The sequence below is a fragment of the Gavia stellata genome, unplaced genomic scaffold (assembly GCF_030936135.1).
Source record: "Gavia stellata isolate bGavSte3 unplaced genomic scaffold, bGavSte3.hap2 HAP2_SCAFFOLD_34, whole genome shotgun sequence".
NCBI lineage: Eukaryota > Metazoa > Chordata > Aves > Gaviiformes > Gaviidae > Gavia > Gavia stellata.
The window spans coordinates 3142160-3286338 of record NW_026776320.1 but is presented as its reverse complement, the minus strand read 5'-3'; the positions used below and the strand labels follow the sequence as shown (position 1 = coordinate 3286338).

The window sequence follows — 144179 nt, the reverse complement described above, 5'->3', positions numbered from 1 at the left end:
AAATGAATTTGTAGTTCAAGGAAATGTATTATCTCTCTTCTCCAGGTTTGGATTACCTTTCCTGGGAAAAGAACAAATAGCTGCAAACGTCTGTTAGTCATGATAATACATAAATTGAACAGCTTTCCAGGATTACATTCATTATTTTGCTCTGCAGCCATAGTAGATTTCTCCTTTAGCTTTCCTTCACAGATGTGTATTCTTCAGCTAGCTTCAAAATAAAAATTATAACCGGTTCCTGTAAACAGTGACACATGTCTGCAGTCTTGACAAGATATTCATGATTTGTTGTGTGAGAAATGAGGAAATAGAAAATCTTTAACTATGTCTTACACAATAGTGCCACCGTATCCCTGGAAGCATTTTGGTCCTCTGCTCAGGAGGACAGGCACACCACATAAAAGATAGACCAATTTTTTTAATGTTGCTGACCCTATGGCCATCTTCATATTGAGCTTCACCAATAATTCTTGGAGAAGACTTGATCTAAAATGCACAGTGTTTTAAATCCTTCTCCTTGCAGTGCTTGTCTGTCAAAATATGCCTGTAGGAGAAGGTGGTAATAGCAGCAGACAGTCGCTCTCTAACTGTAATGCTCAAGCCTGCAGCAAATCTGATTTTGGTTGCACCCTCTGCCAGATGATCTCTTTTTTTGAGAGGAGAAAATTCACCCTCCCTCTTGCTGAAATAATTCTAATTAAATATTAATTGAGCCAGAGAGTGTGCTCACAGGCAATCAAAATTAATGGTTAAAGCACCCACGAGCAAAAATTTCAGTTTGGGTCATGCTGAATATTTGGAAGTATTCAGTGGAGTCAAAACTGGAGCTAAATTCACTAAGATAATTCACGCTTCCTTGTGCTTCTTTTTCTGCCTATATCCTCTCTCTATCTCTGTATGGTTATTGATGCAGGGCATAAAAACGAGAATGGCTTCAGCATGGGCTGCAGGGGAGCTTGTTGCCTTACAGCTTGCTAGCTAGGAAATTCTCATGGTCATTGTTAGTTCACTGGATTTTCTCCTCATTAATTTATTCACCTTTGGAGTCCATGTACGATCTTCATACCCACAACAAGCCAGTTATACTGGAAGCATGCAAAAAGCATGCTTTGCATGCAAAAAGCATGACTGAGAATAATCTATGAACAGTGTGAAAAAAATTAGGGGCATAAACCAAGACACAATGCATTAGTTCCTTGTGAAAAATTAATACAAGGCATTAGACCTGGCATTCAGTACTGCCATCCAAGAAAGGGAGAAGAAAATAGAATTAAAAAAAGAAAAAAAGTTCTGCTTGTAAAAGTGACTTTTCCAACCTTCTCCCTCGCCTGGAGGCAACATTGAGAAAAAAACCCAGGTGTTAAGTCTGCTTTACAGTGGCCATGTGGCAGATATAACTTCTTCACCAAAACAAGATCCCTATCCTAGGCCAAGGAAAAAACCCCGGTCTGTAGAAAGCTCTTAGAGCTGGGTGAGCCAAGGTAAAGCTGAACCCATGCAAAGCAATCTTGTTGGAGGGGGTTTTTTTTTGTTAATAGTAGTTTGAGTTTGCTAGGCTTGAAAACCTGAAGTAATAGATCAGCTTTAAAGTGGATTTACTGGGTCTCACAAATTTTAAATAAGTTCCGATATGAAAGAGAGTGAAGAATTATTCCCCAAATAACAGGATAAAAGCAGTATAATCTTGGCGAGATGTGAGAAATCATCTCTTATCCTAAAAGGAAAATCACTTTTAACTGACGTCAACAATCCATGAGATTTAATTATTTATGAGATCTGTTTGGTGACTACTTTGTTTCTGAACTGTTTCTATATCACTTGCTGTTCTTCACAGTTTCTCAGCTACTTCTCTACTCTCTAAAATTCTCTCTACAATCCTGTTAATGTTTCACTTTTGGGGCTGCTTGATTTCTTCCTTTTGCTGTCACTATAACCTACTCTCCAGCTTCTGGCTAACGGGCCTGAGACTAAATGGGAGAGGTCCGAGTGCTGGTTTAAGGATTTGCATTTGACGGGGGATGCAAACTGCCTGTGATTATACTAGAGATCAATGTCAAGGAAAGAAGCACTGGTCCAATCTTGAATTAATGTGGTATGCCCAAGAGTGTTAGCAGCAGTGGGCTGATACGAATACTCCTGTAGTAGGATGATCCTGGTTTTGTTGGGAGAAATGAATGTAATGATTGAACAGACCTGTAGTCTCATCCCTGATCTTTTTCTTTTTGCATTCAGAAAAAAACAACCACCCTTTTATCACCACACTCATTTTTGTGGAGGTTTACTGCACTCTTTTCCACGAAGAAAACCAAGAAGTGTCCTAGCATCACAGGGACAAATATAATTAACGTACTATGCCATGTGTAAGTGGCTTCCCCGGCCGACCAGATCTCTCCTTCTGTGCCATTACAAGTGTCATCTGTCTGAGGTCGTGTAGAGCATTCATGTAAAAGGGAATTACAGCGATTCTGTGCTGTATCTCTCACTCTGCCGCAAAGTCCATTGAATCTAATGGAAGACTTTCTGAAGACTTCAGTGGTATTTTGAACACATTTTTTCCTCAGACTTTTGAGCGTAATGGGTGTATGTAGGTGCTCATGAATATCTATCCCCTAAAGACATTCTGGCAGAAACTTCTTTCAGGCTCTGATACCAGAGAATCTTGGATGTGAGTTTAGGTTCTTTATTCAGCCAAATGCAGAAAATTCATGAGGTCTCAGGGGTTTGTTCCTCCAATTTTCACAAATGTTAGTAGTTCCATCATGGGCTGCATACTGCAATTTACTGATTATATCAAAGGAACTGAAATGCGAATCGCAGGTGAGCTGCTGACTGTGTCATGAGAGGCTTCTAAAGTCTTTCAGAGTTACTGAAACAGGTGTTGTGAGGGATAAGAACATCAGACTAAAGCAGGAAAAAATCGTATCACAGAAGCTTTGCTTCCGCAGTCATTTGTGCTGAGCAGATTTTCTTGTGCCATCCAAGTTAGCATGTGGCTTTACATCACTTTCTTGTTTTTAAAATCAGTCTCTTGCTCCCACAAACTTCCAGACTAAGTGGACAAAGCCAGAAAGTGAAACTACACAGACCAAAAAATTACAATAGCAGTGGCAGAGCAGTTATCAGCCTCTCTTTTGAAACTTCTAAGCAGGGCACTAACCTTTGTGTTTGCTTTTACACGACAGACAAATATCTGCTAGGAACTAGATGGAGGTCATCCACACATTCCATATGGGTCACTGAATAATGATCACAGGGTAGCAACTTTCATTTTGAATCAGTAACGCAGAGGTGAAAAGCACCGTTATTAACGCCACATGCACTCTAGGTCTCTGCTTTCATTTCTTCATCCTACTAGTTGTAGGAACCCTTAAGAACCTGGTTACTTTTAGGGCTGAGCAGGCTGCTTTTTCTGACCTTCAAAATGTATTTTGAACCTTAAAAATTGTCTGGTCACAGTTGCAAAAGGGATGCATCTGGCAGGCAAATTTATTATGTATGAAAAATACTTTTCAGGGAGCAAAGGAAATGAGTGTATAAGAAGAAAGAGAATAAGCTATATTCTTCATTATATGATAAGAAACCATAGAGTAATGAAAACAAGTAATAATAAAGCTTCTTTGCAAACAGATGGTTTGTTTTTATTCCAAGAGATACATAAAATACTTTATTATCTAAATACACCTTTCTCCTTCATCTCGTGACATGAGAGGAAGGAAGAAAGAAAGGAAAAAGGAAACGGCCAGCTATTTGAAAACACAGTGATGGAATACGCCATTTCAAAGAGTCAGGCTTAATTCTCAAGTAACAGTCTGGTGGACCAAGAAATCTGATTTCTCAGGATTCTCATGGAACTGAATTCTCATGTAATTCTCATATGGGCTTATAAAGATTGATGCTGAGACTAAACTATAAATATCAAACTATAACTGTACAACAATTAGAGCGTATTTTTGCTATTTTATTATTAGGCTGGATTAGTTTTCAGTTCAGGAAACCCCACCTATCCTTATGTTGCCTTCAAATAATGACAGCGTATGCTTACAGAACTCACTGGTGATGCTATAAAGTGAGCCAATGTGCTTATTGTAATTCATGGGCTTTTTTCCAAGAGAATGTCTATCTAAATTTTAAGTTTCCCAGTAGGAAAACTGGAATAAAGAAAGCAACTCCTGGGACATTATTTCTTGAACCTGAAACCATCTCCCTGTTGGCTGAAACCACTTACTGAACTTCACACATCTTTAAGTGTTTCTTTTGAGGCAACCAGAAGATCGTTCATGTTTGGAATCATACCTTTCTGTCTGGTATTTAAATGGACAGTGAGACTAAATCTGTCTTCATTAAACCTAATTTTTTAATATCTTCCTGCCATAACAGTTAGCCAGATGTGCCGCTTCCTCATATTTACTAATTTTATAAAAGTAGCTGAATAGAATTTATTTTTCTGACAAGAATCTAGTCATGCTGTGAAAGGTACTTTTGGTCTTGCTTTATTAAGCCCATGTTGTTATTGCATTTCATGTTGCGAGGTGCTCCAGGTGCTCAGAAGCCTTGAGAGCCAAGCCTCTAATGAGTTTCAAGGCACCCTTAGAATTCACCTAAGTGAAGTTTTCTATGTACATCAAGTCATCAAACAAAATTACTCTCACTGCTTCCCAGGGGTAATAGAGCTCTGCAGCTCCAAAGCTGAGTCTCACAGGACGAATTGAGCCCATGGTCATTTGGGTAATGGTGAGGCAAAGGTCACTCTGCATACAGTGGACTGGGCTTGCTTCGGAGTTTTGTGCTGACCTCAGTGAGCTGCCCGAGTTCATTGCAGGCTTTTCAGTGCTAGTCAATGCACATTTTGAGCTGGCTGCCCTGTCAGTGTGCACACGGCAGTTCCTGGAGCATCGTAACATGTTAACCTACTGCAAAAACTACTGCTCTAACACGCTCTTGGGGCCAATGGAGCTGCACTGTCCTTGTTATTGACTCTGAATCCTCATCGAAAATCTGGTATTTTGTCAAAAAGTTTTCCTAGAGACTTTGTGCCATAAGATAACCAGAAACAAAAAGCCCTTTTCTGAGGTGTCTCCTCAGAAAAGTGAATATATCCCTTTATATTTTATTAAATAAGTATATACCATATTTGACTTGAGCAAATGAATGAATTTCATAGAATCTAATAACTGAGCCAGTGACTCAAATATAAAGTTCTTTTGACCCATGGAGAAAAGAAGTTCCAGTACAGCAATAACAGTAAAAACAAAACAGCAGTAACACCACCTCCACCAATAACAACAGAAAATAAACTGGTAATAACGTTTTCCTAAAACATATTGAAGATTATAAATGTATTTTAAAAATTTTGTGCTCAATTTAATATTTAGTCTTACACAAACCCATAAATTTAAATTGCTGGAATACACACCTTAGCAATATACTTTACCAAGGGCATATGTTTGTTTTTCCACTCCTTGACATTTTTATTTGAAGGGTGGGTTTCTACTATTAGTCTGTAAACAGGGGCAAGCAATTTGTCTACCTCATACACCTCAGTAATCGGTCAGTGTGGGACCAGCACAGGATTTTCTGGCTTGCAGAATCACCTTGAGATATTATCAATCAAGCACGATCAATCAATCATCAGGCAATACTTTCAAATTTTTAGGCAACCTCACTTTGTTCCTGTCTTCCACCAGCGCTCACAGCAAAGCTCTATCAACAAGGGCCTTTTTGCAGAATAAACTGAAAGCTGAAAAATTTGTTTCTTCTGATCTTTCTAATCAGGGCAGTACAGTATATTTATTAATAGCTGTTGACTTTCAAAGATAAAAGCAGAAAACATCTTTTTTGTTGTCAATCTCTTATTATCATTAAAGCTTCAATAACTTCTGAAAAACAACCTAGCTTACACTCAGTAAATCCTGACTGGCTTCCCCAGCGTGTCTTGGCTGTATTTCTCCTGCTCTTTTCGGTTTTACAGCAGAATGACTAAAATTCTGCTCTTCCCAGGACTCTCATTAATTTTATATACAACCAGGGTCCATTCTCCAGTTCCCTGCCTTTTGCAGAGAGGTAACTTATGGGCCAGCACATGCCCTGTACTTGACAGCATGTGTTCATGACCACTCATGAGCACAAAGGTTTGTCTCCTTGCCCTCTCCAGGAGCCTGACACAAGCCTGAGTCTGGCCATGACAGTGGCTGTCACATGTAGGACGGAGTAAGTGCTTCCAGCTCAAAATAGGGGTGGTTTTTTTTACATGTAAAGTAAATGACACTTATGGCACAAGGCCTTTCCTGGAATCTCGCTGCCTCTGTTGGCTACTCTGATATTTTTCCACAGAACTTCATTCTCCTTAGATTTCAGAGCTTCTCTTTTTACTGTGTACATAACTTAAAAATTGTGTGACATTTGTCAGGTCATGTCCACTGGTTTCCTCAAAACTGGAACAAAATGTTCACTAGGAACCCAAAGGTGCTTCTTACAGGTTTCTTACCAGACAATTGCTGGGTGTGCTGGATGTCTGCAGAAGAGCAGCAGGTGGAAGAGAATGTGCCAGCCCCTCCGCCTGTTTCCTCTGCTGTGGACCGGTGCCGCTGCATCGGAGAGGAGGGGGAGACCAAAGCCTGCCTGGAAGCCTGCCCTGTGCCAGGGAGCCTCACCGGGTCCCTCAGGCAAATGCAGGCTCCGGACACAGAGACAGCAGTGTTCTGGTCTGTGCTGGTGCCTGGGGTAGCACTGCAAAATGCAGGCATGGGGGGAGGATGAAGTGAGGCAAACTGAATATAGCTTAACAGTTAGGGTGTTTTCCGGGGAGGAAAGTGACCCAAGGTTCTCATTTCTGTGTTTATTTTTAACCCAGTAATGGTCTCCTGTCAAATGCATGCACATCTCAGGGAACGGGGTCTGAAACCCCAGCTCCATCCCCTGTAATTGCTGTCCCTCTCACTCCATGATGTCTGTGCTCCTTGGCTGCACAATGACCTCTCAACAAGAAGGGCTGAGAACAACCATCCTCTTCCCTCTTCCCTTTTTCCCCTTTGTCCTTTCCCTTATACCTGCCGAGGTGCTGGCTAGAGTCCTTTCTAGAGGCACGGTAAAGGAGACGAGATAGGGATATGGTCAGCCACCTCAGAGATGTGTCTCTTACCACCTTGCCAGGAGTTATGATAGGTATGTATATTGTAACGCAGAAGTCCACCTATGTGTGCATGAGGAGAGGATGGAGGAAAAAGATATGCTGCTGCTGTCATTCTCCCTTTTTTTTTTTTAAGGAAGGCCAGCACTCCTCTATTTAATGCCTGTACACAGAAGAGCTTTGAGCAGAACGGGTACCAAGTCCATTATTTTAGGGCACTGTCCCTCACATCTTTGATTTGTAAGCCATCATTTATTTTAAGGGTTTTCCGTTATTTCATTCACATGAATAAGTGGAAAGCTCAATCAAGACCTTTGCAGAGTAACGCAAAGCAATATTACGTCTAATTAAACTTGCTTCAGAATTCAAGCTGGAGAAGCTTAACGACAATGGCTAACTGCAAAGCTGAGGAAAGAAAAGTTAACCTACTGCACTACACATCACACATGAAACGGCAAGTTGTGGCTGTGCCTGCAAGCTGATGTCTACACTTACTAAAACATGATGTTATACCACATTTGGCACTCAAGGAAGCTTTTGGAAAGTCTCTGATTTAAACAGCAAATTAGAGAATCACAGAACGGTTTGGGTTGGAAGGGACTTTTAAAGATCATCTAGTCCACCCCCCCTGCCATAGCCAGGGACATCTTGCACTAGATCAGGTTGCTCAAAGCCCCATCCAACCTGACCTTGAACACTTCCAAGGATGGGGCATACACAACTTGGATACAACCTGTTCCAGTGTCCTGGACACTTGGATACAACTTGGATACAACCTGTTCTGGTTTTGTTGTAAAAAATTTCTTCTTTGTGTTCAGTCTAAACCTACTCTCTTTCAGTTTAAAAATGCTTCCGGTATACAGGCACTGCTTTGTTTTATTGCAAAGGCTGAGTACTGTGTTCATGGTATGGCTTAAAACATGGTAGGAAGCCAGCCTCTTCTGGTTGGACTGCGAAATTTGTTCTGAGATGACTTGCACACTCTCTGGAATTTCATCGAGGCTCAGCAATCTATAAATAGTGGGGCATGTTGCTGTTGAGGAAGCTTTGGTGTACTGTGAGCTCTGAACTGCTGAGCAAATTGAATGAGGGAAGCTTAGAGGTGTGTGATAGACCTGGAAGGAATAAGGTAGATTTCCAGTCAGGTTATGACAAGGTGTGGTGGGTGACCCTTGCTAGATACCAGGTGCCCGCCAAAGCCACTCTATCCCTCCCCTCCTCAGCTGGACAGGGGAGAGAGGCTTTTGGTGAGCTGCCATAGTGCTAGATGGGGGTGTTAAGGGCACGGCCCCGTCTCTGGCAGCCTGCGTAGCCAGCCATGGTGTTGTCACGCATGGGCATGGTGCAGGCTCAGCCTCGCTAACGGGAAAGCAGTAGCCACGTCCGCTGGTCTGGGACAGAGACACCCCGGGTCTGGGGTGCACCAGGCCGGGCTCCTGCGGCCAGGAAGGAGGAAGCCCTGGCTTAGCAGATTTGTCACAGCCCTTCGCTCCTTGACAGGCACTGCCATCAAACGTTAAGCTCCGCAATAATAAATCCACTAACTTCCAAAAGAAACCTCTTCTGTCATGGTAAGACTACGGTTAAGAATTAAAAGTAAAGAAAAAGACCCAGGACATGATTTTTTCCTCTGTGCAAGCAACAAGAACTGTCTATAATAGGAGAAAGCTGACCTCAAATAGGGTTTTGCATTTCCACATTGATACGGCGAGCAAGATGGGCAGGAACGAGTTTTCACTGTTGTGTTTATCACAGGGGCGCACAGTGGGTGATGTCAAAGGAAAACAGAAGCATGTTCACAAATGGCATCCCTGCATCTTTTCTGCTGGCACAGAGCTGGGGAGGCTGCTTGGGGAAAACAAAGTGCTCTTTCTTAAGGAAGTAACTGTGGTGGTGCATTCCTTCCCCCTCTCCCCTGCACCGCTCTGCCCTCTCAGAAATTCCAGCTAGGCCCTGGCCTTTGTGTAACGAGTTGGGCGCTTAAGCGTCCCTGGACCATGCCAGGAACTCTTGCATGGTTAAGGCAGGGAACAGCACTGACTGTTCCAGGCACTCCTCTTACCTGACCGAGGCGGGTAATGAGAGCACAAAGAATGGGATGATCCGTCATTCCCTGACAGCCCTGGAGCACTCCTTATCACGATCGTAACCCAAGTGGAACGACACCACGGTTACTGAAATGCCATCATTTTACTAATGACGAAAGCCAATCATCTTGCAACCCTATAAACAGCGGGTCCCAAGGGAGACCCTTTGAGCTCTCCTGGACCGCAGCGGGCTGCGACCAGCATCTCCCTCTGAGTGGGACGCCTCTCAGAATTTCACAAACTCTCCAGTTTGTGAAATTTTAGAGGACCGCGCTGAGCTGGTGGCAAGACCTGGGCTAAAACCCTCTCCTCCTCGAGGCTCAACCCTGGCCCTTTGAGAAATGCGGAGGCATTTGAACTGAGTACTTCCACGGAACTCAAGGGGAATTTTTAACAGGTGTACCTTTCTACATACATATATATATGTGTGTGTATATATACAGAGATGCGCATATGTCTTTGTGCCTGTGTGCGTGCGTGTGTGAATCCATTTGAGTCCCCGATCACAAGCATAGTGTAAATATTACCATTTTGAATCTGTAATGAAGTCTCTGTTGTGATTGTAGTAAATTCTATTAACGCACTCTGCAAATGTTAAACTAATCAATGGTTAGGTGCTGCTAAAATCTTGTGATCCACCTTAAATTGTGAAGGAACCTTAGATTGCTGCTAAATACCTATAATCCTTTAGATATGAAGCGTTGACCAAGTCTGGGACTAGGAGTGGACCTAGCCGGTCTTCCCTGAACCTCATGACTCAACAGGAGGATTTCTTTATTCCTTACACCCTTTCCTTTAGACATGGACCATTGCCCACATCTGAGAGTAAGTCTGGATTCAGCCGCACCTAGACTCCTCCCTGAGAAGGAGTTTAGAAAGCGAGAGGGGTCCATTCTGGACCTCGTGACTCAATGGCAGAGTCCTCTTTACCCTTTTGTTTCTCCAGTCTCTCTGCCTAAATCGTTCTGATTCAATTTTTATTTGGTTTTCCTTTGTATGTTTTAGTAAGTAGCAGAGTGGACCTTGCCACCGAATTCTGTTAAGTCGCGTTCTATAAACTTCTGGTAAAATCGCTTTTGCCAATACCCTTGACGGTGATTCTTTAAGCGGCCTAAACCACTCATTTGCGACAGTACCACAGGAGTAAGTCACAAGCAGCCTTCAGTAATCAGGGTGGTGTTTTTGTAGGCAGAAGGCACTAGTGCACGGGGGGAGTGAAGCTTTCTGCTTACAGCGGTGCTAGAATCCACCCGACTACAAGCGCAGAAGGGTGCTGATGGAGTGGGAGCATCCAGCAGCTCCAACAGCTGTCCTGCAAGGCTAAAAAGGTCGCTCCTACTGTATAGGAGAGGTATGGCACTATAAAGCTTCTGTACCCTATAAAGGCGAACAGAAGAAGGCATTACTTTTCTTTACCGAGGTGCTGGAAAGACTTTCTCATGAATACCCTGTGCAAGGGTGAAGTTAGGAAGCATAACAGAGATTAAAGTTCAGCTCACTTTATGGCAGGTAAAGGAAGATCAGTGTTTGAACAGTTGTTAAAATAAAGGAAGGTTTACTAGAAACTAACATTTTTGGTTCTCACGTTAGGGATCAGTTAATTGCACCGGTGACAAATCATCGTTTTAGGTTTTATCTGGAAATCTACCTGTACTACATCAACTTTTTAGTCAACACTATTTCATAGGCTCCACTATGGCTTGTACTGTAAGTTGCTCCATACGGTCACAGTTTCTATTTTTGCTAATTTGAAATGACCCGAGTCTTTTAAAGTGCAACCTGGAAAGATCTTGGAAATAAATGACACTTTGTGCTAATCCTACCTGGTACTGCTTGTTCTTTTCCCAACTCTGGGTGGCTTTGGAGAGTTCTTTGCACACAACGGGCACCAGGCCTCTGTTTGCACCGTATCTGATCATCGAATAGCTCTTCCCTGAGCCGGTCTGACCATATGCCAGCAGAGTAGCGTTATAACCCCGCCAGGCTTTCCCCAGCACTCCTTGACCAAGATCACAAAAGACCTCTCTCTAAAAAAAGATCAAGTGCATCCTCTTCAGAGATGAGCGAGCAAATGCATACACGAGCACTGCTGTCTGCTAGGGGTGCTCCCACTAATAGTTTAAATCAGGAATCAGGATTTGCAAACACACTTGAAAGTGGTACTGAGTTCCAGGATGACAGAAATGTAGACAAAACCTACATAATGCTGCAAACCAGTAAACTGACAAGTGCCAGTCGTTTGCATTACGCTTACATGCATGTTAGTAATGGGAGATAAACGAACCGACCAGTCTGCAAGTGTGTGTTAGCTACAACTGCTTTTAGTTGGTTCTTGGAATAAAATCTTACCTGGCTGGCGTAAACTGTTGGGTCCTGCTGAGATGAGCATACCATTCTCGCCCTTTAGGAAGCCGCTATGAGACCAATAGGCTAGATCAAAAGTAAAGGTTTTCCTGGGCCCTCGATTCCTAGGGTCACATATGCTTGTGCTGGTGGTGTTCCTAGAAATCACGCACCTGCTCCCTGCATTCTTCTCTCTCTGTGTGTTAAAATTACAATTGTACTATCGCAAGACAAGCGATCAGTCATTCACTAATAATTCATGGTTTAGTCTGGATTTAAACCAAGTTCAGCAGCAACGCACACCACACCAATGACTGCTGTGGGATAAGCCTGCTCTTGAACCATGCCAGGTGATAACAGAGCCAAGGAGTAAGTGACCTGAACGAAGGGACGCATCAGTAACCATCACATGCCTTCTTCCCTCTACCTCACATACCGCTCAGCCGCATAGCACAGTGCACTGGAAAATGCGTTTTCTTTTAGGAACAGCTTTAATTCAAAAGGAACCATGGTACAGTTCTCGCCAAGCGTATCAAAGAGACTCATTACCTCGACTACTTTGGTGAAAAAAGCATTTCTGGAATGGAAACCCGGAAGTTTTACACAGAAGACAAAAGTACAAACCAAATAAGAAACAAATGCTAGCGTATTACTTATTATTACTTAAAATTCTATTTTTTTGGTAGTATTTTCTGTTTGGCCTAGGCTAACAGGTTACAAGCATTGCCTAACAATGGAACAATTCCTAACAAAAGGAACTTCTGACGGGGGAATTAAACTACTTAGCTATCTGCGGCCTTGTTTGCACACTGGGCATATTCTTGCCATACGATCTGCTAAAATTCTAAGTATTTCGGCACATGCTGGTGGATTTAGGCAGCAAAGGATTGCCACCAGGTCCTTGGGGGAAGGCCTCCTCCCCTGTGCTCTCCTCCAGTACTGAGCGTCTCTTCCTGCCGCACCGCCCTGTCCCTCCTGTACTCCTGGGTGTGCTTGATTCCCCAGCCGTCCGGGCGGGTGTTTGCTCATGAGTAGCCGTTTTTTCTGGTTTAGCATGTGGAACACTTATTGTTCTTCTCTTAGGAGTATCACAGATTTCCGCTCTCCCTCCTGAACGTATGTCTTCCTGAGTAGAGACAGATTCTGTGCCTGCCAAGAGATTGTGTGCCCTCTTCAGAGCACTTTTTCTAGGAGTGACAGGAAGTTGAAATTCTGTTTGAGGCAGCGATGGTTTAGACAGATCAAGGTCAGAATTTTCTGAAGCTTCCAATGAACTCCTCTTTATTCTTCCGCCTCTCTTAGTCGGCACAGGAAAAAGGAGATGGTCACTAGGCTGCACCTCTTGATCCTTGACAATATTTTCAGTAAACTGTAAAAGAATGATTTCCCGTTTTCTTGCACTTCTGCTGGGACGGACTGCCATTTTTGTCTCATGATCAGTGTCATTCTGGCCAGTTCCCTGATCTCCTGCTGAACGTTTTCCTCCTCTAGCCATTTTGGAAGCAGCAGAAGCAATAATGCTACCTCCAGCAAGAGAAGTTTCCTCATTAGCCACTTCCATGAGCTCAGATGCGGCTTCCTTTGCTCTCTTTAATCCACTTCTTGGAGTAACGGCTATGGACTGTGTACGGACGGGCGATGTTTGCCCATCAGAATGGCTGCTTTCTACTTCTTCTGAATTGGCCCGTTTAGGCATCCTACCTCTCCTAGGAGTAACAGGGATCACAGGTATGCGCTCATCATCTTGAGCATTTTCTTCTGTTTGAAGGCTAGAAGTCTCAGATGCTTCTTTTGTTTGCCTGGTACTTCTCCTAGGAGACAGCCCTAACAAAACGGGTTTGGCTGTCTTCAGTAGTTGCTGATGGCCTGCCGATGGAATACTTTGACTGCTAGTCAGTTGTCCCCTTGCGCGTCTTCTAGGAGTGACGGCATGCTCTACTTGACGTGTGCTGGTTTCATCTTCCACTTCTTCTGGCACAGTTGGTAAGGGAGCTTTTGCCTTCTGGGATCTAGTTTCCTTTCTGCCTGTGGTTTCATGAATAGATTGTTCTACAACTCCAGATGTCAATTCTTTAATTCTTGTGCTTTTGATTACATACAATAAGTTCTCAAAAGCTACCTTAAGGGGTTCAGGCACATATGGGAGTGACTCTGCAATATTTTGAGATTCCTGATCACTAGTTACAGGGGACACTGAATTTGTCACATGTTCTTGGTTTTCAGTATTTCCTAAACTGTTCACAGGTTTTTCCCCTGTTGTTGTGCCAGACGGTTTAGAAGCATCTAATAGTGTAGGGTCTCCCATCTCTGCTTCACCACCTTCTCCTTCCAAGACTAAAGGAAAATTACTCTGCTCTCCATCTCCCTCAGCTGCATCACATTCACCATCTTGGTTAGCAGGCAAATCCCATGGAAACTGTTGCTCTGTGGTATTATAGCTGTATTGAAGATTGCCTGACGGATGTAGTTCACTAGATGGTGATGCTTCAGGTGCTGCTTCTGAGGTTTGTGCCTTACCCGCACTATCTTCAATGACCTAGAGTTAAAAAACGTCTATTAATGCATTATTAATTACCAAACAGACTAACTTCCCACTGAGTGAGACAAAACTGAGGACAGTGAAATACTGCGTTTCCTTTCACATCACCACTGAATGTAAAGTTAGAAACATACAATGTACTCTCTCCTACAGAGAAAAGTTTATGCGGTTAAGGGACAGAGACAAGAGTATTCAGTGTATGCAATCACATGCTCCATTTCTGAGATTTCTGTTCCCAAAGCCGAGACGAGCTAACTAACTGACAGCCTATTTAACTTCATCTGAAGTCTGGGACACCGAAAACCTTTTTCCATTCCTCGAGACCAATCAGTGTTTGTTTCTAAAGACTTTTCTGGTGGTTTCATTTTAAACAAAGTTTACAGGCTTTTTGTTTGGTTGGTTGTTACCGTTTTTTTACAGTACGAACCTTAACCACAAGAGGAGTCTCTAGTAAATTCAGCTCTGATGCTCCTGAAAACTTCTTTTGTGAGACGGAACCACGCGTATTTGGTTTCAGTGGGCTGGATGGCATGAATGAAGTAGAAGCTCTGCATGGCGAATGTGAGCTACCACCCCGTGCTGCAGAGCGTGAAGGAACAGGACGAGCCAGCAAACCAAGCAATCTGTTATGGTACACAATTTAAAATACGAAAAGAAATAAATCAGTGGAAAGAATCATGCTGCGTTCAAGAAATCTGAGATGGTACGTTTCAAAAACATTCCATGAACAAGAAATACAGGTGAACCCTCCCTGTTGGGGTGATGTCTCAGGCCCACCAACAAGTCAGAGGCATTTTCTTCTTTTCAATTATTTCGTTACATTTCATACTTAATTTCCTAAATCACTGCCTCTGAGGCAAGAGTAATCCAATGTTAAGTTGCACAAGTGATGTCATTCTCGTGTCAGAAGAAAATGCATCCACATTTCAATGCTGGGACCACTTCAAATTCTCCATTTAGTTGTGTCCCTAAGTTGGCCTTTTCTTTAACAGACACAAAACTAAATGCAAACAGAACGCTTTGCAAGCACGGGAAGTGTACACACCCACACACATACACAAATATATATATATGAGAAGCAACACCTTTTTGAAATATTCATTCTGTAGATCTACTATACCTGGAACATTTTCTTAAAAATTTTCTAACTCGTGCCCCAACAGATGCATTGCGCGACTCTGCATCAGGGAGAGGATGTGTTATGACTGGTGGTTCTGTCACTCCAGGACTAGAATTAAAAGGAAAATGTAAATGACTTTCATTCCCCTGAAGTCCAAACATACCAGAATCCAAGTTTATTTGACCATACCACCTGCAGGAAAATCATCTGACAACTACTAGCCTCTTTTCCGCTCTATTATCATAGCAGAAAAACTCACTCTCCAAATATTACTTACGATGTATTGATTCTTAAATGCTACATATTGTATGCGCAAAAAAGCCAGACAAAGCTCTATTCAGGCGCACCTTCCCTCCAAAACGCTAACGCAATTCAAATGGATTTTTCTCTCTCTCTCCAAACATGTAGCTCAAGACTAAACTTTGTTAAAAGGCTGCTTACCTATCATGCTGTGAGAAAATGGTTTTCTGCTTGTTTGCTCCCCATCCTTCTCCAATTTTGGACAATACATTACTGATGAAAGTTGCTCTTGGGTGCACATTTCCTGCATTAGCTTGTTTTGTTACTGTTGATAATGGCTTTGGTCTTGCGACTGTAAAGCGAGAGGGAAAAACTCTCAGCCTCGTGTAATCAAAGCGATGGTTAGCTGTCCATTGTATTTCCCCCCCGAAAAATTACCTTCTCTTAAGACCGATGAAGGCAAATGGTAAGTCTTGGCTCTCTCTACATCCGGCTTCCTTTCTCTAGGAAGGATCTTGCCATATTGGTCTAATACAGAATTTCTGGCAAGCGCTCTCTCTCTCAAGCGAGGATCACGATCATTCTGATGAATGAAAAGCGTAAAGCAGAACGCTGACGAATTACAAGAAGTTCGTTGCACAGAACTGCCTGTGCTATTTCTAATGAGTGAATAAACGTCCTCTGCAGATACAGTAAAATGCATCCCCCGCACAGAACAGCAGCAAGTGCTACCCATCAGCACGCACTTTGGAGTAGTGGAATATTTTGTTCAACTTTTAGGTTTGGCTGTAACTTTAAGGTGTAGAAGCTTATTCCTAGTATTTCAAAGAACAGTATAAAACCCCAAGCATTGTTGAGTACTATCAAAAACGGTTAGTAACACCTAAGAGAACCTTGCACACTTAACGCTTACCATGCGATTAACCTTCATTGTCTGATTCAACTGTAGTGCTGGGATATAGTTGGTACGCTGCAGATGCTGGACTAAAAGAAGTTCGCGATTCTGAACACCAGCAGTGGTCTGTAAAAACTTCTCCAAACACTCCTGTGAGAAATAACACATTTCAAAAATCGATTATGAATCTGCCTCTTCTCTGTTCAAAGAGACGATTAAGATTTTTTTTTTCTTGTCCACACTTACTCGTTCAGGGCCTGTGAAAGGTAGCTTCAGTAAGTCTTCCATTAGTCCCACCTCCTGACAGACTTCAAACATGTGTTTTAACAGCTCTTCTAGGTTTAAATTAGTGGTATGTTGCTTCAACAGACCCCAAGCCTCCACCATGCACCTGCAATTAATTTTTTTGAGACGTAAAGGAATATTAATAGTATAGCCAAAAAGATGCCCCAAAGTTGTGGTATTCAAAGTTTAAAGGAAATTTAGGGCGTCGTGATTGGTATTGTTTGTTCTCCACCTGTCACAATATTTGAGCGCCAAAACGGGGGGATATATTTCTTTACCTATTGGACAACAACACAGTGAGGAAAAGCCGCGCTTCACTACTGCTTGACATTGAGGGCTTCATCATCTGTACGTATCTGAGGGCTCGCCTATGCTCTCCTTGGCACATGAGGGACTGAAGAATTCTCATATGTTGCCATGACACAGTTTTGATTGTAGCTGGATGAAAGAGCAGGGCCAGCGACTTCTGTAGAAGTCAGAGATCACGTTTACTAAGATACATACATACACGCAGGCAACAAAAATATTCAAAAGTTTCTTAAGGAAGGGTGAACGGGTGTTAAATAAACTTAGGTGACTAACCAATGAAATACCTGATACGGGACATGTAGATAACAAGTATTTGCAGGAAAAAGCATTAGAGCATTCAGTTAGCCATACAGAACAAAGTGAGTGTTTTAAAAGGAGTAGGTCACACTTTTCTAGGTTCATCATATCTCTGTATACAAACATGGCTTTTTATAAATACACTACTAAATAATAAGTTCTTCCAGACAAACCGCTGTGACAGGCAAAGAACAACCTTCAGCATCAGAAAGAATATGGATTAGGTTGAAAAGTCACTTTTGCAGTCTTCTGTCTCAACTCTGGCTGCTATGATCTTAGCTTTAGTATTTAAAGTACCTAAACCACTGTTTTGGAGAAAGTGCTCAACTGGTCTGCTGAAAACAGCCTAAACGGATGGCTTTGAAAAGTCAAATATCAAGCATTATTAAAGTGGACTTTGTCTTCCTTTTCACCCACTGCCTGTCAAAGTCATTGAAACAAACATTTCAAAGCATAATTTATTGCTGAAGATGTCGTGGCAGTATTACAAAAAAGCTTCTGATGTTTTATCACCTGTTACTAGCTAAGCACCGATTTATTAAAATTGCTTTCTAGATTATCGCTTTGTACTGCAATGTATGTCTTGCTAAACTTACTTCATAATATTCATAATTCATACTTACTTCATAATCATTGTGATCTAGAAGCCAGAAACCTTGAACAAGCTTAACAAGACCCCAAGGGACAGCAAAGGCAGTTGGGAAGGAGTCGATTAAAGTTTCTGTTTTGTTCGGAAAGGAATGCATGACATCTAGCAGCAAGTAAATTGTCTGGTATCACGTATCTAATTAAGGCTAATAAATTTGTAAGACCAAAATTTATCACGTAACATTTAGAAAAACATCAGGAAGTAAGGATATGCAAGTGGTAGGAAGCAGAAAATACTAACGGCTTAGTCTTGCCGTTTTAAGCTATTCTAACCTGACGACACTCGGGTCCTAACCACAAAACTGCATTCTGAATAAATAACCAGAAAGAAAGGCTCTTTGGTTTCTGTAAGGCATTCAAAAAGGTTAACTTCGGGTATTTAACTACTTCAGTTAGAAACTCAGGCTCCCTCTTTAGTGGAGCTACCAGTTGGACATTCAAAACATTTGAACATCCCACGCTTAGTTATTAAAGCAAACAAATTCTACAGTTGGTTTTTTTCCTCATTTCCAGAGTATATGAACCAATGTAAGTTATGGTGTCCTTACAACACAACTCAGCTCGGAATGATTAAAATGGGATTTACACCACTATGTGGATCACTCACTGGCAGTGTCATCTTCGCTTTCTGACATCCGTTTTTAGGGACGTACTCTAATAAGACAGCTCTGGGGTACAACAGTTTTTAAACCCCTTGCTCTCTAGGCTCTCCTCTCGGCTTAGGCAACAAACAACAAAAGCAATTCTGGATATTTCCGCAGCTTAGAAATTAAGTTTCTGCCCAATGACTTTTTCCTCTGTTTACTATTCTGTGGGCGTGCACTTTTAACAGAACAAAAGCTTTGCAACAAAACATTAAAAAAAAAAGAAAAAAGAAATGCACAGTACAAAGAAATAAAACAATGCTTCTGTCTAGGACTTAATTCTAAACGAAATGTTTTCACTTGCATTGTGTTTGAAGGACAAATTAAAAAATGTTATGAAACATGTAGGTGACAAGCATTTAAGAACATTTACGTGCATATACTGAAGGTGTAATAAAAATAACTAGAAAGGATACAATTGCATGCTTGTAACTTTCTTCAAGGCTTTCTAGTAAATAGAGATCCAGCAGTGCCTGAAATGAAAAATTGAAAGTTTTTTAAAAACTCCTGTCTTTCATAAATCACTGCCTTTTGGGTGGGGTTTTTTTTTTGGGGGGGTGAGGGTTTGTTGTTGTTGCTGTTGTCATTCTTGTTTTCTGTGAACATAACACTCACATGTAAACTAGCAGGTGGATATTTCCCAGTTCCTCCTTCATCTCTCCGCCACAACTTCTCAACTTGGTCTCCTAACTGGGAAACCATTCCATCAATCATCAAGCAGTCAGAATCCCATTTTCCTCTGGAACAGAAGGTAGCAAGGATTCAGACAGAGTAAACCACGAATTCCAGCCTCGCAGTGTAACAGATTTCCTCCAGTCAAAAGCAAACAAAAAAGCTCCCAGGAGTCAAAGAAAGTAACAGACATACAAAGGCACGATTAGGACTTGAAATGCACGTGAAAGACATTTCTGAGTCAGGTGAAAGATGTTCGTTAGATCATGTTCAGTTATTAACGGAGGTCAAAATAGAATTACAATTACGGATGGCTGAACTTTTAACAATTACATTCGTCCCAAGTCCATCACAGCCTTCTGCTGACTGCGACGCTACCCTTTAATTTCCCGACGACAGCAAGCGCCAAAAGCACACCAGAGCTTGTGTGCTTCTAAGGATCACATGAGCCTGTGTGCCAGTTACTTGAGAATTAAGCTCAGAAAGATGAACTTTACAGTCAATACCTCATACGCTGCAGCTTCCACCTTAACTCATCTTGCAGCCTCTTCTTCACAGTGCCATAGCCTAAGCTTGTTTAGGTCTTTCCTTAGTTTCCAGTACCATTTCCAAAGTAAAACCTATTATCGTCTAATCCAAGGCCTATCACCTATATGCTAGTCAGCTAGTCCAGGAAAGAGAGTTTACGTTAGGAAGGGACTTCTATGCACTAGCCAATAGAGTGCTAGGTGTGCCAACTACACGTAACTCTGACTGTCTTACGAAATTACACAAAGGTACTTGCGAGTAGGAGCTTTAGGCCAATACAATTATTACCATCTATTACTAGCCCATAAAAGAGATGATTTGTTTTCTTTTTAAACATGCTTTCTTCTGTGTCCAAAACAATTGTTCTGTGAACGCTGTGCTTTCCTGAACCAGACACGACTGATCCTAGCCTAGGCACGTGATCTTTTCCAGTAGTGACAAATTATACAGATGAGCCATTGAATTAAGTACCCTACAAAAAATGATGATACCAACAAGTGGTACTAAGCCGAGGGATATATAAGGATTTTACCATGGGCAAGTAACCCCTGGGCTCAAGAGAACACATGCATCACTGACGTCACGAGTATGGCCGGCAAATGCATTAAGCACAGCAAATACAACGGCTGAGATAAAAGCCGTTCCCTTCCACTTCTAAATTTGCAGTGGAAGTGTTCCAGAGTTTTCCAGTAAGGCTTACCTTGACAAACGCTCAAGTTTCTGTCGCTGACCAGCATAGTAGCTCTGAATCAGAGGATAGTTGTAGAAAGGTCGAGACAAATGCATATCATCATCTACAGGCAATAATGTAAAAGCAAGTTAAAGAAACAATAGCACGTTTTTCGACTAAAATTTTTGACTAAAAAGACAGACACAAGGTAAGCATCAAGAAGCCTCCAACTCTGAAAGAAGCCAAGCCCATTTCTGCCTTTGCCAGAAGGGATGTAAGAGACAAAACTCAATTCCTTCTTGTCTCAAGCGCCATTTCAAGCTTGCAGTTGATGTAGCATTCAGAACATGTAGCGCTAGCTGAAGTTCACTATAAAAAACACCAGTTCTCAAAGGGAATGGCTTTTTAAACATGTCATGTGAGCATTTGTAAAGACAATTAGGGCTTCTAATCCATCCAAATAAAGAAGCATTTCCAAGGCGTATTTTTTCCTCAAGCAATACATAAGAAGTTCAAAACATGCAGGTAGTGCTTTTACTGTCCAAACAAGCATTCCAACAGGCGTTTGTTGCCTAATAGTAATTTGTCTAAAATCCCAAGTATTTCAAGCTGTGGACACAAGCAGCTCCTTGAATCAGAGCCTTATTGCTATTTCTAAAAAACATCCAGGAAAGAAACTGCTTGCATTATTCTACGCTATGTATTTGAAAAACCTGTAGAATCTCAATTTCACCACCAGAGCTTCTCGGCATACGTTGTCACTGAACCAACAGGACTTGCTGCTGACAAAACATTTACAAAAGCGTGGCTAAGCACGTGTTCCTAGGAATCACTTACTGGACAGTCTCCTTGGTACAAATGTCTTACGGTTTATGCTTACCTAAACCCTCTGGAAGGAGACTGGCTCGACAGAACCAGATGACCACTCGTGCATACAAAGAAATGAGGCTCGTTACCACCTTCTTGTTTGTCAAGTCTGCAAAACCTGAAAAAAGGCATAGGATGATTTTTGTTATGCAATTCCTTTCCTTTTTACAAAACTCCCTTCATCATACTACATAGAAAATAGAAAAATGACACGATAGAAATCTCTCGTCTTTGCATTTTCTACTCTGTATCGCTTTCTTATTTGAAGAAAAAACCCACAATCACCACCAAAAGAGAAAGCAACCCCTCCAAAGAACCAGATTCGCTAAAGGTTAACATGAAACAAAATTAAGCCTGAACTATTAAATACATGCATGAAGACGACACCTGGTTTTCAAGTAGCAGAGATTTTTACTAGAGCAAAGGGACAGTCTTTCTTTTTCTCAATATGCCAAGAACAACTTATGATCTAAAAAGCTATAGAAACTCAAGTAACTTACTTTACAAGTCACTCATTTGCACTTCCTTTATCTTTTTTAGTAATTTGCAATACAATATTTGCATGCAATTATAAATTGCTGGCTAAGAATTAAAAAGAAACATGTTGAGCACTACCACATTCAGGTGCTGCAATTTCAACCCAGTTGCTTACATAGCTTCTTGCTGAGCGTAGTCTCCCCTAGCCGCTTGCATGAACTCCACAAGAAACTGTTTCCCCGAAGTCAACGCATATTGAGTGGTCGTCCCAGCTTCTCAGATTTAAGCCCCTTCGCCCAGCTAAATTTAACCGTCTTCCAATCACCAAACCCAACAAAAGCTCACGTTCCCACAATTACAACCCAAGCATAATTCCAAACCTTAAGAAAGCATACCAAAGATTTAATAATACTATGACAAACCTTCTTCAGTCAGCTCTTGTGCTTCTGTTAGAGAACAGTTTAAGATTGTCCTAAGGTTGCTCAAAAGCAACTGGCAGTGCTGAAGAGACTGTAACGTCTGTGGGTCAACGAAGTTGCAAGAGCCATCAAAGAGCGGAACACCTTTTCAAGAACAAACATTAAAGCATTAGCCTACAGAGCAATTTCAGAGTTTCAAAGCACACTTAAAGAACCGCGTGCAATGCCATATACCAGCAGATTACTGGATAAGCTCAATTAGAAGGAATGATTTTATGTTTGTGGAATGACTACACTAGTACTCACATATTTGGTCCAATTCTTCTTTTGTAGAGATCACTTTGTTCCATGTCCACTCAAGAACAAGCCGTAAATTAGCAGCAGAACTTGGCTGCTCTTTAAAAAGAGACAACAAAAAAGAAACAAATCAACAACTTCAAACTAACCAATATATAACATAAAAACAATGTAAAGAAGTATTACCTTCAGATGCCCACTGTCTAATGCACCCAGTCAGAAGTTCTAAAGAACCTGTCCGGACAGCAGCTGACAATACCGCTTCTAACTGCTCCTTCTAAACATAACAGACAAAGTAAAATGAGAATCTTACATACTTTCAATAGCTGAACCATCAACAGCAAATGGTTGCTTCTACCGGTATACTCATGCAGACAGCACAAAGTCAAGTAGTACACCTGCAACTAATTCCACGTTCTTCTTCTGAATTCTAGCCACAGGCTGGACTGCTGCTTGGTCTGAGGAACACAATAAACTTTTCCTCTGACATTTCAACTTACCGAAGGCTAATTCTAATCTTTATTTGCACGCCTCTGCATTATAGTCTCAATTTCCTGAGTTCCAGGTAACTACTTTCAGTAACATCCTCTGCTAATACCCATTACGCATTTTGTGCACATGAGCTCGCCATCAGGAATGCATGAAGGGGACAGAACAAATACCCTCTCTGCGTGGGAACAGTGAAGCTCAGGTCAAGCAGCTTTCTAGACTATGAAGACATGAAGCAGTTCTGACACCAAAACATGAAGCTATACTTTTCTCAGATGACAGAAAAGAAGTGAACCATTTAAATTCTAATAGGTTTAAATTTTAGGCTGTTCAAATACTGTATTCTAACGTGCTGGTAATCCTTCAGAAGGATAATGCACAGGTACGCACAGGCATGCGATATTAAGGAGTAGTTTATTTCCGCTGGTGTTGATACTTCTTTCAGCTGAAATGATCCTTCATAAAATTTCACTGTTTTGTTTGGTTGGGTTTTGTTTGTTTCTTTGTTTGAAACGTAATTCAAAAGTCTCTTTCCCTTCTGGGTAAAATCATTGCATTCAAAGCGATTTCTACACATTAGAATACACATGGGATACTTCCTTCTGTTTCTGAAAGCTGCTTTCAGACAAGGAAACACACCAAATACTACGTAGGGTGGCAAACAAAACTCCAAACCAAGCTTCCTGACCCTAATTCTGAAGTTTGCCTTACTAACATTCAAAAGAAATCCCTGCTCAAATGCCTAACAAGTCTCTGAACGATACAGTCACAATGCAGCAAAGGTTATTAAAAAATGCCTTGATTTCCCAAGTTATTCCCAAACTGGAGCTGACAGCAGAACATCTAATTTGAATGTAAGAGTCTACATCAGGCTTGCAAAATAAGCAGTCTCTGGGCTAGGTCAGCTGGCCAAGAAATTTATTTTAGCTACCACACTGCGCAGAAGTGTTATTTGCCCTAAGACACTTCCACAAATCTGGCAAAGAATCCGGTAGACAGGAAGATGAGGGCAGTGGGAAGACCGCTCTCCCCTTCCTACTAATTGCTCCACTGTATGATGACTAGCCAGCTGATCATTTCGCTTAGATGCTGCCTGGCTGAGGATGGGCTGTTCATCACAAAGGCTCCATCTCTCATGAAACTCTTCAGATGAGAGAGCAGGGGTGGTGCACTGCAAATGGAAAACCTGGGAAAGAGGGGCCTGAAGTCACCATGGTGGGATAAAGAGGATCGAAGGGAGAGGGCGTCATGAGATAAAGGCAGCTAAGGTGTTGCAGCAACAAGAGGGCTGTCTAAGCAGGGGAAATGGGGCTACTGGAGCGCAAGGCAAAGGCTACAGAGGCGAAGATCTGCTTTGAGAGGCCGCAGAAAAGCCGACTGATGATGGGAAAATGAAGGGAAGCGGTGAGGAAATTGTCAGGTAGAGCTGACAACAGTAATCCTTTAACACGGCCCACTTCCTTGGAAGCAAATGATCGGGTATAGTGCAGCAAGCTGATGTTTGCAACAGCTCACATCCTAGCGAGACACCCCCATCGTCAGCTACTGCACTGAACCTAATGCTTTGAGAAACTGACAGGGATAAAGGTTGTTCTGAGGGAAAGATGCTTCCTTGTGCATAGCTGTGGCACAGAATTAATAGATGGGTCTCTAAAGACAGATCTGTTAGGGCTGTTCCCAGTCAAACTCACTAGCTTGGATCTAGGACTGCTATTACTTCTGCTCACTAAAGTCACCACCTGCATTTCAGTGAAACTTGCAAATAATAGGAAAATCAGATTATCGTGTCTTGTAGCCTCTGGAGCCCCGTCAGACAAGATGGGTGTGTTTCCCCCTTGATTCCCTGATATGCGCTCACCTGACTCAAACTGGATGGCTGGACATCGACTACTCTTGGAGACAGCAAGCCAGCTGCAAGACGCCTATTGTAGCTATCGTGAATGGCTTCACTTGTCAAAGGACCAGATTTCTTCAAAAATTTCAAGGTCTGAAACATCAATCAAAAACTACAGATTAAGACAGCATTATTATTCAGTCACTAAGGTTCTGGATAACCACTACGAGAAATAACATAAATGTTCACTGAAACTGTCAGAAAGCTTGCGTCAGTAATACCCTTTAGGTTAGCCATCTCAGTAAGCATTACTATGTAGAGTCTTAAAGACGGCAGCCAAACTAACAGTTACAGTTTATAAACAAAGTCCTGTAAAACAAAATGTCAGCCCTTGCAATGCTTAATTAAGTATTTTCTAGCTTCTCTGTCAATACACAGGCCTTTCTTTTTCCCTGAACGCTGACGCAAAATGCATTCTATCGAAGCCAAAACTGACACACAACTTCAAATCACACTGTGGAAGACCCTTGCTATGCTTGTTTGTGCAGAAGCTGGTTTACGTTGGAAATGTTTAGTGAGCTCAAACTTAATTCAAAATTATTTGTTACAATCTGTGCAGTGGCTCAGAAGTTATGATTTGGCCAAGTTTGGGAGAACAAAGAATTCATTGCTTCTTAAACAGTCAAATTATTTTTCATTTTCTCCATTCTGTCCTCCTTTTTCAGGTTAATCAGGGATCCAAACCCTAACTCAAGCCTAAGCAGGCAGTTCGACTGATGGGTAATATAGAAGTAACAGCTTTCGCCGCCTTCCACAACATTTTTGTTCTTGCTCCTACAGCAACGTTGTATTCCGTTCTAGACACTCAATCCCTGATAGTGCTTCAACAGGAGACAATGGTAGTTCTACAGTCCCAAGAGTGGACCGAAAACGTTACCATTGGCATAAAAGTGGCAGGGTACAATTGCGATTCTGCGTGTGGATGGGCAGGATGAGCATAGAATGGTCTCTGACACTGAAAGCAGTGCAAGAGAAAACTTAGAAAAGCTACATCTCTTGGCAGTCTTAATAAAGATACAGTAAAAGATCACCTCCTTCTGCAAGCCGGTGCAAGTCATATGAACGACTCCGGAGTTCAGCAAGCACGAACCATCTGCAGAAACAAGGAACGTTTGACAACATTCCATGCTCTCACAGTTATGTTAGGACCACTTTACTTTTTTTAAACAGCAATATCTGGAAAGATATAACTGAGTACCCATTTTCTTCGTCAGATCGCAGGCAAACCTTTTTTAAAAAATTATTACTGCGTGTAGAAATTTCATCTCTAGTGCTATCGAGGTGCTGTGCTTTGAGCTTCAGTTCAAAGTCATTTCATTTTGTAACCATCACCACTTCACCGGCTACGTGACAAAAGCACCAAACCCCAAAACTCAGCAGAATGTCAGATGCATTTCACAACATTACATACCTTGCTGGTACAATGTAATCAGAGCTGGGTTTGTGGGGGGTTGGGGTTTTTTGGTTTGGTTTGGTTGTTGAGTGAAAAACAACGATCAAGAGAACCAGTAAATGGCGTTGGACCTCAATTTACGCTTCTCGCTGTTAAAAGCGGTGAAATACCTACCAAAATTATAGGTGCTTGGATGAAAAAACTGCTCCGGTGGTGGATAAGAAGGAGGAAGTCCCCGACTTAGACTCCGCTCACGGACCAGAATATCCAAAATGAGGTTTGGTGAAGTCATACTTATCACAGTATCCAGTGACCACAGTGCAAAATAGGGGCAACCATGAAGGAACTCTTCTGGCCTTAAAGAAAACAAGTGCATAAGCTGAACGCCGACTTTCAAATGAATTATTTGCAGGGACGTTGAGAACAACTTAATGAAAATCTACCTTAGCGAATCTGGCATTTGAGCATGATACCAGCGATTAATGTCAAATACACCCAAATAAGTAGATGGTTTTCTCTGACTACATGTCGTCACTTGCCAACTGAAGATTGATACGCTGGTGTCAGGGGATATTACTGGAAAAGACAAGACATTGTTTCTTATTTGTAGAAAATATGATACAGCTGCTATTTTTAAAACACCACTTTCTGCTTTGGCTTAATTCTGTTCTATCACTCCTGAAACACACCACTTGCTAAGAATAATAAAAAAAATGATGTACGGAGTAGCAAACATCCCTGTGGTAGGTTTCAGTCATACTGCCCCTTTTTCTCATTCAAACTGTATCAGTTCTAAGCCAAATCAAATACACGCTTATTAGCTAATTCGGTTTTCCATACATGAAGAGTTGACCAAGACATTTAGCTAGATGAACAATTTAGCAAAAAAAGATGTGCTAGCAACACATACATTGCTACTTTTAGAAAGCAGACAAGTACTTATTGTATACACTTGTATTGCTCAGCTGGCATTATTAATTTCCAGATTTGAGTCAATTACAAATTTTAAGAATAGCTCCTCTCCAGCATATTCAGAATGAAAGAACACAACTAGCACACAAAAATAAATACAAAAAGAACCCAAACCCAACAAACAGGAAAGCGGAATAAAGACTGTAACATAAAACATTCACAATGCTGCACTCCAGTTCTCTCAGTAAGTGGAATGGTCTTTCTTCTCTGGGGAGAATGCATTCTCCAGATGTAAGCAAAGTATATGGTATATCGTTCACCCTAATGGGGCAAGGAACAAGACGACACTTTGTTTGGCAAAATGATTCTCTCTTGAATTCATCATGACCGTTTAGGGATCCTCACACACTTTACTAGGTTGCATTGTGAACTTCTGTGCCTTTTCAGTTTTGTTAGCCCCTGAAACTGCCTTTGAAGATAGCAATTATTTTCATCATTCAGAAGACAGCTTCATTGCTAGCCTCAACCCACATCCAGCAGAAGCTCATGTGTGCCTAGAACTTAACTTGAACAGATTCTGGAAAAAAGCTCATTAGAAACCATCAGAAAAATTACAGGTATTTCTCCATGCCTCAAACTTCATAAAAAGGAGACAGAAAGGTAACATTCCTAAGCAAGGGAGAGAATGATCTTACTGTTCCAAGACAACAGCTGGAGGAATAAAACACTGACATGACCCCACCATACATCGCTATGGCATGTCAGCAAGCATAAAATAAAGGCTGTTTTTTCCTTTAAAGGAGTCCCACATAACTTAAGCACCCAATTTTTCTTTTTAAATAAGCCCAACAAGCTAGTCTATACAGATATTTAAGACTTGCAGACTGTGGGTACAGAGCAGCATTCATCGCTTAGATTCCGAACCCATCTATTTTAGAATAGCCAAACGCGGACATCAGAACAAACCTTTGTTAATGCTATCCTCTCCGTCAGCATGGTTGGGAAATTTTTCTACAGTCTGACAGCTGAGTAGTTTGGTATTGCTGGCCTCCCCTCTCAGGGGAATGGCTCCATTTGTGAGATCTAAACTGTACTTTTCGTCACAGTATTCCAAACCCTGGGGAAAAAATGAAAGGAGAGAGAAAAGGTCATTTGGAGATGAAAACATACATTATACCTAAATACGAAAGAACGTATATCTCTAATATAATATGCATATTCTAGTGTATGTTTCCCACGCGCTTATTTCTGATGGCAAATAGAAACTACAGCTGACATGCAAGAGAATTAAGTGCCAAATCGTAACGGGTAAGTTTGGCTGCAAAGGCTTTGCACGCTTTCAAAAGTTAGCATTTCCCTAACATTATTCATTTCTAAACATGTTCTGCAGAATGCCTTGCAACATCAAGGTTTCTTTACAAACCTAAATATATATCTACAAAGAGACATCCGAAATAATGCAACACGTCATATGCATGCAAAGCTCTTTGCTCCATGTCTTGAGAACAGAACTGAGGTAGGTAGAGAAGTCATGGCATTACAGCAGCTAAAGCTCTTTTGAGAGGTGTTCTCTATAAGCTCACCACTAGAGTGAAAACACATCTCTCTCTCTAGTAGCTATGAGAACTTCTAACTGCTTAGCAATCTCCTTTCAAACCACGTAAGCTCTTACCAGCTCCTCCTCTAATCTGGTCAGAGACTAATGGGTGAAATATCGCTCAGTTCCTTCACCAAGCACACCCAACAGCAAAAGGGGAAAACAGAGAGGACGTGGGATGCACATGGGCAATGCGTTTAGGATCACGAATTCCTACGGAGTCAGCAAACTACGTTGGGATATTCAGAAACTCCAGCAGGATTGTGTTGAACCTCTGATACCACCATTTTCTAAGCAAGCATTAACTGAAATACTGCCTCTCCAAATACAGCATTCCTTCAAACTGTCTACAATGCAACACATGAATGTGTGTATTGTGGACAAATAGCCGCTCTACAATTAAGAAAAAACCCAAACAAACCACCAAACAAAAAACCAACAACAACAACAACAAAACCCCACCAAATTAAATTTTAATTTAAAATTCGGAAAAAAACTAATCAGGGTGCTCTGTTCCTCTAGAGCATCGTACGTTTGTGTCATAAAAAAAATGCACATAAAGATAAGGAGATGACATCCATATTTAGACCACGCTGAATGACTTGAAGATATTTATACCTTGTCACCAGGATAGGTAATGCATTTTAAAGAAACACCACCTTTTCCAAACGCCTAACCTTCATCTATTCAACAGCAACATTTACAGATGAGGAAGGAGCTTTCCCATATATAAGGAAAAAGGTCAACATTTAAACTTATTCAAAAAAATCAAAACGCCCCGTCCCTATTGAAACGGAGTACCACGATGCAAGAATCACCCCTATTTCATTGCATACCTATTGAGAACATGCAAGAGAAAGTATCAAAAGAGGAGGAAAGAATTGCTCGGAATTAAGATCGCTTCCCCCTCAAAAAGATTTTGGAAGAGTTTCAAGCATACTACCGAAGAGAATTATACATTATACAGATGCGTCTCCTATCTGTTACATCTCTGAGATATAATGATACCTCACCTCTATTTTAAACACAACATCATCATTGGAGCCAGTTCTAACAATTTACGTCTACTCTTTTGACCAAATCATACCACCGGTTCCTGTATTGACGTATTTTGCTGGCTTTAAGAGTAGATTTCATAGGTAACCCAGCCAAAAAGTAGAAGGAGATATCTTTAGAGCTCCTACATTTCAGGACCAACACTTAAGAGAGACACTGTAGACACGTTTCATTTGAAGTCCTGCTGACAGAGCTCAAGACAGAAACAAGAATATATAACCCCAAAGATCAGAAAAGAATAAAGCTGCATGACCTTACTTTAAGAAAGGGAGACAGACAGAAGCTTGCAGTTTGGTTAAACAAAGCTATTCAAAGCCCTATCTTCTCTTCTGACATGCCGTTAATCTGGTGTTTAAATGAAGAATAATTTTATTTGTAAAAGCTGCTTCCTCCTCAGCAACTGAATTTATGCGGGCTCTCTGCAGATGAATCTAGTTGGAACACACGACGCCGCAGTATGAAATGGCGTGAGTTGTTGTCAAAAAGTATGGACAAAGGCCATGCCCAAGAAGACGCAGCCAAAGATTACGGTTTTTTAGTCACCTCTGAATTTTGATGGTAAATATTACCCCTGCCAACTTAACTGATACTCGCTTAGAGAAAACTACGATTTTCATCCTTTCACATACGTGCACGTCTTACCTCATACATGACCTGTCCTGATGCCAAGCGTTTTCGGTCACCAAATGCTAACTGCAACAGACGTAAACTCACAACATCACCTTCACTGAAAAAGGTGTACATTATGAAATTTGATTACAAAGCTGCTTTATAGTCCTCATTATCATTTTATTAGATCTAGACTAAGTTTTCTTAATAGCGCTCTCTTGCTGAAGAGACAAACAGCACTTCCCAAGACATGATAATTGGTCACATTTGGCCGCTGAATCAGAAAGGAGGAAATTTTGACACTAACCACCTCAGGGGCAAATGCTAACCATACCCTTTGAAAGCTTTACTGTGTTGTATGGGCTAAAAATTGTCGGAAATAGTTCTTCACAGGGAAGAGTTCTCAATGAAAACTGCTTTAAAGTCAAACTTAAAAAGATTGCCACCCTATGAACAGCTGAGCTGATTAAATAGCTTGCTGATGCTGAGAGAGAGAGATACCTTTCTCTCCTTCCCTCACCACCAGAGTTCCAGTCCCTCTCTTGCATATGCTGCACCCTTCCACATATCGATTTCATCCATTAGCCCAGCAGGAAGCCATTGACTTTTCTGCTGAACAGTGATCGTTCTCTGCCAGGTGAGCTGAACTGGCTCATGAAGGCTCCAGAGACTGCTAAAGTTGGCACAAGGTAATGGGCAGTACCGTCACCTCCCTCCTTTAGGGGCAGCAGGCTGTTATGTCGGCACGGTTAGTGTTCTAGGTCTGCAGCCTCAACTACTGTGTTAATCCCATGGTGTGAATATCAGAAAAAGCATGAAGCAGTCATCAAGCAACAAAGGAAATCACTTAAGAATGCAAGCACAAAAATACAGCCACTGTTGCTTTGCCTTCTTTCAGAAGAGAGGAACTCCTAGGTCCCTCCTTCACGTCCGTTGAATCCTGTCAAAATTGCATTGTAAGCTTAACAGCTTCCCTACCTGAGAGAATCTCCCGCACAGCTAAACAAACAAAACAAATATACAGGTATTAACTGTACGTGAACAAATATATCTATATATATAACAATTAATTCAGGGGCTAATAGTAAGTTTTTCTTCACCTTTCTTGTGTAGACTGAACAGCCCACAAGTAGCAACAATTGCGAGGATCATTCTCAGGCTCTTGAAAAGTAACAGCATAGACAGGAATCCTTCCTCCTTCAAGCTGAGAGTGGTGCCTACAGGTTAAATCACATTATTAACATACTTAAGCCTTTCAACGTATGCCCTAATTGCAGGAACTTCTCCTGAAAAATAATTTTTAAAATCTGTTTTGTCAAAATACACACATTTCCTGCTTTCACTGAATACTACTGATAGAACAAACTGTCATATGGAAACCAGCTCTATCACATCCTAACTGCTTGGCATAACCCAAAGAAGCATGCTTTCCACAATTCCTCAATCCACAGGCACAATACGGAAAACAATCCTAGTCCAGTGGAGAGAAGGCGGTCCCATTTAGTCCATGTATGACTTAACAGTTATTTCAGAAGAGGATTTCTAAACCTTCCAAGACTATACTCAGAATTTCAGTCCCCGAAAAAGTTCTCTTTAAATTAACATACTTCCTTAAGCAAAACATTGAGAGCCCTGCACCTCCAGGCACGGCCAAGTGTAAAGGCCTACTTACTCCCTCTGCAAAGTTTTCATATTCCATAGTGACAGGCAGCCGTCTGAAAAACCCACAGCGAGCTGATTGCTTCTGCTTATGTAGCACAGGGTTGATATTGCTGTTCCTGAAGGATTTTGTAATTGCAAACAGAGATGTCTCCCTTCTCCGGCCACAGTTTCTCTTCTTTGTGCAACTTCAGCAGGAATTCCAGTGACAGCTTCCAGACCTAGACACCCAACACCACGCAATAAATGAATGCGTTATGCCACTGAGGTTGCATTTTAAACACTGACGTGACAAGGTGTATAACCTAATTCTACCGTCCCAGGCAAAATACCCCTTTATGCAACACTGGTTTTGCTATTTCCATTTTGTACGTTTTCAAAGAACGCAACAACTCTCTGATCGGAAAGTTGTTCTCACTCGTTGTTCAAAACCAGGTAAAAGTGTAGCCTTCATAGACAAATTCTTCTTGGACTCTGTAAATCAGGAGTTTGGGCCTCATGACGAAGCTATTTGAAGTGACATCAGCTCCTGAAGCCACTGTTGTAATAGCCAAAACAGTCTATGCAATCTGAACACACAAATCAGAGATTTCGTTCATCCAAACGCATGACTTTTGATAAGTCGGGTTGATTTTAAAAAACAAGCCTAAAATTTGCCCCAAGTCAATTAACAGAAGCAGAAGAACATTCCCAAGAAACAGGGCACCTCTGACACAACTTCCTATCAGGCAGCTGCACTGACTCAGATGGCAAAATTCCTACACCTCACTGGCAAGAATCATAGTGACATGGGGATCTTGGTGGGAGGGGGGCATTTATAACATTAGAAGGCGTATTAAGACACTCCCATATTTAATCTCTTCAGGACTACACGGTGTCAAACCGCCGCCTGTAACCAGTAGCCATGAATGTCTGCACACGAGTATCTTCAAAGCGGGATGCATATAGTTTCTTTAAAAGACACAAGATTTCTGACTTTTAAATTCAAGCTTAAAAACGGCAAGCTTACCCGATGCTTCTCTTTCATTCTGAGTGCAAGAACAATCATCCAAACAAAGGTCAACCAGAAGTAGATGACCAACATCTGTAGCCACGGCTGCCACTCCGAAGAACCATCGCAGACTCTGATGTAGGTGCCGAGTGCTCGTACTGGGTCCTCCGTGATTAGTTATGGGTTCTATGGCAGTTACCTGCAGGAAAGCGACAAGTTAATATTGAACTGAATTAACTTCAGCTGAAAAGGTCCATTCTATTATTACAGCTTACCAATTGCCACTCCCTACTTAGACATAATTAACTCTAAGAATTAAACACAGAAAACCAGTTATATGCAAGAAACTTCATCCTATTTAAGGGACTTAAGTTAGAAAGACAAAGCTACACCTAGTTCTCCCACTGCTCACAGCCCATCAGCACTGCGATACAGTCTACGCCTTCTTTGCCAAACAGGTATTCGGAGAGATCATGGCTGTAAGTCAGATGAGGCAGCGGTCAAGCTGCACGGTAGACACACCATTTTCCATGGGAATGAAACATTTTTGGAAAGTGTTGAAGGGAGATAGTAGCTTAGCAAAATTTACACGAGTCCTCATTTAGAATAAAAATAACCACCAGATAAAGTCAGAAAAGGTGTAAATGCACACCGGCACTTTTAGGAATGTTAACAGAAATGTTAAAAGCCAGCCTAAAACAACGGCAAAAAGAACAGCAGCTTGTTAGAGAAAGAGCTAACTCCAGCTAAGGAAGAAGCGCACACTGCTCTTGAACATGTGGAGCAGTCTGCACGCAGCTTTATTACAAGGGGAAGACAGACCTTTCAGCACCTGCAACACGTCCCAGGACTATACGGACTGCTCTAGCAGAGATACAAGCGCACAAAGACTCCGGCACTAAAGCTATACAACAAAAGAACAGAGGCTATGGTTTAGCCTTCTTACAAAAAGCAGCACAACAAAACCAGGAACCTTTACATCAACAGCACAGTTTGACAGGAAAGTAAAACAAAGAAGTGAGCATCACAAGGCAGTCCATTTTTTAATACATTTCCCCTGCCCCACCCCCACCCGCCAAGAGGTGGGGAAAAATAACCAAACCCCTAAGCCCCAAAGTTTTCTCCTCTCCCATATCAAGCACTTGCTGGGACTACACTGCCTGGAAATCTACCACAGAATTTACCTTTCATCTTGGTCACGAGAATTCTAATCTTAGAAGTACCTACAGTAATTTGGACAACTTGGGTTTCTGTCAGATTTATAGGAAAGCTAATGACATTTCCAATCTTCAAAATACTGTACATATCTTGCTGCAGAATTAGCCAAAGGTCAAGTGTTCCTTCTAACTTCTTTTTCTTTTAAGATTTCTTTCCTTGTACAACTGGCCCCAAAGGAATCTCTTCCATTTTTGCATACGGTCTTCCAAAAATGTTGCCTGGTTTTAACACTTCAGTTTTCCACGTAGAAGCTCCTGAAACTGCATATTTTTCCACTGCGCTATGCACTGGCTTTTCATATTCTCCCAGACTACTGCCAACTCATTCTGGGAATGAAGAAAGGACGCTGTTCTCACCTCACTGAATCTGAATGCTACCCTTCTGCCTCATACAAACCAGCAAAATTTGAACCCTTCCATAGTTCTGAAACATACAACCATTAGAAACCAATTCAATATAATGAATGTTTTAAATTCAGATTTGCTTTTACTAGAATCCAGTTCAAATAATACTCCATTAACTCTTTCAGTTGTCTGCGGCATTTCACCTGTATATCCAGAGGGCAGTTAGAGAGCACAGAATCACAGAACCATTAAGGCTGGAAAAGACCTGTGAGATCATCAAGTCCAACCATCAACCCAACACCACCATGCCCAGTAAACCATGTCCCAAAGTGCCACGTCTACACGTTTTTTGAACACCTCCAGTGATGGTCACTCCACCACCTCCCTGCATAGCCTCTTCCAATGTTTGACCACTCTCTCAGTAACAAAATTTTTCCTAATATCCAGTCTAAACCTCCCCTGGCGCAACTTGAGGCCGTTTCCTCTCGTTCTATTGCTAGATAAATGGGAGAAGAGACTAAGGAAAAAAAAAAGGAAAAAAAAAGAAAAAAAAAATTATGCCTAAATTCTTTCTCAGCTTGTGAGTTTGGGTTTTTTAACTCATTCTTTGCTCTCCGAATGACTACACATCTACTCTTACACTAAAAGGCAGTCATACAGTCACTATAAATACCCCGTATTAATACACTAATGGCTTGACACCTTGGACCAGAGTTGCTCAAAGTTAGGGTTAACCTGTAGAACTTAGTTGTCCACTGAAGATATACCCACATGGAAAACAGTCCAGAAATTAAGGTGCTCATCAAAGCCTTAAAATAGTAACAACAAAAACTGCAGAACGTGATGTTAAGACTAGGTCTGCAGTTTAGTTTTAAAAATAATCATTACGGAAATCAGAGAAACATTCAGGCAGATTAAAAACGCATGTTACGTAATGTATAATTTGGAAGTATGAGTTACAGAATAAATTCAAAGCATAGGGACAGTGGCCAAGGGCAAGTTTTATCTACTTGTTTTTGCTAACCCTTACTCCCACTCACAACTTAGAAGTTAACAGTCCGACTAGCAATACCTGTGGCCTGGCTATGCTGATCTAACTAAGCTAATAGCAAAAAGATAGGAAGCAAAATGAAAGCAACAGGCCAAACATGCTTGTCATCAAGAGCGTTGAGGGCATAAGAGCAGAACTTCAGGTAAGCTTTGGCTTTATTCCAAAATCCATAACCTTTGTCACACAACAGCCAACTTTTCCCCCCCGAGGCTTCTTCGTATTTTCTCCTGAACCATTGTCTTGCGGTATAGAAGAACTCCCCAATACAACGGGCAGGTCTAACTACGTTCTATTTCAAATCACTTTGCTAGACACAGATTCGGTATGTGACGTGATCCTTCTTAACCTTTCCTTTTCCTATTCCCTGCTTACGTAGATCAAAGAAATAAAACTTAACAAAGCTATGACCTTTTTCACAAACATAGCTTACTTACTGATTATACGCTGATGTCAGCACACAGCTTGTCATTCCACCTCAAACTCTAAGATTTATCAAGATGATAGGCAAACTAACACAGCGGAGCACCAACCCAACTCATATCTTCAGAAATTACCACAATACAAATGCTTACTGCTAGTAATCACGCTGTAGCACTACAAACAAACAAAACTTCCTCCAGCTGTATTCTAGCAAGTCAAACCAAATCACGTTATGGAAAGCTGAGTAATAGAAAAGTATTTATTTGTGGCAGATTCTAAGGTGAGAAAAATACAGGGAATCTGGGTTTTCTATTAACTGACGCTGATTCTTGTTTACATTAAGACAATGAGACTAGGGGACATTACGACACTTGAGTTTATGGGTTACAGAAGACAGAAAAAAATGAGTAACATCACACCAGTGCATCCCATCTACACAAACACAATATTCAATGAGCAGAGATTCAAGGACTTCAGACTGAAAGTCAATCTTTCAACAGTCTGTCAGATACCTCACTCAAGGCTCGTTTTTCCTACTTAAGTCAACACAAAAATGTGTTCTGCTCTGAAGTCAGACCTGCTTGCTAGCCTGAGATACAAGGGAATGTGTCTCAGTCATTTACAGCACAACTGTGGAAGTTTGAGGTATTTTAAAAACATTATTTCTAACAGAAATTAACCGTTTAGGAAACGCATGCTACGGACGCTTGAAAGAGTGGGGGTTTTTCCTTTCTCACTCTGGCCAGGAAAAGGTATTTTGCAATGCCTTTTTGTGGAAGCGGAGAATTAGGTAACTATGTGCTCTACAATAAAAGCAGGAAATTTGGTTTACTCTCAGTAGACTCAGAAGATAATGGTACCGTTATGCCAAAGATTTTACATCAAGGCTCTCTCGACTCGATTCTCTGAAGTGACAGTACGTTAATGCAATACAGAACAAAACACCTCCTACAAAGAGGCACTCCAAAGCTTTTCCTGAAGCAGGATTATGCAGCACCTAACAACATAAAAGCTTCCTTTCGCCGCTTAAAAAGTACGTACCCTGCCTGGAAGAACAACTGCTTTAACCACTCTCGATATTCCAAGGTCGTACAGACAGAGAACACTTCCCGCTGCTTCTTCCAACCCAACCAATAGTCCAGTTGTCTTCTGCCAGGAAAACTCCTTTACCACACGAACAGTGGGACGCCGTTTATTTACTCCACTGAAACGATATGCAGAGCGCCGCTCTCCTGTCACAGAGTTCACCACCTCCAGTTGAGGACCACACGCCAACCATGCTAGGCCATTTCTCCCTGTAAGAGAAAAGAAAGCCGACTAAAGCAAATTTCCAACACAAGACTCAAAACAACTGAAAAAAGTCACAGTCACTGCCCCTTTCCTTCAATAAAAGGCCCTAACGGAGGAAGACCGACTTCCCTAATTCTGGTCGGTTCTCTAAAATCACCCATAGAAATCCTCAAGCAACACATCTTAACATCAACCACCTTTTTATTTTGCATTTGTACTTGTCATTCCTGCACTGAAGAATTTTGATCGTTTGGGATAAAGATTACAATATATTGATCTATAGTCTTTATACCATAGTCGGCTTGGTTTTGCTAGAAATCATCTACATACAGACGGGAATACAAGTCTTAAAGCATACTTCAAACATAACAAATCTAAGCCAATTCATTTTTAGTTTATAAATTTCACTTGACGCGTGCCTACTTTGGGCAGGGATTTGGACTTCAGCAAGAAATTGTTTTAAAACAGGCACTGCGTTAGTAAATTTAAACTTTTACACGTGCCGATCACAGAAAGAATTTAAGACATTTGCTCCACTGAACTGCTTCAAACTCGAAGGAAGTATTAACTCCATTACTGCATTGACAGTTAGGCAGATAGATTCTACCTGGTCTTGACAGAAGCCTCGACATCCAGCTCGGCACCCAGCTCTGCTTTCAGATCACCTGGAAAGTCAACTACCTAATCTGCTTAGCCACTTCCAGCAGCTCTCGCTGCCTACTCATCTGCATCCTATTAAATACTTTGGAAATACAGCTGCAGCGCTTAACAGTGCTGCCCTCTTCCTTCTGTTTTTATTCAGACTAGAAAAGAAAAAGCAGGGGCTTTTGCCGCTGTAACATTGTGGGAGAACTATTTCTGCGTGTGATGTTATGATGGTCATAGAGCTTGAGCTGGTGCAAATAAATACGGCCCAAACCAACACTATTACTTTTTGCAAAACTGCCTTGTATTTAAGCAGAAATTGAGGAGAGCTCACTGACTCAGCACGTTTAAGTAAATTATTCTAATAGCACAAGATCAGTGCACGTGGTTGTAATTTCAAAGTTTAACTATACTAGTGTTTTCATATTAGCATTTTCAATCGTTACAACATCCTTTTTGTTCTCTCCAAACTTGATGCATCTTAACAGCGCCAACCTGACACAGTTGATACTATGACCCTATGCTTCAGGTAACCTCCAGGCCGTAACAGCTTTATACCACCACCAAATTTAAGGGAAAATGCTCACCTCTAGAAAGCTTCCCGCACAGCACAGAATCTAGGGGTATGCCATCTTCCCCAAGTGCCTGAAGAGTCACCTCTGGAAACTGCAGCAGACTGCTCGTTGCCCGAGCCGTTAGCTCTCCCATTCTTCACTCTAAATAAAGAAAACAATGCAAAAATAGACTCATGTCAGCTATAAATAGTTTTGAGCTTGACAGAAGTTTGCCATATTTTACTCCTGCAGAAAGAGGATTTTGTGAGTGAGTTAGCCGGTGATTTAGTGAGTATCACTGGGTCATTTCTTTCCCACTTAGGCAGAAAACCTCCCCCAAATGTTTTAGGCAAAACCCCTACATTTAATCCAAAACCAAAGTTTTAGTCTCAAAAGCCACTAGCACAACAGAGACTGTCTGTATCAGAATTCTGGAGTCAGGCTTACTTCACACAAGTGCACCCTACACATTGCCTTGCAGAGGTTGTGCGGATGCTCCACAAGCTCTCCAAGAAGCACAGATCTACAGCAGAAGGTGAGAAGAAGAAAGAATTTTAGCTCTCTAGCCCAACAGCCCCCAACAGCTAAGATCCTGTCTCTGATGCAGACCATAGCCTTGATTTCCCTTTAAATGAGAAAACAAACAAAACCAACACAGATAGGAATTTGACACTAGAGCCAGTTTACCCAGCTATCTCCTATGGTTATTCTCTAACAAAACTATACTGCCATTCAAGAGTTGCAGTCCCTGCCTAACGTGGCTAAGCTAGCAAAAGTTCCTAAAGCCAGTTCTGAAATTACGCTCTTTTTTACATTGCTTGTTGTACCTGGACAGATGGATGGAGGTGCCAAGTGTCGCGGTACAGAACACACACACAGCCTTCCAGCACAGGGAGACAGTAGTTAATAAGGCATTTCCAGCGTACCACACGCTTGCCCCTCTCAGCACAAGTTCCGGAATCACAGAATCACAACAAAGAGGATTCCAATCCCTGGAACCCACGTGGCCCAACCCCCCCGCTCAAGCAGGGTCACCTAGAGCAGGCTGCCCAGCACCGTGCCCACACGGCTTTTGAATAGCTCATTCTGAAACGTACTTTTACGAGCAGCAACCTGACAAGCTGAACAGCAAAAGCATTTGCAACACGTGCAACAGGCCCTGGTTTTTGGTGACTCTCTCCTACCAATTTAAGCATTCTCTCCACCACATAAGGAAAACACTACCACACCAGCAAAGCCTTGTCACCGTTATTTCTCTAAAACCGTACCTGACAGCTTACTAGGTAGAAGAAACAAAATTAATAGATGCCTGATTAAGTTCATTTCACTGTCCTAAGAAAGCAAACCCCAGGCAAATCAATGCAGGAAAACGAGTTGATGCAGTCAGTGAATGAGGAGCTGTCCTCAGCAGAACAGGATACAGTCCTGTGTGCCCAAACGCCTGTGGCAGCTGCCAGCCAAGACTGATACAACCGTCCAGACTAAGGAGGCACTTGAACTACCACGTTTAGCCATACACACCACGTGGGGTTCAGCATTCCCCACAGAATTAAGTCCCTAAATTTCCCATAAGTTTACCAAGCACGATCAGGAAGCAATTATTAGACCTGAAAGACTGACACCACGCTTCTTTCCATTGGCAGAAGCTCCACACCCGGAGTCACCTTCCTTCATTAAGGAAGAAGTCAAGCACTTTTGTTTAAGGCAGCAACTTTGCTGCGTGATGCGTGCTTCGTGCAAAAATCAAGAGACCCCCACAAAACGCGCTGGATTCCTGTAAAGCTGTGCTCTCCCCATTAAACCCAGCCCTCTTGCCGCGATCGCCGCTCTACGCAGATAGCGAATTTCCTGACACCTCCCTTTGGCAGTTACCCATGTTGAAGCAAAGAAACGCTTCGCATAGAGCAACTGGGAGGGGAGCAGCGTACGGCCTTTCAGTGAAGGTGTGCCTTGAACGATTTATTAAGCAAGTCACCATCAGACCCCGTCTTTCCCAGAGCAGCCTGTCACGCACTCCTTGGCTCTTACACGCCACAGCCTCCTACTGAAATGCTTCTGTCTGGCTAAATAAGTCACGTTGAGATCGGTTGCTTTCAGAAACATGCCCCAAATTAAAAGCAGTATTAACCTTTTTTAAGAAAAAGAACAAAGAAGGCGTCTGCCCCACGTTCTAGGGTGTTTATCTCATGACTGGTTTTACAGGGAATATCTTTGGTTCTCCCTGTCAAGGACTTTGAAACGACACAAGCCTGAGCTGCTTCGACATGGCTCGGTGCATTCACTGGCATCTCTTATTTCCGTAATAATTTCTTATAACTACAAAATGAAGACAAGAAACTACAATGTAGTTAGAAGTAGACAGCATATTCTGTCAGCTGAACTCATGAGAGATTTGATATTACATTGTGGACCCCTAACTAAGGGCTACGTTATTGCCAGTTTATCCAGGCTTAAAAGCCCCTGGAAGGTCTTGTCGGGGCACTGCTGGCAGAGAGGTGTGTGAGTAACAAATCTGAAAGATGACAAGAAGGGGAAAACATCAGACCACAGGTTAAGGTATCTGGCCGCGATGCCTGTTTCTGGGAAACTCGCCTGAGCCACGGCGGCATACTGGTGCTCCCACTCCTTCCGGGCTTCCTCCAGCCGGGACTCCCTCGTTGCCCGTGTGCTCCGGATCCGCCGCTCATGCTCAGCCAGCAAAAACCCCACCTCTTCTGAACAGCTTTAACCAGGGTATCTACGTGTAAGATAGCAAACCCCGTGAGGGACGAGGACCAGCACCGTGGCAGCCACGCAGCGTGTTCACAGTTGTTCAAAATGTTCTCTGCCACCCACTTTGTAAGAAATCCACCGGTGGACCTACCTCAGCTGCATTCCCACCACACTTCCTCGATCTTACAGATTACCAAAGATGCCTCCTGATAACGTTTGGGGAAGTCAAAATCTACTTGCTATTTATGCTGAAATACGTACGTGTTTCGTCGGCTGTTGGTGGCCCTGTGCTCCCGAGCCCAGCCAGACTGGACAACACTTTCTTATTTTCAGCCTTCAGGTCTCTTATAAGCTTCTCACCGGGACTTGCATTTACCACTGCTTTGTGGTAATATGAAAATACATAAAAGACAAAACAGAAGCCGGTACCCAGATAATCTCAGCAAACAGCAAGATTTCCTGTCAAAAATTACTCTTCTCCCCCCGCCCACCCCCCCCACCCCCCTTCTTTTGTTCTTTTCCCTGTTCAGATATATCCCATGTAGCTCTGGAACTTCACAAGCAAAAAGGTCTCACGGCCACTTTGCTCCTCGGGTGGAAGCATCTGATGCCCTCTCTTGTACTGTTACCAGCAATCACAGCCTGGTTTGGTTTTGCCCCTGCCAGCCCAGGAAAAACCTTCTCTTCTCCAGCTAACCCTAACCGGCAGCAACGTAGCCATAGCTGCTGTGCCTCCAGTATGCGGGGCAATGTGGGATGGGATACCTGAAAACCAGCCCTCATCCACTGTAACTGTGGGTACGCCAGGTAGGCAGACAAATCCCCTGCAGAGACAAGCCCACCTGCCCCGGCATGGAGCTGGCTCAGGCGTGGGGAGTTTGTTGGTCTGCGTTCATCGGCACGTGAAAGCAATTCAGCTCTTTGCAGCACTGAACTGGTGCTGGAAACATTAAATCTTCTGCTCCTGATATCTCCTAACAGCCAGGCTGCTGCGGCCACGAGCTTGCAGAGCCACGATCCATCCACTTTGGGATAAGAGACGTGTAAGTGCCTGATCTCTTTTTATGGGAGCTGGAATAAGAAGGAATTAGTGCTGGAGTCCCACAGAAAACCTGACTGAAAGGACTGCAAAGAGAGCGGTTTTCAGTGCTGAGCCCCAGAAAGGGCAGGAGCAGAGCAAAGGGGAGGAGAGAGGGAACCCTCTCCTCCAGAAGGAGCCGACGGACTGGGAAAGTGGCCGGGGAGCAAGCGGCTCCTGGGCAGGAAGGAATAGCTCTGCTGGGATCTGGGATTGGGAAACAGAGACGACAAATGCCTGGTAGCAGGGATCATCTGTATGTTCTACGTTTCAGCCATGTTTGGTCTGTGGGACCCCAAACTACAGCTTAGTTTTAGAGGTGCTGGGAGAGAAAGGGAAGGAAAGATGCTGAATTAAGTCACACCTGTGAGAGAGACCCAGAATTCTCAGGAAAAAGAGTTACCGCTGTCATACAACGTAGTTGTGAAAATATATGCCGTTCGTTAAGAAGAATACAGAATAAGCTCTTCATATGCTGCCCTTGCTTACTGACAGATTCACTCTTTCTTCATCCTGAGCTGTCAATCACTTTGAACTGGTATCTTTTGTCCTTTTGCCCAGCACCTGGCTGCAATTTGCACCAAGACCAGAGAGGGAAAAATTATGGAAGTGCACCTTTCAGCATATCGTAAAGTTGACAGAGTTTCTTCGTAACAGACGTCTGCTGGACTCACGTCCGCAATCTGTAAGCATATGAAAAGTATGAACTGACATTAGATTTTGAAGGAGGCGTTTTGAAAGAGCTGTCAACACTACCAAAAATCAGATAAGCATTAACATGGAAAAATCAACCATTAAGGTCCTTAAACATAAAAGGAGAACCCTAGCATCTTCGCAATCTGGCTATAACTTAACTCTTTTTAACACTTTCACAAGAAATGAGACAGACAGACCGACAGACCGACAGACCGAAAGATGAGAGGATACAGGTGGCTTTTGCAAAAATTAATACTGGAGGCACTTGAATCCTGGTAACTCTGGCTTACGCTAGCATCAACGCAAAAAACCAACCTCGCAAAACCACTTTGATGGTATTTGTACAAGTAACAGTTGAAGAATCTGTCCTTAAATTTGTTCAAAACATCTTCGGTGAATTACGGGAGTTAGCATTTGAAGAAGCTCAAGTAAACTGTTTTAGGACTACCAGCATTTACAGGCAATGTTTTCACATGGGCACATTTTCTATTTGTATCCTTCCATCTTTCACTTGATAGTACTTTCTTTAACAAAAATACCTCTTCAAAGATGCTGGAGTATACAGTTAATCCACCTGAGACAAAGAAGAACCTATGGGAGCTGCATCTTATTTAGGAATGCAATATCATCTGGTGCGCAGCACAAACAATAATCTCAGCATTCAGGAAACAAAGTAGCTGTTTCGTAATACTGCCTAGTTTTATGTAAAGAACATGGCTTTTCTATAAAACACGTGCTTATGAGTTATCTAGCTAGATTTATCTGCATTTAGATACATTTTTACAAATATGCCAAAAACTCTTTCAGCAGAAATGGGGTTTGTATCTCTAATGGAGAGAGCGAGCGAGCGAGCGAGAGAGATTTTGTGCCAGCCACATTTCTGCTCTGAAAACAGAAGTGCTCTCCATTTGAGTAGTGCGTTTAATAGTGGCAAGAAACTTTTGACCAGCAGAAGGGTTCTCACCTTTATGTTGCATAGAAAGCAAAGTTAAGTTTGAAGCTACACCCACTTTCACCAACGTTCGAGCCATGCAATTCTATTTCAACAGGTAAACTGGGATATAAATTCAAGAATCAGTTTACCATGATGGGCCCTGCTGTTTCCTCAGGACCGAGTCCCTGCATGGGATATGCAGCACCTTCTTTTCCGTAGCAACCTCGGCCAGAGCACTAAGGGAAAATAAAGTGAAAAGATGTGAACGATATAAGCGTAACTATCAAAATCAAATTGGGGGGCGGGGGGGGTGTGGGAGGGGGGCACGGAGGGGGAAAGCTACCAGATTAGAAACTCCAGTATATTCATGCTTATGTACATGCTTCACTATATTTGTTCTTATGTACATCTCAGGCTTTATTCATTGATTAACCATGCAGCAAAGAATCCTGAATGGAGGGAAGATTTTTTTCATATCTAGAAATTTCTTTTTTACTTCACAGGAAAGGATTAAAAAAAAAAAAAACCACTAAAAAAACCTGATGACAGTTCTTAATGTGGTTAGACTTAGATTTACACGTGTTCCTTCCTTCAATCTGTCTCTTCCCAGTCCTGAGGATTTTTGCCTTTTGCTTCCTGCCAAGCCCACCAGATTTATAACTGACCGTTTGGTGATTGCTTCAGTCGAGAAAAATCTGTTAAAATATGGTATCAACAGCAGGAACAATTACCAAATCAATTGCTCAGACATTATTAAGTAAGATACAGAAAACGATACTCTGCAGAAACTCAGAGGAAATATCTTGGGATAGTTACCTGTATTGGAACACCTTCTATGTGCAGAATTGCTTTAAAGATGAGAACTGCAAAGGTGTGCCTGAAAAGAAATGACCTCCCGTCTCTCGGGATTAAGCAACAGGCAATACCGCTCATCCCCTGCACCCGCAGAAAGGGAGTATGGAAACACCCCTGGCTCCCAATAACATACTCTTCATGACAGAATTAAAGCCTGGAAAAGTGTGGAGATATGTTGCTTTGTCAGGGCTTGTGCTTTTGTAGGTATTCTCTGAATTCAACTACACTGTACAACTTGACGCTCCACTTGGAGCCAGGATGTCAGAGCATGTCACGTAACGCATTGTGCTGCTCCATCTTCTGCTAGCAGATAGCTCGGAGCTGGATCACCTCTGAAACGTACTGCTAATGTGGTGGGACTCTGGGGAGTGGTAACAGTGTTTCATAAGCTGTTTTTAATGTTCTTGATTAGTTTGGTATCAATTACCTAGTGATTGTTTTTTGTACAAATCCAGGATTTTACACATTTGGATTAAGTTTATACAGTTGTGCATTTAATTTGCATGGTCTGTTAGCAAAACACTAAATAAAATTCTTTTGGTCAAGTTTTCATCAGACTAATAAGAATCACAGAATCACAGAATCACTAAGGTTGGAAAAGACCTGTAAGATCATCAAGTCCAACCTTAAAAAAAAAAAACAACAAAAAAAACCCCCACCAAACAAACAAACAAAAAAAACCCACAGAAAAACAAACCACAACACACCAAAAACCAACCCACCCAACACCACACAGCACCATGTTTAGTCTGAGACCACAATGGTGGTTGGTATCATCTCAGAGACTGGCCTACTTAAAAATACAAAAAGGAAAAATAAAGGTAAGAATCATGAATAGGGAATCCTTAGTCCCAGCATGCATTTGTGGGGAAGGAAAGAAAATACTCTGCTCTGACACAGCCAGTCCAGAGATTTCTAATAAAACGGGAGCTGTTTCACCCTCATCAGTTCTGTCTTCATGACACTAAACCTTTCAAAACCGACTGTAGACTTTATTTTAGAAATTTCCACCTAAGTGACAATGGTAGCACTTCTGATTCTTTCAGGCTAATTTGCAGTGTGATTATAGAATAAATTCAGGTGTATTAATGAGAGACATCTCCTGTACTCTCTGCTTCATTTTATGGTTATTTAGAAACAACATATGGAACAGTTACCACACTCACAACCTAGAAAGATAGGGGCAGTAGCAAAGCTTGTGAGCTAAAATCCAGTATTGCTACATGCATGAAATCATAGATAAGTGTGACAGGATGTGACATCTAAGATACAGTTTGACTTACCAATGAGGGACAAAGCTAAGATAAGATGTACTGCCTCTGGAGAGAAAAAAAAAAAGAGAGAAGAAAGATTCACTGTAGGAATAATTTTGATTTTTGAAAGAAATCACAATGCTTCAAAATGATTGTGCTATAATGGTTATAGCATCAAAAGCAAGGATAAACTCCTGGGAAGACATATTTGCAGTATTTCCATTTAACCATTTCAAGGCAGGTGGGTGGATAAAATACAGGAATTGCCCACAGCAATGACTTCCCTTTCAATACATACAGTTTACTCATGATCTCCATGTGGTTTATAGGGCTGGGTAGCCTACATCCATAGTTTTTCCCCTTCTGAGACTTGCTGTCTCCCAGTAACCCCAACTTTTATAATTGACGCCCTTGTTAATAATTGTTTTCTCTCCCTCTCAACCCCATTGTAGTAAATGTCATCTAAAAAACTTAGTGCACAGAGAAGGCAAAGAAATACATGCATAAGGGAGCGTGAGGCTGTTGGGTTTTCTGTGTGATAGCAACAGTGCAAGTACTGTCACTTGCGTTCACTCCCGCTCTGCACAGTATGAATGACCATATGAACCTGGGGCAATTGAGATCTGGACCCTTTGCCTTTCTGATTTGGCACATCAAGAATTTGTTCATTATAAAAGTGCTAAAAGTCATAATACCGTATTCTAATGGGGAGGGCTACAAAACAAGCAAAAAAAAACCCAAAGAAAAGGCAGCTTACAAGATCACTGAAATGTTGGTGTTGAAACTGGTGTGTGACATTGATATACATAGAAATGATTTGACTCCACTGCAACCAGCAAAAGGCCCCAGTGACCTTGCTGAAGACACTGGAGCAGGGTCGATCTGAGCATAGGCAGACTGATACCTGTGAATACTGCTCAAAAAGCCAAATTAGCAAGCACTTTTGCATGATCTGTCTTGCTGCCTGGGCATTTTCCCACAGTGCTTGGAGCTCTGATTAAGGCAGTCAACCATAAATCACTAAGGCACGTGTCAATGAAGCCCTTACGATGCCACTGGGGATAGAGGAATCATATCCTCTTATTGCTTTAATCGTGAGGCTGGAGTCCATTAAAAATCCACTTAAATCTATGAACAGGTGCTAGTTTTAAACTGGTAATTTATGTCCAGTGGATATTAGCAGCATTTTTTTCCCCTGTATCTGAACTATTGCCAAGAGCTGCTCTAACTAATGTATGATATTCATGTTCAGGCTTACACAATATAATCTCCTTCACTTTCTGGGTATATATCAGCAGGCAGCAGTAATGGGCATTGTCTGAATCAAAGCCTCTTATAGAAATGTTGCAAACCAAAATGAAAAGTCTGGAATAGCTCACTGTCAGTATACGGAAAGTATTCCAAACTGGGAATTGATCAGTGGATTTTCTGCCATCATCTTTCAAACTGCGTTTTGGAAGAACTCGGACAAAAATTCAGTAATAGGTACCTGATGCCCAACATTCACCGACGAGGATGAGCTGTACAATAATAATAAACCAAATGCTTTTAACAAACAAGGGCAAATTCAGTCTAGTTAATTACTTTGTTATTTTTGGAGTTTGAGTGTTGCAGGGGCAATCTGTCCTTGTACTCATCTGATTTGCAAGACACAGTAGAAGCTCTTCTCCTCCATGCCAGCACTTTTGCATGGTGGCCTTCAAAATTAGGCAGCCAGCCCTGCACTTCTAACTGACAAAAATCAGTTTCTACAAAGGGGTCCAGTTGAAACAGTGCAGAACTGGTGTATATTGTACTGTATTAAGAAACACTAAAGAAGAAAAGCAACAGCAATGGCACACCTGGCACCTGTATTACTGTGTATACACGCAAACAACGTAGAAGCAAAGACAACTTGGGCAGATGTATCCCGAGGCTGGGATGGTTCTGGAAGCTTCTGGGCAGGGTCATGACCCATTTAAAGTAATCTGACTTTTCCACTTTGTACTGTAAAAAGCCTCTAACCACTTTATGGCAGTTTCCATTTCAGTTTTCTTGCAGAAATGGACTTTGAATCACAGAGGTCAATGTCTTCTCATTTACTCATAGTATTAAAAAATTCTGGAATTTAAAACAAAGGAATGCAAAATCTTTTGTTCCCATTGCCCATTTTCCACTCTTAAATGATGTTCCAAAGTCCTGAGGACTGCGGGTCAAACCTTCATCTCTAGTCACTGCACTTCCTTTGCCTTCTCCCCCTCTGCTCCACAGGTCTGCTCTCCGCCTCCCCATGGTGCAACCAACTGAGCTGCCAATAAAACACAGGTGTACCCCCAGCAAGTGCCGCAGGGACACGCTGGGGCAGAGAGGATGGTTACCTATTCACAGTGCATCTGTCTCCAGCTATTTCGCCCATCTGTCACAGCGTCTTACTACTAGCAGGTGAGCACCTAGCTCGGGAGGGCTACAAAAGCAGAAAGGAAACTGGCACTTGAAGGGTGATGAGATAAGCATAATATTGGATGTAAAGGTGTGGATCACAGTTGGAAACCCATAAAGGGATGTAGGAGCAAATGTTGAAAGTTGTGGTGAGGGTTTTTGTGCTCTGCATTTAGAAATGATCATCAGAGAGCAATGAGGCTGTCCTGATCAGCCAGAGGCAGACAAAAGAAACCAAGTGAAAACAGGCAAAGGCTCAAACGTTTCTAAGCCAAAGTGCTGGTCTTTATTTTTTTCAAGTGAGACTAATTAATTCCTACTGGATATCTGCCAAACTATTTACTCTTACTTCTGGTAGCAGCAGCCACAGAGGTAACCAGAAATCTCTAGGTAGTACAGGTGTTTGCTAGCAAGAGCAGCTGTTACTATTAGAAAAAAAAGAAAAGGTTTCCTTCAGTTTCAGCTTCATAACCCAGATGACAAGTTCTGAAATTAATTAAAAAAAAAAAATCTCCAACAGACACTTCATCAAAACCTGGCTCATTGCTTGGCTTTGTTTGCAGCTGTTTTGCTCCTTCTGGGGTTTGGCACGGGATAGCTGTTGTGGTGGCTGCGTTCACCCTTCTGCATGTCCTTTTTCTGGCTCACCTTCCATTCAGAAGCCAGGTTCTTTTTTCCCTTGTTTTGTGCTCATTAGTGCAAAAGAAGCAACTGTGCTGCTGTCTTAGCTGATGCCTCAGCTAGACAAAGGAGAACAGCTTCCTTAGGCGGATGGAAGGTGTTTGTTTTGTACTAGGTGCTCACTTGGGACAAAGAGTAAACAACAAAACTAACTCCTTCCCCCCATCCTAACATTTTTGTTAGTTTTCTCCTATGAAGGTTCTCCTTTAAAGTGGCAAGATTTATTGACTGGACTTGAAGGCATCCAGATAATGCCTCAAAAGGCAAAATTATACTTATGTCAGCAGCATTAAGGGAAGTTAAAGTTGTGGATATAAGCAATCCAAACTAAGCCAGGAAGCTTCTGTTTGATTCAGACAGCTTATAGCTGGCTATCACTGAAGTTTTCTTTTGACAACTGCAGAACTATATCCTTTTGATTTTTCATGTACAAAGTCCTGCAGTAGTTCGAAAGTGAGGAGCAAGATTTCATGCGTGCTACTGACTAGAGAGAGGAAGAAGCATTTTGAAATTATTCAACACAAATTATGTTTTATTCTTACCGCTTTTCTTTTTAGCACCAGAAATCAGTGCTGATGTCATTCTTGTGTTAGCTGCTTAGTTTAGTGAGAATAAAGGACAGCTAAATTGGGTCCCTGCAAAATGCAACACCCAGATGGCTGAAAAGACAAGTGAACAAGGTGCTGAAATGAGAGGCTTTTGTCTTGGGTTTGAAAAAGAAATAAAAATCAGGCAGCATACAAGTAATACACATGACCATAAACAGAAGTGAAGTTCATTTTGAGCCTGAACTTTGCATTCCTTCACATCAAATCGGGCAGGCAGTATTGCTATACTTACTCTGTGTTAAAAACAGAAGCAAAAGCAAAGCAATGCAAAGAGAATCAGGCCTCAAGGAGTCTCTTTGGCAGTATTTCAGTACTCAGAGATAGTTTTTGCCGGTGAAGTGCATTTCACAACCTCTGTGCAGGCCAGGTGGAATAAGGGACACGAGTTCTTATGGTGATCCTTTGCAATGACCTCCTAGCCAAATGCTCAAGTGCCAAGGAGCATCCCAGGTTTTGTTTCTATCCCAGATCCTGGATATTTCACTGAATACATTTCAACCTCTTGTCATCACAACATTATTACTGCAGAATGACAGCAGGCTAAGCCAGTAAGTTAACCTGGATCTTGCTGTATGAGACATTACAACAGAGGCGAGAGTAGTGGCTACAAATTGGGGGACCACTAATCTAATAATTATCAGGTAATTACACAGCCACAGTGAGCCAGGTGTGGCTGCTTTTAGAAATGTCCCAGGAGGAAATGAAGTGGAGAGGGAATTATTCTAACATATGGCAATTTATCAGTTGCTAACACCAGCAAGACTTTGTTAAAAGATTCCCCTCGGGTTCCCTATGACAATGGCATGGATTTATGACTGGTGATGAACATCTCTCTGAATAGTGCAAAATGAAGTAAAGGATTACAGGCTTCTGGGTATTCTGTGATCTGGGATACAGGTGAAACAATTTCCACCATAGAGGGTGTCTTGTGACAGAAGGCAAAATGATTGCTGGTAGTCTGTGAGTTTGGTAAGGTATAATATTATTTGCTTAGATTGTTTCACACAGGAGCTAGAGAGAGAGTTGGTAGCCAAAGAACCCAGAAGAAACTTGCTTAGTTTATCTTAGAAGATACTTTTTCATCTGATTTTCTCTGTTTTTCCAGCAGCACTGGTTATATCAGACATAGCAGCATAACACATAGGTGCTAAAATTAACAATGCTGTGTTGTAACAATCTCTTTCAAAAAATGGTGACTGGAGGGAACTGCTCATGAATAAAACTGAAAAGGAAGGAGGAGCGATGCATCATGGAAATGTTGGAAGAATTCTCCTTTCAAAATTTAAATGTGAAAATTTGTTGACAAGCAATATAGATTGCTTTAGGTAGGGCAGTGATCATGTACAGATTATGGGGTTTTTTTCTTGTCAAAAGTACAAGATGACAAATGCTGAATTTTGTTTCACTGTAGGTTCACCCCATTACTATGCATAGAAACTATTTTACCTTATGCCAGACATATGGAAGTGATCAATGTATGTAAATTACATGAGGAGAGGTAAAATACAGCTTTTTAGACTAGGAAATGTGTACTTGTTTCTGGTTATAAGACACTGAAACCACACCAGAGAAGGAGACTTCAGGTCTTAAGTTTTCCTTTAAAATAACAACTGGCGAGTGGGTAGAATAGCAATGATTTTTGATCATCACCATGAAAGCACAATATTGTCCTGAGCTGAACCACTCAGTCAGGTCTCTCGGACACCAGGGTTTGAGAGACAATTGCTTGCCTGTGCGGGGCCGGACTGTGGACCTGTTCTGTGCGGAGGTGAGCTGTTCTGGGACCCACTTATGAGGGTGTACGTACTATGGGCGAGTGCTCAGCAGTGTAAGCCAAGTTTCTTCAAAGGTGGGGTTTAACAGGCAGGGCCAGCTTAAGTGTCTGCTGTTCATTTTCCTCCCCTGATGTCATGGTGTGCCCATGGTGTAATGATTTGAACCTACTCTAAAAACCAGGGGTTTTGAGGGGCTGAGTTATTTTGTTGGTTTCTGAGTGACCAAGGGAGGAAGAAGCAAGAGCCTAAGTCAGCTCTGCCTTTCGAATAGTTTGTAATGCTACTGTCCCCCAGCTGGTGTCTAAGAAATTATTTTATGACCAAAATGCATTCACTTTGCTCCCAAAATTTTCCATTCCAAGAAAGTTGATTTTTTTTTTGATTTTTTTTTTTTCATATTCAGTATTGCAGAGTAAGAAACTAATCTAGAGTCTGGCAGGGCTTTATTCTAAGGCATTGTCATATCTTTCATTCTGAATTGAAAAATGGACAGATCACTGGGTTTCATAAATGCATGGAGAAGCTGTCAAAGCTCCTATTTGCATGTGAATGGTCAGCTGAGGTAGGAAGGGAGATACGTAAATAATTCTCTGGCTAGCTCCTGGCAAAGATCATTGCATTTCAAAGTGCTGTGAAAAGCAGCATCATAAAACTTTAACCTATTCACAGGTATGGAAACTCCCATGCCTTAAATAGAACTGCGGTAATAATGACCACTTGGGGAAAAGCGAATCTTAAAAAGCAATATCAGGTCTCCCACCACTATACATTTTCTGCTTCTTTTAATATTTCAAAAAGATAAGCTAAAAAAGCCGCTCTCCCTCCCCCCCGTCCAAAAAAAAAAGGAAGAAAAAAAAGCAAAAAAAAGCGCACGATCTAAGCAGTAAGCAGATGTAGACCTTCATTGAAAGTCTGGCAGACAAGTGTGATAGGAGTGGAAGAAATGTAAGGGATTTTGAGTATTATTCTGAATTGTGTCTGTATCTGACCCTGGAGGCACCCAAAATAATCATTACTTTAATCTTCCTTAGAATCTGCTCATCATTTCACTATTCTGCTCCGCTGTTGTACTCCAGTACATGCTGAACTAGGTAGAATGGGTGAATGTGTTTGTTTAAAACTAAATGTATACTTCAAGAGATACAGTTCTTCATGCATCCAAAAAGGCGAAAAAGTCAAAGTAAACAGTAGAAAAATGTGGAACACAGGGTAAAATAAAAATCTTAATAGGCTCTGAGCCAGACAATTTTCTACATGTTTTATTGTACCTCGTGTCTGCTTAGATAGAATTAGCATATGTATATATGGAGAGAGAAAGATTTACTAAGCCATTTATGCCTGAAACAGCTCCAAAAACTGTGATCAGGCAAGGACTAGAATATGTTTCCAAAGTAAAGTTCACCTCCAAAGGTGATGTGAATTATCTACCTCCTTCTTAATCATGAGATAACGTGGGGCTGTTGCTGTAGTTTATCGATATCATTTCCCTCGATATTGTTTTGTAGTTTCCATCTACTTAACTCGAAATAGCATGACGTATATTTCATTCAAGCTCCATAATTCTGTAAATAGCTTGTGCCATCCTTGTAATCGTTTACAGCACACATTTTCTTTCTCAAAAAGCTTCTGCACACTAATTTGATCTGGTTACATTATGCTGAAAAGAACTCACAGAGACAAAGTTAGATGCAGTTTCATTCACTGAATTTATAAAGGGCAATTATTCAAAGGCTCTGGGATTTGTTCAATCACACTAATATTCCTGTAATGAAATGTGATTTGTCTTGGTATTTACCAGGAGATTAAAAACGAAAAAAAGGACTGATCGAACAAACTCCTACTCACATGATGAGTCCCACTGATTGCAACGTACATGGCACTTGCGATGTTAAGTGCCCTTTTAGGAGGTTATACAAGTTCTTCTTCACTTATGAAATAATAAACCAACAACACCAAGCAATTGTAAGGATCACTTGAAATTTCTGAGCTCTGCCCAGTTTTCGGAAGAAATGAGGCAAAATCTGTTCAAAATACTGTTCTGTTCCCAGATTAAATTTTTCATTCAGTAACAATCCCCCTTGATCCTGCTTATCCCATGGCTCCACTGCGCTCTACCACAAGAAGAGCATTCATTGCCTTGCTGTGGTTCATTGCATCCTCATGTCCAGTATGATACAATGTCAATTGAAGTCACTACGGAAGACCCTCACTCAGTCTGGTGGATCTTTGAGTCCTTTTAAGGATGCGTATCAATATGAAATTCGATCAGGTATTTTTGAATGCCCAAGCAAGTTTAAACTGAGTTTTTGCGCAAAGGAATGTCATATCTTATCCACGTCCTCCTGTTAACAGGTCTTTCCACTGAAACCTTCTGTGCAGAAGTCCATCTGTGTGAATCACAGAATCATTAAGGTTGGAAAAGACCTGTAAGATCATCAAGCCCAACCATCAACCAACACCACCATGCCCACTAAACCATGTCCCGCAATGCCACGTCCACACGTTCCTTGAACACCTCCAGTAATGGTGACTCCACCACCTCCCTGGGCAGCCTGTTGCAATGCTTTACCACTCCCTCAGTAAAGAAATTTTTCCCAATATCCAGCCTAAACCTCCCCTGAATGTAACACAGAGCACACATTAGACACAAATCAGCCTTGAAGCAATTCCACAGATTTGAGCACAGTAACTTTAGATAAGTAACACTGCAAGTTGGAATAGGTGTTCCATAATGCAGTTGTTCTGTTTCAATAACCATTCCCATATCTATCGAAAAAGGGCACAGCACTGTGGAAATTTTTATGTCTTACTGGAGTCTTACTTACTTACTGTAGCTATGGCTCCAGACACTTTGAGTGAAAGTTGCTACTGCCTGCTTCGCACATGAGCTCATTGGAGAGGGCCCAGGAGCTCTCCCCACAGCAGGAGACTCCAGAGCTGCTTTCCTGCCACTCCAAATAGCTGCTAGTGCTAGCAGGAGAGCAAGGAATCCCTGCTCCTTTTCAAACATCAGTCTGACAAAGTGGGACAGCGAGCACGGGGCCATGTGCTCCCTCGCCCCAGACGTCTTGTCAATGGGCTCTCAGTGCTCTTTGCAAAACAGCAAGAGAAATCTCAAATTGCAGCCACTCAGATGTAGCCACTTGTGCAGACACTTCTATTATCCTAAAATTTATTGTGGGCTCTCAGTGCTCTTTGCAAAACAGCAAGAGAAATCTCAAATTGCAGCCACTCAGATGTAGCCACTTGTGCAGACACTTCTATTATCCTAAAATTTATTGTCGCCTATGTCACATGTTAAGAAAATGCAGAAAGTCTCAAATGCAGTAGGGGGTGGTGGGGCAATAAAATTTTTCACATTTTATGACAGGTACACATTTAAAGAAGGAAGCAAAAAGAATGTTTTCTATTAAAAATAGGAGCAGAAACCATTTGTGGCATAAAATCCAATAGGAAACACATTTGCTCTACTTCTGATCTCTGGTGCAGTTGTCTGTGAAGTCCTTCACTAGTCTGTAAGGGGCATCGATTTAATTAATTGGAGCTGTTACTTAAACTATGTTAGCAGTCAGAGAACAACCCACAAAGTAACTCATTAGTAAACAGGTCTATGATGTCGTGGAACAGACGCATCCTAATACTTCTCTAATGCTGGCTAAGGATGATGTTAAAAGTTAGAAATTGCATTATATATTAACCTATATACAAAAGATTCATATACCCAGAAGGCCACTTACTCAGAAGTCTCTGAGCCTGTTCAAGTGATAACTAAAGGACACACAGACATCAGACATCTGTGTAAAGTTGCTAGACAGTGGCAGGGTACGTGGAGCATAAATGCAACACGGGTAACTCCTTCCTCTCCTTTGTCCTACTGAGACCAGATGCTCTCTTCCACCCAACTGCTCTTCCAAAGGGATTTTTGTGTCTGGCTAAGCTCAGCCTGTGCCTCTGTGAAGCTAAGCTAAGGGAAGAAACTTCCCAAACTCTCTGAATTCTGAAAGTATCCTTAGGTGCATGCATGCATTTACCTTCATAATGTAGGTAACATAATGAAGCTATTTACACACCCGTACTTGGACCAGATCCATTAACAGTGCAAAATTACGCCAGGCCCTGCTGCAAGTTATTTTTAGCTGTTCCTCAATGTAAATGTCTAATTCAAAATTAAGTTTCAAAATAATGAATGCTGTGTTTTGTGTTTCAGTGGGTATAAACATATGCGTTGCATAGTAGATGATTTAAGCATGAAAGGGCTTGCATTCCTAAATCTGTTACAGAATGTGGGTGGGAGGTGGATCTTTTCTCCTTTGCTCATACCAGGAAACAAAGAATGAATGAATATTTGTCATGATGTTTCATCAAGACAGCATTAACATTAATTGAAGATGCACGTGTACGTTGTGGAGAGAATGACAGCTTGCTTACACTAAAAATTTCTGAAAACCAGGACGTTAGCTTTTAGTATTTGTACGGGGTGTTAGTATGTTGGTATTGAATTGACCCAGACATGAGCCTTCTACAGTAGTCAGTTAATTAGGCCAGGTATGGAGGAGATCAAACGCTATTTAAAAATCCCAACAACAAAAAGCCCAAACCCAACCCAACCAAAACCAAACCAAAAAACCCACCCAAAAAACCTAGCACAATTTTCTTCAGCTCTGACATAAGGACTATCAGGATCTATGTCTTCTCCTGTTCTTGTGTTCTTTCCTTAACCATCCACGCATGGTCACCAGTAGTCCCTGCATTAGATTGGCTTTTGGTCTGGCTGGATATTGCTGTTCTTATGTTCCCATCTCCAAGATCAGCCTGGAGATTTCTCCATCAATGTCAGGATTCGTGCTCAGTCCTGCCCCCAGGGACAAGTTGATCCCCATGTATACCTGCTAAGCAACAGTTATAAGAAAGAAATAAGAAATAAAGGGTTGGGTTTTTTAGCAGTGTCCCTGTGTCTTAAACTGGAAATGGAATGGTATTTTATCCTGACATGCATTTAAAAAAAAAGTACAAAATAAAAAAAAACCAACCCCAACAACAGCAAAAATCCCAAACAGAGCTATTTCTAATAAAAACATTACTCATACTAGTATCATAGCCCTGACTTTACATTTATTGGCATAAATGCAAACTTATAAAGCTGTGTGGATGCTTGCCATATGCAAATCCATCCATCCATAAATCAGTGTACAGACTGGAGGCTGCACAGCTGAAGTGACTGTAATGGTAAATGAAACCTTTCACCACCAGGTCAAATGCAGTTCAGCATATGTGGTAAATGAAAAAGCGCCATCATACAGGAATTGATCTGTGGCGTGTGTGAAACGAGTGACTGACCAGTTCACACTGTCAGCCACCACAATAGGCACCCCAGGTTTGAGCTGGCAAGTAAGACAGAGCTGAGCTGTGATGGCAAAGCACTGAAGCAACCTGGCTGATGACCGTTCTCTCAAAGTCATGCATAAACAGAGAATTTGCCTTGTGGGACTGTCTGGTAGTGTATTACAAGGATTAGGCAGGCGTTTTCCATCAAAATGAATTGTCAATGAAAAAGGAAGTTTCCATTTAATCAAAATTTTCCACCAGTTCTATCCAAATGAAAACATTACTTTGGATCGTTGTGCTGATCTAAGGCACATAATATTGTATTTGTCTGACATTAACCTCTGTGTGTTCAGGGTAACAGCGAGGTTTATAAGAGCTTCGTGTGGTTTTGCTGCTTTCTTCCCCATTCTTCCCTGCACAGAACCATAAATCCCATTAAAATATTTCAGAGTACCTCAGAAATCAGAATAAGGCTTATATGATAGCAGGACAGCATAAAACATACAGCCCAGTGCCCAGTCTCAAATCCTGGCCAACAGGTCCAAATTGGGGATGAAGCATGTTTATCCTCTGTATAAGGTGCAGTTCAGTCTCAGAGGATGCCATGTAAGACAGGACACACTCAGAAGCGTTTCCAGACTTCTCGATTTGGGGATATGGCTTGGCCATGTCTGGGCTGTGGAGTACGTGCCCTGTTTTTCCCCATCAAAGCCTAAGAAAGCTGGACACCCAGATCAGAACAGACATAAATAAAATGATCAAAAGCAAAAGTTATACATTCCTGGATTTCATTTTGTTCTAAGTTGTCATTCTGTGACAAGTTCAGCATTTTGACTGTTTGTCTTCATTTGAAAACAGATGTTGGAAGATTGTAATTGCCCTTGAGACAAAAAAAATTCCTTGCTTTTCTCGGCTTTACTTATTCCTGCTCTGAAACTGTGTCATCCCAAAAAAACAGTGCCACATAAAGCTCCTGTGTGAGTTGTGAAGCTCCAAACCATCTTGACACATACAGCTATGTGTTAATGTCCAGACATAGTCCTCAACATTTCTTGCAGCAAAAACAGCGTTAAAAATTAATGTCTGATTCGTTAATAGAATTTAATACATTATTAAAAAAATAGTGTTGTTATTGGTTATAGTTTGCTTAACAGAACTATTGCTCTGCTTTTAAAGAACAAAGCTTTTAAGACATTGATAAGTTGAGATGTGTTTGCCTTCACGTTTCAAGGATGTTTATAATGTCAGGAAGATTGGTCTTGTGGCTAAAACTCTGAATTGATAGATGATCTTCAATTCCAGAATCTTACACAAACTTTCTATGTGACATGAGAAGATATCTCTGTGCCTCAGCTTCCAATCTGTAATTGCTTTTTATACACATTTGTTTTATTTTCCATTGACATTGCATGTTTTTTGGAGGCAAGGACTGTTTCTGCGCAATGAGATTCTGTCTGGACTTTTCAGAACAAGTAGTACAACTGATAAATAACACAAGTGTTTAGTTCAAGGCTCAAACAAACGTCTGAGTACCAAGAAAAAAGCCTTACTCTTGCTTTCTGGTAAGAAAGCAATAAAAAAAATTAAACATATTTAAAAAAAAAAAAAACTTTGAACAATTCCTTAACAGTATATCCAGCCTAATTTCACAAACCCAAGCAATTTAGTCACTTGAAAGATACCTTTCTGACTTTTGCAACTGAGAAATGAATTTTTTTAGAGGCTAGTTCCTTTTAGAAGGAGGAAAAAAAGGTGTTACTTAAAAATATCACTTTTATAATTTCCTCTTGTTCTTAAAGTTTCTTTAAGTGATTATTCCACTACATATAAAATTCAAAAGCTGACAATTTTAGTTTTCAAAATTTCTCCCTTACATATCATCATCTTCATGTTATGCAGTTCTCTAGATATAAAGGCTGCAAAATTATTCAGGTTTGCTACATACATTCATTTCAATATGAAAAGCCTTGTTTATCTCACATTGCTGTTGAGGAGCAGCGGTTTCATTTTCATTCTGATTGGTGCTGAAACTCTTTGTTTGTGCATTCCCCTCTTTTTCTTTTTTTTTTTTTAATTTTTAATCTGTGGTTTCAGGTGTAGTTTGTTATATCAGTCGACTGGAACACTATAGATTATCAGGGGACTTCCAGGTGTCACACAAGAAGAATCACTGTTTTCCAAAACAAGCTGTGCAGTCCCCTAGGTTCTGGCATAGATGAATATACGGGTGTTACTAGGCATAGAAAACGTTTCTGAGGAGTTAATCCCATGTTGTGTTTGAATGTTAAGGAAACCATCTACTCATTCTGAGGGGTTTAAGCTTTCTTCAGGAGGTAAGTCTGGAACAATGGTCCTTATTTACAACAGGTTTCCTTTATTTTCCATAAGGAATATAAAACCAGAATTTCTCCTTTGCTGGAGTTGCTCCTTCCTTGATGCAAGTGCGCACTGCCATTGCTGATTCATTCAAATACAGATTATTACAGTAATAATAAGTGACAAGCTATGTGTTATTTTGAAGTAACACACGTTATGGTTCACATCATGCCTTCAGAGACCTGAGCAATGTGTTATTTCACATTGACAAATGCTCCAAAGTGTTTGCGCTTATGAATAAAATATTCTCCATGTAACTTGACTTTCGAGTGTGCATTGTGCAACAGCATTAGGATGTGGGCCTCACCACAGTCATCCTAAACCTCTATCACCTTCCTCTTGGATTACTCCTCTCCCTTCTGTGGCGCTTGTTCAAAGCTTTTGGAAAGACACCAGCGGACTTTGATCAGTCCTTTAAACCGGTCGTGCCTGCTTGCTACTGCCTTGGTCTGTATGACATTCTGGATGTAATTCACGTCCTCGGTATTGCTCTATGGAAGTGCAATCTGAAGCCTATTAAATTCAGTAAGAGTCTTCCTATTGATCTCGGTGGCCTACAAACGAGGCCACAGTCTTTGGTTACAGCTGGTGTTACAACACGAGTTCTCTTTCTGAGCTCAACCCCAACAGTTGGCCTTACCTGAGGGGACGGGCCAAGGTGCAACGTTATTTGCTTGCCCGGGATTTCTGACAAAGTCTTTTTTAGTGGTACGTCAACAGCGCTGGATCTTGCTCTGCAAGCTGGGAAGTGCTTTAACATACAGGAATGATGCAAGGGTCAATTTTTGCATGGGCGCTTGCCAGCTAAATGCAAGCCGTGGTTTGGTCCCTTGAAACTGAACTATTAAATATGCGTGAAAACTGAGAATTAAGAATGGTAACATAAAGCAGCATAGGACCTGGTGTTACACAAACTACTTTGGGCCCTGAGCAAACTGTATCGTGTCTTTTGTTAGACTGCTCGGGGTGCTGCAAGTCTTTTGGGGCAGATAAATATACAGTCCAGGCGTGCCCACCAGAGCCAATCCCATCAGACGGATAGTGAATTTGTTCTCACGTAAGAAATATCCAGGACTGTGTTTTGTTGCAAAATCCAGAAAAAATGTGAATTAAATCATCAGCACATCTTTTCCAGTTCCAGTGAAATTTACCTCCTACATAACATTTCCAATATAGAAAGTATTTCAAGAGGAAAATCTCACATGGATTAATGTTTATTGGTTGCCAAGGCAATAGTTTGGAGACCTCTCTAGCACAAAACAGATAATATTATAACCAGAAGTAGATTAGTATGAGGAGAAAATCTGTTGACTTCGGGGAAGACAATGCTCTGAGTGTTTGTTATACCTTTTTGAGATTATATTAATTTTGCTTTGGTCATTTTTCCGTTCATTGCTGTACTTTTGTACTGTTATTTGTATGACAGGAGAAATGAAATATCCCCATGAAGACTGGATGCCACTGTACAATGCAAAACAGTGTTTCTGTGTGGAAAACCTGACAGTCCATTTAACAAGCCAGCCCTAAGGTAGGCAGGGAACTGAGACACCATAGGATAAGTGGTCAGGCCAAGGTCATACTGTGGCTTTTTGGGAGACATGGGAAAAGGACACAACCACATCAGTCCTGAATTATCCAAGTTTTGAATGAGGAAAAACTAAAAAAAAAAAGGTATTAGCTGATTTTGTTTCTGAGGAGTAAAAGTGAGGAGCTTTAGCAGATGCTACTGAGATTGACAGCTGAGAAAAAAGAGTTGAGATATAAAAAAGGAAAATAAATGCTGAGGATTTCTGTATTTATTTCTTTTCAGCAAATGAAGTCTTTAAAATCTCTTTTGTAATCATAAGACAGTATCAGTATATTGGGCTTTTCCAAACCAAACATGACTGTGGATCTAAGCAAAAGAAGGCATTTAAAACAACATTCACTCTGAATCATTTCAAGCCTAGCAACAGATTACAAGAGCATTTCAGACAGGAACAGGAGCTGAATCCTGCACAGTTCTGTTCCAGAGTACATCTGTAACAGCTCTTCCTCCTTTTTTATATTCTCCCTACCACCATCATGATCCAACCCGTGTTATGGAAGAAGGCGAGAAGTTACCATGTTCCTTTAGAGATGAACTTGCCCAACTCCTTGCCAATTATTGCTAGGGTTTGTTTTCTGCCATTGTACCTCTGCAGCTCTTTTTACAGTTCTTCTAAACAAAACCAGGACAAAGTGATAATGAATTTTTAGATCCTTTGATTGACTGATTTCAAATTATATTCAGTTTTATCTATAATCTTTGATATTTCTGAAGTTGCTCTGAACCTCGATTTTTCAAAGGTAGCTAGTCAGCAGAAGCGTTGGATGTTTAACACCTTTGAAAGTACTGTCTTTTAAAAGAGACAAGCCAAATCAAAGTCATATTGCTCATTCATCCTTTAAAAGCTGTGTTCTTCTCATCTCTGCCCCACACTATACATTTTTTTAAATCATGTCCGTAGTTCATAGATCCCTTTTAATCAGATGTGAAGGTAGTCTTTGTAATTTCTAGTATATATATGCATGTGTACATTCTAATATATGTATTATAGGCTAAGATAAAAATATTGCAAATATATTATATGATAATGTCTTCTGGTTACTAGAGAGAGATAGAAACAAATTAAAAAAAAAACAACTTGACTTTTTTGTCAGAAATCCAAGCCAAACTTTCCAGACTTGGAAACATATTACCCAATCTTTTTTCTTACGTAGTAGTTTCTTTTACTTAGCATAGTGGTTTTCACTGTCCTGAAGAAGTAGGCCAAACCACTTTTCTGATATTTTTCACTCCACTGGATCAGAGGGCTGCTCATCTCTCTTGCCATGAGATTCTATTTGCATCTCAAGCTAAAATTTTCTGTCTTGTCATCTTGATTGTTTGCCTGAGAATCTTTCAGGTGAGATCATCTTACTGTCTTTATCAGAGAGATCTGGCAAGATACTAGAGTTGTTCAACGTTTTCAAGGATGGTGCACAGTACCCTGACAGAGTCGAAGAGTGATGAGAGCAAACAGATTTTGATATCTAGTTGTCAGAAAACTCAGATATGAGATGCTTTCTAACTCAAGGACTGAAGGTTTTGCAAAGTTTATTCAGTGCAGAGGTTTCTTAATTGTTCGTGACAGTGTTCACCTACTCCTCAGGTTGTAATTATGTCAAACAAGCAGATATTTGTTTTCTCCTGCTGCTGATGACCGCAATGAATTCGGCACATTTTTCCTTAGAATACGGGTGTCTATTTCTATTTCCATTGAAGGTTTGGCTCAAGGTCATATTTGGTCAATCGAGAGACAGGAGTCCAGTGGCACCAGGCGGGTACTGAAGTTAAAAGTGGTTGCATTGCATAATCCGAATGTCACCTATTTAATCATGCTACCTTTCTTAGAGGAGCTTCCCAACTTGGATGACTATTATGGATTTGTGGCTATTTGCTTGTTTGCTGGACGACTGAGGTGAGTATGAAGGTCACAGGGGTTCCAGGCAGGGCTGCTAGAAGAAACCTGCATATTACAGTGGTCTGGGGAAGCAGTTTGATGTAGAATCCACTCAAGCCATCGTTAAGATCCTGAATATGCAGTGAACAACATTTCCTTGCATGAATGGTAGAAAATGACCCTACATGTTAGTCTGTCAGGCTTGGTAGGAAACATATACAGGTATGTTACAGCATTTAGTAAGCCAAAGCTTACTATTCTCTGTGATTACAAACCCCCAAGAAATGTATGGCATTATGCCAGCTCCATTTGGTGCATCCACAAAATGTGCTCAAAGGTCAACTCTGAGCTTGCTAAGATGGCTAATGCAGTTGTCAGTATGCTTTCACCATACAAATTGTTCAAGAATAAGAAGCTCTGTCCGCTGTAGGGCTCAGCTGTAGAGAAAGTGTTCTGTCTGGAGACAGGCATGCTAGGCCCAGAGTTTTGGAAATTATTCCAGTCATATCAACAGCATCTATTGGCGGGGTCTGATGAAGTAAGTGTTGACGAAGGGTCAGGGCTAGCAATACGTATTGACTAACATCGATCATCCCATCCCTGTGGGCCATGAGGAAACGTGGCAAGAAGTAGAATAGGGAACTGGTGCTCTGTAGTAAAAGATACAGGCCTAAAATATTTCTAGGGATGTGAATATAATTTCTCTAAATGGGTCTTGAAATAAACAAATTAAGTAGAAGTGGATAGTGTAAAGCTTGGGAATATGGCCCTATGCTTTAAAAATCCATAATAAAGTGAATCCAGACATTTTGATTCCATTTCTTCTCCACATCTCTATAAAAAGCAAGTACAAAAGGAGAGTATGGGCTTGACAAAGTGACTTTTCCATAGAGTTTAAAGCAGCAATCTCACAGAAGTGGAGTGTAAGGCTTCAGACCAGTTTTCAGTAAGAGGAGCTTAGTCCCCAACCATGATTTGTACCTTCAAAACCAAATTAAACTTCTTCATGCTTCAACTGCTAAATGGAGCTAGTGCTGCCAAATCATCTTTGAACCATGTCTGGAGGCTGAAGGATGAAAAGTATTGATATTATTAATAATGACTGATAGCCATGGACATTACAGGGGATTTGTCTTCACTAACTTATGACAGAGTTATAATTCTCTTGAGGCAATTACAGACTTCTATTTACCACATAGTGTTGTGGCTTGGGGGAACATTAATTTACAGAAAGATGAGAGCATTGTGAGGCAAAATAATATTCAGTATGTGGAAAATAAACCTCTCCACCACATTTGATAATAAGCCTGTGACCCAAATGCTGATTAGGTCACATTAAAAAAGGGGAGTGTTATCACTGAAGAGTCAAACTGAGAATTCCTGAAAAGTTAGACGTCTCTACAGAAATGAAGAGAATTGTAGTCATTTTACCAGGACAGAATTTGGCTTTGTAATTTTGCTTCTGAAAATAGGGTTACCATGCACAGCAGTTCTTGACCACTCACATCAACACATCTTTTTTTTTTTTTGTTTGTAAATGCATTGATTTTTAACAGTAGCAGTTTATTGTTCTTAAGGTCTAAGGATACAAACAAAGCAAGATCTCAAAAGGAGAGAGAACATTTTTTTATTAAAACTGGAAGAGTTGGAAAATGTAGTCAAGGCTTTGGTCATAAACACACTCCTTCAAATCCGCAATAAGGAATAAGGACTATTGAGAAAGAAAAGTATAAAGTTTTTGTTTGATTGGTTTTACAATACTGTACAATTTAGAACATTACTAGAAGCTCTGGCTTATGATTGAATATAGTGAATCTCTTGTACATTGCCTTAGATTTGTGTTTTGAATTCATATTAGAGTTTGTGTTGAAAGTAAAAGCTCTAATAACTAGAAAATAAACCAAAATAATCAGATATGAACTTCAACAATATGAACCTGTTATACTGAGTATAAGTGCCTGTTTAAAGGGATTTCTGTTCATCATTCTTTGTAATTCAGTGTGATATTGTATTCCATCACCAGCAGCTTAATTTATTTCTTTCACCATCTGTTCTTTTTTTTTTCTTCTTCCATGCCAAAAAATCAATAGCACTCAATGAGCAAAACGAAGCTATTCTGTAATTCAACGAAACTGGTTTTATGCTGTTGTTATTCAGAATATATTGGCTTATTTCTTACACTGGTTTTGTTTAGCTAACCAACCCTTTTGTTTTCTAAACCTGTAAAATTTGAAACAGTAAATACTGTGTGTGAGCTGCTAGTACCAGCGCTTTTGTGGCTGTTACTTCATGAGACATATATCAGGCCAGTTGGTTTTTAATTATAGGCAATAGCTAAAGCCTAATAATAAGTGTGGGTACCCTTGCCACAACTCTATCCGGCTCATCCCTTATACAGAGCAGGCTGAGCCACTTGCATAAACAGACCAGTAGTCAAAGCACTTTCCATGCCAAGCAGTATTAATCTAGCGATATCTCGAAATGTCCTTGTGTGTTCCCTGAACCGCCAAAATAATTATGTAAGTTTTGGGAGCTCCTAGAACTACAACTGTGCTCTCATTAACACCTCCTGTCCCTGTGGAGATATAAATATATATGAGTCTTCAGAATACAAAGTTTTAGATCAGAGCACTTTGCTGAATACAGGACCAAATGAAAACTAAAATCAGTAACGCAGAAACTCTCTTCGGGGTCTGAAATAGAGAAGTAGTAAGGACCACATGTGCTTGTTCATCAAGGTGATGTCCATCCATCTGTGACAGGCTTACATAGAGAGCCTCATGCCATGTATTGTGACGAAATGGTGGTAAATGAGAGGGTTTAGAAACCTCACACTGGAGCTTCAAAACTCTGATCAGTCTTCTGGCCTAAATTGGAATAAGTTGGACATAGGTAATTTAGCCATTGAAGTGCCATGACCCACAAAGCACTGTAGTATTTAGGCTCAGTTTGACAGCTGATTTTTAAGGCTAGATATCCTATGATCTTAAACTTGTTGCTTCTTCTGTGTAACATGATGTCACCGAATTTCACATCATAGTGTCAGTAAGTCCATATTTTCAGCTGAGTAGTTCTAAATGACATGCAGAAGATGGAGTATATGATTAGCCAAAAAATGCCGTGGCAAAACTCTCATAGTTCTTATTAGATTAGACTCACACTTTTCTGTATAAGAAAGGCTAGTAAAATATATTTTACTATGGAAAATACAGCTAGCTGCACAGAATTCCTTTCCACATGCACTTATAATTTAATACAATTCTTTCTTTCTACTAAATACTATTCCTATAATGCCAGGAATTATGTTGGATTTCAGGTTCATATCCCAACTGTACAATTCAGGATATGCTTCAGACCTGTTTATTCAAATAATTTTATTCAGACTGTGGCTAAAATAAACAGAGAAGCAATTTGAAGAAACTCGACGCAGGTTTTTCTGAAAGTCTAGTAGACATAATGATTAATATTTCCAGGAAGGCTGATGATTAGAGAAAATAATGGTATAGAGAAGAGCTTTCAGAAAAGAAGAAGAAAAAAGACGGAAAAGAGCTCTTACTGAAAATTGCTGGTAACCTAAACCACCTGCAAAAATACAGTATTTGCAATAGAAGACCTTAAAGTTGAAACAGAAGTGAAAATAATACAATTATTAAATTAAGGATAATTGACAGATAAAATAAAGTGATTGATAAATGGCAATAGTGTGCTTGCTGTTTTTCCTCTCTGATTTCAAACAGAACGTGATATTCATTAAGGATTCATTCAAACGGATGTGATGAAAGACAGAAAACTAGCAGGAAAAATATATCATGGCTTTACACAGTTATCATTATAAGATGTAGCTCTTTGTCAGTTACCAATTCATCAGCACTGAGAGTGCTTGCCTTCAGTACCTAACAACATCCTCATGCTAACAGTGCTCTTTTCTCTTGAAGTCTCATTTATCTTCCTACACAGGTCATTAAAGTTTGAACCTGCGTGCTTGAAGTTGTGTCTATGGTTGCCACTTTCTCTGCATCCACCCCCACGCTGTTCTTGTGCTCCTGAGATCTCTTTATTTCAACAACAGCAGCAGCAGCAAGAGTACTGGAGTTTTTGCTGGTAGAAAACTGAGGAAAGATTTTGTTTTAGTTTCATCTGAGTTTCTAATTTTAACAAGTTGCAATAGTTTTCCCTAAGCTACAAGGTCTCGCTTTTAGTGGGACTTGATAAGTCTTAGAGCGTCTGCTCTCAGCTACATAACACATAGTACACATACATTGCCATTATTTGGATATTTTTCCTTGCTTTGCTGTTCACTGGTTCTGTTTTAGGTGCCTGTGTGCCATGACAGAACACCCTAATTCACCGTTGTGCTTGTGCCTTCCTACTTGAGGAAAGAAGTTTACCCCGTGGACTGCTGTAACAATGGTGGGATATATAAAAAAAAAGGTTTGAATTTCTATGCGAAAACTACATGAGTTGTTGAAATGAGAATATAAGTAACTGCATGGGGAAACTGGATATCAGAGATGTCCATGTGCTCCTGAGCTTTTGGCTTTCTCCTTATTGGCGGTGAGAGGGGTGTCAGTTATTACAGAATCACAGAGTAATTTAGGTTGTAAGGGACTTCTGAAAGTCACCTAATTTAACACCGAACCCCTGCCCCAAGCAAGGCTGACTAAATCAGGTTGCTCAGGGCTCTGTCCAGACAACTCTTGAGCGTCTTCAAGCTGGAAATTCTACAGCCTGTCTGGGCCTCTCTGCCCGTGTTTGGCCACTTTCACGCTGAAGAAGTTTCTCCTGATTTCTGGTCAAGATTTGCTGTGGTGCCTCTTGTCCTGTCACTGCGCACCTCAAGGAGAGTGTTTTCTCGGCGTCCCGCCCCGCCCGCCCCCCCACCCCCGCCGGAGCGGGGCAGGACGCGGAGCTGCAGCGCCCGGTGCGCGGTGCCGAGGGGCCGGTTCCCGCCCGCCATCGCCTGCGGCGGGAGGAGCTCGTGGGCAGCGCCGCCCGCCCCGCCCGCCCCTGCCGCTGCGCCCCGACCGGCCGGGGGGGCTCGGCTCGGCCCGGCTGCGCTCGGCTGGACTCGTTCCGGCTCGGCTGCGCTCGGCTAAGCTCGGGTCGTTTCGGCTCGGCTCGGCTGCTCTGGGCTCGGCTTGACGGGGCTCGGATCGCCCGGCTCGACACCACTCGGCGGGACTCGGCTAAGCTCGGGTCTTTTCGGCTCCGCTCCGATCCGCTCGTCTCGGCTGGGCTCGGCTGGGCTCGGCTCCGCTGGACTCCGCTCGGCTCGGATCGGCGGGACTCGGCGGGACTCGGCGGGACCCGGCGGGACTCGGCGGGGCGGGTCTGGGCCGGGCCCGGTGCCGGTGCCGCAGCCCCCGCCCAGGCGAACCGGCCCGGGCGCTGCCCACGCAGGAGCTCTCCTCGGGCGGGTCCCGGGACACCCCTGCCGAGCTCCGCCGAACCCCCCTCGCTGGGCGGCAGCCGGCGGGACCGAGAGACCCCGGCGGGCGCAGGGCAGAGGCGCGGCGGTCCCGCCCCTCCCGGGACAGAGGGGTCCGCAGCGGCTGTCCCGGGGCTGCTGCCCCACGCCCACCCGTGCGGCGGCACCGAAGCGGGTGGAAGAGGCCCCCGGCTGCCGACCCCACACGCGCCCCCCCGCAGGAGCTCCCGGGCCGAGGGGGCCCTGGCCGGGGACGCCCGGCGGGCTCCAGCCCCGGGACGCGGAGCAGCTCCCCCGGGAGACGGTGCCGCCGCCGCCGCCGAGCCCCGCTGCGGGGAGCGGGGTGGGGAGCGTGCCGCCGGCGACCCCCCACGTCCCGGGTGGGCAGCGCGCGCGCGCACCCGCGTGTGCATTTGCTTTTCCTCCTTTCGCAGCAGTTTGGAATAACGGGGCGGGGGGGGACGGAGCCGGGGCGGGGGGGCGGGCGCGGCCGGGGTGCAATTTCTCCTTAATAATGTCATAGTCCCGATTCTTTGCAGTAAAACACATTATCATTAAATTGCCATGACGGCTCTGCTCCGCTCTCAATTGTTTATTGCATTGGGATTTCAAGCGGAAAAAACCTCCAACTCCAATCATCAAGAAAAAGCACCAAAAAAGGCAAAGTGTCCATTGGAAATGCTGAGAAACACTTCAGTAACTCCTGAATATATTCCCTGTTTTCACTGTGAGACTCCAGCTCTGAAGGGGGGGAAGCAGAATACAGAGATCCGGTAATACCACACTATACCATCTTTAATTCGCGAGAGCGAAGCGTAATACGCAGCAAGCTGCCAATACAGTGCTCTTCACTTACAGTAGCTGAAAGCATTTCATTCCCTTTTTTTCGATCCATTGCTGGGTTGGGGTTGGCTTTCCCCCCCCCCCACCTTTGAGCTGTATGAAACAACTTGGCTTACCTGGAGGTGCACGGCGCTTGTGTTCTAGCTTGTGCTGCGGGTTCTTCCTGCAAAGAAGAAAACACTAAAAGCTCAGCTCGCTACCGTGCTCCACACTTCACAAGCTCTGAACTCCTCGGTGTTCCATGGATGATTTCCATTTCTTTTTAAAATAAAATTCTGTGACCAGTGCCTGACCACAGTCTCTCAGCTCAGGGTGGAATGGAGGGGGGGAAAAAAACCACCAGATTAAAGGAGAGTTCCTAAAGAAGAGAATAAGACTTCCTGCACACGAGTGCCTGGATAACAAGGGATCTAATCGCTGGGATCAACCTCTGGTAAAGCTCGGACTGAGATCCCATTCGGACTGAGAATGATCCCACTCTGTACTGGGAGGGGGCCAGGGGATCCAGTTTGGACTGGAACAGGGCCCAGTCTGTCCTGGGAGGGGCCCAGGGAATCCAGTTTGGACTGGGAATGATCTCACTCTGTACTGGGAGGGTGACAGGGGCTCCAGTTTGGACTGGGACAGGGCCCAGTCTGTCCTGGGAGGGGGCCAGGGGATGAAGTTTGGACTGGGACAGGGCCCAATCTGTCCTGGGAGGGGGCCAGCGGATCCAGTTTGGACTGGGACAAGGTCCACTGTGTAATGGGAGGGGGCCAGGGGATCCAGTTTGGACTGGGACAGGGACCAGTCTGTCCAGGGTGGGGGCCAGGGGATCCCGTTTGGACTGGGAATGATCCCAGTCTGTACTGGGAGGGGGCCAGGGGATCCAGTCTGAACTGGGAATGATCCCAGTCTGTCCTGGGAGGGGGCCAGGGAATCCAGTTTGAACTGGGAATGATCCCAGTCTGTCCTGGGAGGGGGCCAGGGGATCCAGTTTGAACTGGGAATGATCCCAGTCTGTCCTGGGAGGGGGCCAGTGGATCCAGTTTGAACTGGGAATGATCCCAGTCTGTCCTGGGAGGGTGCCTAGGCTCGAGGCCTTGTAACTGTCCTGTGCTCTCACTGACTCACTTACTCTGAATCTTTGAGAACTGAGTGGCTTTTGGTTGTACAGTATTTGAACAAATATTACTGCCTAAGACTAGATTAGTCTGAGAAGCTGTGCTTACCTGAAACATGTCATTAAAGAGTTTTAAAGACCCCTTTGCTTCCTGCCTGATGAAGAATGTCTGCTTTTGCTTTTTTATCAAAGTCTTTCTAAATACTTCACTGTTTTCCATGGGAGATCATATTGACCGATGCAGAAGAAAATGACTTGTTATGGCTGACCTGCAACTCTAAATGTACTCCTGGTAGAGGCCACTATGGTAGAGCACAAGTTAGAGCTGAAGACTAAAGTGGATTTCTTGTCACTTTGTCACTTGCAGCTTCCTGCGCTACCATGGCCATTTACCACACTGCAGTGGTTACCAGCGGGGGCATCACCACAGAACAGTGGTGCACACCGCTCCTTTCTGAGGAAGGTTGATGTTGTGAACGTAGGGGAGCGATTTAACCACTTACTTGCATTGGTAAATTCGTATTTCTAGCAGAAATTCTTTTATTTCCTACAGTTAGGGAAAAAAATCCTCCCTCCTTATACGCGTTACATAGGTAGCATAACTGAAAAAAATTTGCATCCTCCTGTTCATAAAGCTACTGTGAAAACTCAGTTCAGTTAACAGCACTTCCCAAATGCAATTTTTGTACACTTACGATATGTATTTACAGTGGAATTCCTCTCGGAAAAGTGTGCAAGGTAAATGTGCAGTAGAAGGCAACAGTGCTTTAATGAAGAGGAAAAGTTAATGTCTGGGGGAAGGAAAAGTGTGTAGGAAGAGGGGAGTCCCTGTGGTTCTTAGGTGCCGCTCAGAGCTTCGGTGAATACCTTCTCCATCTTCTGCTGTGTGGATGCTATTATCCCTGAATTCATGGGTTGTATGGATTTCCTGTCTTGTGACAGATGGCAGCAAATTCTGTGCCTGAGCCTTAGTCCCTGAGCATACAGGTGTTGTAAATACTCTGATTTTCTAAAATAATCAAAATATGATCATATAGAAAGGTTAAATTTGATTAATAAATAAAATAATAAAATACAAAGGCATAAGTTAGGATTGTTCAGTTAGAAACAATAACCATAGGAACCTCACCAGGGAGTCACTGTTCCATACCAAGGAACTAACAGTAACGAGATGCAACGATGAAGAATTGAATAGAAAAGTCTTGTTTGAGTCCTGTGACAATGTGACCTGATAGGCACCAGTGATGCTGCTTGGAAAATTCCTTACCTTTCCCACCTTGATTCAAATATCAAGAATGCCAATCAATAAATATTAATAGAAATAACCATTGATTGTTTTAAGGATGGATATTGGTAGAATAGTATAATCCAGAGAGCGATTAATAAAAATTAAATTATATATATTCTGTATGAAGGTAACTAGGTATGAATTATCTGTGATTTAATCATAAACTAACTGTTGAACAATGTAGCATCATGAATAGGTAGAATTTGCTTGTCAAGACAATGATAAGTTGTAGGCCTGATCAGTAAACCGAGGAAAACTTAGGAAGATTCAAGAATGGAATTTTACAACCAAGCTCAGCATGCACAAAGATTGGGTTCAACTAAAGGACACCATGAGGAAGACTATGGACGACCACCAGAGGACATCAGACGACGACCTGTGTACCTGAAGGTGCATGCGTCACGAGCATTTACATATATTAATGAGTTCTCGGAAACGGTATGAGTATGTTAATTGTTTATTGGAAATGTGATGAATATGTATACTTTGATTGTAAATAACTTTTGTAGCAGAGAAACTAAGCACGCACACGAGGTGGAGTGATCCCCTGTGCGTCCAGCGCTGCAATAAAGAAGTGTCTGCTCACCTACATACATTGTGTAGGTGAGTTTTTATAGTACAGATTTGTAACACAGGGAACAGTGAAGTTGTAAAAGAATGGGAAGGGGTGGGGGGAGCTATCGGCCTAGATCATCTCTGCCTAGAAAACCAGAAATTTTAACTAAGTCATAAGTAGGTTCTGACACAAGTTTTGTTTAAAAGAGAAGTAATTGAGCAAGCAAGACAGTAAGAATTACCTTCTTTGTAAGGTGTTGATGAAAGGTTGGGTGGAGCCAGACAAACTCCACTATTTCATCTGTTGGATAGCATTGCCCTCATCTGACCTAGGCACAGATCTCAAGTTTGGGACACGGAGAATTCGTGGTTTGATGGTCACAGTGACATCTCATTGGGCACACGGAGACTGCATGCCTCTCGGCCGGGTTAAACGAGGCCTTCTGGATGTCTGTTAAATGCCAGGAAGACTGATACTCTCCTGGCAGTGCAGAAATGAGAAGTTGCAAGCTTCTGGAAGATTGCATTGGGTTAAAGATGAGGTCGCTTGCATCTTTAATGCAGCGTGGATGCAGCAGAGCGGGTGGCCTGCGTGTCCACAGACCGGCTGGAGCCTTTTTCTCTGGCTGAGTGCTTACGCTCGGAGCTGAAATGAGGTGTTCTCCGGGTCCTGATGGTTCCTTATGCCCTGACACAGTGCCCCTCCAGCTCTGCCTGTGCCTGATAGCTCAGCTGAGACGGGCCATTTTGTATAGCTTTGCTACAAGAAAACACTCACACATGTTTAATATTTTTAACATGCTTTACTGAACTTGTGATTATAAAGGCAATTTACAATAAAGCAATTAAATAAACAATAAGTTAAAACACCATACATTTACACGAAGTATTTCAAAGGGCTCAAATGACTATCAGGTTCCAACTCATTAAGACTTTAAAACAACATCAATCTTCAAAGTGTATCCACACCTATACTTAGCATTGTAACATGTTTGAAGACTCCCATCAACGATTAAGAGCACTGCACGAGACAGGCATGAATGATGTGCTTGAAGCTTCCTGGGAAATATGGGTTTTACCTCTAAATTGAATTGACTCTTTGGACAACAAATTGTAGACACTAGCAGCCTTTCTGGAGTACATGAGTGATACCCTTAGTGGGAACCAGTCTCCACGTCCCTCACTTAACACTGTAGTTTCACAAATGTTTCAGGTTAGTGCTGCCTAAAGACATACCCCACCTTTCTCCAGCCATCTGTTCCCATGCGCATCTTGTGCTACCCTTGAGCCAGTGCAAAGCACTTGTACATTTGCTCAGTGAACCGGCCAGGGAAACTGATTGAGCTTCAAGCTAATTCAGCAAACAAACATGGCAGAGTGCTAGCTGTAATTCTCCTTGATTTCCCTGGTCATGTTCACTGTGCAGATGTGCTGGCACCAGAAAGACACCATCACAGGGGAGGGACACAGTGCCTGGGAGCAAGAGGACTATGTCTGTAGGCAGCAGTACTGTTAAAAACACCAGTTAAAACCATCTTGTGGAACTACAGGGTTCAGCTTTTTCATTTTGAAACAAGAAACGTGTTTTTGAAACAATTTATAGTGCCAATCAAATAGTCAGGAGCAAAATGGTGGACTACCAGAATAGACAATAACTTTTTATGATCTCTCTCATCCCTCTTTCTCTCTGCCTCAGCCAGCCGGTGCCCAGGGGTGGAGCGGACTTCAGGTTTTCATCTCGAAGGGTGTATGGTGTAAAGAGTGCAGGGCCACCAGGCCGCAAACACAAAGCAATGCTCCAATACTGTAAACGGGATCTGTTCCTCCTCTCCGAGTACGGAAAGCCCACAGGATAGTTGGTACAACAGGGGCTGCTACAGTATCTCTTCTTTATTCCTGTCTTGACATACCCAAAGGCTTCATCATCATGAGGTTCTGTAAAATCACGTTCTTTCACGAAATGGTTTTCATTAACTCCGTGCTCCACCTTCCTGCATGGAGACTCCATAGGTGACAAAAGGATGGCAGCGTTTAGATGTCTTGGAGTTAAGTCCACTACGATACCAGAGTCACTGAACCTTCCAGGAGAAAATTGACCCAGTTCCTTCAGTGAAGACAGTGGGTTTAGAGGACAGGCATCTTGAGCTCTGAAGATGTTTTGAATGAGCTGCTCCACATCTAGGCTAGATGCCACCACGTCAGTCTGGATGGCCTGTTCCACCATCACGTTGCTGACTTTCTCCTCCTCCTGGAAAGAAGTTAGTTTCTCATCCAGAACATTTTCAAGCATCTCTTGATTCACAGCAGAACTGGAGGGAGCTGGATCACTCAACTCAGAGGTTATGGTGGTCAAACTGTCTTCACAGGAATCAGTCCCGTTAGCTGTGCCCTCATTAAGAAGCAGCCCACTATCTGCCACCTCCTCCAGAGCTTGGTCCTCTGTGGTGAGGCTGTCTGGCACTGTGGCACACAACACCAACGGCTTCCCCTCTGAGTCACACCTGTGCTCCAGGCACGGCTCATCTCTCACAGAGCTGCTCTGAGTCATCTCCATGCTCTGCAGCAAAGATTCCAGTTTCTTGTTTTCAATGCTAATGGCTATGAAGTATTGCTGCATTTTTTTGTCTTTCTCAGCCAAGCTGTTTTTCATGCTTTCAATAACCTGCTTGAGTTGTTTAACTTCCCTTCTTGCTTCCAAGGCAGCCAGCTCTGCCTCCACACGATGACACTCTTCCTCAACCCAGTCTTCCTTCATCCGTCCCAGCTAAGCTTTGAGTTCTTCCATTTCTGTTTCCCTGTAGCAAAATAAAAAAGTTATAAAGCTTCTGCTGACCGGTCAGTTAAAGAGTCAACGTGAGGCTCCACTGCACTGGGATGGCTATGCTGCAGAGATGCTCCAAGAAAGAAGCAAGCTTTTCCATGCAGCACTTGCTGCTGCCTTCAACGGAGCTGGCAGAGATGTTAAGTCGGCTGCCCAGACACACCGGCTGACTGCTAACTAGAGTCACCGACCTCGCCACACAGCCAGCAGCCTTGTGGGCTGTGCTCTGATCCTGGACATTCTGAGGTGCAAGTGCTGGCTCTAGGTAAGGTCCAACCAGTGCAGCGCTTAACATCTCACCTACTGCCTCACCCTGGAGGAAATGGAAAGCTGGAGGCTGGAAAGCTGCCCGGCAGAAAAGGACCTGGGGGTGTTGATTGACAGCCGGCTGAAGATGAGCCAGCAATGTGCCCAGGTTGCCAAGGCGGCCAACAGCATCCTGGCTTGTATCAGAAATGGTGTGGCCAGCAGGAGCAGGGAGGTGATCGTGCCTCTGTACTCGGCGCTGGTGAGGCCGCACCTCGAATGCTGTGTTCGGTTTTGGGCCCCTCACTACAAGAAAGACATTGAGGTGCTGGATCGTGTCCAGAGAAGGAAGGGCAAGGAAGCTGGTGAGGGGTCTGGAGCACAAGTCTGATGAGGAGCGGCTGAGGGAACTGGGGATGTTCAGTCTGGAGAAGAGGAGGCTGTGGGGAGACCTCATCACTCTCTACAGCTACCTGAAAGGGGGTTGCGGAGAGGTGGGTGTTGGTCTCTTCTCCCAGGTGACTAGTGACAGGACTAGAGGAAACGGCCTCAAGCTGCGCCAGGGGAGGTTCAGGTTGGATATTAGGAAAAACTTCTATACTGAGAAAGTGGTGAAGCATTGGGACAGGCTGCCCAGGGCGGTGGTGGAGTCACCATCGCTGGAGGTGTTCAAGGAATGTGTGGACGTGGCATTGTGGGACACGGTTTAGTGGGCATGGTGGTCTGGGGTTGATGGTTTGACTAGCTGATCTCACAGGTCATTTCCAACCTTAATGATTCTGTGATTCTGTGAAATGAGGAACTGCTGCCTGGATGCGTCCCCTGTGCCTGCCAGCAGCTCGTCACGTACAGCCAGAGCCAACACTGGCCTCAGACAGCAGGAGGGCTCGGGGCTGCAGGCATCTGGCTTGCTTTGCACCCACCCAGCCCAGCGTGGAGCCAGAGGCTGCTGCCTTGACTTGCAAGCAAGTGGGGAGAGGGGGCCCTTACTGAGATCCAGCCCTCCCAGATGCAGAGGTCGGGCTATCCCGAGCTGGTCCACGGGGTCCCTGGGACTCTGCCTTGGGGCTCCACTCAAACACCCCTTTGTGCCCGCCTGGGCTGTGTGTGCTGGAGAGCCAGCTCTCAGAGCGCAGCTTTAGTAAAAGAGATGACAGAGATGACGTCTGTTGCTGTGGAATGCACATTGCCGCTTTTTTGCTCAGCATCCATACAAAGGGCTCTTGCGAAAAATTCAGTATCTAAGCGACAAAACCACAAGTGGGCACACTGGTTGGTGTAAGAGCTTTTCTTTCATTAGGGGAGAAGGGGGACAGCTGTAGTCATCTTTCACTGAATCAAGCAGAACAGGAGGCTAAGGTAATAACATGCTTGCAAGTCGAAACTCTTATGTAGAAAAGGTCTCAATGCTAAATCAGACTGGTAAAAAATGACCCTTTAAAAACATTCTGCTAGGGAAGTTCAGAAAAGGGAAAAGAGGCAGCCATATTCATAACTAAACTGCATGGTACGTATTCACGGAGCACGCTATGAAACCTGAAATACCTGAAACGAACCTAATCAGATTGATCATATTTCAAATTTCTTAATGAAGACTTTATGTGGTCCAGAAATGAGTAAAAACATTCAGAATTCCCACCCCTAAATGCTCCTGAATTAGTCTTTCTAATTCTGATTTCTGAAGTGAAATATACCTTTCTTTAAGTTTGCTCTCAGATTCCTTCAGCTTTGTTTTCAAATGCCGCACTGTAAGTTCCTTCTGCTGCAGAGGAGTCAAGCACTGCTCTGGATTTTCTGGCTTCACGCTGTGATTGTCACCACAAGAAATGGTGACAAGGAAAAAAAAAATCAAACCATCACATAACATCACTCCTACAGTTCTTAAGTCCTGGCAAAAAGAAAAACATCCCGTACACTAATACAAAGCTTGACTCATTTGGGGCTCCTCACCGTCTGCACAAGTGACTCCCTCCGGCAAATCAAAGTACTTGAGGAAATGGCTGATTTGTGGCTATGTGCAAAATTTGCTATTTGTTATACTTGTCTTCAGTGCAGGGAGACATTTAACTTTAAAACACGCAGCCAACCCCTCACCCTAAACAGGTGGTGTGCCCAAGGGCAGGCAGCCGGGCCACCGGCAAAGGCACCCAGCTGCAGACACGGTCAGGTGAGGTAGTGTAGGGACTGCGTTCAGCTCCACATGTGAGGTAGGAAGCTGAGCACCCTGAAACCTAGATTCATCCTGTCTAGCTTTAGGTACATATCTGACATGCTTGGCTGTTGAGTTGCCTGAGAGAGAGAGAGAGAGAGAGAGAGAGAGAGAGGGCAACAGCAGCAGCGTGGTGGCAATTTCTTCTCTGCAATACGTGTTGCATGCTCTGACAGGTATCTGTTTTCTTTCCTGTACGGGAAACTGCACAGAGAGGTGCCTAAGGCTGGGCAGGGTAAATTTTCACCTGAGTGTATCATATTTTCTATACTACCCCATCCAAGACTCTCCAAAGCGAAAGGACCCTTATACAAAAGAACCAGTAAATCCACATGGGAATTGATGCCATGAAACCACATGAAGGAGCCTGCCTTGGAGTGAAAAACAACTATAAGGGGCTTTGACTAAAAGTAACCTTGAGTTTTACAGTGCTGAAACAATAAAGCTTTTACAGGGGATGGAGCACCCTGTTGACTGGCGAGCCACCAATATGAGGAGTCACACCTATGCTGAGGAGCAAGTTGACCTGCACGGCAACCCAGACAGCCAATGCCACATTACCGTGCAGAGACGGTAAGTCAGCGTGCTGAACACTGGCATGCTGAAATAAAGACTTGCCTCATCACTGAGCTGCTGTCATTTCCTTTGCATGAGCCTGGCTTGCTCCTGCTGGCTGAAGAAGCCCCGTAATTCTGGTGGACGTTAGCAGGACACAGCTGGCTTTTGCCCAGTCTTGACAAAGGGTCCTTTTCACGAGAAGCAGGTGGGCTGGCTCTGGACTTGTAGGATAAGGATCCATTATTCCGACCATAAGGGCCACGACTGCAGGGGAAGCAACACGGTTAAGGCATATTGGATTATCCTCATCACGCAATCCATTATGTGTCTTATTTTACACACAAAGTTGTCTAAACACTAAAACAGACAGGTAACTGTGAGTGGCCGTGAAGAAAGTCAGTCCCAAAGTCATCAGCCACTGCACGTTCTTTCACTGACTGTGGGGCACTCAGTCTGAATTACGTGATCTAGGAAAACCTCAGCCATTTTCACATTTCTCAGTGGATAGCACGATTCCCAGTGACTCCATCAGATCATCCATGTTCCCTGAACCTCTGACTCCATTAAGTAATGAGAGAACTGCAGCCTGGACTAGTGCCAAAAGAACCACACTTCAGCCTTTCCCAGCCAGGTCTGCATAGAGATGCCTGTCCACGGAGGTCTGCTGTAAGACTGCTTTCAAGCTCCTCAGCAAGCGGCCTGAAGGATCACAGTGTGCAGTGAAAACAGATTTTGGTTGAGCCACTGTTCTTTCCTGCCTTTGGCATACCGGCTGCTTCAGCTGCCATTGTCAGCTATTCACTTGCTTAGATATAGTTCGAAACCCACTGTGAGCAGTCTGAAATGGCATTAAAAAAGCACAGCCTCTTCTTTCTTCCTTCCAGTTTCCCTCATACATATCTACCTTTCTTTTCGCACTTTTTACTAAATAATCGGACTGTCAACTGTGTGCTTGACAGCAATTGGTATCTGCATTGCCTGACAGCTGCCAAAGGGCTGGGGTGCTCTGAGGACAGCTTCTCGAGGGGCATTCCTCACTTGCTTTGCCTTCTGCACTACTATGCTGCTAACTTCATCCTCTCATGCCAGTTGTTCTTCTAAACTGTAACGGAAGGGCTGGTTTCAAAAAAATATGGTAAAAGGCAAATCCAGACAGCAAAAGAGAAACCTTAAATATAAAAATTGAAATACCACAGAATTATGAAGCAAGCTCTCTTCTCAAAATCATCTGACTTGGTTTCCTCCCTTCTCCGAAAATGGAACCGTTTATAAGGAACAGGTGGTTGAGTGGCTGCCGCAGAGCTTCATCGCACTGCTGCCGTTTGGGTCATTTTATAACCATTTCACAATGAAGTGCAGGACTGTGGCTTGTGACAACGTGGAAACGTTTCACAGCGACTTAAGCCAAACAGTTAAAAGAGAACATATTGCAAAGGAGACATCTCTTTCCACTCGGTACAGTACAGCATCAACTCTTGTGCGAGGCAGAATTTGCCCAGACTGTGCATAACACAGCCACGCATTTGAAGGAGCATTCTTACAGAGGACTTCTGTCCAATTAAGTAGGTCAGTATGCTCTAACGTAAAGTTACATTTAAATGCACAATAATCTATGAAATGATACATCATCTTACTGCAAGTAAGGTGATTTTAGGGCTTCATATTATATCTAGTATTGCTTTTTCCCCCAGCCAGTACCTTTACTTATTAGGTTTAACCTAGAGAGCACTTCAGTAACATTTATTTTTCCAACAGTCTCATGACACAGACAGGAAACTACTCATTAAGCATCATTCTGCCAACCTCTGTACACTGGGGCAAGCTGTGACCTTGGAGACGTGTGTGCCTTAAGCACAGGGCTATCCCACTGCCAGTCCCAGCCTGCCTGCCAGCTCTTCCACAAAGGGCAGGAAACCAGTCCTGTCAGTTTGAACTCTTTGGTTTTGGTCTCCACACACAGCATTTGTATTTTTTTTTTCTTCTTTCTCATATCACAGGTCTCATCCACATAAGTACTGCCCGAGAGCACAGCATCACCCAAATTGTTTTAAAACTCACAATACTGCTATTGTCTGTATTAGCTGCAAGACCTTACAGAGTAGTCTACCTCTGCACTAGTGACACCTGCACTATTCACGAAAGATTGCTTTGCTTACTTGAGAGAAAAAGAAGATCTTTTGCTTCCAGCAGCAGACACGTGGACTTCAGGCGCTGAAATACCGCCCATGCTGCTTGAAGAGCTGAAATCGGCTTCACTCCCTGGCAAGGAAAAGGGAAGAGTAAAAACATGATGATAACTCAAAGTCTGTTTTCAAAATAACAATGAATCCCAAGCATCCTTCCTTTGTCCATCCTGTGTGCATTTTAGAAGTCGCATGAATTTTCAAACATCCCTGAGGACAAGCGCTGGGCTTGTTCCAGATTTTCAACGTGTCTTCAGAACCGGCACTTCAACAAGAGCAGAAAAAACATTTGAACACAAAACCCTCATGCTACAGAAGCCATTGTAGGACGCGGCCAGGAACATTTGTTGTGACAACCTGTTTGCTTTCTCACAGCCATCAGCACGTGAATGAGGCTGCTCACGTGGCTCCGTCAGAAGCCCAGTGATTCGGAACACACAATTGTGATGTCAAATGAGAACCAAAAATAGAGCGAAGGCATCTAAAACACAACCTCCCCAGGATTTAGATATCTAGGTACATAAATGCAAGTAAAATCCCAGTGTTTAAAGGGGCCAAATGTTCAAAATGCCACCACTATCTCTCTGCAAAGACCTGCTGAGGTCTTTATGGTCGAGCTTCCACTTTTGAGCCCAGTAACCACCGCTTACCCCATGCTCTTATACCACAGTGGAATCAAATAAGTGAGATTTGCATGACTAAGATAAAGACATTCGCTTCGCTTTCTATGCCTACACATAAATAGAGATACATAAACAGAAGGAACATATAGACATATGCACTCAATACTGCTCAAAAAGTGTTAAAAGGAATCACTCTGAGGGAAACAAATACTTTTAGGGAAGTAATTTGGCCACCAAAGAACAAAGTTCAGCGAACACTGAAACTGTTTGATTTGAAGTCAAACATGGCCAGAAAATGGAAAACATGAGTTTTCTATTTTCTGTCTGAAATGACGCTTTCATTTTGAAAACTGTCAAATTTCTTTCTTCTTTTAAAAAGGGGTGAAAACATTAAAAAATCTCCCCAGTCATTCTAAATATTTTAGGTTGAGTATCATCTCTGTTCAGTCTGAAACACAGGTTTTCTTTAATGTATTGATTTGGCAGCAAAGCCCCAAATCAGTTATTCCCATAGCTCCACTTTGAACATAACAGGGTGTCAGACAAAAAAAGAAATAGGGGATGTAAAGGAAAAGAGAACAGGGGATAATCTACCAATTCCTGAGTAAACATTGCTCAGAAAACAGTTCCAGTCCCAGGATTCTCATTAAAAAGGTGTTAATAACCTGCAGGAATCCCAAAAAAGGTCAACAAAAATGGTAACACGATTACAGGGCACTGTTTAGGAAGGGAGATGATGGGAACTTGTGTGTTCTAAGATAAAAAGAAATACTGGCAACACAGGGAGGAGGAACACAGCTGGAAAACTGTAGAGAAACTGTAGAGAAAACCAGGTAACAGCAACACAGGATTCTGGCTGCGATGCGTGTTATTTCATCAAAAATGACTTGAAATAAAATCTGATGGTTGGTGGGAGTTGTGCATAGTAAAATGTAGCTGGAGTAGGTTCAGAATACTTTAACCAGGGAATCAGAAAGCTATTTTAAACGTTGGCATAAATAATAAAGATTGTAATTTAAAAGCAGAGCACAAAAAAAATATCTCCCAAGGGAAGATTCATAACAGTATTTCTTTCTGTGGAGGTGAAACGAGCTGAAAGTCACAGAAAACAGTCAGAAAGAGCAGAAAATCTGCTGCAGTAAATACCCAAATTGCAAAACATGTTCTAGCTTGACCTCACGCCTATTTTAAAACAAATATTTAAGTGTGCGCAGTGTGTGTAGCATCGGCTTCTCTTTTTTGACTCATCTTCCAGACTACTTGAATATACAAAAAGGAATTTTTTTGACTAAAGATCACAGCTATTGCCATCTTCCATACCTGCCTCAACTCTGACCTTGAAACCCCAGGGCCCTTCTTATGCCAGAACTCAGCCATCTTTTCCAGATGCAGGAGCACGTCCCCACAATCCACACGAGACCTGCATCTCTGCCAAAAGGCATGTGGAGCTAAAAGATGAATTGGCTGGCATGGGTCTCACCCTGTCCAGCAGCCCGGCGGCTCAGGCGCTCCCTGCAAAAGTCCCATCTCTGCATCCCCTACTCACTCAGCTTTGCAGTCAGAGCCGTGGCTTTCTCATGGACCAAGCGCAAGGCTAAGCTCGAGGTGGCAGGCATCCTGAGGCGAGAACCTCCCTTTAACGGTGGGCATCCCACTCTCTGTAAATCTGGAGCAGTATCGAGACAATTAACGGGCCAGAGAGAGAGAGAGAGAGAAAGGAGTTATGGTGTGCTTGCTGGGAACTCGGCTTCAAACCCCCAACAAAACAGTTACTGAATTCTACGAAGGGGAACAGCTTCCCTGGGAGCAGACTCCCCGCATCACCTCAGTCTACCCAGCAGACTGCTGTTAGGGTGCCCTTCTTCTCTGTCCTCAAGTCCACCCTGCACACACATCTAAATAGAAGTTTCTTTTCCCTTTACTGAACTAAGTGACAGGCATCTCCTTTTTTTTTTTTTTTTTTTTCCCCCTTCTGTGAGGAAGGAGATAAGTACCTTACTGCAGAATATTTGTGCCCGACACCCTGAATTGCAGGTGGCCTGTGCCACCAGCCCAGGGCTGAGCAGTTCATTATTTAGGACAGATGGGACTCAGGCTTTTGCCTTTTACTTGCCCATTCCTCCTTTGTAACTTGCTGACTTCTTTTTTGCATCCTCCATTTTCGCTGTGACGCCTGGGCGCTTGCTACAGCCTAAGAGTCTTCTGAACAAAAGGAGAGACGTGTCTTGAGAGGCCACAGTCCAACCACTAATTGTCTACATCTCCACTAAGCAACGGCAACCATCATTTTTTAGAAGGGGGTGGCTCATAAAATTTGCGACACAGAATTAAAAGATCACTTTTCTAGGCCACTTGAATTCAACAGAAACTTGTAGATTTGCATTCAAACATACAAAACACTTCAAAGCCAAAACTGTAAGTGCTACTTAGCTTATTCTCCTTTGAAAGAAATGCTTGGCTATTTGAACATGTTTTCCACATCAATTCAACTAAATTTGTTTAAATTCAAACTTTAAATTGAAGAACTATAAAAATCCAAACTAAAGAAAAAAGCACTATGCTAATAATTTTTATCTAACACTTAAAGCATCTTTTGCTCAAAATATTTATATTCCGATTACATTCCAGAATTATCTCTCGGATGTTACAGAGCACCTTTTTCACTTCAGTGCAATTTAGTTAGCTTATGTTCTAAAAATACTTCATGCCTGCTGACTAACAAAATTCATGGTGCGAAATGAGATGATACAGAAATTTCCCTGTGCAATTCTAGGCGCCTTGGGCAGCGGTCCTCAGAAACAGGACAAACAGAGAGTGCCTAAGCTTATCAGGGATGAACGGAAGAGGAAAAGGCATCTAATTAGACCTACTTGAAAGATCCAAGGGTGATCTTCAAACACAAACTTTCTTCTGCAGCTGAATGTCCAAGACTGACTTTCCTTTCTGTTAAACAAAAAAACCCCCAAAACCCTAAACAAACAAAAAAGGAGAGATAAAAGAGACAGAGACTGTACTTGGCTTCCATAAGGGCTAACAGCAGAGCTGTCAGAGACCTGATGAGGACCACAGGAGACTGGGGTGGGATTCATCTGACTAAACACGAATGTCTCTAACGTAGACACCCGCATCTGAGCCAACCTCGGTCCCATTTTTAGACAACGGAGAGTTACTCAGTAGAACCAGTGAGTTCAAGGCACTGCTTACCTTATCCTAAAGCAAATGCTTACATATTTGGGCAGAAAGACTGCGCACTAGAGTCACTGATTTTATTTGTTATATCTCCTTTAAAACAAAATAGGACCTCAGTCCACTTCTGCAGGCGGAGACAATTACAGCTACATTACAGATACACAGCTGAGGTCAGACAAATGACCGTCCATCTCTGCTCTATCCAATTTGGCTCAAGACCGTGAATTTACACCTCCCTCACCTCCCAAACAGCTCCCGTAACCCCCAGAAGAAGGGAAATGGCAGATTCACCTCTTAAAGCTGTTCCACTTAGGAAGTGGAAAGAGAGCCAGTCCCCACCCACAGCCCACAGCTCCTGAAGGTCATCTAAGGAGACCTGGAGATTCAAATGTCACCTCTTCTAAATCTCCAGCACCGAGGGATTCATGCCAGAGAGAGGAGCTCCAGCGGGATCTACTGGCTGTGCCGGGTCCGTTGAGCCAACTGGGAGGGACCACTCACAAACTGCCACCGGAACCCAAACGTTCTGAAGCGTGCGGGGGAGGGCGGGGCTATGCAAATGATGGACCCCCAACAGCCGCATCCACCCCCCCACCACCCACCAGACTTCACAGCGCTGGTGCCTTCCAGACCTCACAGCTCCAACTGCTACAGCACACCACACCTTCCCAGGGTGACGCCCCTCCATGCCCAACTCCAGGACGCAAGCTTTGAGGATAGCACGGGCTTGAACCCGGACACGGCGTCCTCGCTCCTGGAGGGCGAGATGTGCATGTTCATCTCCCTCTGAAAGAGGAAAAACTAACATTAGAAACCCTCAACCTGACACGACAATAGCTTTAACTCATTTAAACCAGACACAGAAGATGTTTCTATGAACTTCTGATCCTAGTATTTAGGAACAAAAATGCAGGCTTTAGACAAGTATGATTAATTGAAGGAAATCACGCCAGATAACCTCAATGCCACTTTAAAGAGGATTTCATATTGAAGCAAGCTGGGAGGGGATTTTGTCAGCCAGGAATCAATCAGCAAGCACTTCAATCTTTAAGGGAACTGATTTTTGGAACACTGAAGGGATATTTTTAATGATAAAACCATTTACTCCAAGCAGGAGAAGATCATCCACTGTACACTCGCACTCTGCTATTCACACACGCCTCCCTCCCCGCCCTTTTTTTTTATTAATTAAAAACAAGTGCCACTAAGCAGTATTTCCGATGGAAGGCAAATGTGGGTAAGCCTTCCAGAAATACAGGCAGCTCAAAGCAATTGTCCTGTCCCACAGAGAGCATCCCAAAGGAAGACTGAGCTCCCCAACACGCCTTGCACAACTGCAACCCCTCCCCAGGAAGCCCAAAGAGAAACATGATGCTTTTGAAAAATCCCAGTCCTCCGCACTTGATGGTGTCAGAGCAAAAGTCTGGACAAGAACAAGAGCCCCACCTGAGGCTCAACAAAGCTGTATTTGATGCACAGTCTGGGAAAACCAGAGCCAGCAGATAACTCAGAGCTTTTACAGAAGGCCTCAGACCTCCCAGCATCAGCGCTGAGAGCAGCTTCCATACGCCAAGCACAGGGATGGAGAAACAGCTGGTCACGAGCAATGGGTCCTTCCCAAGGTCTCAGGCAGCCTGCACCATAGAGGGTTGCTTAAGCAAGCCGTTTGTAAGAGACAAGGTCTAGGAGGAGGCTCTTCCATAAACGGCATTCTCAAGCCGAGATCCTCGAGAACACGACCTTGCTGCTCGCTCTCTTCCCCTACAGAGCCTGAAGGAGCTGCCCAACGGCTCAGGCAATCGCCATTTTCAAGAGAGGCAGAGTCCAGCAGTATGTAAGGCTGCCAGATCCAGAGACATCTCCTGTATGGATCCTTCCCCTGACATACAGGCCCATGCTGGCCAGTCTGGTATTCATGACTGGAGCTGAAGTGCTCTGGAAGGTCTGCACACACTGGCCACTGAAAAGCTCTGCTCAGTGCTACCAGATGATTTCTAGTTAAATTCAGCGGCAGAAAGACCAACACGGGAGAGGCCACAGTCCCGCGTGCAAAGGGAGCAGAGAACAAAACAAAAGATACCGGGGGCAATTCTGGAAGCAGCACTGGCCGTCTGGCAGACGCATTTTTACCCTCACCTGGTTCAGGTTTTGGGGGGGAAGATCTCCGAACCAAAGTCTTCTTTAAGCAACTCCAGCGGGTGGAGAGGAAGGCAGTCGGGAATGGGGACGAGGTAGCCGTGTCACAGGGAGAAGAACTGCAGGAATAGAATGACAAGCATTAGAACCACAGCCAGCCAGGGAAACCAAACTAGAGCAGTCTTCAGCCTCAGAAAGATAAAAAGAATGGAGAGGAGGAGGCAAGTCAGGAGGCAGGCAGGGAGATTTCCCGTTTTGAGTTGTACGTAGAGGATCTTCAAACAAATCCTTTGTCTCCATTTTCACAAAAATTATGATCTCGAGCAGGTGGGGCGAGGAAGCAAGGACTGAGTTCAGCAGGCTGGATCAAAGCAGTCAGGGAACTTCTTTCAGAATTCAGAAAGAACTCACCCATGAAACTGAAGCCCTCTCTCAGAGCAAGAACTTCCGACATCATCTACCTCTGACTTAGCAGGTTTGTTACTGAGCTACAGAAAACATTTCCCCAAAGAACTGGAGTCAGGCAGCTGCGCAGCTATAGCCTAACGGGTTTGACATCAGTAGTATGCAAGGCTCTGGAGAATTTGAAAAGGAATTAATCAACGCCATCAAACTAAGCAGGATAAAAGACACCCCTGGGCAACCAAAATAACGCCAGCATCCCAGCCCCTCTAGCACATCTCTGAAACTCTCCCAGCATCCTCTGGGTGCTGGTGATTACTCAAATCGTGTTGTACATGAACACTCCAAGATGAGAAGAACCCTGCGTCAAACCCCATTTGGGGTGCCCCCATTTGGCTGGGACACCTCATGCACAGGAATAAATAGTTACCCTTGTATTTCTATACTTTGTGTCCCAGCATCGCTCCTCGGTTGGCATGGGCCACTTGCCAATTTTCTCAACAGCCCTACAGAGGAGAGTTTTGCTTGCCTGAAGGAAACTCTGCAATTGGGTTCACTGTGATCACACAAAAAAGTGCTAACCAGAATTATGTGTTTCTTTTCTTCTTAGCCTTTTATGACTTTCTCTAGCAGTTTCACTTCAAATAAAAGTAAGAAAAGAAAAGCATAGGGGGAAAATGAGGCAATTATTTAAAAATTCAGTCAAGATGAAATGAACACTAAAATCATTGATGCAAGTCAACAACGGTGGCTAGCACGGCTCCACGGGCATCCCGCTCATTCTATTAAGTCGCATATTTATAAACTTCTATTAAAATCACTTTTGCCAATACCTTGAACGGCGATTCTTTAAGCAGCCTAAACCACTCATTCACAACAGTGCCCAGTATTTCTTTTTCTTTAAACCTTCATGCCATTCCTGTCAGTGTTTTCTGGCTTCAGCTGTCTCCTGCACTTACCGCCATGCCTGTCTTGAAAAGGAGCTAAGGGACCGTCCATGTCACATCTGTGGCGTGCTTCAGGTTGTGACAAGGATTTTTGCACGGGCCGTAGCCAACATGCCTTTTTTTGTATCCCAGTGGACGAACAAAGGCAGACAATCTTCGCTTTCGAATGGGAAAATCCCACAACAGGAAGAAAGGCGCAGCTGTGCTGGACTCTGCTCCCTCACGGATTTAACAACAGCCCTACTCTGTTCGGTAACGTACTGGCAAAGGAATTGGAACAGTGGCAAGGTAAATATGACAACGTAAATAACCCTGTTACACTATGTTGATGACATACTAACAGGAGCTGACACCAAAGAAAGCTGCTTGGAAGCCACGGTTAGTTTGCTGAATTATTTGGGATTAGCAGGATACAGAGTTTCCCAGAAAAAGGCTCAAGTTGCAAAGGAAAAGGTTTGATACCCGCGCTTCGAAATATCAAGAGACTTGGGAATAGAGAGAAAAGAAGCAAGCTGTAAAACTGCAGAACCAAAATCAAAAAGAAAACAATTGAGAGGGTTTCTGGGGATGGCTGGATTCTGTTGAGCATGGATTCCTAACTTTGGATCGATGGCCAAACCGTTATATGAGGCGGTGAAAGGACGAGGAGAATTGCTAGAATGGACTTCTGGATGTCGGAAAAGTTTTGAAATGATAAAGAAAAGTCTGATGGATGCCCCAGTATTGGGATTGCCAGATAGGACAAAACCTTTTCGCTTGTATGTGCGTTAAAGGCAGCACATGGCCCTGGCAGTGATGACCCAAGTTCTTGGAAGCTGGGAAAGACCCGTTGCTGACTTCTCAAAGCAATTGGATGAAGTAAGCAAAGGGTGGCCAGCATGCTTACGAGCTGTAGCTGCAACCGCCTTCTTGATCCAGGGAGCTCGAAAACTGACCCTGGGACAGCCGCCCACTGCGGAACAAAAACATTTACAGCATGACTGCACAGCCACCATTGAACAAGTTTACAGGAAATTAACCACAAGAAGTAGTCATAATAGAGGACAAGGAGAAATAATTGAAGGAAACAGAAAAGCTGATTTAACAGCAAAGAAAGCTGCCTTATGTGCATGTGTAAGTGGAGCCTTGATACCCAGAAATTGATAGGAAACCTCCTCAATATTCTGAAAAAGAAGACCGATCAGCAGAGACGTTAGTGTTTGAAAAATTCAGAAGGATGGCAGGTAATACCAAGTCAACACTTTCTCACCACAGCCAAAAGGATGGAAGCCCTCCTCAAAAACTTCCATGGGGAAATGCAAATGGGAGTAGACGCTACGATAAGCATCGTGAAAAGATACGCTCTAGGACCAAAGATGCAAACAAATGCAGATGCAATAGTAAGAAGATACTGAACTTTTTGTGTAAACAATCCCAAAATACAAAGAAAACCTCCTGCGCGTGATGTGAAAAGAGGAATAACCCCCGGGGAACACTGGCAAATAGATTTCTCTGAGTTACCAAAATGTAGACAGTATCTACTAGTGTTAGTAGATACGTTTCCAGGATCGCCAGAAGCTTTCCCTTGCCACACCAATCGGGCTAGAGAGGTTGTTAAAGCATTATATTAAAGGAAATAATCCCTAGATTTGGGATTCCTGAAGGGCTATCTTCTGACAATGGGCCTCATTTCGTTTCAGAGGTGGTCCAGGGAGTGTCAAAATTTCTCCAATTTAAATGGCATTTACATACCGCATGGAGGCCACAGCCGAGTGGGAAAGTAAAAAACAAAAAAATGAACCAGACTCTTAAGAGGCACATCTCAAAATTATGCCGAGAAACTTGACTTTCGTGGGTAGATGTTTTACCAATTGCTTTAATGAGGAACAGTGTGAAAAGTGGATGGTTAAATAAAATACTTCACGGGATGGGATTCTCCTTAACAGGTTGGTCACAGAGCTTACTTCAAACTCTCATTATGTTTATAATACTGATTGTAGTAGTTTGTATCGTTTTTGGATGTATCGAGAGTATAATTGTTCGGGCTGTAATGTCACGATCCTCACCCCTAATGATAACCACAACTCAGGAAAGAAAAAAGCCCCTTCCTCACAGGATATGCGCAGTAAAAAGAGAGGATCCTGTGACTTCAAGTGAAGATGAGGCACCTAAGAGGCAATGGGAACGAGGGCAACTAAGCTCAACTGTAAAAAGTACTTGTAACTGTTGCTCGGAACGTAGAAATGCTTAACCGTGTGTTTACCGAGGGGTGCTAGCTTTGTGGAGTTACCTCCTAGCACCCACCTCTGCGCAGACATGAAATAAACAAGGATCTCCACTCTGCGTGTGTATCAGCCTCTTGCACAGTGGGTAAAGAACCCAACTTCTGGGACAACACTGGGAGCCAGCAGCTTCCCCCCACAGGTGAGCATCTCTGCTGCAGGGCTGGTGGCCCCACAGCCACCCTCGGGCCTGAAGCGCTGGGGGCTGCTTAGTCTGAAGAAAATAAAGGGAAAGTGCGGTGAGAGTCTGCACGCGAGGAAGAGGGTGGCAGGAACAGGATCTCTGCCTCTCTAGTACCACACACCTCTCTCCAGCCTGACATTGCTCGGACACGGTCTCTCTCCCTGGTTCTGGTTTCTGCCTGTCGGTTGCAGTATTTGTCTCTTCTTCTGATTTGCTCTTGAGAAGCGATGCGTTTTCTTGAGAGACATTGTCTTTTTTCCCCTCATGCCCATGAAGCTTTCTCCAAATAGAAATAACATCCAGCCAACACTTTGGCTCCTCGAGGACAAGGCTTTTCATCTCATGCAGCATTTTCCCTGGAAGAAAAAGTGGGTTCAGGTTAAGTAGTTCAGTCTCAGCATTTAATTTTCCTGCCGACTGAGAACAGCTGTTAACAGAGACTGTGTTCAGATTTCATCCACGTGTGAATCCAGGAACCACAGCAGCAGCAGACATCACAGGCACAGCTGAGCTCTCAACACCCACATACCCCACCAGCAGAGACCGAGGCATTACTCTGATTACGAGGAATACAGAGGCCAATTCACTTAAAAACCTTGCAGCCGGTCAAGGGGAGGAAAATAAAAAAGGTATTTCTATTTCTCATTTAGAATCATGGTTAAATTGGACCCTAAAGCTGAAGGCCATTTGCGATCTCCCAAATAAGAATCCACCAGCATGCAGATATCGGTCCGTCTTACTTAAAATTCTTATTCCAGCACTGACAGAGAACGTGACCTGAGTAGCTGAGATTCACAAGAAATCTGTGCACTGAACACTTAAGTGACACAAGATACACGCCTGGATCCACTTCACCTACAAGAAAATGACTCATCCTTCAAATGCACCCAACGGGTCCAGAACTGGACTTCAGTTTCAGGTGGGGCTGTTGTAAAATCACTGAATTTAGTTGTAAGTAGAAACAGAATGTTAGAATATTGGTGTGTTTTGAGACTCGTAACCATAGGAACCTCACCAGGGCGTCACTGTTTTGTATTAAGAAACTAATCGCAACGAGATGGAACAATGAAGAATCGAATAGAGAAGTTTCATTTGAGTCCCGTAACTATGGGGACCTGGTATGCACCAGTGATGCTGCTTGGAAATCCCCTTACCCTTCCCATCTGGATTTGAATATCAAGAACGCCAATCAATAGACATTAAGAGAAATAACCATTGATTATTTGGGGTATGGATATTGATCGAATTGTATAATCAAGAGACTAATCAACGAAAATTAAAAACCATGATATATTTTGTGCTAAATAATTTGTGTAATGGCAACTAGGAATGATTTATCTATGATTTGATTATGAACTAATTGTTAAACAATGTAGCTTTGTCGATAAGGAGGATATTCCTGTCAAGAGAATGGTAAGTTGTAGGCCTGGTTAGTAAACCGAGAAAATCTTCTGGAGGTTCCAAGATTAAAGGGGAACGGAATTTTGCAACTAAGCTGAGCATGCGCAAAGATTGGGTTCAACTAGCGGACACAATGAGGGAGACTATGGATGACCACCAGAAGACTTTGGACAACCACCAGTGTACCTGAAGGCGCATGCGTTATGAACATTTACATATATTAATGAGTTCTCAGAAGTTGTATGGATATGTTAATTGTTTCCTGGAAATATGATGAATATGTATACTTTGATTGTATATAACTTTTGTAGCAGAGTAACTTGGCACAACACTAGGCGGAGTGATCCCCTGTGCGTCCAGCGCTGCAATAAAGAAGTGCCTGCTTTCTAAACTTCAAATTAAGTCTTAGAAAGTTCTTGGTTTTGCTGACTTACGGTAACAGTTTTGGCGACCCAGATGGGACTTTGCGAGTGAGACTGGAAGGGATCGAGTGCTGATCAGACTCCAGCCGGCACCGAGGGATTCTTGGCGAGGACCATCGCCCTCGACCCACAGGAGCTCCTCGCAACGTTCCCTGGAAAAGGGTAAGGCACTTCTTGGGAATTTGTTTGGATAGCCTGCCCGTAAGGTGCAGTGAGAGCTTCGCAGGGTTGGGGCTTTGTTTGCATTGGAAGCCTAGGCATCTGCCCCTAAGTCATAAGCGAAAGCTATTGCTGGGTTGGACATTTGTGTATTTGAGACAGTTGTCATTTGGTAATTTGATATTTGATAATATAATAAGAATAATAAACATAATGGCGTTAACAAAATTGTTTAAGAGTAAGAGCGCGGGGAATTTAGCCATTGACGAGAAGATACCAAAGACGTCACCCTTGGGACTTTTATTGACACACTGGAATGAGTTGCATGATGATTTGCATAAAAGTCAAATGATTGAGTATTGTAATAATTGGTGGCCTTTATATCTTTTAGATGATCAAGAGAAATGGCCAACTAATGGGACTTTAGATTATAATACTATTTTGCAATTGATGTTGTCCTGTAGGAGGGATGGCAAATGGAATGAGGTACCTTACGTGGATTTGTTCTTTTACTTGAGACAGCGAACTGACTGGCAGGAGGAGTGTAAATTGATAAGTCGAGGTAATTTAGTGATGGCTTTAACCTCTGAAAACAGGAAATCTGAAAGTTGTTGCTCAGCTTGAGTTACTGGAAAGAGATGCAGAAAATGCACAACTCCAAGAGAGGATGAAATGGAGCTAGAATTAAATATAGCCCCAATGTCACGTGAGCGAAATTCTTCCCCGTATCAGGCGCAAGAGGGAGGTATTAGACCAGGAGAAAGGGTGGAACCAGATAGTAGTAGTGGAATGGAAGAGGATGTGGCGGGACCACCTGAAGTAGTGGTTCATACACCGGTATTGCGGAGAATCAGACACCAGACACAATTGTTAGCTCCTTTGCGACAAGGGGTTGGTCAGTACGGACCGCTATATGTGAAAGTTCCGTTTTCTGTTACTGACTTAATGGCGTGGAAACAGGCCACAGGAACGTATAGAGAAGATCCGGAGAGTGTTACAGAACATCTTGAAAAACAAGGTCAAAAACAAGTGAGAAGAATGAGAAGAATGGAAAGAAGATACTTCATAACAAACGCACCTGGCACTTAGACATATTAAAGATAAAAACTGTCTCCACTAACTCTCTACTAACTAGCAATAATGATTAACACAAGGACGAATCATAGAAAAATAGAATGGAATGCCAAAATAGTGCGCTAGAGTTAACCTGTCTCGTTATAATCTCATTATAACGTTAAAGAACACACCTCCTAGCTAGAAAAGCCCCCAACCCAACTAAGCCCCCTACTCTCTGAGCATGCGTAGTGAATTCAAAGAGAACTGTAACTTTAAGATGAAGTAATTAAAGTATTAACCAAGAGTTAATTAAAGGGTAGAGCCAGTAGGCATAACTAACTTTGTTAACTGTTTTAAATACCTGTCATGATCTTAACTGGCTGTGCATGTTAGGAGAAATCCCCCATGCCCCCAGCTGCAATAAACCAATGTCGGCTTTCTAAACTATCATTTGGTTTGGAGAGTTTTCTTCATTACGATTTTTGGTAACAAGAGTAGCTAGAGTTGTGGAAACGATTATTAGGACTCAGGACCCTGCCTGGAATGATTTGCAAGTGGTATTAGACAATTTCTTAGATTGCACGGAAAAAAAGATGGTGTTAAAAGTGGCGAAAACACAGGCAGAGGCAGCAGGTGCAAATGGTATACTTACAGGAACTATAGAAAAGAACTTCCCTTCGGGGGACCCCCAGTGGGATCCAAATGTTGTGGACCACAGGCAGAAGCTGACTCATTACCAAAGATGGGTATGGTATAGAGTTAGACGTGCAATGCCAAAAGCTATCAATTGGTCGAAGTTATATGAGGTGAGACAGGATAAAAATGAATCCCCCTCGGTATTTCTAGAAAGATTAAAAGAGATGGCTAGAAAATAGCCTGATAGGAAATCGGAAACACAAGCAGAGCAGCAACAGTCAGCTTCGATTTTTATGGGACAAGCAGCACCAGATATCAGGAGGAAACTTCAAAAATTAGAAGGAGAGGATTCAAGGAACCTAAGTAAGATGCTTCAAGTAGCACAGAAAGTTGAAAGTTTACAATAATCAGGAAAGAGAAGAAGAACAGAAGAAGGAGAAGAAGGAAAAAGTTAGGGAGAATCGCCTGATAGCTGGTTTAATGGGAAATTCTGGAAGGGGAATAGGGAGAGGACAAGCAAGGGGAAGAGGAGCTTTTAGGAATTTTGAAGGAAGAGAATTCAACACGCCACTAGGGATAAATCAGCGTGCGTACTGCAGGGAAGAGGGGCATTGGAAGAAGAATTGCCCTAAACTAAAGGCAAACCAGCAGGAAGCTGTGAGAATGATGATTTTGGATGAATGAAGGGAACCGGAGGGGAACCCAGCTGAGCCTCTGGTTACAATCAGGCTGGGAGATTCTAAAGTTGAGTTTTTGGTAGATACCGGGGCAACGTATTCAGTATTAAATACCTGTAAGGGAAGATTGGGAAATAAAACTGCTAATATAATTGGAGCAACCGGGAAGCAGGAAAACAGGATGTTCCTTCAACCCCTAGATCTGGAATTTGGAAACAAAATTATTACACATGAATTTTTGTATATGCCAGAATGTCCAATACCCTTGTTGGGACGGGATTTGTTATCCAAACCGAGTGCACAAATAGTTTTCGAGGAAGGGGATATTGTTTTGAAAATACCTGAATCAAAGACAGCAGAAGTATTACTGACACAAGAGAAAGCGCAGGCGCAGGGGACAGATACCACAAGAAGTGGATGAGGCTGTGATACCGACGGTCTGGAACACAGAAATGCCTGTGGGGTGGGGTTTTTTTGGGGCGGGTGGTGGTGCACATACACATATATGCACAGTGCCAGCAGAACACCTATTTAAAACAATTTTAAAGCCATTTTAAAAACGGCACAAAGAAAAGCATTGAAAACATATCTGGCTGAAGGATACTTCAGAATCTATGACTGCCAATGAGAACCACAGCCGTCAGAAACTAAATAAAATAATCCAACGGTGACTGTATGAACAGGACTCGAACTGGGGCTTCCCGCTCCTGCGCACACCCCCCCGAGCGAACCGGCGGGTGACCCGAGGGAGGCGCAGGGCCGTACCTGGGCCGAGGCACTGCCGGGGAGGGGGGGTTCTTCCGCAGCAGAAACAGCCGCTCCCCGGGCCCGCGTCTGCTCCGCCCGCCCCCCCCGCCCCGCTCCGTGCCGGAGAAGACCTTTCCCCGACGCCGTCCACCCGGGGAAGAAGCGGAGCCGAACCCCCGCGGGAAGGCGTTCCGGGCGAGCGCTGCCCGCAGCCCCGCAGCCCCTCAGGCCCGCTCGCCCCGGGCAGGGCGGAGGGCAGCGCGGAGCTCAGCTCCCCGCGGGGGGCGAGGGGACGCGGCCCGCCCGAGCGGCTCATGTCCCTGCCCGCGGCAGCGGCGGGACCAGGGGGTTTAGAGGTTCCCTCCGGCTCCGGGGCGCGAAGCGGACGAGGCCGCCTTCCCCGCCGCTCCGGACCGGCCCGGCCCGCCCCGGGTGAGCGCCGGCACCGGCGCTGAGCCGCGCCCGCCCCTCCCGCGCGAAGAAGGGCTCCCGCCCGCGCCCGCCGCGCAGACGCACCGCCCGCCCCCCGCCGCCATTCCGCTCCGCCCCGCCGCCCTCAGCGCGGGCCGGGGGGCTCCGGGGGGCTCCGGGGGGACCGGCGGGACCGGCGCTCCGCGGCGGGGCCCCTCCTCGGGGGCGGCTCTCCCGCTGTCCCGGCGCCAGCCCCCGCTGCCGCCTGCGTCGGGCCCGGCGGGAGTCGGGAAATGAGGAATCTGAAAAACTGGGGTCAAGTTTAACACGGTCTGTTCTACATGTCAAAGCTTCTGCATGCCCACATGGAGAGAAAGTGTCAACTACAGACTAAAAGGGTGAGCTGGGACGGTGTTTAAGAGTTGCAGCCAAGTTTCACCTGCATTCCACCATTCACGTCAACGGTGCAGTTTTGTACCGGTTGATACTCTGGCTGTGTCACTGCTTAAAGCCTGTGTTCTCTCTCTGTAGGAAATACTACTTCACCTGTGGAATCACCGAAGTAAAGCGACCTTGACAGCAGTCCCAAGAATCTCTGATAAGCCCCAAACTAAGCAGTGGCGTTATCGAATCAAAAAGAATTCTTAACGAGAAATTAATAACAATTTTCTGCTGCGTTTTTTTGTGTTCTTCCTCTCTGATGGACATGACATCATTGGTTTTGCATACTAGAACCAAACTTCATTTTTACCAAATTAAAATAGGTTTTTGGAATGTAAATACAGGTGGACTTTGATTCGTTGCATGCTGTAAGACACGTGCAAATGTGAAGCTGCTAAACTGCTGTCATGGCCGTTCCTTCATATAGGCACACACCTATGAAATGCAAAGCTGGTAATTTTCACTCGACTGCAAATTGAAACAGATGGGTGCCAAATCTATGTAAGGTTCCAGTCAGCAGAATCTTGATATATAAGACTCTGATCATTACGCAGGAGATTTCAAAAAGGTCCATGCTCAAAACACATAGAGAAATAAATATCAATTATATATTCTATGATAGAAGTCAAATATATAGTAGTATATAGAATATTATATCTACAATATATATTATCATTGTGGCACGGTGGTGTTGGGTTAATGGTTGGACGTGATGATCTTATAGGTCTTTTCCAACCTTTGGGATTCTGTGAAAAATCTGTGATGGCACTACATATACTAAGAACAATTCAAAACTTTGCATTGACTAATTTCAGCAGCACAATGCCAGCATATTGTAATTATGGCATGTTATATACAGCATGTCCTTCACATAGACTAATGGAAGGAAAAAGAATGGGTCATGTACCGATGCAAATTCCATAAGAAAACTGGCAGTCAGCAGAGATGTTTGTAATGTGGCTTTCCAAAAAGGAGGATTTCTCTGAGTGTACTGATGGTCTCCAATCCACCTGTAGCGCCGGCAACTCTAGGTACATGGTTTGGTATATAGCCTGCTACACCCAGCCTCTTAAACAGCTATCTAAAGATGTAAGGGCTTAAAAATCCTATGAAACAGCCTGCTTTTATTTTTGTTTTCTTAAAAATATAATTTTAGTCTTTTTAAATATTAGACCCTAAGGTACAGTCAGCCCTGCTGTTTTTATTAGGTAAAACAAATCTGGACTCAAGATCGTAGACTCTAGGGTTGCAGTCACATGAATCTCAACGTATTAGGGAGAGAAGCCATGCTAATTCCATACAGATGTGCTGTTGCATTCCTGTAAATTTTCAGGCTGAAAAGGAAATGCTAGTTACACCCCTTTCCCCTTCAGCCTACAGTAGAACATTTCACAGATTGCTTATGTGTTTTGCATTCAGAGAAAACTAGTCCTAGATCTCTTTGACCAGAGACTCTGTTTTTAACTTGTCATTGACGTTTTAAAATCAAAACCCTGTGTTTGCTAATTCAAGCATCATATCTATGAGCTATATATTTTTTAACAATATAGGAAGCCTAGCCTTTGGGTCTCAGATTTTTTTTCAACATGCACACGTGAAAATGTGAACAGCTTTATTCTCTTAGATGTTCTCCTTTGCTAAGGAAGAAAGTATATTTATATTTTTAGCTATGTGCAAATATGCAAGTATGGTTTTATATATGTAAAATGTAAATATTTTTTAGAAGGACTTGGTATCAACTTCCCAGCTAGAGCAAAGACAACAAAACAAAGAAAATGTGACGATATTTACCTTAGCCTAGAAAGTACTTTGCACACAATAAGAGCAAAGACTTGTAAGACTACCGTGACAGAGCTTGTCTGACCAGCAGCTAAAACTAAGCCACGTTCTCCACTGATTTCCGTTGGCACAGGCCTCAAAGAGACTTTCGGTAGTGGCAGATATATGTGAATGTGACAGTAGAAAACATCCAATATCCATCTTCGCAGGCTGAGAAAATTCATAGACGCAGCCAGAGATGGGAATGACTAGAATAATAGAGGAAGGGCAGAATGTGCTTGTTTGTGTGAACCTGTTATAAACTTTTCAAATTGAAAAGTCACCTCTGCGTATCACAGTCCAATTCTGAAAGGAGGCAGATTTCAACATCGTTTCTTTGTTCAAAACATTCATCCTTCCGTGCTGTGTACTGGATCTCGGCTGTGATGGCTATGCTTCAACAAGCAAATTAAAATGTTTTTCTAAGCACTGCAAATTTAATTAGCAGCTATTACAAACTAGTTCAGTCTTGCTTTTCTAACAATGTAAGAACACCCATGTGTCCAATCTTTTCCTCAGTTTTCCCCTTGGGTAATACCATCTTTTTTCTGACAATATGGAATCACTATTTCTAATTGGAATTACACATTTAATATTTTGAATTCGTAGTTTCCTCCTTTGTAGAGAGTTTGAAGTCAGTCTACTAAATTTACTTGTAAGGAAACTCTGGCACCTAAAAACACAGTGATGGCGAGGAGGCTGTTCATCATGCACAGAAAGAAGTAAAAAAATAGGGCAGTAAGAGATGCTCTAATGGACTCCCAATTCAGTATTTGAAAAAGTCTGGCCAGCTCTTTTGGTCATCTTTATTACACTAATCAAAATAAAACTGAAGAGGAAATTTGGTTAAAGTTCTCAATAAATGATCATTACATAAACCTAAGTATCTTTTAGGTGGGTCAGGACAAATCAAATCACAGTCTTCTCGGTTTATGAGTAACAAATAGTAATATCTGGGTAGAAAATGTCTTTGCATTAATCGAGAGAGCAGCACTGAAAATTTTGACTGTAAAGGGAAAGACAAGAGTCCGTATTGACCTCTTAAAGAAAGAGGCCTGTGCAGTAGCGGAACAAGACACAACAGGCATTAACAAAAGAGGTGGGCAGGGGCTACTTCTGATAAATCGTGCTCTTCAGAAGTCCCTCAGAAGTAAGGATGCCCATAGCTACCTGCTTCCTGCAAGACTGGATTTCTCCACAAAAGGAAAGGGAGGAACCGACTCTCCAGTCACACCGTATCCTTTTAAAAGGTACGGTTCCCTACTACTGTTGGCTTCCCGTGAGGGCCCACATTCAGTTTAAGCATCCTTCCCTCTTCTCATTTGTAGTAACAGCCCCCAGGAACTCTCCAGACCAGAGACTGTCTTTCTTCAGTTGATTTGTACACCGGTGCTTCGATCCCGGACGTGGACTTCAGCTCTTACCGGAAGGATTGTGCTGCCGTTGCACCTGCGAACTGTAGCTTCAGACTCACGGAGTCTGCTGCCATGATCCTTTTCTGTCCAAACCAGCATAAGCAGCTTTGGTCCTCTGCGTTCAGAGACAACGTGTGTTAAACTCGCTGTGAGAATTACAGTAGCGGGCTGTAAGCGCTTTCCAGATCAGAGATTATTTGCATGCAGATTATTAGCATAATGTTGCTTTGATCCCTGATACGGATATGAGGACAACATTTTTCCCGTAAGAACAGCCGAGCAGTGGAGCACGTTGTCCAGCGAGGTTGTGCAGGCTCCATCCTTTGAGGCTTCAGGCCTGGATGGGGGATGCCTTGAGCAAGCAGGTCTGACCTCAGAGCTGACTGTGCTGTGAGTAGCACGTTGGGCTGGAGACCTCCTGAGCTCCTGCCCAAGCTGAGCCGTTCTATGATTCTACAGGCAGTACATAAAGAAATGATAGCTAGTTTGTATTAAAGCGTTATTGTTGTTGCTTTAGTAAATAACTTAAATGCTAGGTTTTGGGGTTTTTTTTCTGTGTCTTCAAGTTAATGATTTTAATAGCGCTTTTTTGATAGCATATCCTTATACCCAATGGTCTCTCTTTTATACAGTCCAGGGAGGACAGACTTCATCCCTATCTGGGTGTATTCAGAGCAATCTTTTCATCCTTTTAGTCGAAGTTCATAGAGCTAACATAGCTCTGAGTTTGTTATACACAAATGTAAAGTTAATTTGGCGATTTTTACCTTTGCTTTACCTCCTGCAGTGGAGGAGAAACTTTTTTTGGTAGTAAGACAGGGCAATCACTTTTTTTATTTACCTATCACTCACCTAACAACGACCTGCAATATTTTACAGGAAGGAAACTTCATTTACTGGGGAAGGCAAGGTCCCTTTAGGTCGGCAAGACTTTCTTAAGGACTACAGGGATGCTGCTGGTCAGCTGCTAGATGAATCCAGAGCCATATTCCAAGTGTGACAAAGAAATAACGTCTTCTGAGGAAATACATTTCTATTCGTGTTCAGACCCTGGCTTTTTATGTGATGCATCTTTCACTCTCTACCTGTTCTCCTCGCACTTTGTCTATACTAAACTATTTTGGTGGTTGTATTCTTTTATCACATTGAGATCTAATACACTTTCCAAAAATGTATTTAATTTCAGACATTAGAACTATTCCTGAATCTGTACTCTTTTTTTTTTTTTGGTCACTTTACAATACTATCTCTTTTTAAAGAAAAAGAAATCTTCTTTTCTCCTAATTAAGCCCATCAAAAAACTGCAGCTATACCAGATTAGAATGACTAAGGCGAAGTAAAGACATTAACTAAAAAAAGTGTCCAGAGAATAAAGTAAATAGTCCAAAGGACATAAACATCAGCTCATGGACAGTTTAAATAAGTACATTATAACTTGCATTGTCACCTCAAAAAAGGGAACTTGTAGTCTGTATCCTGGAATATTTCTACCCCACATTTGTAACATTCTTCGAGTTGATTACAGGTATCATCAAACTTTTAGTCTCATTCAAGACCCTATGCCCTTTTTAAAATGAAATTAGTCAGTACTATACTGACAGGACTCCTCTCTCTCCCAGCTTTCCATTTGCTAGGCTGCTTAAATTGTAAGCTATGTCTTCAGGAACCTCAGCTGGGCCACTTGAACAGTGCTAGAATCTCCATGTTGTCGCCACAGTTTTGTGTGCAGGCTCACACAGAAATTGTATATTGATATGATTACCTCCCGCCGTCTTTTTGATTTGTGCTCTCCCAAGTACAATTCTCATCCTGCTGTATGGCATAGATGCTTTGTATCTAGATGTTACGCAGCGTCTGATCACGTGAAATCCAGGCTGTTACCTGATGAGCTGTGACAGTATCAGTACCAGTCCTTAGGAGGTACCGGTCTTTGCAGGGCTTCATTAGGAAAAATAAACTTCAGAGTAACATTCAGTAAAAAAGTCCCATTAACACGGAATTTGAGATCCTTCAGTTGGCCAGCTTTAATCCATGTACTATGCTTCATGGATACTACATTTTGTTAAATCTTTTGATCTTTTTGATTACACAGTGTGACATTAGATGCCTTATAGGTGCTGAAATATGACACATGCAGTTACTTTTATCCATCAGTTCTGCAAGATACGGGGCTCGACAAAGTAACTTTTCCACATAAATACTTCAATTAGAATTAATTACATAGACTATATGTAATATATATTAACTATTAACCATGTCACTGAGAAAGTCGTCGTTATTTGAAACCTATATCATCTCTTACATTGCTTACTTTCAGTTAACTCTCAGGTTAAACCTGTAATCCACTGGATTGTGTGCTCTGATGAGCTTTTAGCAGTATTGACTTCATTTTTTTCCCACATACCTGGGCTTTCCCCACTCTTTCAGTGTAGCAGAAATTACCAGGGCTAACCACCTTGAAACTTTCAGGTACATCTTGTCTGAAACGTCTGATTTGAAAAACTACTTTAGCAGGTGATATTTAATATCTATCTCTTTAGGTTTTGTTTGGGTGAACAATACCCTGTCACTGCATATCATCTCTACTTTTTCTCCCCCTAAAGGACAGTCATGTCTATAATATTGCCAGGATTTTTCTAATTACTGATGACATGTAATTTTCCCCCTGTTATCTGTAGCTTTTGCCATTAAGTATTTCCTCTTAAACATCCAATTCATATTCCGTACTGCCCATTTCCTCTGTATTTCTAGCAATCTCATCTGTGTCTTATCATATTAACAGAATAAAACAACAGCTAGATGCTGAAAGCAACACATTGCGGGGCAAGACAGGTGTTTTGAAGGGTCCTGGACCCAGGAGACTTATCCTGGCTTAGCAACAGAATTTTACATAAACCTAGACTAAAACGTAGAGAGCAGCAAAAGCAAGGCAAAAACCAACCAAACCAAACCACCAACACCCCAAAAAAGCAACCCCTCACATTTGTTTCTACTAGCTTGCCACTCTCCTCATTGAGCCCTGAGAATCCTCAGCACCCCTCAGCCCACAGGCAGCAGATTGCCAAGATTTCCAGGATCTACTTCATGCCTCCCATGTCCTTAAAGGTTTCTCGTTAGCTTTGTTCATGTGATTTCAGGGCTTGCCATTCCTTACCACAGGTGGGCTAACAATCAGGGAATCATTCTGTAATTTGCTAGGTTCTTTCTTACTATCTACAATTAGAGAAAATAATTATCAAAGGCTATCAGAATCATTCCAAAAAATCTGAATCTTACTGCTGTTGGATCTAATAAAACCTACAGAAGAAACTATGGTAGGTGACACTAAAAAAGCACATGGCTTTGCCTATGGTTTTCCCATGCGTTTGACACAGAGAAGACATACAATCTCCTAAAACTGTTAACATGTTCTTTCCGGGAAGCCCAGTGTCATTTGAGGGAGAAACTCAAAACAGCAGTGCAAAGGTCCTCCTCTTTCTTTTTATTAATGCATTTTCTTGGAGATCTCCTGGAAGGTCCTAGGCAGCTTGCTTTCAGCCTCAGTGGCAGGGTTTAACTGACTCCTCTTGAAGCAGTGGTTGATGATCTTGGCTGAAAATGGAGGGGAGGCGGGTGTGTGAGGGTGCAGGTGAGTGTCAAAATAGTGAAATCCTGCCTTTTAAAGGGTCCAATGATAAGTGCATTTTTATAAGTAGATGATTATAGTAAGGTAAGCAAATAAGATTGCCCACCTTAATCTTACGGGATTAAGATGCAAAAAGTTGCATGCCTGAGAATAGATAATCAGAATGTGACAGGAAAGTATTACTTAAATATATCTGATAGATTCGATGACTCTGTTGAATAGCTGCTGCCTTGTAAAGCTTTTCCATAAACGGACTTTAAATTGTTTCTGAGCACTACTTTCTAGTAGCAATAGGTTACTTGTAACATTAAATTAAATATACATAAGTTGGACACTTACAAAGCACAGGCTTAAAAATGTAGAACTGTAGTTAACTATGCTTTCTCTTAGACAACTTCCGTAAGAATATGCCTGGGATAGCCTATTTCCTTTTGCTCCAGCTAGGGCATTGACTCATCACCAAATGGATGCAGAGGAAAAAAAAAAGACTAGAAACACAGATGATCTAGATTATCCAGAACCCAGAGGAAGGAGAATGAAAAGAAATGAAGGAAGGAAAACTGAACGAAAAGAATCAATTAAATAAATTATTGAGGAAGCAGAGTAATGGAGGGGAAAAATATGAAAGAGATAATATAAAAAAGTAAAACATTCAAAAACAGTCAGTGAAAAGTTAGAACTATACATGTATATTTAAGACAGAGGAATAAAACATAATTGGCAAGAAATTTCGAGTGCCTTGCTCGAGCAATAGCTATTGAAAAAAGAACATTTTTTATGTCAACATTTTTAAGCTTATTTGTATTTGTGATGTATTACTTAATTCCCTGTCATATTTCTCCATTCCTTGTTTATTTCACGTTAGTTATGTGTTCTTTCCTTTATTGGAAGTTTGCTACTTTTATGTCCTTTCTTTGAGAGTTAGAGGACACTTGTTTAACTGGACGTGGGAGAAGATGGGAGAGACAGATAACTTTTGTGATCTTGTTAAAATACTAAGTTCAAATAATGGCCCTGAACGGCAGGGTTCAAGGGGTTGTAGTGAATGGGGCTACATCTGGCTGGTGGCCAGTCACCAGTGGTGTTCCTCAGGGCTCAGTCCTAGAGCCAGTTCTGTTCCATATTCTTACCAATGGTCTGGAGGCAGGAGTTGAACGCACCATTAGCAAGTTTGCTGATGATACCAAACTGGGAGGTGCTGTTGACTCTCTCGAGCGACAAGAGGCCTTGCAGAGGGACCTGGATAGATTGGAGCGTTGGGCAATCTGCACCTTGTATGGAGGAACGCCGGGCACAAGTATAGCTCGGGAGCAGAGTGTCTGGAGAGCAGCCCTGCAGAAAGGGATCTGGGGGTGCTGGTTGACATGAAGCTCAGTATGAGTCAGCAGTGTGCCCTGGCCGCCAAGAGGGCAAACCGCATCTTGGGGTGCGTTAAACACAGCATAACCAGCCGGTCAAAAGAGGGGTTTATCCTGCTGTATTTAGCGTTGGTGCGGCCTCACTTTGAGTACTGTGTGCAGTTCTGGGCCCCACAGTTGAAAAAGGATGTTAAGGTCCCTGAATGCATCCAGAGGAGGGCAAGAAAGCTGGTGGAAGGGCTGGAAAGCATGTGCTATGAGGAGCGGCTGAGGACTCTGGGTTTGTCTAGTTTGGAGAAAAGGAGGCTGAGGGGCAACCTCATTGCTCTCTACAGCTTCCTGAGGAGGGGAAGTGGAGAGGGAGCGACAGGATGCGTGGGGAGGGTTCAAAGCTGCATCAGGGGAGGTTCAGACTTGATGTTAGGAAGCATTCCTTTACCAAGAGGGTGGTCAAACAATGGAACAGGCTTTCTAGGGAGGTGGTCGATGCCCCATGCCTGTCACTGTTTCAGAGGCATTTGGACAATGCCCTTAATGCTTTAACTTCTGGTCAGCCCTGGCGTGGTCAGGCAGTCTGACTAGGTGATAGTTGCAGGTCCCTTCCAGCTGGAACTATTCTGTTCTGTTCTGTTCTGTTCTGTTCTATTCTATTTTTAATCAATGTTTGTGAAAGCTGCTGAATCGAAGGAAACCAGAAAGTGGCTTCTGACACTGCAGCTTCTGGAAGCTGTTGCACCTTTGGAAACTTTTGCTGTATTTTCTACAGGCAGTGCTTTCTCTTCTGGGACTTTGGCGAGTCCCCCTTCACGGGCTTGTGACCGCCGTGCTCTGGGTTGTGGCCACTCAGGTCTTGAAGACCTCCAGGCTCAGGGATCCTACCTCATCTCTGGGCATCCCACTCCAGTGCTTCATGATCCTCACAGGGATTTTGGTTTTGATCCCTTACCTCCAGCCTGAACCTCTCTAGTTTCAGGCAATGCCACCGTCTCTCACCCTCCCACCAGGCAGTGCTGGGAAGAGCCTGTCCCCATCCCCTTGATACCTTCCCCATAGGCACCAGCATGTGCTGTGAGGTGCCCCAACACCTTCTCTGGTCCATGCTGAACCAGCCCCAGCCCCACAGACCCTCCTTGCCTCCCCTGAGCCCCTCTGCTATGTCGGCCTCCCTCCTGTCCAGGATCCCACATGGGACATAGCACCGGCATGAGGCCTGATGGGTGCTGAGCAGAGGGCATCACCCTTGTGCCTTCTGGCTAGGGGAGAAAGACAGGAGAAAAACTGTGAGAGCGAGCCAAGTGCTGCCCTTGATCCCTGTGGGAGGAAGCAGGGGAGCCCCGAGGGCTGGCCAGCATGCTGGGGTGTGGGAAGAGCCTGTGGGACTTTGTCCCGCAGCTTCCCAGGGAGGCACGGGGTGTTACCCAATGAACCCTCTTGTCGTATGTGCCTGGAGACATCTGCCATGGCCAGAGCGACCTGACAGGGCTCTGGGAAGACATGGCTGAGACCTCGGTAACTGGTGTGAAACACCGATGCCGAGCACAAGACAAGAGGTGGGGGGACGGAGTGGGCACTGGTGTTGCGGTAACCCCAGATGTGTGTACTGGGGCTGCAGCGCTGCCAGGGTGAGCGCCTTGGGCGAGGATGGCCCGTTGGGACAGTGTCATCAACAAGATATGGATTCTGATGTCACTGAATCCCCGATTCAACCGATGGGTTCTGTTGTCACCAAGGGATGGACTGAGACGTCCCGGAGAGACAGACTGTGATGTCACCTAGTGACGGACTGTGATATTCCCAAGCAATGGATTGTGACCAGGCGTCCCCCACTGCTTATATCTGGGCGCCGAGTCGCACCCAGCCAGCTCGTGCCAGCACTCCAGCTGAGCGAGTTCGCGAGGTTTGGAGTGTTAAGCGAGGCCTTTGGTGCTGGTGTCGTGCTCAGGGAGTTGTTTGTTGCAGCTCTCGTGTCCAACCCCAGAGCCGTCAAAGGATTTTCCCGGCCCTGCCAGCTTTAGGCAGCCGGGGCACCCAGGAGGCACCCTCACAGCAGCAGAGGTGAGCTGTGCGGGGACACCTCACCCTGGGGAGCTGGGAGGGTTTCCTTCTTGAGGGACCTGGGCATTTCTTCCACCCCTCGCCAGGCCACCCAATGACCGTGGCCTCTCTTCCTTTTCTAGTGTGACACCCGCTGCTGCAGCACCGGTGCGAGGGAGCCTCTTGACATCGCCAGCTCCCCCCAGCCCACCGCAGCACATAGAGAGCATGGCCACGGAGCTGGAGAACTGCTGTCCAATATGCCTGGACAGCTGGGACAATGCCGCCTATGTGATGCCATGCCTCCACCAATTCTGTTACGGGTGCATCCTGCGGTGGGCTGAGAGCAAGCCCGAGTGCCCCCTCTGCAAGAGGAGGATCCTCTCCATCGTGCACTCGGTGCGGGCAGACGACAACTTTGAGGAGCATGTTGTCCCACCTGTGGCTTCATCCGTCGTCAGCCACCAGGCAGGAGGAGTTCCTGGCCATCCAGCTGCCCACAGCCCTGCAGCGACACTACCACAGCCTGTGGGGATGGTGTCCAGGGCTTCTCTGGGTGGCCTCCAGCCCAACACCTGGGCATCCCTTTTCCGGGACCACCCAGCTCTCCTCCAGCCCCTTCTGACGTGGGTGCGTCAGGAGCTGGGACGGATCTTTGGGAACCGGCGTTCGCTGGTGGCCATCGTGGAGGACCTCGTCATGCCCCTCCTGGTCCTCTTTGGGCTGGATGAAGACCTACTGGTCCAGCTGCTGGGGGCCTCCCTCCAAAGCCGTGCGGCAACATTTGTGCACCAACTTATTAATGTTGCTGTGCGACGGTGCAGTGGGGAAGCCCACCGTCTGCTGGGTCTGGAGGATGGCCATGCTGCCGGGGAGCGGGAGGGCAGCCCCGTGGCTGCCCCCAGCCCCGCTGCCTCCCGAGGAGGGTCTCCCACACCTGTCCCGGCCCCCTCCAGCAGCTCCGAGGGAACCAACGTGGACGACCTCCCCAGCACCTCAGCAGCTGCCCTTCGTGGGGGTCCTGGCAGCCCTCCCTCTGCCCCCGTTCCTATTCCTGGGGAGCAAGAAGAGCCCCCGGAGGATCCCGAGGAGGCCATGGCACATCCATCTACTCCCAGCCGGGGCAGGGACCACTCCCCTGGGGGGCCACGGCGACCCCCGAAGAGGAGGGCTGGCAGCCCCGAGGCTTCCTCTCTAGCCAAGAAGAGGCCACCCCGCCGGCAGCACTAGAAGAATGCCCCAGGCACTGCCGAAACCGGGGTGGGCCAGCAGCTGGGGCATGTGCCGGCCCTCAAGGGCTGCCAGCCCTCTAAGTCTAATTATCAGGCAGTAAAAGAAAATAAAGGCTTGAAAATTGCCAAAAAAGTCTTGGTGTTTCTCACAGTGCAGGTGGCGTTGCTATCCCCACCCGTGCTGCTTTCTCCCCCTTTTCCTGGGGCTATGCCCACCATTTCCTGGGTGGTCAAACACTGGAACAGTCCTTCTTAGAGCAGTAGTCGATGCCCCCTGCCTGTCAGTGCCCCAAAAAAAGGCATTTGGACAGTGCCCTCCACATGCTTTAACTTCGGGTCAGCCCTCGACTGGTCGGGCAGTTGGACTAGATGATCATTGTAGGTCCCTTCCGACTGGAAATATTTCCTCTCCCCTCCCCTCCCCTCCCCTCCCCTTCTCCCCCCCCCCCCCTCCCCCCTCCTAATAAATAGTGTAATCCTCCTCAGGAAGAAAAAGGAGCTAAAGGACCTGTTTGACCTTTCACTTACCATTTGAATCTCCGTCTTCAGAACTTTCTGCTATTTGGCAATCTGGCATTTCACTGTCCTCTCTTAGGTCTGAATGTTCAGAAAGCATGACACTTTTCTTTTCAGAAGCAGATTTAGCCACAAGAAGAACCCTCTCTCTTTCGTTTTCTGACCCAGATTTATTTTCATGCCCATTTTTCTGTCGTTCTTGAAGTACGCTTCCATTTTCTTCCATAGAAGAATCCTGCGTGGACTCAACTTCCGTGCAATCCATGTTAGAAACATGTTCTTCTGGAGACTCTTCCGCACTCTCTGCTTCATTTTGGTCTTCTGGAACTTTATTCTCTTTATTGAACTAAAATTTCCTCCTCTTTGCTGCGATACTTGAAGACGCTTTGTTCTTTCTGCGTTTCCTTTTTGACATCTCTACAAAGAGATATCAGAAAAAGTAAGCCAAAACCTTACCAAAACAGTTCTTCCTTCAAAATCCAGCATCCTCATCTTACTTGACTTACAAGGAAAATTATCAAAGGAGCTCAGGTAACATTGTCTGTCTCCCTACATATGTCTAGAGAAAGAGTTGCAAGTTAATGAGGTCAATTTGCTATTAGATTTTAAAAAGCCAGCTACAGAATTTCACTCACAAAACCATCAGCTTCAAGATTTTATGAGCAGAAAATTCTTACTTTATATAGGAAGTATTACCAGAAAGCAAAGTTATTAGGTGAAGTTGCTTACTGTCTTACTACGTGAACTAATATAGATGAACAGAAAAGCATTTGGAGACGAGCCCTTCTTCAAATCGGTTATAAAGCTGTAAACTTCAGAAGCTAAACACATGTTGGGCAGAGTTAAAGAGACAATTTTAAGGGAATATTTGCTGGAGAAAAATTTGCCTGTGAAGACTTACACCTCACACGCTTTCTGTTAACCTTGTTTAAAACAAACTTAGCATTTTTGCCTTCCAGAAAAACCCACCGTTCTTTGTATCGACGGAGTACTGCACAAAGCGCATGGGTGAAGTCAATGGCAAAATTCCTAGTCCTGTTATGGAGACCAGGAAAGTTCACACCATGTCATGCGTTTTAGCCGAAAGAGACCCAAGTCCCTTTGTTCCTTCATGTCCTTTTCACAGGAAGAGTGAGGAAATAATTGTCTTTCCTTTACATATCTATTATTATTGCTCCCCTATTTTTCTGCCCTTTCCCCCTTCAGTTGGAAATCACACTAAGAGGTGGCATAGATTTTAGCATTTGAGGGCAGGGAAGGGAAAAATACTGTTTCTCGTAACTAAAAGCTAGTTGAGTATTCAGAAACTGCCATGTACAACATTTTTGACTTCAAGAGAGAGCAATTTAGGAGCCGTTAAATGTCAGTTGGGTCATCAAGTCCAGTGTCTTACAATGTAAACCATCCACTGTACTTGAACTTCATAACTCTATCGAATGAATGACCTCTGGATTTATCTCACGTTTTGAAGCAAATTAAAAACACTGAACGCCTCTGGCACGAAGAACCAGGCATCACAGAAACCTGTTATGTCACAAAACCAGAGAAGGTATCAGTGACTTTAGCACCTTCTCCAGGAAAGTCTGAATAAAATGCAACTTGCCTTCAGAGCACGGTGTACTGGAATCTACAGGCGCTGCTGGCATCTTCATCTTTTCGTTACACTTTGGGTCTGTTTTCTCACAGCCAGGAACATAGTTCTGCTTTGGCATTACACGGTAGTAAGGCGGAGCATACTTTGAAGAGCTACAACCTTGCAATAAAGAGCAGATAGCAAAGAATTGTGTCTTGCATTGTTGTTTACAAATACCGAGACAAGTCTTAAAATCATTAGCGTCAAAAACCATACCTCTTTTCTTGCGAGATTCTTGAATTTCTTTACAGCGTTGTTCAAAATCTTCATCCATTTCCTCTCTCACGATGGCATATGCAGTATCTCTCAAAGCACAAGCTCTGTGCCTAATGAGACGATCTGAAATTTTACAGTCAGAACTGAGTCTTTTCTACCAGCTGATGAAATCCTTTATTTTGATTACTTATCGAAAGATTTTGCTCTTTTCATAGATAGGTTCTGAAGGGTTATCTCAGTGAATATTTTCAGCATAACAACATAAAAGTTAATCATTAAAGCAAAAGCACTAGTTACTGATCAACACTTCTATCACAATTTCTTGTCCAAGTAGTTTAATGCTCCAACATTTACATCCTGGCAAGAAATGCTCTCTGTGGATGTTTAAAATGATCTAATTCCAAGTCTACTGTCCACAGACGACGTTTATCAATTTATACATTTTTAATTTTTCCAAATTAGGGATAAAAACACATTCTCACCTCCAGGGTCTTTATCTGGGTTGTACTGTAAAGCATTGCTGCAGATTAGATCGATGTCTTTTAGAAAATCTCCTGCAGTTAGGTACTGGTGCAAGTCAATCTTCGAGAGAACTGCCGAAAGGTCCATGGGCTGTTTAATAACTGCGTCATAATCAGGTACCTACAAATGAAATATGCGTGTTCAGAGATTTAACACAGTATCTACCAACATTAATTATTTTAATAACGTAAAATAAAGGACTTCTTCAAAACCCCAAATATTTATGACACATCCAAAGATATGGAAATTAACCAGTTAGTTGCTTGAAAATAGAAGGGCTATTTCAACTGGCTTTGAAGAGACAGACCAGAAGAGGGAAAAACAAGAAGCAGGGAGGTCAGAAGCACGTGTGGGGCAGAGAAGGGAGCAGACACCCAGAGTGGGATTCATTTCACTTTGCTTCAGAAAATCACAGCAAAGAAAGCTTTCTCAGTAGAGTCACCCGAGATTCTCTTTGTTGTTGGCGGGAAGAAAAAGGTGCAGGAATGCACCTTTGAAGTATCTGTCCTAGGCATCTACTTTTGCATGAGATAACTGGACCGAGAGGTGCCGATTTCTTTACTCAGACCATAAAAGGAGCCTAATGACTAGTATAGATGAGGACATCTAGGTTTGTTTAGGTTATTTACATCTCAGAAACTAGAAGTAAAGGGAAAGACAAGTCAGTGGATGTTTAGGGGAACAGGACTTTGCTGAAATGCAAAGCTCTATTAAAACGACAGCTGACTTCGAAGTATATGCCCCTGGCTTAGACTTATTCAATACATTACATGAGAAAAAAAAAAGACAGAAGCGTATGGGAAGAAGAAGAAACCACACAGCCCTTATGGTTGATCTTATACGGAGGAGCCCCAGATGAAACAGAGAATAGAATCTTAGAATTTATTTTAAAAACTGCTGTTCTTACTCCTGTTCTCACAGAAACTACTGACAGTCAATTAAAGAGCTTTAGGCTTTATTAAAACAGTCCTATAGATACTGTTTATAATTATAAAGAAAGAGATCTCTCTGCTTTTCAGTGCTGTAACATGCCTACATGTCAAAGCCTTTTCATGAGTGAACTGTGTTGGCAGTCGGTCTAACTGGCAGTTGGTCTAACTGGCAGTCGCTCCAGATGATCGTTATAGGTCCCTTCCAACTGAAATATTCTAAAGTTCTGAAGGCATTGCAGAAGGAACCCGGGGCTTTCAGTGAAACTCAAATAACAGACATTTGAGGGCCTCAAGGAGTCAGCAAAAGTAAAAGCAAACTTCCTGCTTCTTGAAAAATCAGAATAGTACAGTCCTAAAAACAAAGACAAACCTTCCTATAAAGAGCACACAAACTCTGAGAAATATAAACACGCAGAAATTATGAATACACGCAGATAAAATGGTATTACAGATCAACACTAATTTACCTCCTCTGGGTCGACAGGCTTTGTAAATGCTCTGAAACGTCTGTCACCGGCAAGTCTACGAGTCACATCCCTTAAGAAAATCCTCAGTTCACGCAATATATCCTCCTCCTGCTCCTCCAGCTGTCTTATTTCTTCCTCTGTCAGCTGTGGAGGCTTAGGCGGTGGTGCTACAGGCAGTACTTCCAATGTCTGCCAAGCTTAAAAGAATCAGAAACTTTTAGTCAATTTACGGTACTCAAATACAAGCCTATGAAAAATTATTGATAGAAAATTACCACCAAAGCAAATGCTGTAGAGCTGTTAACTTACAGTTAGCAAAGTTTTCTATGTAGAATATCCTCACCTGTCTTAGTTTTTGATGCAGGAGGTTTAGCAGTTTGATTTACAATTAAGTCCTCAAAAAATGTTCTTCTTTCTTCCTCATTAGGCAACTGGATTTTGAACACTTCATCATCATTAATAAACAATTCTTTTATCTAAAGCATGAGGAGAAAAGATATTTCAGATGTAAGGTCACACAAATTCATGTTCTGTTCCAAAAAGATGAGTGCCTTTCCAAATTAAACCGAATAATCACCTTGATAAGACAAACTGTGAAAAGGTATCTTCTTGGCCTTAAAAGGCTGGATTTTCATAGGTTAGCATGGCAAATTAAAGTATCTTCTCTAAAGAACACCTCTAGAGTTAAAGCTCAATGAAGGGACCCTATGATACACTGATAAAGTGCTGACATTCAGCACCTCCTAGACTGCTTATTTTGTATTTACCTGCCTTGCCGTCCTTTAGTTTGAATCTTTATGGCAGCTATCGAAGGAACAGGCAGGATTCAGGAGACAAGTGTGGGCTTTTTTGGTAAGGTGCTGTGGGTTTTTTTTAAATTAATTTAAATGAGGTGTCTAAAGCTGCACACTTCCAAGTTTTACTCCATTTTTCAATCTCTACTACCAGAAAGTATGGAAGGAATTTCAATACTTATTTTAGAAAGAATTTATTAACCGTAGAAGAATTTCTGTAGAAAGTTAAGCCCTTTCAAAGCATTTGATGATAAACACATCTAGGCAACCCCCTCTCTCCCCCCCAGTAAATGAGACAAAATAATCAGAGCAGCATATTCACATTTTGAACACCTTCCTTTAATGCACACTCTCAGATACCTAGAAAGCTAAGCACATACTCTTACTGAATTTTGTTAAGAAATACAACTAAAAATAGATTTCCAAGTTACTTAAACAGAAGTTGGAACTTAGCTTTCTGATTTGTAAAGCTTTCACTGATATGAAGAAAGAAATTGAAATTTTTAATAAAGAATTTAAATTTGAAATTACATTCCATCATTAAGAGTGTGACCATCGTACTTTCTCTGTAAAACTATCTTTCACTTTTCAGTAAAAGTATCTTTTTCCCATGTACATTTCAAGCACCGTATATTCTTGACTAAGTACATACCTAACAATCTTGAAGTCACTGGAATTATTGTCTGAAGTAAATGTTTATGTCTGTCTAATAAGCATGAGTGTGTGAGAAGGGGGAAAAAGTTGGGTCAAAGTCAAGCTCTTTACTCAGAAAACACTTTAGGCAAATGCTTTCAAGCATTGTTTTGTCTAAGCAAATTTTAAGAGACCTGGTTAGGGTGCCTGAGTAATAACAGTATGAATTTGCTTAAGAGTGCACAGTACTCCAATGTTTAAAGGATTTATAAATTAACAAAAAACTGACTAAAAAAAGTAAGAAAAGTATCAACAGAAATACCTCTTCTGGGAGATCTGCATGACACACATCAGATGTTGCAAGCAGCAAAACTGGAGCAAATGCTGGAATGTTCTGCAGTAGTGTTGTAAAAGTAGCTCTCAATGTAGCTCCAGCAGCCTCCCACCACAAATGGATATGTGGAATATAAATGATACTTGGTGCTGTTCTTTGTGCTTCTCGCATCAACTGGTAAAATGAAAGCTTGGATAAGAAAACTAAACCATGTAGAACAGGCTAATAAATAACTACGTGTCAGTCAAACTGTCTTATGAAATAGGAGCACATGCAGCCAAAACATCAAAACAATCCAACAAAAAACAACTCCTTAACAATAAGGTAAAATTTTCACTTTACTCAAATATGGACATTGCTACACAGACAGAAACTGACCTGAATCTCTGCCTGATTTCAAAACTACTTAGGTTTAAGGTAATGCCTAAAGAGCCTTACAACTCAGCTGCTGTGGTGGTGTGCCTGAAAAAACAAGACTAACCCTTGAGCAAGATGTATTAGCCTGGGTAAATCACTACACGACTCTGACTGCACCATTTTCAATTCAGAGTGCGCACATATCCAAGTCACTCTGAAGCACAGTTTGAACAAGCAAAGACCTATGTGAAAAGATGAGGGCTGACACTGTGAAAGAAGCCTGGTTACAATTCATAACTTCACGTACATTTTATAAGAGGTGACCAGTCTGAATAGCTGCCTGAATAGCTAAACCACTCACAGCCTCTCATTATCAATCAGACCAGATTACGTGCTTCGGAAGACCACAAGCCATTGCCTACAGATGGTACCTCGATCACAGAAGAGGACATGCATCTACCACATGAGGGAAGCGGCAACAGTCCTTTCACATGACAAATTTCTCCGTGCACCCTTTCAGATTATCAATATTCAGGGAGTTCCTGTCACAAGATGGGAAGTGCACGTGGTATATCCAGGCAGTGACTAGACATGCTAGTTATATGACCGCAGGTGCAACCATCACATAACACAAAAGGAATTGTTCCTCTTATGTGACAAATGAGTCTCCAGTCATGTAACATGTCCATCCTTACTTGTAGAGCTCTCAAATGCTGCTACTAAAGGTGAAAATATTTTAATACAGTGATGTCAAACAATGAAAGGGATTTCCTGCCTAAAAGTAAAAAGGAAAACAGCACTAAATCTGCTTATATTTAATTTCTAGTATAAGAAAAACAAACGTAAGCGTTCCATGAATTTTAACGCTTTTCCTGCATATACTGCAGCAGTACAAGCTGTATATGTATATATAAAAAAGAAACACTTCTTTTCCCCAAAAGCTTGATTGCCTTACAAATATAATGAAAATGAAGGTTACAAAAAGTGCATGACAGGCAGTCAGGCTGCTGCAGAGCCATCTACTGGGAGCACAGATTCTTAAGCAGCAATGAAAACAACTTTCTGGATCCCACCGAGATGGGGAGGACTTCTTGCTATAAAGAGGGGTTTATTAGCAGCACCTCCCAGCTTCCCAAGCTGCTAGCAACATCCTCACTTTCCATTCCTTTGGAATGAAAGATAGGGCCACATGTAACATCCTCATTTGGTATCATTTGATCTAGCAGAAAAGTGGCTTTTCAGACAGAAGTAAACCTAACAGCACATTCAAACCAGGCCACCTCCATTAACAATGAATTTTGCTTACTTTACTAGTTTATATACAGTTCATGAATCCTATGAGATTAAAGAGAAAAAAAGGTACCTGTGCACATGTTTCTTCCGATGATGTGATGCTAACAAACAGAACAGATAGGTCTAGTGTATAGACTGGAAACTTTTCCAGGGCATGTATTACTGCAGGTGCCAAATGAGAAGCTTGCCCGTATCCTGGCTCTCCAACTAGTAAGAACCGTGGCCTGCAAGATGTTGGCTGGTAATAAGCATTTCTAGAACAGGAAGAAGAAAACAAGTTTAAAAATGAGGTGATGAATAGGCACACAGATGATAAGGTTTTTTCCTATACACCTTTCTTTCTTTTTTTTTTTCCCTTTCGGTAAATACTCTCCATGTTCCAGCAAATAATAAGCTGGTCTGTGATCAGGAACACTGTCAAAGCCCATTTTCTTTTTAAAAAACTTGTACCATACCTCCCTTAAGAAATCCTGCCAATCCCCAACATGTCTGCTGTTCCTTTGGCTGGGTTAAGTAACGGCTCTTAAATCATACAGGGGGACTGTCCAGCTAAATACACATGTGACAACTCATCAGTAACCCGATATGGGGGAGAATAACAACTCTATCTCTCAGCACACGCCTATCTGGATCTCCTCACTGCCCGTAGACACTGATTTTCAGTAGGTCTTGAGTTTAAGTAGCTGTGAGATCTCTACATCTGTCTAGTTAAGCTGAAATTTGGCCATAGTTACTGGAGATAGTGGGAAGGAAGGAGTAGAACAACATTTCTAGAAAAAAATTAACGTGGGCACTGAAACACATTAGCTGTATCTGAAGAAGTACACAAATGGACTGGTTAAATTACAGCAGTACACTCAATATGTATTAAGATGTATATTTATTTTATTCAGTCATTCTAATGTTTCATCTTTGAATTGTCTATTAATTTCCTAGTAATCCTGCTTTACTAGCATGAAACACATTGGTGAAGAGCATTCGTTTTTTTCCACCGCAATACTATTGTACCTTTGCTGGCTGAAGTCAAAGATCTAGAGACCTAACCAAGCTCAGCAGGTCAGAAGATTTTCTGGACAGCGCAGCAATAGAAAGTGAGAAAAATAACTGACCCACCAGTGACGACAATAATCTGTTTTTTCAACTGTCAGCTTATATGACTTCCACATTAAAATGTTAAAAAGTTAACATAAACTTAGTCGGTTAAAGGTACAAAATGCAGACATTGTTTAAGTTTTTCTCACAGTGTTTTAACAAACCATTTCTCAGTTCTGTTTCTGCTACATAATTCGCTACTGGTTTAACAATCTTGGAAATTAGAAGGGCAAAAGATGTCTACACGAATCTGTAGGGTTTTTTTAGCTAAAAGGACAGGCAGCACGTTTCTTTGGTCTTGAGTCTTTCAAGGTTTGCCATGGATTAAATCAACACATTCTAATAGTCTGTGGACCACTTTGACTTAGGAAAAGAGGGCTGGGCCATTCAGTTTGATGGGTTATGGCAGTGTACTCCATTAGAACCTCAGTACCCAGCTGGATCTTCACGCTTACTTCTTGCAAATATTGATCACCCCCCCACACCCCTCCCCTCTACTTCTTCATCTACCACCCCTCACACCAAAACTGTTTACAGACACGGCCATCTTAATAATGCAAACATAAAGGGACAAATATGTACCTGCTAAAATTGAGGAATTTTTCCTTTTGTCTACCAGGCATTTCAGGAGTTGGCTTATCTTCAAAGATTGATGGTGATTCCTCATCACTGTCAATTGCATAATTTCTTAAAATATGATTTAAACTGTCTGAAAGACAAGAGAGGTTTGTTAACTTTCCTGAATAGTCCATATCTTCCTCTCACATTAATACAGCTTCTAAATCAGTGCTGGAGACCCCTTATATTGTATTTCTTCATTTGAGGGCACATGCAGAATGTTATTTTCTGAAGAGTTTATCCTACCACAGATCTAAGGAGATTGCACAAGTCTCTACAAAGCTGTCCTACATCACATGATTTGCATAAGGTATTCTCTCTCTGTTGGTGAAAACAACAGGAGGTTTCTTCCTTAGAATAAAGATGATTAGGAACTTCTGTAGTTCCTAGGCACCTGAAGAACCCAACAAGGCCACTTCCTTCTGGAGCAGGTTCCCCCACTGGATGTGGGGAAATTAAGTGAACGTGGTGGCCACAGCCTTCCCTTTGTCTAGGACTAGTGAGTCAGAATATACAGACCAACACATCTTCTAAATAAGGCTCCTCAAAGATCCCCGAAGGAAGAGATCATGAAAGGCCAACAACGGAGACGGGATGCAATTACCAATCCCTTAGCCTCTCTGCTTTTATATTGTTGGTGGGTTTCTGCCTCTTTCACCAATGCAAACAATCTACCAGCTCTACTGGGAGTAATACTGGCAGGATATTCTCCAGGGATTAGGATAATAACTAACTATTCATGGATCTCCGTTAATCAGGAGTGCAGCGAGTTTATCAATTTATTTGCTGTCACCAACCGACAGACAACTTGGTCAGGGTTGATGCAGTCAGGAGTGTGAGCTCACATATGCTATGCAAGCCCAGCCCCAGAGTATACGTTACTGAAACATTCTGATCTCATGTGCAGGCGTACAGTGTGATCCACAAACATTCAAATTAGGAGACTATGGTTAAAAATCACGATAGCTGTAACAATATTTAGCTTAAACCACTTATAGTTGTATTGTGGTTCTGACATTCTTCACAGGAATTAGAAGCATTCATGTAAAAATGCCCTCTCCCCCCATTTAAACATTTATTTTGAAAGAGGTGCCTCACACATTAAACCTTAAATCCATCTCTATGAATGATAAACACGATATTAGCTACTGTGAGAAACAGGGTGCTCTAGGAGAGAATGCATAGTTCTCTCCTATGTATTGCGAGTCATTCACAGCTCCCATCCAGCACTTCAGTTTAGAATCCAGAATAAAAACTATGCACGATATTCCTGAAATAAAGGCGTGCATGTGCATATTATAAAATCCTACTGTCATTATGGCTGAGAGGTTTCTGTACGTTGATTGCACAAATCGGAAGTTTTTGCTTTGGCAGAAGTTTAAAGAAGCAGCTACTATTGTTATACCTTGCTGTTGGCCCTTCTTTAGAGCAAGCTCTGCGTGGGGAAATACTCTCTGCAAGGCTTGTAAAATTCTTGCTAGTGTGTTTTCAAGCAGTGGTTTTGAAATAGGTGATAGTGCTCGCCCAGGTGAAGCCACAGCCCTCCGTGAAGCTGGAACAGTCTTCTGCATAGCCATGACAAAATCCTTCGCTGTTATTTTAATAGAAGCAATATCTAACTGCAGTTTCTCACTGCTTTTGTATATTTGAGGATAGCGGCGGCGCAGAGCACAGAGGGCAGCTTCAGCACATAAGCATTTAATATCAGCACCACAGTATCCTAATAAACAAAACAAGAATCAAATGTTATGTCAGTCTCAGGCAACACAGAAGTCAAGGCCAAGGTTTCCAAAGTGCAACACTGAAAGACTTTGTATGCAGCTAAAAATTAACAGGCTAAGAGATAATCCAAAGCATTACCGAACTGCAGAGAAGTTTTGTTACGTGGCTCGCAGCCTGATACCCTGCGCTTATGAAGCGGCCTCCTAATCAGAACTTTAGTCCTGAGGAAGAGGCCCCAAAGCTCTTTAATGTTCTGAGAGACAAGAAGAAAATTAAAAGAAAAGAAGCATCTAACTTTGTTTGCTCCCAAGGCGTGTCAGCTGCCTCACTCTGCAGCAAGGCACAAGAGCTCGGGTGCTGCCTGGTACAAGCTCAGATTCCTTAGGACTCAGTCACGTGCAGTGACTGACTTTGTTTTCAAGCTTACCAACACATTTTTCAGCTAGCTCTTCAAGAAACATGTCCAGTGGCTTAGGGGTCCAGTCTCGTGTGTGAATCTTGAAAATATCTTTTCTAGCCTGGAAACAAAATGGTTGCATTTTGGTTTGTCCTAAGTTTTCTCTTAAAAATAAAAAACAAAACACAAAACCACCTCACATTAATAAAAATACTTTTTCTCTCCAATTCAGCAAAATCTCATGCTGACAGGCTCATTAGTTCATCAAATTTGGTTTTCTGCCAGTTCATTCAAGGAAGACAGTCCTAGCACTACCTTTCAAATTGCTACAGTTACTACGAAGAACAATAATTATGACTCAAACTCCTGGCATTGATCCAGAAAATGTCAAATGTTGCCTGTCTTCGTGTCTGATCTTAGCAAGACTTTCATTTAAGTATTTCCTGGTACACAGATTAATTATGGCAGATTTCTAGAATTCTTCCACAGTAGGGAACTGTGTATTATATCCATTTCATGGCACCTCCTCTCCTGTTCCTGAAAGCAGATAGAAACTGGAGGCAAATGTGTGTTAACTACACTGCTCAGTGCACTTTTATTAGCCTTCACTCCAATAAGCATTTTATCCTTTTTCCAAAAAGTGCTACTAAAAGAAAAAGCAGTATCAGCGGTAGCCAGAGAAAAACCACAAAAACAGGGTTCCAGTTTTGCACACGATCGTCCCCCCAATATGTTTTTGTTGCTATATACCTATTTTTTCATTGCTTAGCTATTGCCATTGAACTAGAAGCTTCCCAAGCCCTGCACCTGTGCAGTGTACTTCACATCTTTGTCCAAGTCGCTGCTAACGAGTACCAGTAAGAATGTCAGATCCCCAAATACTTATAGGTAACGCCCAGGATACCCAGCCTGGGAACAGTCCAACACAGGTACGTCCACTATCCATTCATAAACCAAGAACTGAGAGCAAGAGCGCTTCAGGGTGAAAGTGCCTAATTGGATTAAATAAGTAAGCAAACATGAACCGCTTTGGGAATGAAAAATCTTAAGTTGCTCCAGCACCAGCCTTGGTAAAAGTTGTTGTTAGCAAAAAGGAATTCTTGCGTGCACACCATTTCTGTCATTTTCCAGATGAGATAGCAGTAATTTATAGCTAATTCAGACATTGATCCTTACTTAAACATTTCGGTGACTAGCAGCATCCCCTTTTCTTGGCTGGTCACAGTGAAACCAAAATTAATTCTAGAACTACCTACTTGTTGAAATCATCTTAGTCATATATATTCAGTACCAGATCTGCCCTCCACAGCACAACGCAGCTCTCTCCAGACATCCCTCTTTTGTCCAAGTTGTACAACACTGATTTCGACTTTAACTGCTCCGGGATACTGCACTGTTATGTGATTTTGTTACAAAGAGGGACTTTGCCACATTAGCATTAGGGTTGAGTTTAAGTTCTGACCTCTTTATTTGGCAGGCTGAAGAGGAACTCTCGATCAAACCGTCCGGGTCTTCGTAAAGCAGGATCTATAGAATCCAGCCTGTTGGTGGCTCCAATTACCACAATCTCTCCTCTGCTGTCTAACCCATCCATAAGTGCCAGAAGTGTTGATACAATAGAGCTAACAGAAAAATATAATTTTCATTCACTGGTTTAGTAAATTTTGTTACATTTTACATGACCTTCTCCAATGACCACTCAAAAAGGACAAGCTTTTATTGATGAGATGCTCCTTACTGAAAGACTCGTTTTAAGACATAAAAAAACAGACAAGGTAACACAGGTCTTGTGCTGCTATCAAGCTTAGTGAATTGTTTTCAATTATTGTTTAAAAACCATCTGAAGTTTAGTAGCATTGAATTACTAGTTTTCAGGACAAATGAATGTGTCACATGAAGTTAAATAGGTTGTGGTCTTCTTTTCACAAAGATCAAGCAGCTTCTATGTAGGTACAAAAAATGTACTACCTATGGATTTCGTCTTGTTCACAGGACCGCACAGGAGCAAGACCATCTATCTCATCAAAGAAAATAATTGAAGGTCGCATCTGGTAGGCCTAGAATGAAAACACAGGAATACTGACATAAGTAAACCAGCACAATTTTAAAGAGAAAAACGTCATGGTTGGAAAGTCACTGGAGCTAGATTTTTCCAGCTAGCATCAGGGATCTCTACTAATTGAGCTAACGGAGTAAGTGGCACGAGTAACAGAAGACAGCAGCTATGTCAACCCACTGAGACTGGGTGACAGGAAACAAATCATACCAGTAGTATTTACAGCTATTTGGCAACCACCGAGAACAGAGCCAGGACTTAATTCAATTACAGGTTCTGGAAGCAAGCTTCTGTTATGAATTTAAATGACCATGCTTGCAGCCTGCATCTGTTTCCCTCTGATCTAAAGCCACCGTCTCTTGCCTCTTGAAACCTCTTTTGTGGCTGTTTGATGTTTTTTTTTTTTTGGGGGGGGGTGCTTTGCGAGGTTCTCTCATTTGTTTTATTAATCTTTCCCAATACATCTCAAGATTTCAAGCCCCTAAAAAACCCACTGAAAAAAGAAACACTGACAATCCCGTTTCAGTGGAAGGAACTGACAAAACCCAAAAAAGAGTGAGTTCTTAAAAATATTGACCACAGAAAACTACAGTTACAACTCGGACAGAACACGTGGCACATTTCCACCTTACCTGATCAAACAATAAACGAAGCTGCCGTTCAGATTCCCCCGCCCATTTACTCAGGCAGTCGGCACCTTTTCTCATAAAAAAGGCTATTCTCCTGTCACCTTGGCTACATTCATTAGCAAGTGCACGAGCAACCAGTGTCTTCCCAGTCCCTGGAGGGCCATAGAAGAGACAGCCTCTGCAATTAAAAATACCAAAGATTCACATAAGAAAAAAACATCATGGCAAAGTACCTATTACAACCCTCATCCCTACAACACACAACTCTTCTCTCTAGCTTACACTTCACGTGTAAGAGAGCGGTAACAGCTGAAGCGTGAGAAAAGTCAAACCAGATGGAAGTTTTGTGTTCCTACACAACTCAACAAGGCAGTAAACAACATGAATAAAGAGGATCATGCAGATGTACAGAACCTTGAGAAATGATCGTAGTGTCCCAGAACAACACTTCCAAAACTGCTGACAAACTAACAGGGGTGGTTACAGCACAGTGGAGCCAAACAAGAACAAACTTCAGCACAGAATCTAAGACTGGGCTAACTTATGAATCACCAGTTCATTCTTCAATGATACACGGCACATTCATTCTTGTTTTCACAAAAGGCAAGATTTGATAGTAAAGCATTTAATTCTCCCGTAAAAAGCTTTAAGTTAGTGGACTTGGTCTCCCATTGCTGATGATAAATGAGGAGGAAGTCTGAAGCTGGGATATATAAATATAGCCATCAGATAAATATAGCCATCAGATAAATATAGCCATCAGCTAGAAAAGCCAATACACTGCTGTTTCAAAAAGAATTTAAATGAATAAAGAAGCAAAACACAGATTTTGTTGTCGTTCTTTGTAATACTTTTAAAGTTACTGAAAGCAAAGGATTAAAAGTCGTATTTCAATATACCATGATTGAGTTTTGCTGACCAAGAATATGTAAAGCTAACTAATAATTTCATTTCATAACTAAGTACAACAAACGCTGCAAGGTTCTAGTTGCAAGTCCTATCAATTGTAAACTTGATACTTGAGCACTTGAAAAAAAAGAGAGTCGGTGGGAGAGACAACTGGACTTCCAAGAAACAAATTACAGTTGACTACCAGTAGGTAATTCCTTCTTCCTGCTTATAAACTAATGAAGTTGACTTGTACGTAGAACTCAAAACAAAAACACTCCAACCCTGCCTTTTAAAGGCAAGACACTTTCAAAGTATATTCTCACCACACAGTACATCTTTGATCCTACATATATTCTGGATTCTATCCATTTTTAAGAAATTACTTTTTACTACTGCTAAAAAACCCCATCAACACTCCTGAAAATTTTGAAGCATGGAAACATATTGATACCTCAGTTGAATATTCTCATGAAAATGGGTGACCAGCAGGTCGAGGGAGGTGATTCTTCCCCTCTACTTCACTCTCATGAGACCCCACCTGGAGTACTGCGTTCAGCTCTGGGGCCCCCCACGTAAGGACAGGGACCTGTTGGCGCAAGTCCAGAGGAGGGCCACAAAGATGATCAGAGGGCTGGAGCACCTCTCCTATGAAGACAGGCTGAGAGAGTTGGCATTGTTCAGCCTGGAGAAGTGAAGGCTCCGGGGAGACCTTAGAGCAGCCTTCCAGTACCCAAAAGGGGCCTACAGGAAAGCTGGAGAGGGACTTTTTGCAAGGGCATGTAGTGACAGGACAAGGGGTAATGGCTTTAAAACTGAAAGAGGGTGGATTGAGATCAGCTATAAGGAAGAAATTCTTCACCATGTGGGTGGTGAGGCACTGGAACAGGTTGCCCAGAGAAGCTGTGGACGCCCCAACCCTGGAAGTGTTCAAGGCCAGGTTGTATGGGGCTTTGAGCAACCTGCTCTAGTGGAAGGTGTCCCTGCCCATGGAAGAGGGTTGGAACTGGATGATCTTTAAGGTCCCTTCCAACCCAAACCATTCTATGATTCTATGAAACAATGTCTGTTACCTTGGAGGTTGAATTTTGAATCGCTCAAAGACTTCTGGGTAAAGCAAAGGCAAAACGACCATCTCTTTTAAAGCTGAAATGTGGTCAGAAAGACCACCCACACCATCAAACCGTACCTAAAGAGAAATTCAAAAGAACACATTTTATATGTTAAAGAAAGCTGCAACCTTGATAAGGTTCCATCAGAAATTGTATGTCAGCACAAAGGAAATGCTCTGGGCAATTTTCAAACTGCTTGAGAGAAAATTGTAAACCAAGGTAGCTGTAGACAGCACGTTATTGAAAGCTTTCATAAACACTGGAAACATCTCACTGACACAATGAACTAAAAATACTTACTGAACAATCTGTTTGCATTGGATCAACGTCAGCCAGACGTGCTCCAATTTTCATTCGATCCTTGTGAATTCCCTTCAAATCGTCTTTCCGAAAGTTTAGTGGAAGACACCTGATTTGAATTAAGGAGAAAGAGAAAAGCGCTTTCTAACTTACGATGCAGCTAGAAGGTTTTTGCTTTTATAACAATGGCAAGTGAATGCAGAAAACCTTACAAATGAGCTTAAACTTCCTAAATAGTTAAATACGTGTTCAAATTGTTTTCTATTTAATGTCTGTGAGTAAATAAAGGAAAAAGGTCACTGCAGGCATTAAACTGGGTTTACTTCAACAACTCTTAGCACTTACGAATAGCCACACCAGTCAACACAGCACATACATGAATGCAAGCTCTCACTACTTAAAAATTAGATCAAATGTTCAAGGTTTTTATAGATTTAAGAACAAGCATTTGAGATTTGCAAAAATACACTGTTTTCAGGTTTATTTTCCCTCTCGGTGAGCACAGTAAAAAAAATCCATTTAAGCAAGAGAAAAATAAGAATTCTAAAGATCATAGTAAGACAACAGAAAGAAATTATGGCAGTTTATAATAGCACTTAAGTTGTTCTGCATGACAGCATTAAGTAATTTTCAGTTCACAGCCTTCCTCAGACAACAGGCTGCTTGTTCTTCTCTTAACTGTAATCTAAGTTTTGTACTGGTTTTCCATGACTATACATGCTGGAAAAAACATCCCACTGCTGTTACACTTGGCAAACCTTTCTGAAAACAATGTCCATTTGGGCTTCACAAAGAGAATTAAGCCATGGACAGACAGGCAGAAACACTGGGACTACTTCACTTTGGCTTTATCCAACTTTCCTCAGTATCTTAACTCAACCAAGCATTATAAGAACATTCATAAGCATGGAAGAAAAGTTAATTAAAAGTGAAGGCAGTTCTGATGCTAAGAAAATTCATTTAGAGGGCAAGTACATAAAAGATGCTCTGGTATGAAGACCTCTCTGCAACTGGCAATCCCAAAACAGAGACACCAGTGGCAAATTTCAACATTGGCTGTGCCCAAATTCTTTACACATGAAACACCTTCCAAATACATCCTCCCGCACATGCTCTCAGACCTGGAAGTCTTAAGCAGCCACAAGCACCTATTTCCAAAAAACAGGTTAAACAGTTTTGCTGCAAAGTACAAAGCCCCACACCTTACACAAATCAATGTATTAACAATAATTCACAGAATCACAGAATCACAGAATCACTACGGTTGGAAAAGACCTGTAAGATCATCAAGTCCAACCTGAAAAAAAAAAAAAAAACAAAAAAAAAAAACCACACACAAACAACCCACGCAAGCCAACCACCACACAACAACAACAAGGCACAACACACCAAAAACCAACCCACCCAACACCACACAGCACCATGTCCATCAAGCTACATCCCACAATGCCACATCCACACGCTCCTTGAATACCTCCAGGGAGGGTGACTCTACCACCTCCCTGGGCAGCCTATTCCAATGTTTCACTACTCTCTCGGTAAAGAACTTTTTCCTAATATCTAGCCTGAACCTCCCCTGGCGCAACTTGAGGCCATTTCCTCTAGTCCTGTCACTAGTCACTTGGGAGAAGAGACCAACACCCACCTCTCCGCAGCCCCCTTTCAGGTAGCTGTAGAGAGCGATGAGGTCTCCCCTCAGCCTCCTCTTCTCCAGGCTAAACAACCCCAGCTCCCTCAGCCGCTCCTCATCAGACTTGTGCTCCAGACCCCTCACCAGCTTCGTCGCCCTTCTCTGGACATGCTCCAGCACCTCAATGTCTTTCTTGTAGTGAGGGGCCCAAAACTGAACACAGTATTCGAGGTGCGGCCTCACCAGCACCGAGTACAGAGGCATGATTACCTCCCTGCTCCTGCTGGCCACACCATTTCTGATACAAGCCAGGATGCCATTGGCCTTCTTGGCCACCTGGGCACACTGCTGGCTCATATTCAGCCGGGTGTCGATCAACACCCCCAGGTCCTTTTCTGCGGGGGAGCTTTCCAGCCACTCATCCCCAAGCCTGTAGCGTTGCCTGGGGTTGTTGTGGCCAAAGTGTAGAACCCAGCACTTGGCCTTACTGAACTTCATCCGGTTGGCCTCAGCCCATCGATCCAGCCTGTCCAGATCCCTCTGCAGAGCCTTCCTACCCTCAAGCAGATCAACACTCCCTCCCAACTTGGTGTCGTCTGCAAACTTGCTGAGGGAGCACTCTATCCCCTCATCCAGATCATCAATGAAGACATTAAACAAGACCGGTCCCAAAACTGAGCCCTGGGGGACTCCGCTTGTGACCGGCCGCCAGCTGGATTTCAGCCCATTCACTACAACTCTCTGGGCTCGGCCATCCAGCCAGTTTTTTACCCAGCGAAGAGTGTACCTGTCTAAACCACGGGCCGCCAGCTTCTCCAGGAGAATACTGTGGGGAACAGTGTCAAAGGCTTTGCTGAAGTCCAGGTAGACAACATCAACAGCCTTCCCCTCATCCACTAGGCGGGTCACCTGGTCATAGAAGGAGATCAGGTTGGTCAAGCAGGACCTGCCTTTCATGAACCCGTGCTGGCTTGGCCTGATCCCTTGGGTATTCTGCACGTGTCCCGTGAGCGCCCTCAAGATGAGCCTCTCCATAACCTTCCCCGGCACCGAGGTCAGGCTGACAGGCCTGTAGTTCCCCGGATCCTCCTTCCGACCCTTCTTGTAGATGGGCGTCACGTTGGCAAGCCTCCAGTCATCCGGGACCTCCCCCGTTGACCAGGACTGTTGATAAATGATGGAGAGCGGCTTGGCAAGCTCCTCCGCCAGCTCCCTCAGCACCCTTGGGTGGATGCCATCAGGCCCCATAGACTTATGAGTCTCCAGGTGGCATAGCAGGTCGTTAACTGCTTCCTCCTGGATCATGGGGAGCCTATTTTGCTCTCCATCCCTGTCATCCAGCTCAGGGAGACGGATACCCTGAGGATACCTGGTGTGGCTGTTAAAGACTGAGGCGAAGAAGGCATTAAGTACCTCAGCCTTTTCCTCATCCTTCGTGACAATGTTCCCCGCCGCATCCAGTAGAGGATGGAGATCCTCCTTGGCCCCCTTTTTGTTGTTAATGTATTTATAGAAGCTTTTTTTGTTGTCCCTCACGACCGTGGCCAGGTTGAGCTCTAGCTGGGCTTTCGCCTTCCTAATTCCCTCCCTGCATGACCTAACGAGGTCCTTGTATTCCTCTTCACTTGCCTGCCCCTTTTTCCAGAGGTGGTAAGTTCTCTTTTTTTCCCCGAGCCTCAGCATAAGCTCCTTGTTCAGCCAGGCCAGCCGTCTTCCCCACCGGCTCTTCTTACGGCACAGGGGCACTGCCTGCTCCTGCGAGCAGGACATACCAGTGCAGGCAGAGGACGAGGAGGAGACCCTACCTGATCAACGACCACGGAATGTTAGCAGAGGTTGCCAGTAACAACCCAGAAGTTCCAAGCTGCACCACCCTGTTGGAACTCTACTATGGAAGGCACCTGCAGCCCAGCAGTTGTCACACGGATGTACCGTATACGTAAGGGCACGTAGGGAAGTCTCAGCCTGAGCACTGAATACATTTAGCTCTTGCTGCCAGGAATAACAATACCTTTTTCTGTTGTCAAAAGAAGGAGAAAGTCCCTAGCCAATATTATGCCATAGCAGAAAGGCTTGCTAGTAAGGCTCATTTTAGTAGCTTTGTAAGATCATGAAAAAAACCCACTTACTTTGTTATAAGTTTGTCGAACAAAACAGATTGATTTGTAATGGTGTAACGACTTTGTTGAAGTCTGCAGCTTCAGCGGACCTCCAAATCCCCGTTTTCTTCATGGACTTGTTGTGCAGCTTTTGCATCAGCTCCGGTCTTCAGTGTTCTGGTGACTACAATGCATTAATGTATAAAATATTTTGAGACAGAAAATACGTTAGTCCCTTTATTTCACCGTTGCTCTAGTAAAATGTAAAAAAATCTGCAGTGGCTTGATTTTTTCTTTAAATACTGAATTGGAAGTTATTGTCATCACCACAGCATTCAACTTAAATTAATTATGTTTAAACTACCTACCTAAAAGCATGACTTGTATAGCAATTTTTTAATAGACTGGGAAGCCAATCTGATGAAAACAAACACGCAGCTTTTGTTCCATGCAGGAAGCAAGTTCATTCCAGTTACTTCTTTCTGGAAAAGTGAAAGCAACAAATACCTCTCTCTAAGGTGTTTTTACTCCATTCATGTCAAATTGTATCGAATAGTTTTTTTAAAAAAATATTTATGTGGGAAGTCTCTTCTTAAGATGCGTGGTTTTAGTCCATTGTTTAAGCATGCATCACTCATTTTCTGCATCCTGACACAAAAGCTCTAGAAGATAAGAAACGTCTCAAGATAAACTCCCAAATAGCAAAGAACTCAAACGCTTGCCTGCTTTAAAAACGATCTGCCCAGTATTTACCACACAGCATCCTTTGCCACGGGTCTGTTACTTGCACTATCATTAAAACAGTTAAGAGAGGTCAGTGAGGAAGTAGTGCACAATTAGAACTTGAATTACTACACACAAAGCGCATTTCAGGCCCCTTCCTGCGTTCAGCCCATCCATGGCTGGCAGGACGCTGCCTGGAAATAACGCATTTTCCCAGCTGCCAGCAAGCAGCCTCACAGCACCAAGCCTGCTTCTGTACTCAGCACAGTGATTCAGTTCCAAGGTGAATCACTGAACTTCAGTGACACCTTCCCCACATCAGCGGGTTTGTGCGCCTCATGACTGAATTACTTTTTAACTCAAATATTACCTCCTATTTGCAAGAACGATTTTCAATTAATTTGTGTCCTGCAGACTCCAGAAAATCCGTGTCACAAAGAAACCTGAGCTAAGGAACAGATTCTCAGGCACTAGTGCCTAAGTGCAGGCTGGAATTCAAGCTGTGTTCTCCCCAAGCCTGACAGGAATTAATAGCATATCCTTCTATTCTCACCTACCTCTTTCCTAAAACTCGTAGGAAATTCACTATCTTTTCACTATCTATTTTCACAACTTCAGCTGCTTTGGGTTGATAAGTTCAGCAGTTTTTGTGGCCAAGTTAAATAGATGGAGTGACCAAACACAATCCTTCTCAGAAACCAGAGTAAAAAGGAATCCTAGGGAGTTACCACTACTTACCTTCTTTATATTCTTATTTTTTTTTGGTCTGACTTTGGCTTTGCCAACCGCCTACATTAAGAAAGAGAACAGAGGAGAGAAAGAAGAAAAGAATTATTGTATTAGAATATTGTATAGAAGTCTTGTATTGTACTGTTCCCCATCAAGACTAGGGAACCTGACCAAGTTTGTAATCCAGTGCTCCACATCATGCAAAGAAAAGCCTGTGGACCACACTGAGGATTCAGGTCCCAAGTCTGCTGCGTACCATATGCAGACAGTTCGGTAAGGACGCAACTTTCCTAACCGGCTAATCTTGAAGTCTCAATAGTGCAAATAACATCTCAGTAACCAAAGCGGAGGAGAGATCTCAAAAGAGTTGGGAAAAGATGCACGTTTTTTATACAAGCAGAAGACTTTTACTAAGAAGAGTGATTCTCGTTCTAAGACACTGACACTGACATTAACATAATCATACTGCCCCGCACATTTTTAGCTGTAGATTTATCATGACATGACTCATTGTGCATGCTTTCACTTTTCCTTTTAATTCTATGAATTGAACAGGGATTGGACATCTAGAAATACAATACCTCGTAAAGTGTCTTCAATTGACATTTTCACTTAATATTTCCATGCTTTTGTCAAAGCTAGAGTCTGAACAGGGCGGCATGTTTTTTCTCATTGATTTCAAACAGTGTCCACTGAAGCATTCAATTTTGCCAGAGGAAAATTCCTAGGGAAAGAAAGAAGGAAATAAGAACATATTAATCTGAACCATGTATGTTGAGCTAAGAAGGGAATTCTCCCTCCTTTAGGCAAGTTTATTCTGTAAGTCTCATGACTTGATAGTGGTGCAACTCATGGCAGGTAAGCCTTGAACCACTTCGGCACCAAGAAGTAGCCCTCAGAAAAAAAACCCAGCCAACCAGCTTTCAAAGCTAAAGCTCCTCTCCGCCACACCTTTCTTGTGGACAACTTGAGCTTAATAGCCTTTGAAAAAATTATTGCGGCAAAACCTTTCAGATAAACTTAGTGTTTCATGAAAAAACCCCCACCTTTTATTTCAACATTGGTTCAGAGAAGCAGCCAAGCTTGACCTTGCATGTCCTGGGATTAAAATCTAGTTAGGAGAGTTTTTCTCCTCTTTCCGTTCCATTTGTGACCTCATTTGGAGGGATATTAAAAGATTTCCTTCAGGAGGATGGCATTTATCCACAGGAAGCCAAAGGGAACTCAAGATACACTTCTTTTATTACCATTGATCTTGTTCACATTGGTATTTCTGCAAGGAGGATGAGTACTATCACTTCTACTATGTGAGGAAAGCTGTGATGACCATGAGAGGTGGCTTGTTCAATTTACAACCCAAGGTTTCATTAGGAATACCCCAAACTACATCTCACACTGAAGAAGGCAGAAAACCGACCAGATTCTTCTACTTCTTGACACTAACTTTACCAAGAGGTACTTCCATTAGTAGTTGATGGAGATGGTGACAGAAGCGTGAAGAATGTCACTACAGGAGGGCAGTGATGCATGCGTAAGGCCCATGCAGGGCCATGCAATGAGAGCTGTGGCCACCTGCTGCTGAGGGGTCAGCCCTGAGCCACAGAGCTGGGCAATCCTGTAACTGTCTGACGGTCTTCTCCTCAGTCAACCTTGAACAAGTCATCCCCACCGTTCACCTGACAACTTCTCATGATAAGACAGACCTTTTGCACGAGGAGGATTTCCATCACCTTTCCTTCATGGCTCGTTTTAAGGAGCACCTCCCTTCCAGCAGTCCTCTGGGCTGGTGGAGCAAGGCCTCATGAGACGCCTCCCGTAACTGGCTTTTGAATTGGGGCATCTGAGATGAAACCCCTGAAGACATTTTCTGCTTCTCAGATCCAGCACAGATGGATGTAACAAGACCTAAAGCTTAACAAGAGGCAGTCGGATATGTCAGAGTCACCCTTAACATTTTTCCTCTCAAAGGTTTAAGAAAGAAATCATAACAGAAAGCCTTTCAACTATTTTTCAATTTGACAGAGCCCTAGGTTTATTTGAAGAAGGCAGGGCTTTGTGCACACTCACACACAGGAGCATGTAAAGACTTAAACCAATACGTTCAGCGTTCATCACTGAGACAACTAGAAAAAAAAAGCCTAGACCAAGAAATAATGATGTTCTCTTACCTGCAAACACACTCAATAGTATTCCTACAGCTGGTATGACTATGGCTTTTCTATCATCCTATAAAATCTACAGGCACGCCTGGGAACTCCCTAGAATGTTAGGTGACGTGATTAAAGGCTAATCTGCACAAACAAAAAGCAGCGAAGCACTGGCGGGCAGAGGCACCCCGGTAACTCAGCGCGGGGGGAACAGCCGGGCCCCACTCCTCACAAGGCCATGGGTCAGCCCAAGGCCTGGCTCCAGGGTGAGGGACCCCCCAGGGGCGTGGGCAGGAGAGGCCTCAGGGGTCACCTCACCTTGTAACAGGTTCTGGGTGTTCACTTCCAGCAAAAGCTGGAAGTTATAGTCATTTCTGCCCTGTTTTCATGAGAACTCTATTTCAGGAATATGACAATTGACAAGTAAAGGAAGAGGTCATGTGTCAGCGGGGATGAACTTTTGGGGAGAGTTTAATCTGTGTTAGTTGTGGTGTAAGTTGTGAAAAATCACGACCACTAAATACTACAACTGTACTTTGACATAGAATGTTTATTTTCCATAAAAATCTGAAATTGAGCATCACATAAAATATTGCAATAAATATTACATAATATAATTAACAGACATTGAACTGAAGTCTACATGCAGTGCTTGCGCAGTATTTTGCTTCTGTTTCTGACTGCCCATTTTATATTTTATTATTGCCTATGACATTATTCATCTACTCATTTATGCGTTCTAAAAGCAGAATCAGTATGATGATCTAAAGGAGTGAAATATTCAGCTAAGGTAAGATACTGGTGGCTTAGGCAAAAATAATTTGAATCGGTGAGAAGTGTAAAATAAAAATTTGCATGTGTGAGTACTGGAAGTAATATGAGCAGATGCAGCGCAGCTTACACAATGCACATAACTATTGTGGCTCTGTCTTATGAAGAGGTAAATTCTATCACATTAAGACTAATTTGATTATCTTGTGTTTTTAGAACAAATTATCTTGTGTTTTTAGAACAAATAGTGCATCCTGGCTTTTGTTGAAATGATTGCAGGAGTATACTTGACATTTACTTTCTGTATTGTAGTTTTATTTCACAGAATCACAGAATCACTACGGTTGGAAAAGACCTGTAAGATCATCAAGTCCAACCTGGAAAAAAAAAAAAAAAAAAAAAAAAGCCAACCACCACACAACAACAACAAGCCACAACACACCAAAAACCAACCCACCCAACACCACACAGCACCATGTCCATCAAGCTACATGCCACAATGCCACATCCACACGTATGCTTTATAAACGTATTTCACCGGAAACCACATTCTTGTATAGCTCTCTTGTCCAAGGAATATCGGAATGTGCAGGCTGATGCATGAAGTACAGAGGTTCAGCTATAATTTCTGGATTAAATCCTTCATTCACCAGATGCATTTTCTGATGCTTGAAAGTTGCAGTGATTTGCATAACATCCTAACAAAGAAGTAATTCAAGTAAAATGCAATGTTCCATTTCAGCCTGTGTCAGTGAAAATTGGATGCAATTACTGAGTAAAATGAATCATACCATTTTACTATGGAATGTCTTCAGTTAGACAGAATGATCTGATTCACAGGTACAGTGAAATCTCAGTCTAAATGCAGCATTTATTTCTTACTCATTTCTCTATCAAAGCCACATGCGAGCTTGGAAGTTTCTGTTTCAAAATAAGAATTTTCTTTAACTTTCATTGGTGCAGCTGATCACAAAATCTCTAGTTCATGGGACACTTGGCGATGCTCTGCAGAGAGCTGGCTGATTTTATGGTACTGGCTCTCCTCTCATTTCCAGCTGTTAAACTTCATTTAAGACATTAAATACAAATACGCTAAACGCCTTCCTGTGTTATTTTGCTGTGTAAGCATTTGCTGTACAGCAGTGACTCAAATGCCAATTCATGAACAAGTTGGTCTACACACGATAGTCAGTGTACGAGAGCAGAAGTGGTATATAAAATAATCTCATTTAAAAGGTGGCTTACATGAAGGGAAAAGCTCAAAACACACTGTTCTCAAGCACTGTTATTACTTGTACGGTGTTTTCAATGTAGCCAACATTTTCTTTCACTTCTCTTGCTGAAACAGGCCACTTTTCAGTTCTTGTTTTTCCGTCTTGATCTGTAACATGATCTGTAACATGCCTGATTTCCTCTTCACACTGCTACTCCATTTCCACAGCTCCCAGATCATTTAGTCTTTGGCTTCTGAGCTGAGACTGCTAATAAGTTTGCCAGCTCCTTCTCTCTTTTGGCAGCACTTAGGACAGGATCCACGCTTAGACCACCAAGTCATTTCACACAGGCACCGAATAGCTGCCAGATGGTAATAATGTTCAGTCATTACCAGGTGGGATTGCTTCAAACTGAATAGCTAGCATGAATGTGTCTTGGTAATTATTTAAAAAGTTGTAATGATAAGATTAAAAGTTCAATAAAGACAGGTACTAAATATTTTAAATGTGTGTTATGAATACAGATTGCTGAGATTTTCTGTTTAAATGATCCCTTGATGTTATTTTAATAAAGTCAGATTTTTCTACAAGGAAAGACGAGTTTTGGAAAAAAAAAAAAAAACAAAACCAAAAAACCCCTAAAAACCTCAAACCAAACCAGAGCACAAATAATGCAAAACTGAAATCACTCCCTGCATGCTCTTAGAAACCTCTTCCTAATATCCTTCTGCAAACAAGAAATAAAGCTAGCAAAAGTCAAGTGAAAAACCTACTATCTCAGAGCCTCGGAGTACACTGGTTCTATGCATCATTGTCCCTGGGCCCCTGCTCTTCTTCTAGAGTCAAGTCAGGGAGGTTGAGAAGAACAACTCTCAGCCTGTCTGGTTTTCACAAAATCAGTCAACCATGGTTGCAAGTTATATTAGAAAGAGCCTACATATGGACTGCTGAAAAATTTTCAAGATTGATTTGATCTTAAATCCAATTTTGCATGAGAATTTCATATTTTTGTTTGTCACTCTTGATTAGGATGAACTCTTTCTCAAGACACATCTGGTTTTTTCAGAAGGGACTGAATTATCTGTCCACTCAGAAAATTGTGAGTTCAGCATTCATCCTATTATCCTCCCCTAAGATGTTTTTTAAAGTAACGATATGTTTTTTTGTAATTTTGAGGGTTTTTTCTAAGATTGTTTTTATCTGCTTTAATAAGAATTTACACATGTGTAGATGTTCATCAGTTAGTACTGATAGTATCTTTGGTAGTAAGCTAGCTAAAAAAAGCTTTAGTCAGAGAACACATAAATGCAAACAGGTTTAATCGCTTCCACATATATAGACCCTAGAGCTCCATATAGATTTTCTCCATCTAATGGAACCATAAAGACAAGTCTGTTCCAAAGGTTTTTCTGAGAAGAGGGCACTGCTGTCCTGAGGCACCGTAGATAACCTATGCTAACTGCATTTGAAGATACATTTACTTAGTACAGTAACCTATTAGTGAAAAAATAGCTTTCCTCAATTCTTTAAACTCTCTCAAAATTGCACTTCTCTCTAAATGTATACTCTCTCTGTGTGCTTTCTCCGTTAGGTTCCCATCTTGTTCGCAGTCAAATTTGTGCCTTTCAGGCAATTTGTCAGTATTTAGGGAGAGGCAAAACTGCCAAATGCCTCTCGGCATCCCCTAACAGCACAAAACAGTCTGCTCAAACTTTCAGAAGATGTAATGTGGGGCCCTTTCCTGCTCTCTGCAGATGATGCTCTCCTGACCTGTTGCAGAAGGTCATCCTGTGGGGAGTACACGAGGGGTGTATTCCTTGCACTTTTAAGGTGCCTTTTCCTATCCCTTTTGTGTTTTGGTTAGGCAGCAGCAGTCTTGGGATCAGTTGCTGTAGCCCAGCATGCCTGCCCATGCTGTTCCCTAAGAAACAAAGCACTGAAATGGCTTTTAAAACAGTCCAGGTGTATACTTAGCATACCAAAAACCAGCATCTGGGCAAGACTCTAAGGACAGGACAGGAGGACATACCTGAAAAAACACCTGGTTGCTAGCTCTCTACAAATAACCCCCCTTATCAGAATCCAAAGGGGAGGCTCCGTCGTTCTTCCTTTCCTTCCCTTTAATATAAAGAATCCAATTCTGTAGGTGTTACTCAAATATGTGACTCAAAAAGCTCCAACACAGATTTAGTTGACCTTCTTCTGAAGGTTAGTTAAAGCTTCCGCAATGCATTTGTACCTTCTGAAACTAAAAATCAAGCCTGACTGCCGAGATGCCTATGTGAATGCCCTTTTAGACTTTTGGTACAGGATACAAATAGGATTCTAAGTTAAACCTGCAGAACATACGCAGTGGTATGAGCAATACGCAGACCTCAAGTCATGTTATGGTGGATCTATGTAACGATTGGCATCTGTTCTAAGCTTCAAAAACTAGGCATGTATCTTAGATATTGTTTGCAGACCGTAGAAGGTGATAAAAATGAGAAAATGACACAAGTCTATTGGTAGACATAATATTTGAGTTACTCACCAAACGGAGATACTTGCCAAACAACAGAATGTTACAGCATTCTCAAGTTAATGAAAATTCACTAGAAGGCAAAGATTGCCTAATTCAGTGCATCCACTGATGCCGAGAAGCACTCATGTGGTACAAGGGAAGAGTGAGCTTCAGAATATGCTGAGAAACTGCACCACACTGAGTAAATGCTAAGCAGGCAGATAGAGCTCTTAGATGAGTGATGATAGCGGCTTTTGGGAAACCTGTCAATGGGAGAAAAGCAAATAATTATAAATGTACTGCTTGCATTAATAATTTTGCTGCAAACAGAATTATGTTTGGAAGGTAGAGGGAGAATTGTCTTTTCTTCTGAGTCTTTGTCTGTCCCGTCCTTTAGTCTTTACCTCATGAGTACATCTCCTTAGTCTCTCAGCTTCTTTAGTCTTTCTGCCTGTAAGGCTATTAAATCCTCTCATCTGCTGTGTCTGTGGGAGAAAGTCCATACCCTTCACAGGCGAGTGCAGACCGACCACGCACACAGTGTTCCCTCGCCACAAAGCGAGAATGGGAAAGCTTCTGAAGAGCCGCTGTGCTGCTCGGCTGCTATTTGCAATAGGAAAAACTTTTACAAAGTTGATTGGCTTGACAAGAGGAAGGATTCCCCTTTGCTTCCCAGGGAAGTAAGGTGAAGCTTCATTATTCAGGTCAGTCTCAGAGGAACACTTTTCTCCCAAGGCCCAAGCACTTGTACTGCCCATATTTCTTTTTAGTATAGACCTGTGAAATTCTGTCACTATGGAATCTGAGCAGCTGTTAGAGACTGACTTTATTGGCCTTATGTTTAAGAAATAAAGTTCAGCCATGGAATAGCGATGTGAAAGGTCACTAACTGGAATTACGCCCTTGTTATGCCAAGACAAAAATGGTTTAAAGTGTACTATGCTTTTAACTAAATGAATTCCTCCCTATCTTGGCTTAAAAATTCAAGTTCTGTCTTTTTGTGCGCCTGTTTTGTTGCTAAATTTATACCAGCTAAATTTTCAGAGAGCTGCAGTTGTACTTTGTTAGCACACATCCTCACCTGTACTTCCCGATGTGAAGATACACGAAGCAGTGTTTCTTGTGTTACTGAAAACTTTACGGTGAGATGGAACGGGGTGATCTGGCACCTTGTCTAATTTGTCTGGCGTAGTGTGAAGATGCTGGAAAGGAGAGCTAGTGCTCATCAGCCAGACAGCAACATTATTTTCCAAGAGATGAAAAAGAAAGTCTTTCTCTGTTGATCCCAATCAATCTGCCAAGTTAAAGAATTTATATGCTTATTATTAAAATAAGAACAACTACAGACCCGATAAGCTGCATTGGAATGATAGACACTACTGCTGCGTACAGTGAACCTGCGTACAGCAGAACTAACCCATCTATTCGACAGTGGAAAAAAAAAATCATGGTTTAATGTCCCTCTATTTATCTTGTGGATTTAATTGTAGTAAGTAAAACTCCCTGTTCTAAAACAGACAAAAGACTAAAGCAGGCTACATGAAAGAGTTTTGGTCTTCAGAGTTGTTTCAGGATTAATTTAGGTTCACCCTTTTCACACTTGAATGTGCACAGGAAGGCCCACCAATTCCTTGTTTCAGAATTGTTTGAGCGAGGTACTGTCTATGGGGCAGAAACATTAAATACAAGCTAAAGAGAGGAGATGAAAGGAAAAACGTAGGATATATAGATGGAGAAGAAAAGGAGGGAATATTAGGAAAGAGTGACTCCTAAGAAAGAGTATGCGTCTCTCTGAGTGAGACTACAGGCATACAGTCAGCTGCAGTCCAGAAGCCATACTGCCATGACCTCCCCTATGCCTGGAATGACAAGCTTGATACCTGCTTTTGGCTGCAGTATCCTGGCGGTACCACCTCGCTTGCTTCTGATTACTGGACTTCAGGATTCTCCAAAACATTCACAAAGGCTACGTGCCCAGGAATTTATAACACACTCCATAAGAAGGAGCTGCTCAGGACAGTGAAGCATTTTCTTAAATCTAGACAAACTCAAGGCACGCTGGAGAAAATAATTATTCATACACTGATGAATAACTTGGGATTTAGCTGTAAATGCATACAACTCAGTTGTTCCCCATCTTACCCAGTGCATGCTTAATTGGCAGTCTCAGCAAAGCCTTTGTATTCTTCTTACAGTATCGACTAACGGTCAAGTTTTGGCATGGTTTGGTTTGGGGTTTTTTTGCCAAGGCCCTCTGTCAAAGTAAGAGGTAACTGCTTGCAATGTGACTGTGTTACTTCTCCTTTGCGTTCTTTTCACCAGGTTTCACAAAGGGGCATTTTGCTGCACGTGTATCCAGATTTGTATCTCTGCGTGGTCAGAAATAAACTTACTTGTTCCAATGAGTCGGTAGACTCTGGTGTACTTTCCCTGAAGGCAGGGAGGCAGGGGAAGTCCTGGAGAGAGAAAGAACACATGAAGCATTCAGTCAGTTAAAGAGCAGGTAAGACTCTCCAGAAATGTTCTGCAGTCCCAGGGAAATGTAAACAGCCCTGTGTGTGTTGGCCCCGACGTCAAGTTCATGTCCTACTTCTCTGAGGTATCCGAGATGTCCCTGAGATACCTGAGGTACATAGCCTTTAGGTAATTGCCCATGTAGTTAGTATTACAACGAGCCTAGAAGTGCGTACAAGACCAAGGATCTCTCCTGCAGACTTTGAATAGTGATCCATCAGGCTGCCCAAATGTCCACTGTGGGAAAAAAAAATTTTCAGGATAGAGCTAGCCTTTTAATAGCCTTTTAATAGCCTTAGTGTTTTGAACAGGTGCTACATAACCTCTGCTCTGAAATTTGGAAAATTTGCAAATTGCAAGTTGCAAAATTTGCAAAATTGCAATTGAATTCAAGAAAATTGGTCACCAGACTCCCTGGCTTTGGTTTGTCGGGGTTTCTTGGTGCTATACAGTCAGAAAGTGGGGAAACCCGGAGTTTTGTTTACTTACTCTCTCTGCTTTGCTCCTCTTTGTTTCTTTTCAGCTTTTCCTCTGCAGTCACAAGGATCAAAAACATTTCCTCGTAATGAAAACTGAGATTCTTAAGCATCTCTGGGTGTTCAGAGCCTGAGCTTGAAGTAAAACACAAAAGGCTAAGACAGTAGTCAACGGCATCAAAATGCACAATTAACTATCTTCCAGTATTTAGGCAACCACAGGACTAATGACAAACAGGAAGGCTTTCCAAACACAGTGAGCCCAAACATTCACTAAGAATTCAAGTGAAGGTTCTGTTTTCCAAGTCATCTGCCAGCTTTTTCAGTTACACAACATGCTACCCTTGCTAAAAGCAATCTAATCAGCAGGCAGCAAAAGTTCCGTTTTGAAGCTCACCCTACTGTCTCGTTAATTGGAATAGGTTAAGAAGTTTATCTGATTGAGGCAGAGAGGCACAGAAGACAGCTTCAGAGAAGTGTAAGGCAAGCAAAGAAAGGAAATAATCTAATCTGACTTCAGCTACATACAGTGGACGTTGTTCTGTGTAAGTACTGAGAAATTACCTATAAAAGACATGAGAACATTATAATTTAGCTAAGTGTATAACCAGTGCTTTTTCCAGCATCTGAATGATAAGTAAACAGATATTTTCTTACCAACTTTTTGATTTTGTATTTTGATTAGTGTCCTGTATTCGGTTAGATCCTTTCTGCCCCTGTGCATCACTCATAGGAAGGTTGCGTGGGTACTCTGAACATACTCATTTTATCCAAGCAGATGCTCTCCTGAAGCTCCACACCCGTAGTGTTTCACTGGTGACTGCATGCCCACACATACAGCTGAAGCCTCCTTTCTGTCTCCTGGATGTCCCAGGTCTCCTGTTCTGTAGTTCCTCAGCTTTGCAGCTATCTTCAAGCATCTGACTGAAAGGGAATCGGATGTTGCACCTTAGAACGCAGTGTGTTTGCTGGCTGTATGGAGAGTGAATTGTTAAAAGCAAAAGCAGTCAATTACGCTCTGTTAGTTTATATGCTTAAGAGGACCATAAGCAGCAAGGCAGGGCGTTGTACCAAAGGAAAGGACTACTCTGTTGAAACGACTGTTTCAGTGTAATGGAAGAAGTGTAGTGATGTTGCTGTGTACTCCTAACTCCAATACATTCAGTATACAGCAAATGTTTCCATAGCATTTCTCTCACATTGTCGTATGTTCTCTGCAGTAGGTACAAAGGCCTCATTAGGTTGAAGAGTATTTTCTGTCAAACACATTTTTTAAGCTTAGTCATACAAACCTCGGAGGACAGTCTTGTTACAGACTGTAAATGCTGAAAAAGGACACTATACTATATGCCTCTGGCTGCCTAATGGGTTGAAGAAGTAGGCAATACTACATGAATACAGGAAGGCATATACACTGTTGGCTAACAACTTAAATCACACGGACTAAGCCTTTCATTTCTAAAAGTCAAAATCACAAGCTGAACAGCTTTTGAAAAAGGTTGCTAAATACACATGGGTGTGCTGCATTCCTGTTTGTGTACTATTTAATTTTTCATAAGAAGGATCTTCTATCACTGTATGAATGTTCTCTGAGGCATAATGATGGTGTTTGGATTTTAGAAAAGCTGTAGGCCATTACTTTTTTCCCTACAATTCATTTTACTGAATAATTAACAGATTACATTATGTCACCTGATTAGAATATATTAATTAAGCTTAGAGACTTTGTTCCGTTCACATACTAAATATTTCATTTCACTTGCTGTGTTTGGAGGACATCATAATTCTGGGCCGGTCGTATGGTACATTGGCACATTATGGAAGGATTGGACTCTCACCCTGACTGGAGGAAAAGATTAAAGAAGCTGTAAAGGAGACCACATGACTATGGAGTAGGTTGTCTGAAACCATGAATGGCCTGTCAGAGAGCAAGAAAAACAGGAAGCTAATGGCTAGGAGGGAGGGTCAGGCAGAGGAACGGTTTGGTTTATTTCTAATAATGGAAGTAGAGATGTGTGATTTTGCTGTTGCTGTTCCCTTGTGAAGAATGTATTTTAAAGGTGGGTTTTTCTGTCCTTGAAGGCAAGGACAACACTGGGAAGTACGCACAAAGTGAGGTCAAGAAGACTGAACAGTCTCTGCTGAAATAAAAACAACAGGATCAGCAGAAGAGAGAGAAAACATTTATCCTAGAGCGTAATATGGGTACGGGTCTTTCCTAGCAGTCCTAGATTTCAGTCCATTTCCTTAGTAGCAGAAACTGCACCTGTGTCATACATCCTGGTATGTGTCCTGAGGAACTCCCTGTTCCTACTTGGTGATGCTAATATACAGGATTTCAGTTAGTCGGTATGTTAGAACATTTGTTTTATGTCTTGGTACACATACCAACTAATGAGCCCTCATGGGTTCATATGGAGTTATGGAAGTATTGCCAACCTGTATGAAAGATGGGAAAAGAGGAGTAGAAAGGTTGAATAAATTGCCCAGTATTACCTCATACGCCAGTAAGAGGGCCAAAATTGCAGCTCAACATGCTGTACTCTTTGCTCCAAGCAGCGCTACCTTGGGACCACCACTTTAAAAGAGTTTTGAAGTAACCGTAAATTTGTATGTGAAAATATTGAGCTGAAGGAAATCACCACTAACAAAGGGAATCTGAGTCTCCCTGTAGTCAGTGGAGTTGTAGCTACCTAAGCCAATAAATAGAAACGGCAAGGAGATGATGCTGAAGCATCTGCCCAGGCTGTTCTCTTGCTGATGCATGATTGTTTCTGCTGGTACATTGGAGAGTTTCGGATCTGAGTCCTTTATTACACTAATTAATTCCACATATTTTTGGTGCTTATGCATTTGACATTTAAACAAGACTATCGCTTTCCCCTCTTTTTTAGCCAGCATATGTGTATGTCTCTAGGAAGTGCTTGCAGCTTGGCATGGCTCTGATTTCCTGTTTTTGAGCAAAAGCATGAAGCAGTGGAAAGTCAGTAGTAAGTCAAACACAGTACAGAACTTACCTTCTCCTATCACCGCTGCTTTTGCTGCACGTGTGTTAACGCAGTGCAGGAGAGATCTAGGGTGGATGCTGAAGCTGAGAAAAGCCACCAAACAGCCCAGCTTGGCCAGCCCGAAGCAGACGTAGCTGAAGTCAGGTCCATTACCCATCAGCAGGGCCACTGTGTCGCCTGTTTTCAGATTCCCAGAGTGTAGGAAGACCTGCGCTACCCTGCTGATCCTCCTGTCCACATCCTGGTAGGTGTTCACCTTCCCTTCGGAGATGAGGAACAGCTTGTGGGGAATCTTTCCCACTCTCTGCATGAACAGGTCAATTATGGAGAGAATTCCACTGCTTGCCCACTTCTTTGCTCTTGCTTTTAAGCTCTTGCGCCTCAAGAAGTAGATGAGATCTTCCCAGAAAGATGGGAAAAAGGTCTTCAGAGACACAAGCAGCAACACTAGTCCTCCAGCAACTGTCAAAAGCCACGTCCATAGCCCATATTATTTCCTGGGGGGGGGGGGGGAGGGAAGTAATAGATTAGCTATTTCAGAGGTATAAAATACATTACTATAATTAATAACGAGTTTTAAGACAGAGACTGGGAGTTAATAAGCTAATTACAATTCCTCCATTTAATTTGAGAACTTTTAAAAATACCATATTGGAGTTCACCAGAATACAAAGGCCCAGAACAATATAAAAAAGAAAAAGGCAGTAAAGAGTGAAAAAGATTGTGCAGTTTCTCAGGACAGAGGAGTTCATCCAGAGTAAAGAATGTGGCCAGGGTGACAGTAGAATGAAAAAGACACTGGCAATTAAAAACAAGTTGGAAGTTTAGAAATGTAAAAAGGATCCAAAACCCAAATGAAAGAAAACGAATTCAGGAAGCAATTTGACACCTTTTTTTTTTTTTAAACTTGGAGTCATAATTTTGTCTAGATTGTTTTTTGTACCCTGGCAAATCCCCAAAAAGTTGGAAACAAACAGTTAATTCGTATGGTATCGTATGTGTATTATGGATGTATGCTAAGTATTGTGCATCTGTAAGATGCGCCCAACATGCTCTTCTTCGCTGCCTGCATTGTTTTTGTGGTCCCATGGAATTTGAGACCATCATCTAATCCTCCACAGGTTTGAGCAGTCTGATGAACATGCACACATTTCAGGCAATACTACACTGTGTACCTTCTCAGATAGCCAGGTTTCACCTCAGGATTTTCTGGCATTTGCAATACATGGTGATTCATAACTTTGCATTATTTATCATCTTTTCAGTATTTAGAACAGCACCCTGAAGTCTCAAACAACATCATGCACAAGCACGTACTAAGATTTGGAAAAAAACCTTTCTAGCGTCAGTGTTATTAACTTTGTTAGCGTATTTCAGGCAACCAGTAATTGCCATCTTTTGAAACGGTCGTCGAGGAGGACTTGTGAAGATCACACAAGATCCCTACAATCTGACGTGCATAACATCGACCGGTCTCCTTTTTGAAGTTTCAGCCATGATTACTACAAATACTTGAAACACCTTGTGTGACAATCTAGGATTCAGGAACACTTGAGCAGTCTGGGAGCCTTTTCTAAATGATGTGGCCTCCACTCTGCAGTTTGGAAATATTTTACTGACAAGCTGGACTTTTGGTATGTTCATCAAGCTTGCTTACATTTTTAACAACATTCCGTGACTATACTAACTTGTGGATTTTTTTGCCGCAGGCAGGGTCTTGTATGTACCATAAAGCATAGGTAAAGTTGTGTGGGTAAAAGAGCAGGTAAGACTCTCCAGAAATGTTCTGCAGTCCCAGCGAAATGTAAACAGCTCTGTGTGTGTTGGCCCCGACGTCAAGTTCATGTCCTACTTCTCTGAGGTACCTGAGATGTCCCTGAGATACCTGAGGTACATAGCCTTTAGGTAATTGCCCATGTAGTTAGTATTACAACGAGCCTAGAAGTGCGTACAAGACCAAGGATCTCTCCTGCAGACTTTGAATAGTGATCCATCAGGCTGCCCAAATGTCCACTGTGGGAAAAAAAAATTTTCAGGATAGAGCTAGCCTTTTAATAACCTTTTAATAGCCTTAGTGTTTTGAACAGGTGCTACATAACCTCTGCTCTGAAATTTGGAAAATTTGCAAATTGCAAGTTGCAAAATTTGCAAAATTGCAATTGAATTCAAGAAAATTGGTCACCAGACTCCCTGGCTTTGGTTTGTTGGGGTTTCTTGGTGCTATACAGTCAGAAAGTGGGGAAACCCGGAGTTTTGTTTACTTACTCTCTCTGCTTTGCTCCTCTTTGTTTCTTTTCAGCTTTTCCTCTGCAGTCACAAGGATCAAAAACATTTCCTCGTAATGAAAACTGAGATTCTTAAGCATCTCTGGGTGTTCAGAGCTTGAGCTTGAAGTAAATCTTTTTACTTCCAAAAAAGTAGGTGCCCCCCAGGACCTCCAGGGCTGTTTCTGCCTTCCAGCCAGGCAGCCTGCCGCAGTGCTGGTGCCGGGGGTTGTCCCTCCCCAGGTGCAGGGCTTTGCACTTCCCCTTGCTGCAGTTCTTGGGGCTGATGCCTTGGCAGGGTACGACCCCAGGTTGATGCAGAGAGCAGCACCATTGGTGACTCGGCGCAGGAGGAGGATTTGGGTGCCGCCGTAGGGAGGCTGCCCCGGACAGCGCAGGCTGGTAGGAGAGCGGAGCCCCGCG

The 144179-nt window shown here is 42.7% G+C and overlaps 2 protein-coding genes across 2 annotated transcripts; both read right to left on the bottom strand.

The window, feature by feature from the left end:
• Nucleotides 1-73701: 73701 nt before the first annotated feature.
• LOC132320865 (syntabulin-like) lies at nt 73702-86395 on the bottom strand. The gene is given in 9 exon segments (XM_059834490.1): nt 73702-73855; nt 73857-74771; nt 76738-76868; nt 77609-77623; nt 77867-78074; nt 79967-80069; nt 80200-80258; nt 84408-84591; nt 86353-86395. Coding segments are annotated over 9 exon segments (1812 nt in total).
• Nucleotides 86396-98873: 12478 nt separating this feature from the next.
• Nucleotides 98874-130388, bottom strand: LOC132320864 (ATPase family AAA domain-containing protein 2-like). The gene is made up of 17 exons (XM_059834489.1): nt 130309-130388; nt 123679-123787; nt 123340-123455; nt 121382-121556; nt 120662-120750; nt 120156-120315; nt 118724-118814; nt 117913-118294; nt 114935-115118; nt 113203-113388; nt 111797-111929; nt 111454-111650; nt 110015-110174; nt 109533-109655; nt 102073-102131; nt 99771-99781; nt 98874-99033 (listed from the first exon to the last, which is right to left on the bottom strand). The coding sequence occupies exons 1-17, from the start codon at nt 130386-130388 to the stop codon at nt 98874-98876; spliced, it is 2415 nt and encodes an 804-aa protein (XP_059690472.1).
• Between the last annotated feature and the right edge of the window lie 13791 nt (nt 130389-144179).

Coding starts and splice junctions, on each gene's coding strand:
- LOC132320864 (XM_059834489.1), bottom strand. CDS start 130,388: ATGCATCACTGCCCTCCTGTAGTGACATTCTTCACGCTTCTGTCACCA. Junction 115,119..117,912: donor TTCCGATTTGTGCAATCAAC/GTACAGAAACCT, acceptor TTCCTGTTCTAG/AAATGCTTATTACCAGCCAA. Junction 111,651..111,796: donor TGCATCAAAAACTAAGACAG/GTGAGGATATTC, acceptor GATTCTTTTAAG/CTTGGCAGACATTGGAAGTA.